Source organism: Culex pipiens, chromosome 1, assembly GCF_016801865.2.
Source record: "Culex pipiens pallens isolate TS chromosome 1, TS_CPP_V2, whole genome shotgun sequence".
In the NCBI taxonomy this organism is placed as follows: Eukaryota; Metazoa; Arthropoda; class Insecta; order Diptera; family Culicidae; genus Culex; species Culex pipiens.
This window is the reverse complement of record NC_068937.1, coordinates 18,263,424-18,405,550: the sequence shown is the minus strand read 5'-3', so window position 1 is coordinate 18,405,550 and position 142,127 is coordinate 18,263,424. Positions and strand designations below refer to the sequence as shown.

At 32.8% G+C, this 142,127-nt stretch overlaps 2 protein-coding genes across 2 annotated transcripts; one reads left to right on the top strand and one right to left on the bottom strand.

Moving 5' to 3' along the window:
- Window positions 1-50,102: 50,102 nt before the first annotated feature.
- LOC120415637 (uncharacterized protein DDB_G0271670) lies at window positions 50,103-123,970 on the bottom strand. Its single transcript, XM_039577236.2, has 6 exons — window positions 123,019-123,970; window positions 107,584-107,618; window positions 82,097-82,129; window positions 60,219-60,447; window positions 55,595-56,147; window positions 50,103-55,512 (listed from the first exon to the last, which is right to left on the bottom strand). Exons 4-6 carry the CDS (start codon window positions 60,265-60,267, stop codon window positions 54,645-54,647), a joined length of 1,470 nt encoding a protein of 489 aa, XP_039433170.1. The 5' UTR covers window positions 60,268-60,447; window positions 82,097-82,129; window positions 107,584-107,618; window positions 123,019-123,970; the 3' UTR covers window positions 50,103-54,644.
- An 11,873-nt stretch (window positions 123,971-135,843) lies between these two features.
- On the top strand, window positions 135,844-142,124 carry LOC120415635 (uncharacterized). Its single transcript, XM_039577234.2, has 2 exons — window positions 135,844-136,293; window positions 141,585-142,124. The coding sequence occupies exon 2, from the start codon at window positions 141,687-141,689 to the stop codon at window positions 142,122-142,124; it is 438 nt and encodes a 145-aa protein (XP_039433168.1). The 5' UTR covers window positions 135,844-136,293; window positions 141,585-141,686.
- Window positions 142,125-142,127: the final 3 nt, after the last annotated feature.

The following is a 142,127-nucleotide window of genomic DNA, read 5'->3' as shown; positions in this document are numbered from 1 at the left end:
TTAGCTGAAGCGGCCGCCACAGTTGAGTTGTTTTCCAAGGCTGTGTGTGGAGAAGGATGCCTGGCCTGCCGCAGAATAGATTGCCTACATTTTGGCGCGGCGCGGCATTCAGATTAGACAGAGACACATCCCGCAGCCCAGGGGGAGGTCTGCCTACTTGGATTCGTGTGGATACTCAGTTGAGTTTAGGAAGTTTTTCAAAAAGTATTTTGAAAAATAACAATTTTAGCTATTTTGTACTTTCCCATAATTTTACTGCCGGTCATAACCTCAGATTTTTTTTTTGAAATTTGAAATTTGTTTGTGTAACTGACTATATCAAGGATAATAATAATGATGTCAGAGCATATGATAAAGTGAGGAGGAGGAAGGGTGACGCGGCCGTCAAGTTCTGGAGAGTGAGGAAAATGAGAATAAACTGAATTGTTAACGAAGCAGAAAATGATGAATAATGAAATTGTGCCGACACACGCGAAAACCTCTCCACTTGGAGACGGGAAATTGAAGGTAAGGCCGAGACTTGCTGTGCAGAGGAATTCGGCTCTCGGCATCTCCGCATAGTGAAATTATCACGGACATTGAGTGAAAATGGTGAAAGGGGACGTTTATAAATTACGACAATTGAAACATAATTCAAGGATGTTTTTATTTAACATTAAAAATAGTTTAAAAATTAAATCTTCGGAAAAATGCTTCACTTTCTTTGGAAGACCCCTCGAACTTTTCGGAAAATTGGAAAAACCCAGTTTTTCTTCTCTTAGAACACAGCAGCAGCGGCACGGAGCTCAGCTTGCGAGCATCTCCTTTCGTTTTCATGCCACGTCAGGCAGCGAAACGAAGCGGCAATTTGAGATGCGGAAAATGCGATCCACGTACCACCGCACCGCCAGCGCAGCTCTATCTCACTTTTTCGCAAAGTTTTTCCTCCCATCCCACCGCCTACTTTTCCTCCTGTCAAGTTGCTGTTGTTCTGTTGTTGCGCGAGAGAAACATACACGTAGAAAGAACGAACGAAACTCAATAGATATGCATCATTTAGCATTCCCCATCAGAATATTTAACAAGTTAAGCACTTGTAAATCTTTGTAATAACAAATATTATTACGCCACTTGAGCCTGGCTGCGCCGTTGTGATGCTGCTGAACAAGATGGATGGAACGAATCTGGACGATTTTGAACGGTTCTGCAACATTCATCAAGTACTGGTTATTGTTTCGTTGATGACTTTGTTCTGTGAGAGCTCTGGGAACACTGATGACTGATGACGTTATTATCAACTTTATTCAAATATGACCATTTCTATATCAAAATTTAATTGAATTTTTAGATATTTATGATTTTTTCATTCTTATTTGAAATTACCAAATCATGGTTTTACGAATATTTCCGTTTCAGAACTAGGGGAACCGCATGTAATTCCATCGTGCACCTAATGTTGGCATATCCGCACTTTGACGTTCAATTACAACTCCTAACGGGAGTTTTCAACTGAAATCGAGTGATAAATAGCTGAGTAGGAAATAAGCAGTGTTGTAAATGAGTGATAGAAAAAAACTATCATTTGGTGACTCTTGAACCAAAATATCAGAAGGTATAGCGACCGTCACTATAGCTTGTCAGTTCTCTTCTATTATCTCGTGATTACCATCGTTACCGGCGTAACAAATTTTGGAAAATATGCGATTTTTGGGAAATATCAAACTATGGTCACATTGCATTTTCGAAAGCAATTTTTAATTTGCAAATGATAATGACTTTTCAATGTTTCATTTGAAAAAAAAATCTCATCCTTACATCCTTACACTGACCAAAATAATTGTCACAACATTCGATGTTTACATATTCTTTTAGACAAAATAAGGTGAGAATTCCAATAACTTGAAAAAATTGCACTTTATCAAAATTAGAGGTGGGCAAAACCGCTTATTTTAAAGAGCCGCTCCTTTTTGCTCGCTCATAAAAACGAGCTGCTCTTTTGAACGGCTCGTTCGCTTTTTTTAAAAATGTTGATGAAAAAGCTATTTTAAAGAATTGTTTAATATTATATCACACAGATCTAGGGTTTTTTTCGAAATTTATTTTCCCTAAAAGAACATCCAGTTAGCAAAATCTAAACGTAGAAATATGTATCCTCCCTGCAAAGGCTTATGAATTGATCTTAATTGAAAGGTTCTCCAAATCTCTGAATTGCAAATGTAACATCCTGGAGCAGAACTATTAAATTCTAATAAAAACACAATTGAATTGAATTATAAATTATATGAAGAAAAAATAATACTAAAAACGAGCCCATTCGCTTGTTAACCATAGATCTTGGTGGTCTTTGTGTAGAGATTTTTTCTTGAACCCAAATGTTCGTTGGCATTAAAGTTAAGTTTAGGATTTGGAGGAAAGTTGCTGTTTATTCCAAGAAATGGCATTTAGGGGCCATCCATAAACCACGTTGACACTTGACAGGAGGGGAAGGGGTTAAGATTGTATACGCTTTGTACAAAAAAAAAAAAGTATGGACAATTATCCACAAGTGGCTTGAGATTTCAAAAAAAAAGTATCCACGTGGTTTATGGATGGTCCCTTTATTTCGGCCAAAATCAACAAATGCTGATATAAATATTATTTTGGAAATCAAAATATTCTGCAAACTCTTTCCTACACTCTGATTTAATTGATTAAGTTGATTAAGGATTTTTTTTAAAATACAGGAGTTTTAGAAAGAACCGTGACTCTTTTTTGTGAAATAGCCCTTTTTAAACATGCCCTTTTTTATCCTGAATTCGACAAAATCGACATTGATTTATTAATATGTTTTTTAATTTCTTTTTATAACCTCAAAAGCAAATTTAATTCTACAATTTGTTCGATATTTCATATTTTTAAACTTGAAAAATCTTAATTTTTTTTAATCTTTTAAAATCATTCCATCAATCGGCTCAAAGGTGCGGCTCGCTTTTTTTGCCTACTTCTATAACAAAATATTGTTAAGTTATTCTTGATTGTAAATTTGATTTGCATCTCAAAAAGAACTTAAAATTTTTGTTAAATTTTGTGCGATATTTTTCAATCATCAAATCTAGGAAACTTTTTGAAATTCTGTATTTTTATAATTTCAAAAGAAAAATATTTACATAAATTCATTTATATTCTGCGAATTTTCGGACTGTAATAATTAGGGCAAGCGATTTCTGCGATTTCGCGGAAGCCGCGTAATCCGTGAAATTTGCCTCTGGCCGTAAAATTTGGCAAATACCGTGAAATGCCGCGAAATTTTAATCATTCATTGATAAATTGCTTCTCAAGTCATTAAAACTTTAGTTTTTTAATTCACAAGATAACAGGCTTTTTGGAAGCAGATTCCAAATAAACAAAAATATTGCATGTTTCAATTAGAACTTTTTTTTTGAAAATAACTGGTTTACATTTCTAGCAAAATGTCTTTGTTCCACAAAATTCCAAAAAGATTGTAAAAGAGCGTTATTCAACACTACAATCAAACATAACGCAACAAAGTATGACATTAAATCTTTCTAAACATTAGAAAAACAATTTAAAATAACAATGAACAAGTTCCATCTAATGTGAGGAAAATAAGATAAAAATATTTGAATGTTTTGATTATAAATTTTGTTTATTTTTATTCAATAAATTCAAAACATGTTTAGCTGTTTACTAAGTATTTTTTTGCAATTGCCAATTATGCAAAAAAAAAAAACATTTTTAGCGTTTGTTTAGAGCAGTTTTCAGAGTTCCGTGAAATTGCCGTGAAATTACATTTTTTTTTGTAATTGGCATGCCGAGAAGTTTAGTTCTTTTTGCCGTGAAAATCACTAGCCCTAGTATTAATTTATGAAACATTTGATGATACTTTTTGCTTCAAAATGTTGAAGGAAACGAAACTAAAAACGAAACTATTGGCACTACGCCCCCCGGGGCATGGCCTTCCTCTAACGTGGGATTTCTGCTCCAGCGCCTCTGACGAGACAGGAGAAACCGGGACCGACGTTTTACTTCACCATCCGATAGAAGCTCAGTGGATAAGGCGGGAATCGAACCCGCGTCTCATAGCATCATCGGGATCGGCAGCCGAAGCCGCTACCCCTGCGCCACGAGACCTCAAATTAGATTTTTTTAAATCATTGCATAGTTAAGGGGTTACATACATGTAAATTGTTAAAAATGTTAAGGGTTGGTATGAGCACATACTTTAACTTTTTTTAAATCTGATTTTAAGAAATTTAAATGTACACTTTAAACCATTTATGAAATAAATTTTAAGACATTTGGTTGTATCATTGCCAACTGTTACACTCTTAAATCATTAAATATCCTAATGAAACTTTCAGGAGTAGTTGAAAATCATCTTTTGAGTGGATTGAATAAACATTCTGAATTATTAAATTTTGAGATTTCCAATCCCTTAACAAGGTTGAGTTTCAGCAATTATTTGTTCGATTTTCACAATCAGTATTTTAAAAACTTGTTTTCTTTCTGTCAGCATATCTTTGTTGTTTTTGAACTGATATTTTTTTGAAGATTCAATTAAGACTTCCATGCATTTTTATAATTTAAATAAAATTTAAAAGGTCGCTTCCATCACTCTTCTCACCATAAAAATCGTGTTTTTGTTTTAGAATTTCGTTACTTTTTTTCCAAAATCTGAAAAACAAAATGAAACCGTTTCCACCTTGCTCAAACGAGTCGTTGGTGTCGTCACGGTCCGGAGCAAGTGGGCATGATGAATAAAACATTTCCCCACAGCACCAGAACCAGTCAGCACGCATTCCTCGGGGAGCACAAACCGGGGTGGGACCGGTGGCGCAAAAATTTCCATATTTTGCGGCCTCGCCGTGATTTGGAATTCTAAACACTGTTCTGCTCTGCTTTCAGTTTTTGTTTTGGCGAGAAGTTTTCCGGAGAGTAACCCTTGGCTTTGGGGTAGAGCAAATTTCTCTCTGTTGAATGCTGTTTGAAAATTTGTAGAAAAATGTTGAGTTGATAAGCTAAGGGTTGCCTAACCCCCAAACACCATAAATAATGTATTCAAAACTTGATTCAAAATTTGGGTGTGCGGAAGAGTATTTATAAATTGGAAATGATTCCAAAGAGTTTGCTTGTTGTTTTCTGTGTTATTCTTTTGGTGTGAGTTTCGACTAGAAAAGAGGTTGGGAAATTGGAAAATGCGACGATGCATATTCATGGCCTGCTTTGTTGATGCTTTTTCTATGTTTTGTGTTTGTTGAAAAGTGAGAGATGTAGGGAGCAGCAAAAGGACAATCATATTTAGCACTATGTTTATGCAAATGTGTTTTTTTTATATGCAAACTAGTCTGGAAACAGCAAAAGAATTGGAAATGGTTGAAAAGTGTGTTGAACAAAATCTTACTCTTTAGAAATATATAAAAAGAAAAACTTCAAAAATATAAAATCCAGAATTTTTATTTCCAATTTAATCGTCACTTTTATGAGAGCAACCTCACACAGCGAAACACATCACATGTAATAAAATAAAACAGCGTAACAACATTTGCACTAATCCAGAGTAAATAAGATTCCGTTCTGTTTCAAATTCATTCACCACCCCCTCAAAAACACACGCCATCCACAAACACTAACGAGGGCAAACTGTTATTGCACACGTGTCCTGTCGTCTTCACGATTTTCGCGTAAGAAGCTGCCCCCGCAGTCGAAGGCGGCTGTGACTTTCACTTTGCAGTTTTTCTGTCAAATCTGTAAGGAACAAACGCGCCGAGCATCATGTCATCCTTGGTTTGCAAGATTGAGCGGAATAAAAGTGAGGGAAAAGTGCAAAACGTGATAGAAAATGCGCGTGGAAAACAACAACAACAACAAATAGTGGAGCGGGAAATTGCTTGCTTTCTGCAATTTATGTTTATGATGTTGCGTTTCAATTTTCCAGCGCTTCCACCAGGTTCCAGCCGGGTGTGTTTATTTGGCTTTATCAATTTTCAATTTTACGTGCTTGCTTTCTGGCTGTTTTTGATTGAGTGGAAATTTGCTGCGAGAAAAATATTGTTTTGTTGTGAATTTGGCAGTGTTGCTAGAATAGTTTATTAAATCTTCGGAATTTCTGTAAAATTAACTTTTCAAAAGTAAGCTTCTAAGTTTACTGAAAGTATCATTCAGTTGTATATTTTACGATTATTTTTTGCATTTTTTTAATAGCGTAACACTTTGTGTGTACTATTACTATGACCAAAGAGGTTATTTTGCATTTTGTTCGTCCATAAAAGTCTCAATACAATTTTTGCAGCCGTTAATATAAGAATATTAAAATATTATATATTTTTTTTAGAGCAATACTATTTTTATTATGAATCCTGAGCAACACCTACAACTTTGCCGAATACACCAAATCGATCAGATAATCCTTTCTCAAGATACAGATTTTTAAATATTGCAATATCCTTTCTGTGTGGATGGTTGCCAAAAGTACGTACACAATTTCGTCCCAAAAGAAAAAAATAGAAAAATAAATTTTCAACAAATTGCTGCAACTGCTTAGAAATTCGAATTTAGGATTAAAGGTCCAAATTCATCAGGTCGAAAAGGTGTTTTAAAGGGGTTACAGTTAATTTACCTGCTATTTTTATCAAAATTTAGAGTTTTTATTGAAAAAAATCCCCCTGGTTTTTGGAGAAAAAAATATTGATGGAGGTGAACTTAACATTATAAAATATTTTAGAAGTCAGATTTTTTTAAAGGACTATGACGATCATCAAGCAGATATTCAATATGGATTGATAACTTGCAAAAATATTTCTGTAGTCAGACTTTTGATCGTGTTTGAAACAATGTAAATCTCACAAAAATGTTACAACAAGCAAGAATAGTTTGTATTTAAAGATTTAAAAATAAACTCACCCAATATTTTATAAGTACGATTTTTGAAAAGAACTTCTCATGTTTGAAAAAGGTTGTAACCCATTTGGCATAACGGGTTTTCCAGAAGGACATTTGGCATAATAGACTTTTTGCTATTTTTGTTTTGCTTAATTTTTTTTTTGATTTTTAATACCATTTACATTTTTAATTTACATTTTCAATTAACATTTTTACATTTACATTTTAACATTTACATTTTTTTCATTTTCATTTTTCAATTTACATTTTAACATTTACATTTTTACATTTACTTTTTCACATTTACATTTTTATTTTCACATTTACATTTTTACATTTACATTTTTACATTTGCATTTTTACATTTACATTTTTACATTTACATTTACATTTTTACATTTACATTTTTACATTTACATTTTTACATTTACATTTCTACATTTACATTTTTACATTTACATTTTTACATTTACATTTTTACATTTACATTTTTACATTTACATTTTTACATTTACATTTTTACATTTACATTTTTACATTTACATTTTTACATTTACATTTTTACATTTACATTTTTACATTTACATTTTTAACATTTACATTTTTACATTTACATTTTTACATTTACATTTTTACATTTACATTTTTACATTCACATTTCTACATTTACATTTTTACATTTACATTTTTACATTTACATTTTTACATTTACATTTTTACATTTACATTTTTACATCTACATTTTTACATTTACATTTTTACATTTACTTTTTTTAATTTACAGTTTTACATTTACATTTTTACATTTACATTTTTACATTTACATTTTACACTTTTACATTTACATTTTTACATTTACATTTTTACATTAACATTTTTAACATTTACATTTTTACATTTACATTTTTACATTAATATTTTTAACATTTACATTTTTTCATTTACATTTTTACATTTACATTTTTAAAATTTACATTTTTACATTTACATTTTTACATTTACACATTTACATTTTTACATTGACATTTACATTTTTACATTGACATTAACATTTTAAAAATAATGAATATTCAAAAATCAAGCATCTATGTAATTTTTTCACAACAGATGTAATTTTATCCCCATTTTATAAATATTTCTCAAAAAAGCGTTTTGATACAATTTTTCATACATTTATTTAAAATTTTGATTTAAAAAAGAAAAATCTCTTGATTTTGTACATTTTTCACTTTCTTAAATATTTCGCAAATTCAATCTAAAAAAGTGATGTAATTTTTGCCCTTCTTTAAATATTTAGCAATAATTTTTTTTATGCAATTTTTCGTATTTTTTATAAATCCAACCTAAAAAGGGATGAATATTATGTTTTTGAAGCAATTTCCCTTACTATTTTTTAAAAAAACTTAAAGATGGCAAAATCTCAATATTTTGTAATATTTTATTTAAATATTTGGCAGTTGAGTTTAATTATGAAATTTTTCTTTCTTTTATTTTAAATTCAACATTTTTAAGATAAAATCTCTTTGAAGATTCGCTTTTTGCCATTATTTAAATGATTTGACATATGCGTTATTTTTATGTTTTTTCCCTGCTTTTATTCAAAAAATAGATTTAATACTATTTTTTCAGCCTTTTGAGTATCATTTTAAATAAAAGAAGGAAAAATTTCATTTTAAAAACATAATTGCAAAATATTTTAAAAGTTGAAAAATAATCAAGAAATTTTACCTTCTTTAAACTTAATTTTTTTTATTCTCATTTCACTAATCTTTGAAAAATATTTGCAACGCCCTAATACAAAAAAAAAATCAATATTTTTTTATTATTCAAAATGAGAAATAGTTAGAAATAATTAAGCCAAACGTCAGTTATGTCAAATGCCCCTCTGAAAAACCAATCATGCCAAATGTCCATTATGACAAATAGGGTACACCCGTTTATAGCGTTTGCTTTTATGTTTGATTAGTCTTTTCTGAACTGGAAACGTTGTTTTTATACAGATTTTATGTTTTAGGGAGCGTTCATTTATTATGTAATGCAAAAAATGTTTTTTTGTACCCCATCCCCCGCCTCGTAACAAAATTTCCATACAAAATTAAATAATTTTGTATGAAGCGTAACACGGCCTTTGACTCCCTCCCCCCCAATTGCGTTACGTAATAAAAGAACGTTCCTTTAGGGTAAATACTTGACAATCATCAATTTTAAGAGTTCTAAGATATTTTTCAGACATTCTGGACTAGCATCACTTTAAAAATGTATTCATAATTTAGCTATAATTTTTGCATTAATATCTTCAAAATTAAAAAAAAATAATAACAAAATAAAACTGAAATATTTTTTGAAACATGTTTTTTTTTCGACCCAGATCGAAATCGTGGACAAAAAAAGTTTTGCAATAGAATCATGACAATATTTTTTTATAAGGCTATCTATTCAGAAATTTACTAACATTCAAAGTATGTTTACATGGCAGCTGGACGTTTGTTTGCATCAGATTTCCTATTTCCTTCAAGCAATAGTTTTTCGTCAGGCGACTTCTTGCTGGTTTTTTTTGACTGACCGCCCGATATGTCAGCCAACAATATTCACAGGGCTGTGACAGCTCGAGCTCGATAATTGTTTACATCAGGACACTATGACGAGGAGTTTGTCACTTTTGGGTAAAATTACATTTTTTTCACTCGGTCTAGAAAGCCTTGTGATAGAATAGAAATTACATATTGATAAACAATTCTAGATTAAATTTTCGAAAGATCCTATCTGCATAGGAAACCCATGACTGGTAGGTTGTTTTGAAAATTTACTCTAGAATTAGGCAACACAACGATTGAAAACAGTACCGATGTAATAAACATTGCAATTTTTTTTTATTTTCATTCAAATTATTGGAAATGCCCTCAACAATCAATTTTCAAAATAAGGTTTTGTATTTGTTTCAAATAACCTGCTATTTTTTTAATTGCATCAAAATTCTTAAAAACAAATTTAAGCAAACAAACTTCGATGATCTGGCATCCCGCTTTCAAGCCACCATCCATTTTGGTGCAATTTCCTTGTGCAAACACACTTTCCAACCATGGCGAAAAGTCACTTTGCATTTTTTTCCAATTTTCCTTCGAATGTAAACAGGAAGATGAGAGCAAAAAAAAACTAGGAAAAAAAATTGAATGATGAATCCGGTAAAAAGGAACGAAAGCTTCGTGCAAACAAGGTAAGTGAACGACGCTTATACTCTCCAAAAGGATCAACATCGCGTGTGCAGAAAGTTGATTTTTTTTGTCGCTTTGAATTTACAATATATGAGGAAAAGTAATTTTCACTCGTTTGAAGAAAGAGAAAAAAACGTGATTTCACTCACATTCCGTGGGATTTTCACACCCATCAATGTGATGGCAAAAAAACTCATCTGCTTTTAATAACGAAAGTGGCGAACCTGGTCACCATCAGCGTTATTTGTTCGCCATGTGTTTCTCACTCACAAACGTTGAGAAGCCATTTTCCTCTCTCCTCAAACAACTTGAGAAAGGGGGAAAATTTTCGGAAAAATTAGATTTTTACGAGCTGCGGCAGCCAACAAATTTATATACACCAGCAGAGTGCACCAATTTTCATAACATCTTGGAAACTTTTCACCCCTTTCCCTCCCAGGGCATCTTCATTTCGAGTTCTAATTAGCTGTCCAATAAATTAGTGAAGGGGAATTAACGTTTTATAGGAAGCAGTCTGCGCGGGCCAACAAATACGTAATTCTGGAACGAAACGAGCTGCGCCAGTCATTACTACAAGGCAAGAAACAAGATATTGGTTGGTTGGTTGCTTCAAGGTTCTGGTTGGTTCTAGGGGGAAAGAAAAGCATCTCTTCATTTGTCTCGATGTGTCGGGAAAATGAGGAAAAATGAAGGGAAATTGGTTCGAGGGATTAATTTGTGACAACATGCGTGGAGTGGCGGAAACGGTTGTTACTGGAAGAGAGCCCCTTAATTTAGGGTAAATATGTGATGTTTGCTTAATTTTGAAGATTTAAGTTGCTTTTACTGGATGGGCGTAATTTGTTTCGAACTATCTTTCAAATCATAAACCAAAATTATACTTTTACTGATGAAAAATTCAAAGAAAAAAAACTAATGTTGTACATGACTATAATGACCAAGAGTTAATTTATGAAAAGTGTATATTTGAGGGACAACTAGGGCGTCCAAATTTCCCGGGTTTTGAATTTCCCGGGAAACGGGAAAAATATTTTTGAAATCCCGGGAATTCCCGGGATCCCGCGAAATTTTTGAAACAGTCATAAATTCTATGTTTTCATTATATTGGTTAGGTTTTCAAGCTAAAAATCATAGAATTAGCTTTAAAATATTAATTAGTGATAATCTACAGTGTGGGTCTCGTGGCGCAGGGGTAGCGCCTTCGGCTGCCGATCCCGATGATGCTATGAGACGCGGGTTCGATTCCCGCCTTATCCACTGAGCTTCTATCGGATGGTGAAGTAAAACGTCGGTCCCGGTTTCTCCTGTCTCGTCAGAGGCGCTGGAGCAGAAATCCCACGTTAGAGGAAGGCCATGCCCCGGGGGGCGTAGTGCCAATAGTTTCGTTTTTTTAATCTACAGTTCAATCAAAACAGCAGTTTTTAGATAGCTTAAAATAAAATAAAAATTGTTTTTTTTTTATATCTGTGTTGTGCTTTGGATTTTAAACTAACCATAATATATACTGGGATTCAAATTCAATATGTATTTAATAAATATATTCCTTTTATTTTTTTTATTGGCCGTGACTACAAAAGTCTGAACAATTTCTTTGAAAATGTAATAAAAAACATGATGCGAAAACAAATTAAATTATACTAGTCAATGTTAAATTTAAGATAGGTTTTGAATTTCATGTTTTATTTAAAACATATTTTAAAAATTATCATTCAATTACTACCGCCAACTGGGAAAACTTGACACTACAGTCTGAATAGTTACAGACGATTTTAGAGCAATAAATTTGGAAATCGGTGAACTAATTGTTATGTTCTGTTGCTATTTCAACGAAGTCAATCAAAACATTATGCTAAAAGATGGCATCAACAGCTGTTTTAATTCGATGAAGAATAATTTTCTATGATTTTTTTTTCAAATTCAAAATCTTAAATATACGTAAATATAATAGCCAGTCTTTTAAAATATATAAAACTAGCCTTACCCGACAAACTTCGTTCTGCCTTTTTTTCGTTTGTTGACGTATTTAACTTTTTTGCTAATTCAGCCTCCTCTGATCAAAATTTGATTTTACGTAACTTTTCCCATACAATCTGCCGATTTTCCGGAATCGGTTCCAGACTGGCCAAAGTTGTAACTTTTTGGCGTAAGAACCTTCCTTGGACTTATACGAACCCAACGCAACAAAGAGCACCTCGATCCAACGTTCCGTATTGAACTGATTCGCGTTCGAACAAAACCATCGAAATTTTTTATATATATAGATTGAATAGAAAATATTGAAAGCGCTAGGCATTATGTAAACTAAATTTTTAACAATTATCCGTAATAAGCCAAATGAAAGCTGTTATGTCGAATAAAAATCTTAATGCTTTAAAATTCTTATCGCTTACTAAGTATTCAACTTGTTATCTATTTCCACAACCAAGTCTGAATTTCAAAAATAAAATTTGATTTTTCTTCAATTTCGGGAATTCCCGGGACAAATTATTAAAAAATCTCGGGATTCGGGAATTCCCGGTTTTGGCAAAATCCCGGGATTTTTGTCCCGGGAATACCCGGGATGGACGCACTAGGGACAACAATTAATTCTAACGAGCACCTCATGTTGGTCTATCTGCACTTTGACATACAATTACAGCTTCTGGAAAGACCTTGCCTTTGACATTTTTTGGCATTTTTTGATTTGGATGAAATTTTTATGGTACTTTTTTTATGGGTTTAGTTTCAGAAGGTTTGCTGGTGTAGTTTACGAGTTACAGACATTTTTAAATGTTATTTCCGACTTTATGTAATAAAATCTATAAAATCAATACAATTTCAGCACTTTAAAGAATATGCATTTCAAGATAATGATGAACTTTGCTTCATATGACTGTCAAGTATCTCTGGGTCAAGTTTCAGAAGGTTTGCTGAGGTAGTTTACGAGATACAGCCATTTAAAATGTTATTTCCTACTTTTTCTAATAAAATCTATAAAATCAATACAATTTCTGGTCAAATTTTGGTATGGTGGGCATCAGGGTGGTCCAAATTTTAGGGTGGTCCAGAATTTTTATTTTGGCGGGATGACGAGATAGCACTTCGGTGTCTTCAGAAAAGTTGTAGGGAACACTATTCTGAGCAACTTTGCTAAAGAGTACAAAGCTCTATCTTCAAACGGAAAGTTTCTAGAGCCCTATTTGTAATTGTTGGTGTTGGAGTTGGTGTCTTAGAGCTTATCAAAACACACATTTATCTTCCAAGAGAGCGAAAATTGGACCTTTTAAACGAAAATTATAGCCAAAATATGACGAAAAAGACGCCATTTTGATATGTGAATAACTCAAAAAGGTGGTGGAGTTCGACCTCGCTCTTAGAAGCATCAGAAAGTACACATTCTAGAGTACATTTGCTGAAAATATCTCGGAGGTATATAGCTTTCGTTCAAAAGGTTCGATTTTCGCTCTCTTGGAAGATAAATGTATGTTTTGATAAGTTCTACAAATGTCTAGAAGACACCAACTCGTTACGACATAAGCCTGTTTTGATAAATTCAAAAAAACTCATTTTTTCATCAACACCTCAACCTAAATTACAAAAAGGGCTCTAGAAACTTTCCGTTTGAAGATAGATCTTTGTACTCTTGAGCAAAGTTGCTCAGAATGGTGTTCCCTACAACTTTTCTCAAGACACTGAAGCGCTATCTCGTCATCACGCCAAAATAAAAATTCTGGACCACCCTAATGTCCATCATACCAAAAGATGCCCCTATTGACCCTGATTATTTGTCCCGAAGACACCAAGGCGCTAAATCTTAAGGTGTGGCCGCTAGCAATTTTGTCACGCTAGATTTCAGTTTCGGACCACTGTGCAATGAAACCTAACATTTGATAAGGACGAAAATATGTGTTTTTGAGCTTTTTCAAAATTTGTCATCTAAAACATATTTGAAAAGAAGATTTTAAAAAATGGTAATTTGCGCAATCTTTTTTACGTTAAAAATCATATTTAAATAGATTTTTTAGAGTGTAACAATGTTTAATTGAAATGTTGTCAGCAATACTGACAAATTTGCCGAAGAAACCAAATTGTGTTTACTGAATAAATCGGTAGCAACAAAAAATATAAAAAGTTCAAATATTTTTGCGAGTTTTTACATGCTTTCAAAGATGAGCAGATCTTTGGATAATTTTTAAAATAATTTTGATTAGTTTTGTAATTTTTTTAAAATATTTTAATCATAAAAGCAAAAAATAGCATCTAAATAACATCTTTGAAATAATATTTTTCAAGTTTTTTTTTTAAATTTTTTAAAAATTATCAATTCTTGAAAAACATTTTTGAACTGATTATTGGCATAAACATATTTTTTTGAATTCTTTTGAATAAGGGAGTTTATGAATTTTTAAACTAATTCCTGTATGGTTTTTTAAACCTGACCAATTTTGAGAAAAAGTTTTTGTACACTTTTGTTGTGTTTTTTTTAAGCAGAGTAGTTAGAACATTTTGCGAAAACCTTATTGAATAAATAAATCGATTAAGAGTTTATTTCTCAGCAAAAAATAAATACAAAGCTCTCTAAACAAAGCAATATAAAATTATGGTAATATTACATCTGGAAATGAGTACATTTTTTAAGATGGATAAAACGTGTAATTTTACCTCAAAAAATGTGTAAATTTACTTCTTATTCAGTGAAATTCCACTTCTTCAGTCTAAATATAGGTAATACTACGACATTAAAGAGGTAATTTCAAACCTTCCAATTTTACACCTTACAAATTTACACTTTTTTTTAAAGTGTATGTGTGTACCAATTTAAAAAAAAGTTTTTTTTTCTGAATTAATACTCAACGAATACAAAATAATAGGCACCTCATGAGTTATTTTTATTTAAATGAAAATCATCAATCATTTGCCCTAAGTGGCAGTGCGTGGCCGAATGGTTACGCTGTCCGCTTTGTAAGCGGATGATTCTGGGTTCGATTCCCATCTGCTCCAACCTTCCATCGGATGAGGAAGTAAAATGTCGGTCCCGGCCTTGGTTGTTATGCCGTTAAGTCATTCGAGGTGTAGGAGTCGTCTCCATGCCATAAGTACAAACAACACACCAAACCAAGCCTACTCCGGTGGAATCGCTGACGGCGGTTGGACTCGCAATCCAAAGGTCGTCAGCCCAAACACTGGGGTGGAAGGTTCCTTGGAGTAGAAAGAGGTTTGGGTGCTCTCCCCATTCAAGCCTTCGGACTCCTAGGTTCGAGCAGAAACTTGCAATAGAGACCACAAAAGACCCGGGGGTCGTTAATGTGGATGGTTTGATTTGATTTTTGCCCTAACAACATTACATTTTATTTCAATCAATGTTTTCCCACATTAGTGTTGACATCGTTTTCCGTTGAGGTTGACCGTAATTGAAAGTTTTGCGGGAAAATCCCCACCAAAGCGCCATCATTCTCTAATCAATAGTCACTTACGAGTCCACCGCGAGGACAAAACCGAGGACCACGAGCCATCAGGGGATTCGACGGAGTGCTTCCTGGTTTTGTGGTTGTCCCGAAAACCAATCGAAAGAACGAATTTGGCGAACATAGACTGATTATGAAGACGAGTTACTTCGTTGCTAAAACTAGCAACACTGCTGTCAAAGTGACAGCTGTCAAAAATTAGTGAAAAGTGCTGCCAAACAGAATTTTCCGAAGCATTTTCAAGTCTTGCAAGCTAGTCTAAGCCACCGCCAGCAGTGGTTATCTCGACCACGTGGATTTATTTTTATGGGGTTATTAATTTTGAGGATTTCGCTCTGCATTTGGCTTCCAACTTTCGGTTTTTTTTTTGTCGGTGGATCCACTCCCAACCCGACTGGTTGGTCCCATTTCTGGGAGGGAAAAATGTGTACCACACGGAACAGCGCTCGGAAGTTTTTGGGCAAAAGTGAGGTTATGTCGCCGTCATCGTTGGTGACCTCTCCGTCGCAAAATCCGGCCAACCGCACGCGGGAAAGTGGATCAGCTGAAAAGCTTCTCGCCCGACACCAGGCACTTTTTCTCCGTGTGGATCATGTGTTCTTAGCAGAGGACCGACCGACCGGGTTTTTGAAGAGCTTTGCCAAATGTGATTATTTGATCTATTCGGATAAAACGGCGTTTTTCTGGCAGTCCCAGTCGGTGGACCGTTTTGCTCTGCTCTGCGGAGGGCAAACAGGTGATTACACGATTGGGTTCTAAGCCAGGATCAGCCTGGGACGCTTTTGGTCTTCTTTTGGTTTTACAACGGCGATGACGACACGACTTTGTGACACGCGTGAGGAAATAAATGATTTCGAACCGTTGAAGGGAGGCGCTTTGACCTGTTTTGGTTAATTTCTCAAACTCAACCAATCAGTCCCATTGCAACGGTAATTTCTTATCAGTTCTCACGCCGGTCTGTCCCAACTGAAATCTATCAAAATTGTTGAAGCGCCATGGCACCGAAAAAAAAGAAACTAGAAATTCTCAACTCAAACTAAAACCAGTATCGATAGAGATAGGTGGCACCAGCTGATAGTCCAAAAATCGAACATACAGACACTGTTAATCCGGAGTTAAGCCTAAATTTGACACCGACAGGAGCCAATGAACAAATATAGCCATGGTGGCGGCTAGCGGCAAACGATTGTGTTTTGAGGCTGATAAGAGTCATGAGTAGATGAAAAACTAGGGAAAATTGATTTGATAGGGTTGAAAAATGTTGAGCTATTGTAAGTGAAATTGACAAGTTTGATGTTTTGATGTGGAATGATAATGAGATTAGGTTAGTAACAGCGAACCAAGAATCTTCATATAATCTTAAGAATTTCACATTGTTCTCACAGCAGGAGAAATTTGAAAGAGATTTGAAAATGTCTTCCAAGTAAATGTCCATTGCATGAAACCAAATTGACTTCAGAAGTAATTTTCATCCATATCCATTTAAGTATCCATTTGTAATTGCAGTGTTGCCAGATCATCAAACTGTATGACTCTACAGACTGCTCTTTTCAGTAGCTTTTCAATTATGTACAAAACGTAACTCTGCAAGTCCTTTTTATCTCAGTTTAATTTTGATTTAAATTTCATGATAGTGTTGCCAGATTATCAAAATTTATTAATAAACCGATATGCCTGTCAAAAAAGCCTTAATATTGATTTAGGACAACAGTTTGATTTTTTTAAGCAAATCAAAAAAATCTGGATAACTTGCAGATATCAATCAATGATTCGTCCATACAAGTCTTCCTAAAACATTGGCAGCTGTCTATTCCAATAAGGTACAGTCATGCCTCGGTTTAGCACCGCATATGGGGGATGCAATACCGAGGCGTGCATAACTGACAACAAAAACAATTTTTATGAAAATACTTAAAAAAATTCACATAACTACGTATTTTCGAAAAAAAACTCAAAATACTGAATTTATACAATATGGATATCAAATGATCGGGAATTTTGTATACATTTTGAATGTTATAATAACATTTTTTCGAAAATACCCATAATTTTCACAAAACTACGTATTTTCGAAAAAACACTAAAATTTACAGATTTTCACGATATGGGTATCAATAACGGATATTTTTTTTTAAATACTCAAAATTTCAGGTTTTCACGATATGGGTAACAAAAACTAAAAATTGTGATTATTTAAAAAAAACAAATTTGATTACATTCCAAATGTATGAAAAATCCCGATCGTTTGATATCTATATTGTGCATCACATAACCGCCAAAACGACGCAAACGCCACGGGGCATAAGATTGAATGAAGTTTTTTTCAAAACCTTTGTTTCCTTATAATATTTGGAAAGTACAAAATAAGGCTTAGGGTTCGTTTTAAGGCTCATTTTATCGAAATGCTATTTTTCCTAGATCAGTAGTGTTCCTAACAATGACTTGCACTTATTATAAAGTATGATTTAACTTTTGGTTATTTTTGATGAGAGCTTTTCAAAAATCTTGTTCAGGTGGGGCAAGTGTACCATATGGATTTTTAGAATGGAAAAAAATACGAATTGCTGCAGCAACATATTTTATTGTGAAAAAAAATACATAAAAGTTCTTAAAAACTTATAAAGAATTGTTAAAAAAAATAGTCCATACCCGATATAATGATGCCATGAAAATTTACTATTTATCATCTAAGTAATTTTTTTTTCGTAAAAATGGTAAAATTTCTAGTAAAATATTATTTTTTAATCTAAAAATGAAAGAAACGTTTCAAATACATCCTAATCTGATGTATCTTAGTGATAATAGTTCAATTGTTAGTAAATTAGCATGTTTTTTCATGCATTGTTCCTCTTGCCCTAACGGGTTGTTTGTCTTGCCCCACTAGTTGAGTAGAACGTACGAAAAATCAAAAAAATTTAAATCAATTTTTTACATTAAAAAACATAATTTTTTAAAAACTTGTTCTATCAAAGTCTTAGTTAAGACCTGGAATAAGATGATTTTAAAAAATCCGACAGATTTTTTAACGTTTTTAATGGGTTATAACGAGCATTTCCTTAGCTTGTTACACTTGCCCCACTTTCCCCTACTCATATTGCAGTTACAATTGTTTTGAATATTTTTTCGAGAAAACATTTTCAAAATACTGGAAAAATACGTATTTTTGTGAAAATATTCGTGTAACTATAATGGCAATGGATAGCTGACATCATCCCGATTCCAAACACCTTTTATTTATGTTTGCATGATATTTCATACGATTATAGCCAAAATCTCATAAGCTCTGTGCTTCAGTTAAGCACTGGTCCGTGCTCAAACGAGGCAGCTAAACGAATCAAAACCGAGGCATGACTGTATATAAAAATTCGAAAATATGTGTCTCGGTAAGGGAATTTCTAATCGACTTTGTGTCTTTAGCAATAAACAATTCTGCAAAATTGACACAAAAGGTGATGTTACACAAAATTGCATTTTTATATTTGATTAATGGGAACAGAGAAAGCAACTTTTGAGCTACAGTATGGACAAAAAAATCACAAATCATGATTTCAAATATTATTTAAAAATCGAAATAAAATTTGCAAACGCAAAAAACTAAACGAGCGTTTAATACTGGAAAAAAAAACTTACAATTAATGAATATAAATTATAAAAATATATACATTTATTTTTTTTATTGATGCTTCAGTTTGGAACATTCGTAGTACTTTATGATAAACAATCTTTATAGATTTTGGAAACGATTTTTAGTTAATAAAAGGCTGGAAAAATGGAAAATGAAGAATGTTTTCGGAAAGAAGTAACAATTAAAATCGTACAAATAACCATCGTTCTTTTCTCCAAATCTGATTAATTCAGATGACTTTTTCTCCCCCACAAAAGTCCAGCAAAACTGATAGTACTCCCAATTCGTTGAAAGTAAATTAGTTTTCCCTCTCCCTCAACCCTCAACCTGGTGAAGGAAACCGCTCACCAAAAAATCTTTCTCTTCCAAACCCTAAAATGAGGTTTGCGGGACCTATACTCTGCACCGACATAATCATTTCCTCCTTCACAAAAAAAGAGAAATTTGGGGAAATCATCTTTAGTTTTCCTCTCCGGAGTGCGCCCACATTCGCAACTATAGAACCTTATCATCCGGCAGCTTGGAACCCCCAGCCCAGATTCGGTTGGTTGCTTTTCCATTTTCATGTGGCTGCTACTGGTTTTGTTGTGTTTTTTTTTTCTCTGGTTTTGGGGACCAAATCAGTTCCGACCAATCATGAGAAGAGTCGTTGTCTTAAAAGTTAGTTTAAAAAAAAAAAAGATTCAATTTTTTTAAGATTTTTAAAATTAAAGGTTGAAACAAGTTTTTTGAATTTCTGACAACCCTTCCTTAAGTTGTGGACACTTAATAGAAATTCATCAATTCAATTTGAAAGAAATGAATTTTGAAAAATTCAAATTTGAAAATTATTTCAGTAAGTTAACATAGCTTTTTGGCAACCTTGTCATGAGATGTACTGATTTTTTAAACGTTACTATTTTTTTATAACTGGGAGCACTGACAAGAGGTAACAAAATTACGGTGTTTTTAATGATTATTACGACTTTTTTTTCTAATTTTGTTATCATAAATGCAATCAAAACTCACCGTCACTGTCTCCAGTGAGCCAGCAAACGACCCATTGGAGTGTATAATTCTGTATGGGACACAAATTTGCTGATATTCTTCCTTCTGTGTCTGTGCTTACTTCTGGTTCATTTCCTTCCCTTCGGATGAGTCCTTTGTTGGAGTATATTTTGCACATACGCATGATATCTGCCTGCTGCCAGACCGAATTTTCCCCCTCCCCATATAGGTGGTGGTGGTGATGCGATGGCAGTGTGGAAAATCTGACGCAGAATTTCCCTTCTCCCTTCTTGCTCGAAATAGGGATGACACACGCAGAAAAGGCGACAAAATCTGGTTTCCTTTTTTTTCTCTTGCTGGTGGTTGCAGATATTCGCTTTTTCTGTGTCTAGTTTTTGGAAAAGAAGACAGTTTTCCCCCTCCTTGAGGCAAAAAGGACAAAACGAGAAGACAAACCAAGGAGAAAGTGCGTTTGGTTAGGAATGAATTTATATACACTGTGCTAGCGCTGTTGGATGTTGGAGGAGTGTGTAATAGAGCAAACTAATAACAATCGGAATAAATTTCATAGAAAATTTATTCAAATGTGAGCAAGCGCACATTTTTCCTAATTTTATGCGCTACTTTATTGGGACGGACGGATGGACCAACTGGAAGTAATGGGACTGAAGAGAAATCGGGATGAACTCAGGACCGAGAGCACTGGCTTCTAGTTTGGGTTTGATGAAGAAGTAGAATGGTTTTGAAATAGCTATGTTGCCTAGTTGCAGAAATGTTGGACTATTTTCCATTCATTTCCAATTTGTTTTGTTTCATGTTAAGTTTTAAGTTGGTTTCTTAAGATTCAATATTCAAATTGCTTTGATTGTTTTTCCCTCATTATGTAATTCTCATTTGAAATTTCCCATTTCTCATTTCTCATGTCTGATTTCTCGTCACTCTTTACTCTTTACTCTTTACTCTTTACTCTTTACTCTTTACTCTGTACTCTTTACTCTTTACTCTTTACTCTTTACTCTTTACTCTTTACTCTTTACTCTTTACTCTTTACTCTTTACTCTTTACTCTTTACTCTTTACTCTTTACTCTTTACTCTTTACTCTTTACTCTTTACTCTTTACTCTTTAATCTTTACTCTTTACTCTTTACTCTTTACTCTTTACTCTTTACTCTTTACTCTTTACTCTTTACTCTTTACTCTTTACTCTTTACTCTTTACTCTTTACTCTTTACTCTTTACTCTTTACTCTTTACTCTTTACTCTTTACTCTTTACTCTTTACTCTTTTCTCTTTACTCTTTACTCTTTACTCTTTACTCTTTACTCTTTACTCTTTACTCTTTACTCTTTACTCTTTACTCTTTACTCTTTACTCTTTACTCTTTACTCTTTACTCTTTACTCTTTACTAATTCCTGATTTCTAGAGCTAGTGATTTTTCACGACAAAAAAATGAAATTACGCGGCGAGTAGTTTTTGAAACCATGGATTTCACGGCACTCTAAAATTTGCTCAAAATAAACATAAAAATGTTTTTTTTTAGCATAATTATGTACAGAGAAGTGTCTTAAAAAAAGCAGTTGTTCAAGATATAAACAAACCTCTTCACACTTATTATTTATTTTCGAAAAAAAAGCAGCGTCAATTTTTTTTTATTAAATTATGCAGAATTTTCGTCAGCTATATTATGATTCAGCTTTTCAGGAAAATTTTATTTGAAGCATTTTTTAAATTTATTAATAATCCCAGAAAATTTTGATACCATTCAAAATGCTATGTTTTTTTTCAATCTTTATTGTATTTTAAACCAATGAAATTAAAAATTTCATTTATAATCATAATTTAAATAATCTTTTTCTCATTTATTTCACTTCATATGCAACTTGTTCAACCATAATTTATTTAATTTTACAAGGATTAAAAAAAATGTAGCTATTTTTTTCATTTTCTTTAAATGTAGTTTTGAATCACGTTCTATTACATTCTTTTAGAATTGCGGAGTCAAGAAATTTTGCTGGAAATTTACAAATATGTTCTGTTCATCGAAGAATATTGTAATGAACAACATATTAAAAAAAGTTCTAAATTTGGATTGCATTTTTAAAAATTTCGCGCATCCGTGAAATTCGAAAAATCAGCACTTTCTTTTCTCGTTTCTCATTTTTCATTTATTTTTATTTTTTATTTGTCGTTTTTCATTTCTCATTTATTTTTATTTTTTATTTGCCGTTTCTCATTTCTCATTTCTCATTTCTCATTTCTCATTTCTCATTTCTCATTTCTCATTTCTCATTTCTCATTTCTCACTTGTCACTTGTCACTTGTCACTTGTCACTTGTCACTTGTCACTTGTCACTTGTCACTTGTCACTTGTCACTTGTCACTTGTCACTTGTCACTTGTCACTTGTCACTTGTCACTTGTCACTTGTCACTTGTCACTTGTCACTTGTCACTTGTCACTTGTCACTTGTCACTTGTCATTTGTCATTTGTCACTTGTCACTTGTCACTTGTCACTTGTCACTTGTCACTTGTCACTTGTCACTTGTCACTTGTCACTTGTCACTTGTCACTTGTCACTTGTCACTTGTCACTAGTCACTTGTCACTTGTCACTTGTCACTTGTCACTTGTCACTTGTCACTTGTCACTTGTCACTTGTCACTTGTCACTTGTCACTTGTCACTTGTCACTTGTCACTTGTCACTTGTCACTTGTCATTTGTCATTTGTCACTTGTCACTTGTCACTTGTCACTTGTCACTTGTCACTTGTCACTTGTCACTTGTCACTTGTCACTTGTCACTTGTCACTTGTCACTTGTCACTAGTCACTTGTCACTTGTCACTTGTCACTTGTCACTTGTCACTTGTCACTTGTCACTTGTCACTTGTCACTTGTCACTTGTCACTTGTCACTTGTCACTTGTCACTTGTCACTTGTCACTTGTCACTTGTCACTTGTCACTTGTCACTTGTCACTTGTCACTTGTCACTTGTCACTTGTCACTTGTCACTTGTCACTTGTCACTTGTCACTTGTCACTTGTCATTTGTCATTTGTCATTTGTCATTTGTCATTTGTCATTTGTCATTTGTCATTTGTCATTTGTCATTTGTCATTTGTCATTTGTCATTTGTCATTTGTCATTTGTCATTTGTCATTTGTCATTTCTTATTTGTCATTTCTCTTTCTACTTGTTTCTTTTATCCTTTTCAATTTTTCCCTTTTCTTTCCTCGTTTTGTTTTTCTTTTTATTTTTTGTTTCTTATTCCTCATTTCTCGTCTTCCATTTCTCTTTTTTTCACTTTAGAAATTGATATTTGCTATCTCTCTGTGCAAACATAATTTTCATTTCTCTTTTCTCATTGCTCTTATAACTTTTTTTTTTCAAAATTTACTACTATTTTCAATTTCTCACTGCTCACTGCTTTTTATTTCCTATTAATTTTTGAACATCACAATTTTTTTAAAAAATGCGAAATTTTTTAAAATCTTCATTATTTTATATCTTATCATTATTTTTGCAATTTAAATTAAACTCGGCAATTTCCATTTATGTTATTCTTAATCCATGCAGGGAAATAACCTTTTACGATGTCACCAGACGTTTCCTCCATCAAAATCATTCACTTTATTTCTATTTTAATACATTACCCATCTAACCATTACTTTCCAGGAGAGAAAGCCCAAAACCAAAAAGAGGCTAATAACTTTTCGCCAGGACATTCGCCCTGGTTGATGCGTTTTTGTCACTGTCATGAGGACGACCGAGCGGAGACTTTACAGATCGTCTCGCCATCTCACTCACTCATCGAAACCACGCATCTTTCTTCTTCTTCTCCCTTCGCCCACGCCGACTCCGCGTGCGTGTCTGTCTGTGTTATTGTTATAGTACTGTTATTATTTTAGGGCATCATCATCAAATTTGATTTTTATGAACCTCGTAAAAAGCATCGAAATCACCAAACCTCACCTCATTTCTCACTGCTCTGCGGTGAGAGGGAGAAAGGATCTCCTCGCGTTTCTTCTATTTCGTCCCTCCAGCTCTGATTTCATTTCTTCAAATTCTCCATTAAATCTGTTTGTTTATATTTATTACCTTTTTTGGAAATGGCGTGCGTATCTCCTTTTACTTCTTCTGCTTGCGGCCGCCGTGCAGCATCTCAATCTCAGAGTGAGTGGCGAGGAATGAGATGAGATATCCTGATTTTAGTGTGATGCTGTTCGACATTTATGGGGGCGCTTCGTCGGGGTCGGTCGCGAGCATTTTCATTTGGATTCTGGTGCTGCTTCTTTTTTTATTAGGGCAGTCCAATTTTCGGCGGGGGTGCGTCGCCATTTTTACGAGGCCATTTCAGAATTATTTTTATTAGACCTCGACGACGACGACGAGCGCATCCGTTCATCCGAAGACCACGGAGATGTTGAGTTTGTTTTGAGGAAAATGGTTCTGTTGGCGGTTTTGAAAGGGGATAGTTGCCACCGGTAAGTTTATGGTCGTGACCGGAAAGTGGACACTTTCTATCAAATTTTCTTCTAGTTTGTGTTAAGGCTTTGCTGAGGTTGTAAAAGTTTTGATCCTGGCAAAATTGAGGAATCTGAGTTTGAATTCAAATTTGATTTTATGATGCAATAAATTATGTTTTATTAGACGATAGTGAAACAAATTTGAACTTGGACCTATTTTGACACCTTCAGATTTTAAATTTATCATAGAAAAAAATATATTCCAACATCCAAACTATGCCTGCATTTGCTCACAACGCCAAAAGTTGCACTCATAAATACCGCCATAAAACAAACTGAGTCCAAAACAAATGATCCACTTTGGGGGCACCGCCAGTATTGGCCATATTTTATTCTTATGAGCTCCCCTCGGTTGCTTCTTCTCATATATTCACGGAAAATGGGTGAAATTTATATGCACACATAGTTTATGGCAAAAGATGATAAAACGAGCAACTTAAAATATGCTTTTCCTCAACAATTGCACCATAAATTAACCGAAACTACATTTTGGACCAAGAGAATCTCCAACCAAACCAAGCGTAGCAAAACTAAGTGAGGCATCACCCCCATCACCGATCGAAAGTTCGCTAATTATTCAATTAAATGATGGCGATTAGTCTCTTTCAACTCCCGTCCCATCTCATCGCATCGCAGAAAACGCACTCGCGCGCGATGTTTCCGCGTTTCACATGTGATAAGAGCTGGGCGGTGATCTAAGGCCATCATTAGTGGAGTACACACTCATTGGTCTTTTCCCCTCTCCGTTCGAGAAGGCCCAAATAATTAATAACATTCCGCAAAGTGAGCCGCGCCGTCAAGTGTTGCCAGGGTGCTCTCTAAATGAGAATTGGCTTCCAGGTCATGAAGCAGCGCCTTGCGCGGTGTTCAGAGGGCAGGGTGACTGATTGGTTCAAAACATATTGTGTTCTTTGAAATCATGTTTGAAATATCTGTTTTGCTAGATGAGTAATTCTTTATGTTATCGCAACTGTTTTTGTATTTTTTTAATTGGATGAAACTTAGTCAAACACTTAAAAAAAATCTATGGCATAAAGTGCCATTTTATTACTTAGGGAATTCCATATTTTATAGGACATTTTAAGGGGTTACATACATGTAGAAAAATTCAAAATTTTATATTACGACAAAATTGTTATGTCCACTAAAAAGATGATTTCCAATCACTCCTGAAAGTTTCATGAAGAAATTTTATGATCCAAGTGAGTAACACACGATTTAAGCTTGATATTTTGCCATGCGTGAAGCGAACTGTCAAACTTTGTGCGCGTTTTTCTCTGAACACAGGGCTGATTTACGGGTGCCATGATATCTCGAGATGGGATGGACCAAATTAGCTGAAATTTGGGATGAAGACTCTCAAGAGATATCCCGTGTGCATGACGAAGCCCGATTGTCAAATTTAGCTTTTTTTTTAAATGCAAAAATCAAAAACTGACGATTTTTTATATAGTTGTTCAAATATAAAAATATTTTTAACTTTTTTTAAAATAAACTTTTTGAAAATCGGCCTTCGTCATGCACACGGAACCGGTTTGTACGAGTCTTCACCAAAATTTTGAGCAAATTTGGTCGAAGCAGTATTGAGATATCGTGGCACCCGTTTTTTGAAACTGCTAACTTCAAATAGCTATATCTCGGCAATGATAAAACCAAATGTCTTCAAATTTGTTTTGTTAATAGATGGAAATGTATATTTTAATGCCATGAAAACAGATTTACGAAAAGTTTAAGTGTGTGCTCATACCAACCTCTACCATTTTTGCCGATTTACATGTATGTAACCCCTTAAAGAAAACTCAAGAAGTCTACACCCTTAAGTAGCAACTTTCTGATCGATTTGGTGCCTTTGACAAAGTCAAAGAAAACGAAAAAATCCTGATTTGTTATATCACTCAAACAAGAAATTTCAAAAAAGACATTATTTTGTGATATGTTTGATAAGACTATCATCAATGCATATTTTGAGCCAAAGTTTAGGATAGTAAAAATTTGAAAAATATTAATAATATGGTCGAACACTATTTTTTTTTTGCCTAAATTATTTTTTTTTCTTGAAAATCATTTTAAACATTGTTCTATAAAATGCATAGTTTTCAACTAAAATATTTGTTTAAAGCCTTTTTCATGTTAAGCTTTATTTTGATATTATAAAAATATGGGTGCAAAGAAAATTTTATTACAATCCCTCATCAAAAAATCTCTCAACAAAAATCGGGGGGCAATACACATTTTTGCCTCAAAATTAAATTTAAATTGAAGAAACTTGTGAAATCGATTGTAAATTGTGCGGAACACATTGTTTAAAAATTAATTTTTGCCAATCATTCTCGATCGAAGAAATGGCCTTCTTTTGTCTACCAAAAATGACAGAACCGAAAAGTAATACTTTTCAATATTGTTTTGATTTGAACAGTTAATTTACTTTTTGCAACTTGTTGTAGACTAGTAGTCGTACATTTTTCCAAAGAGGTTCACCGAGTTGGATAAATACGACGAGTGCTAAAAAAATCAAGTTTTGCTGCGAGTTCCATAAAACATTTTTCTGTAAAGTAGCACTTTTCTGCATTTATTTTGAAAAGTGTTACTATTCGATTCTGTTATTTTTGGTTCAGAAAAGTAGGCTTTTTTATTGTTCATGAATGACTTTCCAATATCTTAACATTATTTTTAATTATGAAACCGCAAATGGGAAAAATGCGAAAATCCTTAGCATTATTTTTTATTAATTCATTGGTATTTTGCAAAATTTTGACATTAGCATAATTATTATAATGAATTAAAAACTTTATGATAAATTTTGCTTGATATATTTGAAAGTGAGGCTTGAAATTGGAAATATATAAATCTCGACCTCGATGAAATCGAGGAAAATAAGCTTAAAATAAAATTAATACAAGCTTTATGAAGCTTTATCTCTTTAAAGGGCCAAATATTCAATCTTACGCCTATTTCAAAAATAAGACAGGACGTTTACGATTGTCGATAAAAAGAGATCATAAAAATTCACAAATGTATTATTTTTTAACATTAAAAATTGAACCATTAGTTACGAGATAGTAACATTAGAAAATGGGGGCTTATTTGGATGAGACTAAAAAATTTTTTTGTTTCTTTTTCTATCATTTTTTCGCTGTAGTTCAATCCAATTTTGAATGCCTCTTGAGACAATTTTATTGGAAATTTTCCAAACTTTTCGAATCAAAATATTCCTAGAAAAGGCCAATCATGAACATTTAAAACAAAAAACGGCATTTTTTAGTGAAAACTTTAAGTGGCTTTATTTTGCACTTTATTGATTACAAATTTTAATTTACATTAAAAACTAAAGTTGATAACAAATTTATAGTAAAACTTCTATTTTTGTAAAAAAAAACTTATTTAAAAAACAAAATTTGGCGGTACAATTCTTGTTCAACTTTTCTATTGCCCAAAAGTAGCAGTTTTTTGTCTCTTTAAAAAAAATTAAAAAATACGGAGTTCGCTTATCCGAAATTTTGATTTTATAATGTTTGACTATCCGAAGGTTTGTATGGGACTTTGGATATCGCGAAACAAGAATAATTTTTTTGCGGTATTTTTTAGTTTTTTATTCATTAAATTTTTATTCTGCGATCCTATTACTGCGGGCGTCAATAATTAGAGTTCACGCACGGTGATACGACCGCAAGATAATGATCGCATGACAGCCGCATGACAACCGCAGAACAAATTTTTGACTGTTGTCAAAGGTTGCCTTGAGTTTTCAGCTGACTTTTTGGAAAATATTCAAAACAAACCAAGATGACAGCCAAATCAAAGCAGAATTTTAGTTCAACTTGCTGATTTTTACACTGCGGTAGTAAGGCGGCAATAATCTCCTGTCACTCACAGCGAAGGAGAAACGTGATTTTATCTCGCAATAAGCAATATTTTAGCCAAATTTGAATAGTTGATTGTCTGCGCAAAAATGCTCATTTTCAGAAGCAAATAACTTTCCAGCAAAAAATCTTATAAATATGTCTTCGGGAAAGTGGTTCTAAACTTAATGAAGGTCCTACATCTGAGAATTAATACTACTACTGCGCCCTTCACAGGTAAAAAAGTAAAACAGTTGCTTTTCTCCGTACATTTTGACGATTTTTCCCATACAAACTTCAAGCGATTAGAGGGATGGGTTCCCGTGGTCAGAATGAGCTCAAATTTGGAATTTAGCCTAGTGATGGGTCCATCTTTGATTTCAGGAGGTAGTCCTGAATAAGCCCGGATTTGGACCACCCTAGTCCTCATCCATACCTACAATATTGCTAAAAACACCAAACCAATCGGAAAATTCTTTCAAAAATTACAGACATTTTTCTATGCTACCCACAAAGTTTGAGCCAAATAAAAAATACATAAAATAAAAATGCAAGAAATATGCTTATTTCGTAGAGAATTGAGCATATCAAAATATGGTGAAAAATTTGGGTTTTATGTACTTCATGTGGTACTTAAATTTGTGTATGTGAAATACGCAATTTTTTTACCTTTCAATCTTCCAATTATGACAATTTAAAATTGAAAAAAAAAACAAACCATAGCAGCCGTAGGGGGGAGGGGGAGATAGTGACAAAAACTTTAAATTATATTTGCAAAACCCCAAAACCCCCTTCCAAGCAGTCACCCTGTCCAGTCGAGGAAAGTTGCGTACCATTCGCGCCCAACGTCCTCGTCGTTGTCATTTCGCAATCTAAATTGGCCATAGTGTGCGGCGCTTACTACGACGAGAATTTGGGAGGAACAACAACCACAAAACTTTTCCCAACCCCCCCAGCAAGGGAGGGACAAGAAAATGGCGAGATTTATTACTTCCAACGGTCGCCGTCGTCGTCCACGCGAGATTCATTCCAAAAGAAGAAGAATTCGTCCTGGGGAACCCAGGATAATGGCCACCCACCGCAAACTGATGGTCCTGCCACTCTCCCCAAACCCGGACTTCAACGATAATGGGTCATGATGATACGCACCGCGCGCCGGGAATCGTGTGCAATTTTCGGAAGGTCCGCCATTTTGGTCCTCGTCCGCGCTGTCGTTGTCGTCAGTTTGATTCATGGCCCCCACGGCCGAAGATGGATGGCCCTTCTCCCGGTCGGTTGCACCATCGCCACGAAACGTTGCGTTCGTCGTTTAATAGCACGCACACACATACACATTCTCTGTGATGGATCCAAGAAAATTAATTGACGCGAAATTGGTCGAGGGAAATGGGTTTTTTGTAGAGAGAGAAAGAGAGTCGCTTGTAAATTTGGGAAATTTCAAAAGAGTTTGCGTTTAAAATTACATAACACTCAGTCTGAAATTGAAAAGTATGAAATTATCAATGATTATAGATTCCAAGCTTCTTAAATTTAACATTTTTTCAAAAAATATACCGGTCATGCCACTTAAAAAAATAAATCTTCGGAGTGGTGTACTGGAGAGGAATGACCTGATTCGGATAGAAATTGAGATTCTATGGGTTTATTTTAGCCTGATCAGAAAAATTTGACTTCAATTTTTAACTTTTTGTAATCAATTGAGGTTTTGAAATCAAATTGCAGCGTTTTCATCTTATAGAAACAATTTTCATTCAATGTCAGTTCAATATGTCTCGGGTTTACTTTCAAAATGTCCTACACGGAAAAAAGTCAACTCTCGAAATCGTGAATTGTGTTCATAAAGTTGAGAACCACGAAGGAATATATTCACGTTTATAGTGCAAATGCACCATACTCACGAATAAATTTCTTCGTGGTTCTCAATTTCATGAACACAATTCACGATTACGGGAATTGACTTTTTTCTGTGTAAGCGCCAGTTGTAAACAAAACCGTTTTATTGATCGGTTCTTGATCAATTTATGAATTATCAAATTAAGATATACTCTGAATTGCTTATCTGCACGTCTTTTAGCTAGGAATCATATTTGTTCCAATTTATATAATAGTTTGACTCGATTTAGTTGAACTTTGTTTGTTTGTTTTTATTTTATTTCATTCCATAGCAATTTTGTTGTTTTGTTAACCTAATTTTAATTTATTTTGTTTTAATTAGCTTTTCTCTACCAAAACTGGAAACGGATTTTAATTGTATTTTTTTAATTGGTTCAAACTTTGTAAGGGATCAATTATCTGTGATTTCGGTCATTCGAATTTTTTGTATGCCCTATTTTGCATCATTAGTTTGTCCATTCCATACAAATTTGGCAGCAGTCCATACAAAAATGAAATATGAAAATTCAAAAATCTGTATCTTTTGAAGGAATTTTTTGATCGATTTGGTGTCTTCGGCAGATTTGTAAGTATGGATAAGGACTACATTGAAAAAAAATGATACACGGTAAAAAATGGTGATTTTAAATTTCACTTTTTGTCACTAAAACTTGATTTGCAAAAAAAAACACCTTTTTTTATTTTGTGATATGTTTCAGCGGAAAACAAACGCAAAATTTGCAAAAATTTCCTGAACGGCCAAAAAATCTTTGAGCGAGTTATGAATTTTTGAATCAATACTGATTTGAAATTTTGATAAAGTGCACCGTTTTCAAGTTACAGCCATGTTTAGGTAACTCCTTTGAAAATAGTCGCAGTTATTATTATTATTTTTTAATTAGTGCCCATGATTGCCCACTCTTAATTTTTTTTAAAGGCTAAAAAAAATCTCTATATTTTGCTTTTTTGAACTTTGTTGATACGACCTTCCATGCAAAAATTAAAAACAAACATTCAGAGTCGAGAGAATCGTTCCCTCAAAATTTATTGAGAGATCAATGCTAAATTCGAGAGAATAATGCTACCAACTCACACCATCAAAACAAATGTGTTCATTCGTTAACTGAATCAAAAAATCTCCAACAAGTATCATAGATTGACTTCTGATCACTCCTCGGTCACCAAGCTGTGATGGCCGAGGCAGTAAAGTCACTGGGTTAGTTTGTCAAAGATCTCTGGTTCGATTCCCGTAGTTGAAACTTTTAGTTTTTTGTTTTGACGGATGAACTTTGTTTGCAAATGAACCTCGAAGGAATAATTCTCTCGCCCATCTCGAGATGTGTTCTCTGTGTCCGTAAATGGTACCATTATTCTCTCGACTTGAGGCCATTATTCTCTCAGACGAGCGCTGCCCAGTTTTGGGTGTAAGTCTCACCCAAACAATCCACCAATTTTCTAATGACGATATCTCAGCAACTAATGGTCCGATATTCAATGTTAAAACATTCGTGAAATTTTCCGATTTTTTCGAAAACAATATTTTGATTTTTTTTTATCAAGACTAACATTTCAAAAGGGCGTAATATTGAATGTTTGGCACTTTTAAAATGTTAGTCTTGTCGTGTCTTGTCAATGTCTCAGAATTTTAAAAACAAATTGACTGAATTTAAAAAAAAATCAAACTTTCGATGGCTATATCTTGAAAACGGGGCACATTATCAAAAAATCAAATTTACATGAAAATGAGGTCAAAAATATTAAATGTATGGAATGTTGATTTTGAAATCACTATTATTAAAAAATAATCATAACTCGGCGGCAACATTTTTGCCTATTCTCTATGGCTCAAAAGTTGCGGGTTTCGGTCTCCTAAAATGTATCAAAAAATCTCGAAAATATAAAAAATACAGATTCCGGGAAATTGTTTTTTTGAGAAAAAAGTGTAAATAAAAATCATATTTTTTTCAGAATATTCCTCATCGATACCAAATTGTGCAGCAAATTCCCTCAAAAGTTACAGATTACAATTTTTGTTAATTTCATCATCATAGTACGATTACCTCTTTCCTCACGTGTGTTCTCACGCACGTCAATTCTCCCTACCCGCCGATTTCCGCTTCCAATTTCCTCGCCACATCAGCATATGAATTTTGATCAGAGAGATCGAAAATCAAGTAAAACGGAAAATTGCGCCAGGATTAGCTAAGACTTTTTCCAAGACAGGAAAAAAAAATGCCTCACTCAGCATCTTCTCAGAAACGGAAGAAAAAAAAGAAGTGAGGTTATGTTTATATTTTGCCTTCCGGCATGAATTGAAATGGAGGATTTCCGCTTCTGGCTTTCACACGAGGAGAATTGAGATGGAAAGGTTGCGCAGCAAACGAACGATGGAATCGAAAGCTTTCCGGAAGGAAATTGCCTTTTCCGTTTTGGGGAAAGAGTTGAGATGGCGAGGGTTTCTGGAGGGGGAAATACTGTGCTTTCCAAATAAATTACACAACAACTGATGTGCTGAAACGAATGAGAGAAAAAAAGGGTGGTTAGGGTGATCTTTTCATGATTTTTAATAGTTTTTTGAGAATCATGGTTTCCAGATTTCTTGGTTTTACTGAAAACAATTAAATCGAATTTGATTCAAAATGTTAACAAAAAAAGTGAAACCACCCTATTCAATTTCACTCCACCATTCTTCAATCTAGTGGAAAGACACTCAAATCATGTTAGCAGCAGCAGCAAATTCCTTTCTCCATAATCATATTCAATCCAGATGACTTATTCTGCCTTTCCCATTGAGAGCAAGCTTCCACTGGTAAGCACTGTTTTCCATCCACCCACACACGTGTGGATCACATCACTCAACGTTTTCTCGAGGAATTTTCCTCTCTACTTGCATGTTTTTTCTTCTATTCTTTCCGTCGAGGAGTGATTTCCGTTTTTGCCACGTTGATAAACGGAAGAGCTAATTTCCGATCGACTCAAGAGCTTTATTTCTATTTTCCTGGATTTTCACAAACACACACACGGAGGGGGAAAAAAGGGAAAAAAGGATTTCAATTCAAATGAAAGGCTTTCCCCGGTTCGATTTGCGCGAAATTTGGTGTCGATTTGGGTGGATTCAGGGTTCGGATCAGCGACTAAGTGATTTTGCTGAGGAATTTGGATGAAATCATGAAATCATGAGTTATTGAATCTTCATTTCTTGAAATCATCAAATAAACTAAGAATCCAATGTACTTTCATATTAAAATTGTAATTTTAACGTCATTTTATCTCAAAACTAGATTACTTTTTCAAAACCACCAATGCGCCATGCCATGTAAATGTAAATAGTAGTCGAGATATATTGTTGCAAAAGTTGCATAAAGAATTTACTCATTTCATTATTTTTACGTCTCAAAATTGACGTTGTCTCCCCAAAACAGTAATTATAATCATTTATTTCGAACCACAGCATAACGTGGAAAATTGCTTTTTCCCGTTTCCACCCTCCATGCATGATTTTCCTCCTCGACCCTCCCCCAAAATCTCAAAACCCAATTCAATGTACAGCTCAACCCCATAGTTTCATTCAGAATTTGAAATGCCAAGATCTTACAAAGAAGAAAACAACTTCCACAACACCCCAGCAGCAGCAGCACGTTCGTTCATATTTTGAAAGGCATTCATTCCAACCATCACGTGATTGGCCCTTTCAGCTATAATCCCTTACCAAAGCTTACCCCACACACTTCAAAAGGGGCAACCTTTTGTGAATCTGTCTCACCCACCCACCACACTTGTGGTTTTCTTATTCTTCCGAAGGATTCTGCGTTCTTCGAGGTCGAATCTTCTAATCGATTCGAAACAAACTTACAGGAATCCCCTCCCAACTGGGTTGAGAGTTTGACTTTTGTTAATCTCTTTTTGTAATATTTATATTTCTGCGAATGTTTTCACTCCTTCCAGTTGAAATCATGGATAAATTGAACCTTTCCTTTCCAAAATTCAAAATAACATGAAATTTTGACAGATGCAGCGCCCACTTGCGCCGCATGGCGGCGCCACCAAACAACCCTGCACGAAAGCAATCACAACAGCTCCTCCGATTGTCTGTGATCACACTCACACGAGAAAATCGAGCAAATCAGCAATCTCGCAACTCACCTTGGTTTATCTTATTGTTGCCTCTTGCTGTAAGGTTTTGGTAGATTTCAACCCGTAAGATCTTCCAGTGTTCTTCGTGTGTACTTGGCCAACTGCCAACCAAGTGTGTTGTGGTGTTCTAAGAAGGGAGTGGGGGAGAAGCAGGGAAGATCCAAGAGTTACGATGTTCGACGACCGGGGCTTAACCTTCCCTCCCCACTGGCTGTACCAAAACGACCACTCAACTATTTATGAACCTCAGACTCAGAAAATGGGGAAAAGATCAAAGCAAAATATGGTGTTGAGGGAATTAAATTTTGAGAGTTGAGAATTGGGAACATGTGAGGTTTGGGGATTGCGAAGAAGTTGAAACGATATGATTGTTTCCATTTTAGTATTTTACAGTTTTCTTTTGCAAACTTGATTAGATTTTGGTGCCAAAATGAATTTGATTGAAAATCGGGATTCTTGCTTGTTTTGATGGTATTTACCAAGGTTGTTAACGATAAAATTATCGAGGCTCGATGACAATAACAATAGTTCTATTTTGTATGCTTTTTCAATTCATAAGAGAGCAATTCCAGCCCAAAACAGGAATTTTTTAGTTACTTTTTTCTCGACCCTCTCCGATTTCAATGAATTTCAATGTATATGGAGCCAGTAACACTCGATAATGACATTTGAGAAGGGCGTACGTGTTTTCAATATTTTTGTATTTCATAATTTAAATATTGCTGTATCTCGAAGCCGTTGCATCGTATCAAAAAGTGGTCAAAGACAAACTTGTAGGAAATTTGACGGGCTTTCCAAAAAAATTATACTGAAAGAAAAAAACACTCCATTTTTATGAGATTTTTTGATTTTTAAGTTTAAAAGTTAAATTTGAAGGTGAGCCCACGATTTTTTTTTCGCTCAAAATTTTTGTGAAAATAGCCTAAGATGTTACAAAAAGACTCACGAAAAATGCAGGATGGAGCAACTCACCTAAAAAAATACAAAAATCATTTACTGAAACTGTTTTTTTGAAAAGTGCTCTAAACGTCAACATTTTCAAAAGCCGAATACGGGAATCGATTCTTTAGACAATTTTACATAAAAGTCTCCATATTGACCTTTGTCCTTAATCCAATCCTTGCGAAGTTGCAGCGGTTTTAAAAATAAAAATGTTGAAAAAATAGTTTTTTTTATGGTTTTTGGCAATTTCTATATGACGGACTTGATTTTTCAGTTTCGAAAATATTTTTATCGAAAAGCTCGTCCAATTTCCCATAAGTTTGTCTTTGACCACATTTCAATTGGATGTATGGGCTTACAGATATAAGCTAATTACATTGCTCATAATTCAAACATAACATTTTTTCAGTGTAGTAAAGTAACCTGGATAATAAATTAGCTTATATCTGTAAGCCCATACATCCAATTGAAATGTGGTCAAAGACAAACTTATGGGAAATTGGACGAGCTTTTCGGTAAAAATATTTTCGAAACTGAAAAACCAAGTACGTCACATAGAAATTTCCAAAAACCATTAAAAAACCTATTTTTTCAACATTTTTATTTTTAAAACCGCTGTAACTTCACAAGGATTGGACTTAGGACAATGGTCAATATGGAGACTTTTATGTAAAATTGTCTGGAGAATCGATTCCCGTATTTTTTTATGTGAGTTGCTCCATCCTGCATTTTTCGTGAGTCTTTTTGTAACATATTAGGCTATTTTCACAAAAATTTTGAGCGAAAAAAAATCGTGGGCTCACCTTCAAATTTAACTTTAAACTTAAAAATCAAAAAATCTCATAAAAGTGGAGTGTTTTTTTCTTTCAGTGTTTTTTTTTTTTTTTTTGGAAAGCCCGTCAAATTTCCTACAAGTTTGTCTTTGACCACTTTTTGATACGATGCAACTGCTTCGAGATACAGCAATATTTAAATTACGAAATACAAAAATATTGAAAACACGTACGCCCTTCTCAAATGTCATTATCGAGTGTTACTGGCTCCATATACACAAAAATGGCTTATATATGCCTAGGATAACATGTCTACAAAGTTTCATAGAAATCGGAGAGGGTCGGGTACAACCGATTCCCTATTTGACATGGAATTGCTCAAGAGTTTTTTTTTAGAAAATATTAGGGTAATTCTCTACCAACTCACACGAAATCGGGAAAAGTTGCCCCGACCCCTCTTCGATTTGCGTGAAATTTTGTCCTAAGGGGTAACTTTTGTCCCTGATCACGAATCCGAGGTCCGTTTTTTGATATCTAGTGACGGAGGGGCGGTACGACCCCTTTCATTTTTGAGCATGCGAAAAAAGAGGTGTTTTTCAATAATTTGCAGCCTGAAACGGTGATGAGATAGAAATTTGGTGTCAAAGGGACTTTTATGTAAAATAAGACGCCCGATTTGATGGCGTACTCAGAATTCCGAAAAAAACGTATTTTTCATTGAAAAAAACACTAAAAAAGTTTTTAAAATTCTCCCTTTTTCCGTTACTCGACTGTAAAATTTTTTGGAACATGTCATTTTATGGGAAATTTAATGTACTTTTCGAATCTACATTGATCCAGAAGGGTCATTTTTTCATTTAGAACAAAATTTTTCATTTTACAATTTCGTGTTTTTTCTAACTTTGCAGGGTTATTTTTTAGTGTGTAACAATGTCCTACAAAGTTGTAGAGAAGACAATTACAAAAATGTTGATATATAGACATAAGGGGTTTGCTTATAAACATCACAAGTTATCGCGATTTTACGAAAAAAAGTTTTGAAAAAGTTACTTTTTGCGTTTCTCTTTGTTTCGTCGTCCGTGTCTGTCGCGGGTGACCATGAACGGCCATGATCGATGACGACCAACTTTTTCAAAACTTTTTTTCGTAAAATCGCGATAACTCGTGATGTTTATAAGCAAACCCCTTATGTCTACATATTAAAATTTTTGTAATTGTTTGCTCTACAACTTTGTAGAACATTGTTACACTCTAAAAAATAACCCTGCAAAGTTAGAAAAAACAAGAAAATTTAAAATGAAAAATTTTGTTCTAAATGAAAAAATGACCCTTCTGGGTCAATGTAGATTCGAAAAGTACATTAAATTTCCCATAAAATGACATGCTCCAAAAAAATTTACAGTCGAGTAACGGAAAATGGGAGAATTTTAAAAACTTTTTTAGTGTTTTTTTCGATGAAAAATACGTTTTTTCGGAATTCTGAGTACGCCATCAAATCGGGCGTCTAATTTTACATAAAAGTTCCTTTGACACCAAATTTCTATCTCATCACCGTTTCAGGCTGCAAATTATTGAAAAACACCTCTTTTTTCGCATGCTCAAAAATGAAAGGGGTCGTACCGCCCCTCCGTCACGAGATATCAAAAAACGGACCTCGGATTCGTGATCAGGGACAAAAGTTACCCCTTAGGACAAAGTTTCACGCAAATCGAAGAGGGGTCGGGGCAACTGCTGTGTGAGTTGGCGGAGAATTACCCATTACAAATTTTCACAAATTACCGTATTTTCTCGAAATTAGTCAAATTTTCAAAATATGCAATATGGGTATCAAACGACGAAAAATTTTGTATGATATGAAGCATACACAATTTGGATGTATGTATGAAGCAAGCAAAATTTCGCTTCGTTTGATACCCATATTGCAAATCTTGTAAATTTGAGTATTTTTTTGAAAAAGTACGGTATTTTGTGAAAATTTCAGTATTTTCAAAAACAACTCTATTAAAGTGAAAAAGCTTTAGTATTTTTCAAAAAAAAAACTCTAATAAATTGAAAAAGCATACAAATTTCAATTCGTTTGATACCAATACTGCAAATTTAGAATATTTGAGTTTTTTTTGAAAAATACGGTATTTTGTGAAAATTTTAGTTTAAAAAAAACTTTGGTACAGTGAAAAAGTATAAAGAATTCCGCTTTCAATATTGCAAATTTAATTTTTTTTAGTATTTTCGAAAAAATGCGGTAATTTGTAAAACATTTAGTACTTTAAAAAAATACTGTAATTTAATTTAATTTGGAAATTTATTTTCGATAAAAATACGGTATTTTGTAAAAATTTCAGAATCTAATAAAGTGAAAAATCTTACAAAATTTCGCTTCGTTTGATAACCATATTGCACGTTTTGAAAATTTGAGTATTTTCTAACAAATACGGAAATTTATGAAAATTTTAGTAATTTCCAAAAACAACTCTGATAAATTGAAAATGCATACAGAATTTCACTTTGTTTGATATCCATATAGAATATTTTGAAAATTTGAGTATTTTCGAAAAAATACAGCAATTTGTGAAAATTTGAATATTTTCAAAAAAAAACACTTTAATAAATTGAATAAGCATTAAAAAACAATTCGATTGAAACTCATATTGCATATTTTTTAAATTTGAGTATTTTCAAAAAAAGGCTAATTTGTGAAAATTTTAGTATTTTCGATGAAAAAACTCTGATAAAGTGAAAAAGCATACAGAATTTCGCTTTGTTTGATATCCATATTGTATATTTTGAAAATTTGAGTATTTTCGAAAAAATACGGTAATTTCTGAAAATTTTACAATTTCCAAAAAAAAACTCTGAAAAAGTTAAAAAGCAAACAGAATTTCGCTGTGATTGATATCCATATAGTATATTTTAAAAATATGAGTGTTTTCGAAAAAATACAGTTTTGTGGAAATTTTTATATTTTCAAAAAAAAAAACTTTAGTAAATTGAAAATGCATAAAAAATAATCAATTCGTTTGATACTCATATTGCAAAGTTTTAAATTTGAGTATTTTCAAAAAATACGGTAATTTGTGAAAATTTTAGTATTTTCGATGAAAAAACTCTGATAAAGTGAAAAAGCATACAGAATTTCGCTTTGTTTGATATCCATATTGTATATTTTGAAAATTTGAGTATTTTCGAAAAAATACGGTAATTTCTGAAAATTTTACAATTTCCCAAAAAAAAACTCTGAAAAAGTGAAAAAGCAAACAGAATTTCGCTGTCTTTGATATCCATATAGTATATTTTTAAAAAGTTGAGTGTTTTCGAAAAAATACAGTTTTGTGGAAATTTTTATATTTTAAAAAAAAAAAAACTTTAGTAAATTGAAAATGCATAAAAAATAATCAATTCGTTTGATACTCATATTGCAAAGTATTAAATTTGAGTATTTTCAAAAAATACGGTAATTTGTGAAAATTTTAGTATTTTCGATGAAAAAACTCTGATAAAGTGAAAAAAGCATACAGAATTTCGTTTTGTTTGATATCTATATTGCTTATTTTGAAAATTTGAGTATTTTAGAAAAAAATACGGTAATTTCTGAAAATTTTACTATTTCCCAAAAAAACTCTGAAAAAGTGAAAAAGCAAACAGAATTTCGCTGTCTTTGATATCCATCTATATATATAAAAAATTTCGACGGTTTTGTTCGAACGCGAATCAATTCAACACGGAACGTCGGATCGAGGTGCTCTTTAATGTGTTGGGTTCGTGTAAGCCCAAGGAAGGTTTATACGCTAACTAATTGACACTTTGGCCACTCTGGAACCGATTCCGGAAAATCTGCAGATTGTATAGGAAAAGCTGCGTAAAATCAAATTTTGATCACAGGAGGCTGAATTCGCAAACAAGCAAGAAACGTCAGGAAACCAAAAAAGGGCAGAACGAAGTTTGCCGGGAAGAGCTTGTATAGTATATTTTTAAAAAGTTGAGTGTTTTCGAAAAAATATAGTAATTTGTAAAAAATTTAATATTTTCAAAAAAATTAAAAATAATTTAAAAAAATCAATTGGTTTGATACTTATATTGCATATTTTTAAAATTTGAGTAATTTCAAAAAATACGGTAATTTGTGAAAATTTTAGTATTTTCGATGAAAAAACTCTGATAAACTCTGACATCCATATTGCATATTATGAAAATTTTAATATTTTCGAAAAAATACGGTAATTTTTTGAGACTTTTTTGAGTTTTCTTAAAAAAGCTCTACTAAATTGAAAAAGCATAACACAATTCAATTCGGTGGGTATCAACCGAATACCCATATTGCATATTTTGAAAATTTTAACTCAGTAAATACGGCAATTTCTGAAAATTTTACTATTTCCCAAAAAAAGAAAACTCTGAAAAAGTGAAAAAGCAAACAGAATTTCGCTGTGTTAGTATATTTTGAAAATTTGAGTGTTTTCGAAAAAAATACAGTAATTTGTGGAAAATTTAGTATTTTCGAAAAAATACAGTAATTTGTGAAAATTTTTATATTTTCAAAAAGACTCTGATAAATTGAAAAAGCATACGAAATATCAATTAGTTTGATACCCATTTAGCAAATTTGAGTATTTTCGAAAAAATACAATATTTTGCAAAAAATTTGGTTTTTCTAAAAAAAAACTCTATTAAATTGAAAAAGCGAACCAAATTTCACTTCTTTTGATAGCCATATTGCAAATTATGAAAATTTGTGTATTTTTGAAAAAACATACGATATTTTGTGAACAATTTTTAGTCCACTTTGATACTTACTAAATTTTCAAAAAATTATATTTAGTGAAAGCATTGAAAATTTAACATGATATGGTTGAAGTAATCGATTTTAGAAAGATTTTTAAAATGAGTTATCGTGCAATCTTATCGCTGATAGAATTATCGAAATAACGATAACGATAGATTATCGTTATCGTCAGACGATAATATTATCGACGATAATTTTATCGATTAACAACCTTGGTATCTACAGCCCCATGAATAAGATGATTTAAATTCTGCACATTTTTTGTGAACAACAACAGAAGAAGTGGAATCTACATATTTAAAATTTTAGATGAGCTTTTGAAATAGGTACATAAAAAACTCAACAAACTTTTTGAGGAAACAAAAAAAAAAAAAAACTGTACTCTGTAGAAAAATTATCCTTATCAACTTACCTCTTTGCCATCAACTGTGTTGTCGATAAGAACCTTTCCCTCCCTCCCTCTTTAATTCCGCATCATACAAATCTTTTAATTACACAAAATTGGACGCCAAATCTCTGTTTATGCATTGTATCGCTAGTCACTAGTCTAGTTTAGTCCAGTGTGTGCTGCAACATTGCAAATAGCCACTGCCGGTGCCGCTTCCCCTTAACTAAGCTTTAGTTAGTGTGTTTTACTACTTTTATGGCGTTTCGCACCACCAGAGACCAAAAGATGGGGGGGAGAAACTACAAATGGGACATAAATATAGTTGCCAGCAAGGAGGCAAGCAGTGCTGCCATCAGGGCCAACAGTGTGAGCGAGGTTAAACAAGTGCCCAGAAGCACCGAAAAGTAAGTAAAATGACTTTTATATGTCCTCTTCCCTTCCCCCTTGTGCTGTGGAAGGGGAAACTTGGTGAAGGGGAGGGGGGTAAAGATGGCCACCCCTCTTGGGCAAAAGTGGAGAGCACATAAAAATCGCATTTATCCCAAGAGTGTGTACACTATTCAGGGGGACGTCGTTTTCGTCGTCGTTGGAAGGAAGAAGAGATGGCGGCAGCAGACGGCAGAAAAAGGGTGCGGTTGGAGGTCGGAGTTGGGTGTCCCGACGACCCTGGACCGGGTGTGATAACATCTTCCTGTTATGCTGCGAGGGAGATACGGGGAAGACGACTATTTCTAGATTTTTTTTTTATTGTTTAAATAATCTAAATTATACAATTAATAAATAGCTTATAAGAGCAAGTAAAAAAAACAAGACTACAATTGTTTTATTTTACTATTTTTCAAATCAATATTCACATAAAACATTGTATTTTACTTGTAATATTTTCAAAAAAAAAATGTAATAATAAGGCATTAAATCCAGACTCTAGACTCGAATATCCGAAGGCCTTGAAAAAAAAAATTGGATGATCGAACCACGGAAAAAAAAAGTTCATTAACTTATTTTTGACTCTCGAGCTTTAGAATTTTTAAAACCAACATGGCGGCAATGTGGCTGTGACAAAATGCATTTTATAATTAAATAAGCAATCAACTTTTCAAATTCGACTAGACTGGGGTCACAAAATTCGAATTTGGTGTTAAAAGTTCAAAAATTAAAAAATATTTTTTTATGATTCGATCATCCAAAGTCACATACAGACCTTCGGATAATTGGACTTTAGATAATCGAAACTTCGGATTATCGAGGATTTGGATAGTCCAGTTTGGACTGTTTTAAAATTTGAGAAAATACTAAAAATACTAAAAAAATTAGTTGAGTGTTTTCATTTACACAGAAATAAGAAATAAACACAATAGAATCAAAACATACTTCTACATATGAAATTGGCTCCCCTAGGCATCTATAATTTTAAAGTTTGGCAAAAATAAAGATTCAAGGCTCTCAAAGACATCATTCCCGATCAGCCATTTGGTGGCCATGTTTGTTTTAGATAAACATTCAAATCTTGATTCAAAAAATTTCAATCAAAAAATGGTTTTCTTTGTGTTGTTTGTACAAGCATTTTACATACAGTGATTATATTTTTATTTCAATTTACTAGAATCATCATTGACAGTCATTGCCCCAAAAGTGAAAGTAACCATCTTCCACCTAAAACGAAATCTTTCAGCATTATTTGATAAATCATAGAATAAAGGAAGAGATATCGAAAAACTGGCAACCTTGGAAAAAGTTATGGATTCTAGCTAAAGATGACAATTTTCAAAATGAAAATCGTCGCTGGCATTTAAAAAACTTAAAATGAATTTACAAGCCAAAAAAAAATAAAATTACAAAACAAAAAAGTGTTTTAAAGTCCATTTTACACTAACTCAGTTGTTAGGCAATCATTAGTTTTTTTTTAGAAAATGGAAGATATTACGAAAACAAACATTTTAGCGAGAAAAAAAATTACATCGAAAATTTATATTCATAATTCAAAACATTTTTGAAGTACCCCAAACATGTGAAAATTTATTCTATTTACAGGGAAATGCATTTTAAAATAATTTCATCTGATTGCACTTGAAATTCCACTGAAAAAGATATTTTTTTCGAGCCGATTCAAAAAGAGGGGAGGAGAGACAGTTGAAAATTGTTCGGAGCACAAAAGTAGCTTAAAAATCAACTGGAGAAAAAAATAAAGAAAAAAAGGGCAGCAGACGGTTTAGAAAATTCTAAGAGCCCCCTAGTTAGGCATGATTTTTCAAGTAATATCTCAATAACTTTTAGCTGATTTGACAAATTTCTAATCTTTTCAATGAAAATGTACTTAAGAATTTAAATTCAAACCAAACATTTCAAAATATTGAAAATATGTATTGAAAGGATGATTTAATTTTTTATAAATATTTGTTTGGAAAATGAACATGACGTTTCACAACGGTTTCACTTTTCAACATTGCAAATCGGACCAAAAGGTGCCAAGATATTGTCAGTTGGAAAATGCACACTAATTAGGTGACACTGAAAAAAAGTTATGAGTAATTGTCTAGAATTTCACGTTTTTTCTCGAGATTCTTTACAAAAAAAAAGTAACACAAAAAACTCTTTTTCCGAATTTTACTTTTTATTCCTAAAAGTTAAATTCCCAAATTATCTATTTTTGTGATAAGTATTAGAAGATTTATGAATTCATTGATAATTTGCTTAATTTTGACAGTGGCGTAACTGTTATGAAGTATAACGCATTTTTTGATACTTTTTGTTTCAAAATATTAAAAAAAAGCTTGATATTTGAAGTTTTAGTTGGACTGCTAATCAGGAAATTTTAGGAAAAGAAAGCCTTGAAAAAATTGTTTTGCAGAGAAGTTTTTCTTCATAATACATTTTTAAATTGAAAAAAAAAATCAATTCAATTCGGTTTTATTTAATAATCAAGTTACAATGAGTTCACTTAAGTACATAACGGAGTTTTCAAGTTCCTTTCCGCTGTGTGTTACATCATAATTCAATTGAAGGCATTATTACTTATAACTATTAAATAGACAGGAATAAGCTAAAATTATCAAAAAATCTGTTAATTTACAGAAAGATAAACTAAATAAAAAAAGATCATTTAAAACAAACAGAAATGCCTTTTACTTGAAAACAGCGCACATTATCACCAAAGTGTAAGGTCAAATTCGATTGTAAACTTGGTTTTGCATCTAGAAATGATTTTGTTCCATTTTGTTTTACCGCAACTTAGGCCGATGCAAATATTTAAAAAAGTTTTGTCCCTCGGCCCTGGCCGAGGTCAAGGGGGGGGGGGGCAAAAAAATAAAAAAATATAAACATTTAAATAACAAGCCATAGTCTTCACATTTAAATTAAAAAAGTGTTTTAAAATGCATTTTACACTAGTTCAGTTGTTTTGCAATCATTAGTTTTCAAGAAATCTAAGATCTGACAAAAACAAAAATTGCATCGAAAAAAAAGATTTTGCATTAAAAATTTTCAAAAAATCTTAAGATTTTTTAATCAATCCAAACATGCTAAAAATGATTTTAAACGCAGGAGAATGTATTTTAATTTGATTTCAGCTGGTTGCACTTGAATTTTCATTGAAATTTTGAAGTTTATTGTAAAAATATTTTTTTTGCCCCCTAATGTTTCGGGCCAATTTTGAAGAGGGGGGGTGACAAAAACTTTTTAAAATATTTGTACCAGCCTTAAATATTATCAAAAAATCATATTTTTTATTTAACAAAAGAACGGTTTAATCATTACCTACAAATTTGCCCAAGATACCAAATCGATAAGAATTTTTTTTAACATAAGAAAATAACCGATTAAAATGAATTAAAATTTCCGCACATTGTTCATAATAATTTTCCAACATTTTTTTTCTAAATAAAGCCAATAAAGATTGGTGTGAATCTGCTTGAAAAAGGTCAAAGTAGATTTGTCGTGAACAAACCCGGAATGACGTTGAATAACGTAGCTCATGTCAGTTTGTTTAGATTTTAGAGGTTAAATTGAGTTGAGTTTTGTAAAGGCACGTTTGAATACAATATTTTACATTTTTTATGTACTTCAACGCTTTGGTAAAAAACTAACTTAATCCACCTATGTGGTTGGTGCCTTCCTCACTCTTTTTCAACAATAGGTGATATGTGATATGATGGGTTTGCACACAAATTTCGTCTAATTTCGTTAAGTCCGGAATACAAAAAAACACACATATCACTCAAGGAATCATAAGTGGTATCATAAGTGGTCATAGCTTGAGACAGGGTTGCCAAATCTTCAATGTTTTGGACTCGTTGGAAAGGTCTTTCGATTACCTTACCAACGATGGGTCGGATGATGGATCCGGACATTGTTTACATACATTTAAGTGAGATCCGGCTTACTAAAAAGTACATAAATATCACTTAAGTAGTCAGAACTCGAGACAGGGTTGCCAGATCTTCAATGTTATAGACTCGTTGGAAAGGTCTTTCAATTACCTAACTAACGATGTATAGCATGATGATGTTTGGTTCAGTTTACTGCCTTTTATTCAGCTTTCGAAAATATGTGAAAACACATTTTTATACATAACTTTTGAACTACTTATCGAAACTTCAAACTATTCAATAGCACCGTATGGGACCCTAAACCAAGTCGAATGCGACTGGTTTGGTCAAAATCGGTTCAGCCAGTGCTGAGAAAACTGAGTGACATTATTGGTCACATACGCACACACATACACACACACATACCCACACACATACACACACACATACACACACACATACACACAGACATTTGTTCAGTTTTCGATTCTGAGTCGATATGTATACATCAAGGTGGGTTTTCGAGCTTTAAATAAAAAGTTCAATTATAGAGCAAGATTATAGCCTTACCTCAGTGAGGAAGGCAAAATACAATGCTATTTAGGTAATTGAAGTGCCAGTCCGGGTTAAGAAAGTGCTCATTTTGCTTCTTATTCTGATCTTTTCGAAAATTTGTTGAAACATTTCTAATATTAAACAGTTAAATAATTGGGCCGTCGTAGAAAGTTTAATACAAAATAATCGTCTTGATTCGGTTGTGTAATCAAAAACAATAACAAACTCTTCTCCCCTATTGAACCAGATTTCCCGTCGAGTAACCACACGCTAAATAAAGAAAGAACAGCAATAGAGACCATTAAAAACATGTCATTTTCCGCAACTGTTAGTACTGTTAGTATAGTGTCCATAGATTCCCTACACCATCGACCTCCAATGAGAAAAACATTCTACTTACTTTCTCATGCTTTTCATCTTTTCTTTGTAGTGGCAGGTGACGACAGTCACACTAAAATCTCGCAAACTCTTAAAAAAAGAAAGAGAGTTTAAAAATTTGTTCCCGCACCAACTAACCTGCCCGGCCAATAAACCACCACCATTTAAATCCTTCGGACCGATTTTATTCACTTAACTTCACATTCTCCCAGCGCGCGCATGGCGGTGATCCCATTTTTATACTCACTCTGACGCCTTTCTTCTGGAGCCATTTTATTCCTGAATCCTTCTCTGGGTCAGGTGGGGTACAATGTGATATGGTGGGGGGAGGGGGGATGGTTATGCCCCTTTCGAACAAGTTGAGGATGACACCTGAATTGGTCGTTTTGGTACTTTTCTTTTCGATGAGTGGAAAAAGTGTTGAATTTTGAATAAATTTTCCTCAAGTTGCATCAAATTTGAGTTGTGATTGCATGCAACTTTGCATTCAATTTATAATTGCAAGGGTAATTTCAGGCAAATTAAAATTCTTTTGAGGTTAAGAAAGGCAATTTCTACTACTATGGAAATTCACTTCAAGCTTTTACAACATTTTCCAACTTATTTTTTGTCGCACATTTTACTAACAGTCATGGGTCATGTAGTTTGTAACTAGTTAGTTAGTAGGTAAACTCTGCCATTCTGCCATGCTTGTCTCTCCTCTGATCGCGCGTGGCAATATTATTATTAACGGTTATGGGCGAAGGAGGACCCCATTCGATTGGAGGAATCAGTTAATGGAGGGACGAGCTAGTCAGGAAAGAGTTAGAGAGAGGTCTAGTCTATTGATACGATTTTATGGTTAAATGATATGGTAATTGATTTTTGAATTAAAGAGTACATTTATTTCGAAAAATTGCTTGAATTCGACGAGCTTACATAATAATTGATAAAAAAAAATAAAGAAACAACATTTTTTTAGATGACTTTAAACATTTTTGAAATTTTAAGATTTACTTCTGGAAATCAATAACTCTAAAAATCTTCCTAATGTAATCCAAGTTCAATCCTTTCTCGATTACCGACGTAACATTTCATATGTCATCGTGATCTCAGATTCTAATAGAACTTTCATGCAAGTCACCCGTTTCCAACACGGAAATATTTCATGAAACCTTTCGCCTAAACAACTTCAATGAAGCATTTCACCACCAGATGCCAGACAAGTTGCAACAGAACAGCGCGCCATCTATATGTCGTTTGCATTTTACAGCAAATTTAACCAAAGGTGGCACCACCGTGAAAATAAAAAGCGAAGTGCCACCTTGAAAGGTATTTTGGCTGTCAAAAGTTGTCTAGATCATTTGTTTTGAATTGGATTTTAAATATTTTTAAAGTGATTTGAGTTTTAATTTGTAATTATTTCGTATGATTTTACTTAAGTTGAAACAATTAATTTGTTTAAACATTGTTTTGAGAATGCTGTAATACCCCGGGCAGACGGTAATAACAAAATTAATAATATTTCAATAACAAATCCAGTTAAAATAACAAAAAGTGTTATTATTTTATCCTGAAGTTCAACTTCAAGAAGAAAAAATAATAACAGTTTCTGATAAAATAACAAAATTTGGTATTGAAGTGATATTATATAGAAAATGTTTAATAACACGCTAATAAGAGGAAATGTTATACATTTCAAAAACTCTCCTAATAACAAAATTTGTTATTCGTTCGGTATACTGACTAAGAAATAAAATTACCATAAATCGCACAAATGGAAAAGTTTCTAAGTGTCCATAACACAATCTGTTATTATTTTTTCTTTTGTTAAATATGTTTAGATCTTTGGAATAATTTTAACTAATTTCGTTGGGGTCATTATTTTGGCCATGAACTGGGGTCCTTAAGCTAAAATTATTCTAAAAAGTTGAAATTTTGAAAGTTGATTTTTTTAATTATTTGATATACCCCCTAAGGGACTTTGTTAAAATTGGCTAGAACTATGGGATAATTTTGACCAATTTCGTCAGGGTCATTATTTTGGCCATGAAATGGAGTCCTTAAGCTAAAATTATTCTAAAAAGTTGAAATTTTGAAAGTTGATTTTTTTAATTATTTGATATACCCCCTAAGGGACTTTGTTAAAATTGGCTAGAACTATGGGATAATTTTGACCAAATTCGTCGGGGTCATTATTTTGGCCATGAAATGGGGTCCTTAAGCTAAAATTATTCGAAAAAGTTGAAAATTTGAAAGTTGATTTTTTTAATTATTTGATATACCCCCTAAAGGACTTTGCTAAAATTGGCTAGAACTATGGGATAATTTTGACCAATTTAATCGTGGTCATTTATTTAACCATGAAATGGGGTCCTTAAGCTTAAATTATTGTAAAAAGTTGCAATTTTGAAAGTTGATTTTTTTAATTATTTGATATACCCCCTAAGGGATTTTACTAAAATTTGCTAGAACTATGAAATAATTTTGACCAATTTCATCAGGGTCATTTATTTCACCATGAAATGGGGTTTCAAGCTAAAATTAATCCGATAAAATTAACTTTTGAGAGTTCTTTTTTTTAATTTTTGTTATATTCCCTAACGGAATTGATTTATTTATTGAGAATTTTTTAAGTGTGAATAACAAAAACTGTTATTATTTTCACAGAGCCAGGAAGTCGGAGCTGACGTTGAAGTTCGAGCTGGATTGAGACCTCGGAGACTGCATCGGATTCATCTAATTTTCAGCAACTTTTACTTGGAGTCGGAATCTGTGAAGTCGGGTATTTTTGGAGAGCTGAAGTCGTCGTTGACGTCATATCCAGCATCTAGAGTCGGAGTTGTCTTCAAAGTATGGATTCAAAGTCGCTTGGAGGTACCCGACTCTGCAGCCCTGACTAGTACAGAAGAGTTATGGCAACTGCAGGTTTATTTTCAAATGGCAAATAAACCAAAACAATAACTTTTTTTGTTATGGAGACATACCAGTTCAATAACATTTTTTGTTATTATGCTGCTCCACCTCTCCGCACAAAATAACAAATCTTGTTATTCCTTCATGATTCCTTCTGTGTTATTGGTTTGTTATTGCAATAACAACATAATAACAGTTTAAGTTATTCTTCGAACAAATCTTTGTTATTGATTTTTGTTATTTTAACAACTAATCCGATCATCCCAATAACATATTTCGATCTTCTCACAATATCAAAAACTGACCTTCTCAAGTTATTTCCGTCTGCTCGGGACAACAATAAAGTGTCATGGAACAATTACAACCAAAGCAAATGAAGGCATCAAAAGGCCATCGTAAACAACGAAATTGTAGCCGGACAAGTATCTTGAAGTAACAAAACATAATGTGAAACTTTCATTGAATGTAGTGAATAACAGGTCTTCGATAAGCTTCAGCTTGAAGTCCGTAATAGAAAGCATCAATTTAGGGAAATCACCTAAAAACAAACTGCAGAAATGATTTTCTCAATAGTAAAACGCAGTAAAAAGTCCAATTCAGTTTGTTTATTCACAAAATAATGGAATCAGAAAGTGTGTGTGTTGTACATTTGCCTGATTCTTTTTTCATCTTCAAATTTTAATAATTTACCTCAACTCTAATCAAGTGCCTCTCAAGTATACAAGATTTCTAAACGGCTCACTGGAATCGAAGAAAGTTCACTTCAAACTCTTAAGTACTTTGATTACACTGTTTTGTTTCTTTTTTGTCATATATAATTATTCTTAGTTTCGAATTTGAACCACATTAGACGCAATTTTTGTCGTTTAATTTTTGTTTGTTTGCTCGCGCTGTTTTTTTTTTTGTTCAACTAAGAAGCGTAAATATGAATATTTGTTTCACTGTCTCTTCCCTAACCACTTCATTTTGATCACAAGTTCGCGAATAATACTTCTCCGTTGCGTTCAGCGTGTGTGTGATGTTTCGTAATCTTCAAATATCTTCTTTTTTTTGTTGGAAATTGTGAGAACTCAAACTAAAACGTAATCGATAAACTTAATTACTCTCCTAAATCGAGTAAAGATATGTTGCACTAATCATAATCGTAAACGGTACTTAGTTGTTATCACTTAAAAAAACAGGGACGGCTCGTGACACGGAATGATTGCGATTTTCTTTTTTTCTTTCTTTTGTGATCGTTTAATTTAACGTTTCTTAAAGTAATAAGGTGAATGTTATGTTATTGATTTCTTACAGTTCATAAATATAACAACTAAGGATTTTACAGTGTGATGTGAAGTTGTTTAGTTTGTCTTTTTGTAGGATTGGATTATTTCACACGTTGCTGCGAGTCTCTGCTTTAAATGTAGGTTTGTTTTTTCATTCGTGATTGCTTAAGATAAATTGCAAAAAAGAGTAAATTTTGATTTTGAGTGTTTGAAAAATAGATAACAGAAAGTGAAACTTAATAATTTATAAACTAAATAAAAAGTAATGAATTTGTAAGAAGAGGCTCAAACCAATCAAAAGTTTGACTAAAGAAATAAATAAGAATAAGAAAGATTTACAAAATTAAAATAACATTATGAATATAAAACATAAGAAAGTTTGTAGAAGGGCGATTTGGCAAATGCTGTTTGTTTATAACTCATATTGTTTTTTTTTATTTGTTTCTTTTGAAATTCTTCAATTACTTCAAGAAATTTGAGCATATTTTTAATACAAAATTCAATAATTGTAAAACGTCAATGCTGTAATATCTCTAATATCACGACACTGACTCTACCGATATTGGCCATGTCGGGGACATGTACTTGAACAGTGTAAAATCTACTTAAAAAATAGGAATTTTGTTTTAAAAATAAAAAAAATTGGCGAAAAATAAAAAAAAGTGCCGGCAACCATGATTTAAGTTATGTTCACTTAAGGAAAACAATTTACTAACAACCTTTTCTATTCAAAATTACTTAAAAACCAGCATTTTGCGATTCGTTGGATATTTTGTAAGAACCAAATTCCAATATGTTATAAATTTTGAAAATCTGGCAACACTGTCAAGAACTGTCAAGGCTTATTGGAAAATTATTCAGTAATATAACTTTTCAAGACCGAGTTTGGGCAATTGGATTAAAATTAATTTCAGAGCCACATTTTTCCAAGAACTTGTCAAGTTTGAAGTTTCTGGCAACACTGCCTGAGATATGGAAACTTTAATGACATTTACAGATCATGTTTTTAGTTGGATAGGTTGAAATTTGTTTCCAGGTTTATGTTTGTAATTAATCTTTGACGTTTTGTTCAAATGGATCAATAATTTGGATGTTCTGGCAACACTGCCACAAAATGTTAAGACTTCAACGAAATAATAAAACAAATTTATAAGCTAGAGTTTTCTTATTTTGAGTGTTTTTTTCCAGCCCATCATAGTACGAAAAATTTCATTTTGTCGATCTGGCAACATTGCCAGAATATGGATATGAACACTTATGTAAAATTTTAACAACATTTCAAAGCTAATTTTCGTTGGTTACCTTTCCACATATTTGATGACTCATTAAGGTCGATGATCTGGCAACACTGCCAAGAGACCAAACAACTTCAGCATCCGAAGCATCTTTTTAAGCGATAATTTAGTTGAACCATTAATTTTGATGATCTGGCAGCACTGTCAAGAAATATTCCGACTAAAATTTAATTGATATTAGAATCCTTCAGAAAATGATGATTTTGCAACACTGCCATATGAACACTTATTTTTTATGAAGGTTGATTTGCGTTTATTTGGTTCAATATTGCTTCAAAAATTGATGTTTAGTTATCTGGCAACACTGCCACGTAAAATACTAACTAAAAAGTGTAAAGTAAGGATTTCTTCCAGACTGGAATAGTTATTGTAGAAAATTCGATTTTGAAATCAGCTTCAAGCATTTGAAGATCTTATCGATGACTCGTTAAGTTTGATTATCTGGCAACACTGCCATAAGGTATCGAAACATCAATGAAATTGGATTTCCAAAGTTTGTAAACTATTTCTGGAACAAACTTGGTAAAATTTAAATAAACTGTTTAGATAAATCGATAGGTTGTATAATCTGGCAACACTGTAATAGTTTAGAGAGGTTTTGTAATTTTTGTGAATAATTCTACCCGAAATAACCTTAATCACGATGTTCTGGCATCATTTAAACCATTCCAAGACGGATTTTTGTAATTGGTTGAGATGTTGAGTTTAATTATCTGGCAACACTGTGTTTAGTCAGGAGTCGAATTCAATTTATTGAACAAAATTTGCAATCTTTAGTATACAAAATTCAGAAACCATCCTTTAGGAAGTATTTGAGATGTCTTTAAGATTTCTGATCTCGATCTGGCAGCACTGTAAAGAGATATCAAGACTTAAGTGCAATTTTCGGAGGACTTCTTAGCTGATTTATTGAATACTTGGTTTATTTTTTTTCCGGGATAATTTGTGTAAGTATTTGAAGGATTGTTCCACTCATCACCATAATCATTATGTTTAGAAATTTGGCAACACTGTATAGAGATTTCACGACCGAAGTTTAATAGGATTTTTAACAAGTTTTTGCGAGTTTTATTGAAAATTTCCTTCGGAATAATGTACAGTTATTAAAAGTTCGGCTGAGTGGATCATAAAGTTTGATGATCTGGCAACACTGTAATACAATTCAAGGTTTTGGAGCAGAATTTTGTAATTTTTTATGGACATTTCTTCTGAAAATACCTTTCTTATCTTGCAACGATTTTACCAAAAAAAAATCCAGTCAGAAGAATAAAATAAAGTTTGTTGATCTGACAATACTGCCTTGTGTTATCTTGACTTAGTTTGATTTTACATAAGTTTTCAATTCAAAACTGGCCATTTTGTGTAAATTTCTTCTGAAACCCCATTTTTGTATTTTTTTAGATGTTCTTCTGATGTCTGATGTTGATGTGGCAATACTGCCATAGAATATCGAGAAATAAATTCTGATTTTCTAAGAATTAGATAAAAAATGCTTGCAGAAAAACTTATTTGTAGATATTCGAAGGATCGTTTAGAAGGATAGTTATGTTCTGGTAATCTAGCGCCACTGTCTCGAGATTTAACGACTGGAGTATAATTTAAATAACTTAACAAACACGATTTTTGCTTAGTTTTAATGAAAATTGTATTCGAAACAATGTACAGTTTTCAAAGGTTCGGCTTAATAGATCATAACATTTGTAGATCTGGCAACACTGTCTGGATTTTATTTAGATTTATATAATGTTTAGTACCTACAGAATTTGCCATATTGAGTAACATTTCTTCCAGGGTTTCATTTTTGCTAGTTTTTGAAAAGTCCTTCTGATTCATGATCTGGCAACACTGCCATGAAATATCAAGAAATAAAATCAATTTTAAAAACATTTCAAAGTTGATTTCTGATGGAATGGTCCGAAAATGCTTGATAATAATTTTTTTTAGGTTTTCAGAGGATTGTTCCACTGAATTGTTTTGTTTAGTAATCTGGCAACACTGTCTTTAAATTTCACGACAGATGTGTTATTCAAATAATTAATTTCAAACTCGAATTTCGTAAGTTTGATTGAAATATTATGTCGGAACAATATATTAGGATCAATAAGTTTGATGATCTGGCAACACTGTCCTACGGAAATTATGATTCAAGTAAGAAGAATAGACATTTGAAGGTTTTACGTTGAAGATCGATTCAAAAATGCATTTAGAACCGTTTTTTAGGTATTAAAATTAAGTCCTTGTCGCTGACTCAATCAATTTTGTAATCTGGCAACCCTGTATTGTGGTATTTTGTTTGATTTATATGGCTTTAAAGTGTTCGAATGTGTAACTTGGATAGACTGAACATTTTGTTGAAAAATCTTTATGAATTTTAGATGCATCATCAATCTGAAAGTCTGAGATCACTGCTGTCATAATAAGAGATTTGAGGAGATTTTTTTTTAAATATTGTTGTAAATAAGTTCAAATGGAATAAATTTGGTCTAAAACTGATAAAATTTAACCAATTGCAATTGGAGAAACACATTTTTTTGCCAAATCGCCCCCCATTTCACCCCTCATCCCCGCCCTACAGCTTCGTATGCTTCACATTGTCCGTCCAGTAGTTCTGTATCGTCATCGCCTCCAGCGAGTTCAGGAACGAATCGTTATCCAAGCTGTACATCTCGTCCGAATTGTCCCGGATCGTGCTATCATCAATGTACCCGCTCGAGTCCGGCTCGCTCAGCGCTTGCGGCTTGTTCAGATACAGATACCTCCGGTACAGAATCACCAGCGCTGCCGACAACCCCGACAACAGTCCCAGCGACGCCAAACAGATGCCCGAGATGGCACCCACATTCAACCTGCCCGGACTCTGACTGCGCGAGCTCCGCCGGTAGTCATCGTCCTCCAGCGGGTGGTCCTGATCGTCGACGCCCTCCTGCAGGTTCTGCGTGCTGAACGCAATCGACTGCGCAATGTAGCTGCTCGCGTTCGGCTGACCTCCAGCGGGACTCACAAAGTCCCGAAAGTCGGACGACAAGATCTTGCCGATCCGGCTGTTGCTGCCGCCGGAACTATCACTATGGCTGTCGTCGGGCAGTTCCCGCCCGTTACTGCTGCTGCTACTTGCTAGGTCCCTATCACTACTGCTGTTGCTAAAACTAGTACTACTGCTACTGCTGCTGCTGGAGTTGAAGTCAATGGACTGGATGGAACCGGTCGGCGCAGCTGGGACGGTCGTGTTGTCAACCGCGGAAGACGACGACTCGTCCAGCGCCGATTCCGTGACGTTCAGATCGACCGCAACCTCGGTGACCTGCTCCGGCTGCACCTCAACGTCCTGCTGCTCCCCCGAGGTTCCGTTCTCGACCGTCGCGACCTGCATCAACGTGTCGACCAACCGCGTGCCACGATCCGGAACACGCACCGTCGAAGCTGCTGCTTTCATTTCCCTAAAAAACGTAAACAACAACAATCAGTTTTTATAGCATCCGCCATAATGGCGCTCACGCGCCACCTGTCAAAAGCACTCACTCCTTCTCGACGCCAGCGCCGCCTCGATTATAATTTTTCAACTTCAACGTCGTAATGTTCTGCTCGTTCCGCGTGAAAATCGTCCCGTTTTTCTTAAGTCTCCCCGCCCCGGTTGTCGTCGCGGCCGTAACCTCCACGCTCGACGCGGTACTGCCAATCGGGTCCGCCTCCTTCCGGGTGTACCGGACCACGTCCGGACCGAAGTCTGTGCCAGCCAAACTTCCCCCGGCGAAAGTGTCGTCCACGTCCTGCCCGGAATCCGGAATTAAACTGTTGATGGTGGGTTGGGGAGCCACCGGTGCCGGCTGCGAACTGGAACTCGAAGACGACGAGGACGATGATGAGAGGAGACCGCTGGAGGCGGCTGCCACCGGTGGCAGGGATGATATGAAGCGGCCACCTGGAGGCGGGTTACCACCGTTGGGATTGGGAAGCTGGGTGGGTTCGCCGGCGCGTTTGAGATATGTGGATTTGTTGTTGTTTTCCTCCAGCTTGGACAGCTTGCTGGGGAACGTGTCGATCGAGCTGAGCGGGGTGCATTCGATGAGGACCACTGTAAAAGGTAGGGGAGTTAAGTGAGTTCAAGCGAAATCTCTCTTTAACAAATTAAAAAGTAAAAATCACAAAAGTAGAAATCACAGACAAACGGACTATAAGACTGTTTGTTTGATTTTCATCAACGGATGATGTTCGTGCTCAAACTCAACCCACTTCAATGAATTATCTCTGCGGTAAACTTTACGCAGTAGGCCTGGCCATTTCAATTTTTGTAATGCTTCAATGCATTCTAATGCAACGGCGCACTACAAATGTCAAAAAAGTTAGACATTTGCTTAAAACTGATGGTAAAACTTAACAGAGTTCGAGGTTTTGCGAATAAATTTTTATTCTTACAAATAAAAAAAATGCATTTGAGTTACAATTTGGAAAAATACAATAAGATGTTTTTATTCTTCACATAAATCAATAGATCTAAAAACTTTAAAATCTGAACTTTCTAATAAAAAACGGAAAAAGCAATAATTTTTTTTTTATATTTTTTGAAAAAACTTCAAAAACTTAATCTCTCCAGTTATACATAAATTTTTTTTTTTAAACAATAAAAAAACATGAAATAATAAAATTAATTATATTAAAAAAACACAATAACACAAACAAAAAAAACTAAAAACTAAAAATCAATAAAACAAATAAGAAACTTCTCGATTCAATTATAACAAATAAAATTTACAAAATATAATTGATCAAAACATGAAAAAAAATTAATATCAGAAAAAACTGGTACATCATAGTAAGCAAAAGTTTGAAAAAACAAGAAAATTAAGATATTTAAGAATTATAAATACGATAAATTCAAAACCATTTTAAAAAAAACCAAGAATTGAAAAAATAAAACTATAAATTTAAGAAAGATTTGAAAAATTAAGAATGAAAATAAAAAAAGAAAATCAAGAATGTCCAAAAATTTAAAGAGATCTAAAAAATTCAGATTAAATTGCAGAAATTTTCGAAACCAAAGAAATCAAAAACGAAATCGAGAAGTTTATTGTGTTTACAAGAAACAAAAACAAAAGAATTTCACAAACATTTATAAAATCAAAAAAAATTAAAATATTAAAAAAATAGTGTAAAGAAGTTTGTTCAACAAATTAAAATAAATTATAAAAATCTAAAATTTTGGAAAATTTAAAAAAAGTACCCTTTGGATGGTTGATGATATTGGTTCAAACAAATTTCAGCATTTTTGTATGACCCAATCGAACCTAGATGAAAGTAAGAAATAAAATAAAATTCAACAAAAAAAAACTGAATATCAATAGAATTAATATTTAAATTAAAATAAAATATTCATAAAAATCTGGAAATAAAAAAAACTAAAAATTAAACTTATTTCAAATATTCGCAAAAATCAGACAATCAAGAAAATCAAGAAAATCAAGAAAATCAAGAAAATCAAGAAAATCAAGAAAATCAAGAAAATCAAGAAAATCAAGAAAATCAAGAAAATCAAGAAAATCAAGAAAATCAAGAAAATCAAGAAAATCAAGAAAATCAAGAAAATCAAGAAAATCAAGAAAATCAAGAAAATCAAGAAAATCAAGAAAATCAAGAAAATCAGGAAAATCAAGAAAATCAAAAAAATCAAGAAAATCAAGAAAATCAAGAAAATCAAAAAAATCAAGAAAATCAAGAAAATCAAGAAAAACAAGAAAATCAAGAAAATCAAGAAAATCAAGAAAATCAAGAAAATCAAGAAAATCAAGAAAATCAAGAAAATCAAGAAAATCAAGAAAATCAAGAAAATCAAGAAAATCAAGAAAATCAAGAAAATCAAGAAAATCAAGAAAATCAAGAAAATCAAGAAAATCAAGAAAATCAAGAAAATCAAGAAAATCAAGAAATTCGCAATTCGCAATTTTCAGTGTAAGAACGGGCCTTGACCGATCTTATGCACCAGGTTCCCGACGAACACGCACTGCCCTTACACCTACATCTCACCCTTGCTCTGAGTCAGTACGAGCAGCACGCTAGAACACACTTTGAGTGTTCGTGCCAGGCATGCACACCTTCTTTTCCGGTTACGCATTTTAACTCGGCCGGGGGTGGTACATTACGTAGGGTTTGATGTAAGTATAAGCGCCTAACCATTTATAGTGTGCCTATCAACTTTCATCAACGCAAAAACTGTTTTATTTTTAGTTTGAATTCAAAAACTAGTTGTTATTTTACTGTGTATTGTTTTCTCCTGAAATCTTTCCTAGTGTTGATTCGTGTTTATCTGTTGCTATTTCTTCTGTCGCGGTGTTTTGTTACAATTTTTTGTCCTAAGCATTTTATAAAAGTTTTTCAAAAGTACAGTAGTAATATTTGTGTTAATCCTTTAATCATTCCATAAATTGAGTCAGGGCTCGAACCTCACTTGCTTGAGAAAAAGTGAAGTTTCAAAACAATGGACAGTGAAAGAAATATACTATGTAAAGAATCAATAGTAAAAGAAGGATAGTAATTTATGAAGAAGATAAAGAAATTAACAATAATTAATAAATAGAGGTAACAAACATGCTTAGATTGTATTGAGGGCAATTTACAGAAATTATTGAAATAGATAAATAAAGAAAAGGCATATGATAAACAAAATTGACATCGCTGCCAAATTAAGGGAAAGCAGACAGTTTGTTGCAGCAGCATCAATTAGTAAAATAGAGTGGAAAAGCGTTGAGAAATAAGAGAATCAAATAAGTAAAATCGAAATCAAATGGAGGATAGTAAACAGAAGCCGTTTAAGAAAATCAGTGAAACATAATAAACAGATGATAGATGGTAGCTGGAAATGGAAAGGAGAGAAACCCCGTTCTGTGACGTTCAGGTACATCCACAGCAGTTGACTCAACATACTGCGAATCTAAACAATACCGTCTACAATCACAAATTACTTCCCTTTCCCACATTGACGCGCCCCTTTCTTCTAGCCGTCTCGACTCTGACCCTCGCTGGTCAAAGGATTACGATCCGTTTCCACAGGCCACCAGCTAGGTCATCATGAAAACCAAGCCAACGTGGAGGTAAGAAAATAGGACACTTGCAAGGAACCAGAGCTATACTGTCCTGATCAAGAAAGATCTAACAGGACTACGGACGTAGTCAGTGACGCTCCTTCCAGGATGTTCCTCGCCTGAGCGTCAACTGAAGAGATATCATCAGAATTATTCGCACTTGGCCTGCAAGAAAATCAAGAAAATCAAGAAAATCAAGAAAATCAAGAAAATCAAGAAAATTAAGAAAATCAAGAAAATCAAGAAAATCAAGAAAATCAAGAAAATCAAGAAAATCAAGAAAATCAAGAAAATCAAGAAAATCAAGAAAATCAAGAAAATCAAGAAAATCAAGAAAATCCAGAAAATCAAGAAAATCAAGAAAATCAAGAAAATCAAGAAATTAGAGATTCAAGAATTTTAAGAATTTTAAGAATTTTAAGAATTTTAAGAATTTTAAGAATTTTAAGAATTTTAAGAATTTTAAGAATTTTAAGAATTTTAAGAATTTCAAGAATTTCAAGAATTTCAAGAATTTCAAGAATTTCAAGAATTTCAAGAATTTTAAGAATTTTAAGAATTTTAAGAATTTTAAGAATTTCAAGAATTTCAAGAATTTCAAGAATTTCAAGAATTTCAAGAATTTCAAGAATTTCAAGAATTTTAAGAATTTCAAGAATTTTAAAAATTTCAAGAATTTCAAAAATATTAATAAAATAAAAAATATTTAAAGATTTCAAAAAACAAATATATTGAAAATTAATTAATTGTAGAAAGATTAGTAATTTTCTCAAAAATCATAGTCTTTTGATGTGTCAGCTTGCCATGTTTGTGCCCAAATTTAGATTTTTCATAATTTGCTCTCTCAATTGCGAACTGCGCCTATATGTAGACTGAAAACATGCTTATTTTTCCCAATCCAATTCAAGCAAATTTCCAGACGGAAAACGAATTTCGCCCAAAATGAAATTAGCTCCAAAATGCTTTCAATTCACCCAATTAGACCCAGAGTCAATTTAAAAGAAAAACTTCCCAAGAATTTCATCTCCTCCCTCGTTTTCTCAAAAATTAGGAAGATAAAAACCACTCACCTCCACACACGGTGATCCAGAACCAGTGCGTCCACCAGTAGAGTGTCATTTTGGCAAAGGAATTGTGCCGGCGTCGTATCCTCCGTCGTTCCGCCAGTTTCGGGCAGGTGCAGCAGGTCGGACTTCCAACCACAGGCGAGGGGGCGAGGGGGAGGCAATTAACCTTCTATTGGCACGGCATTATCCTTCGAAGGGGCCTCATCCTTTGGGAAGGAAATCGGGAAAAATCCTGAAAAAAGGGAGAAAGAAGGAAAAACCGGAGATGAGCATCTTTGAAACACTTTCAATTTTCAGCAAATTTAATTATCAGCGAAGAAGTCAATTCTCTGAAGAGTAGGAGGTCCTGGGCCATTAACCGAGCTCCAAGTCGATGGCCAGGACAGGAATGCCATCTTCTTCGAGCACAGAAATAAATGATAAAGTGATGGGAATTCCTTGCTTTGGCTTCAGGGAAGGAATTTGATTCACTTCTTCTTCGCTACTGACTGACAAACTGTTGCTGGAGGGGAAATTGCGCCATTTCTTGGGCGAAATCAGGACGGAAATTGACCGGTGAGTGGAAAAGATGGGCTGTGTAGAATGTCTTGAGATGGATGGATGGCTGGAGTCCACTGAATGGTATTTCACGATACAGTGATAACGGGAAAGCGCCCGAAGGTATGCGATTTGTAACGCACGAACGCTGCCATCTAGTGAGGAATTTTTATTTGTTGTTTTTTTCTCTCTTCTTTAGTCTGCAAGATTTAACATCGTAGACTCATTTAAATATTTATAACAGACAACCAATTTAAAAAATGTTCTTCAGAAAAAGGAAAAAAGACTGACATCATTCCTCAAATCCATCAATCTGCCAACAAATCGCCCGGAACTGATCCGTACAAAATACTTCCTTTTCAGCCGTTAAAAACCGCGAAAAATGATCCCATTCCAACCCATCAATCATACCTCACTGTTTTACGAGGGAAGGAAGCCATGTCACGTTGGAGCAGAAGGTAACGACGACGGTCAGGCAGGGTCAGTCTGACCCAGAAAACGCGCACCAAATATCGACCAGACATGGCCATTATTCATGATGCACAACCGCGACGTCGCCTACTAGGTTGTAAGTTCCTTCGTGAAAGCAAGAGTTGACCAACTACCAACTACTGGGCTTTTGTTATAGGGGAGATTGGGGTCAAATAGTTGCTTTTCAACAAAATTTAATTAATTTCATTAACTTGAACTAAAATTAACATTACACAAACAATATTTGAAAAAAAAAATTCTAACCTCGAAAATCGCCCACACTCCTCACAAGTAAGTGAAAGACACTTTTATAGGTCATGACCGGGGCAGGCCCCCTGCTGGTGGTGCCGTCAATACTGGTTCGAACACCACCACGTCTGACCTTGTTTTGGGAGGAGTGACGTGACGCGACGCCTCCTCCTCCGTCGATTTGGTTGACGTTGACGCCAACGCGACCAGGAAGATGTTGTGTTGTTTTTTGGAGTGTGGTGCAGTAAATTAGATCATTGAGGTCAAGATTTTGAATCGAAGGTGCTCATTTTGGTTTTGCGTGTTTTCATTTAACGGAGCACATCCACCAGAATAGGGTGAACCGAAATGTCATTACATTTTTAGGACAAATAATCAAATTTTTAGTTTTTGTAAAATGGATATCAAATGAATTCAAATTTCTCCTAGATATCGCAAGGACAGTTCAGACTCGATTATTCGAAGGCTATTATCATTACCAAAAACATTTTTTGTATTTTTTAATTTCGTTTTTAACATTAAATACGACTTCTTCGACCCAATTTCAGCCCTTGAATTTTCTCTGTATTTTATACGCCATCTTGATTTTTTTTTAAATCACTTAAGAGTAGTTTAGGGATCATAAATACTAAGCTAGACAATCAAAATAAGACAACAAAAAAAATATTTTTTTTTGCAATTTCACTGTAAAACTGTAAACTTTTCCTGTCCTTCTGAAGATACAAAACGGCCTACTTTTTCCTATCAAAAATGAACTGAAATGGGTGCTAAAAAGCTAATCTTTTCAACGCATGTATCGAAAAGTAACATTTTTCAATATTTTTTTTGTTTTGAACGGTGCATTTACTTAGCACATGGATGATAGACTTTAAATTCCAATCAAAAAGCGGTAAACCTCGTTAGATAAATGTACGACTCGTGCTGAAAAAACTGCTTTTTGCAACTTGTTGCATAAACTACTATTTCGTGATTCGATTATCCGAAGAGAAATTTGTCAAAGGCCTTCGGATAATCGTGAATTAACTGTAATATCATTTTTTTTTTGAAAATACTATAAATTAACACAAAACTTCGTACTTTTCAAAAAACACTCAAATTTTGTGTTAATGCAATATGGAATGCAAAAAGGGTTCCGGAATTTCTCATAGATTTCAACTAAAGAAAGTTTTTTTCAAGAGCTAAAAAAATAAAAAAAAACTACGTATTTCCAAATAAACTCAAACTCGATAAATTTGCATTATGATCAAGAATTTTTCATAAATTTTAATGTTCACAGCATGTTTTTTTTAAGGAGTTACATACATGTAGAAAATCGCAAAAATTGGTAATACAGGAAATTCAACAATCCATTAAAAAGATGATTTTCAACCACTTTTGAAAGTTTCATAAAGATATTTCGTAACTGAACTGAGTTAGAGACGATTTGAGTTCAAAATTTTGCCATGCGCAAAGCGAACTGTCAAACTATGTGAACGTTTTTCTCTGAACACCGAGTTGCTTTACGGGTGCCACGATATCTCGCGATGGGGTGGACCAAATTGGCTGAAATGTGTGGTGAAGTCGCTCAAGATATATCCCGTGTGCATGACGAAGCCCGATTTTGAAATCTTGTTTAAAAAAAAATACTAAAATTAAAAATTGTCGTTTTTTTTTTTAAATAATTTTATCTCTTTTTTAAATTATTTTTTTCGAAAATCGGCCTTCATCATGCACACAGGACCGGTTTAATGAGTCTTTACCAAAATTTTGAGCCGATTTGGTCAAAGCAGTGTTGAGATATCGTGGCACCCGTTTTTAGAAACAGCTAACTTCAAATAGCTATATCTCGGCAATGATTCAACCAAATGTCTTCAAACTTGATTTGGTAATAGATAAACATGTATATTTTAATGACCTGAAAACAGATTTAAAAAAAAGTTTAAATTCATGCTCATACCAACCTTTAACATTTTTGCCGATTTACATGTAACCCCTTAAATGCTTAACATTTTCGTAATGCTACGCATTGTTTAAATAACCTCTGAATAACCTCTACAATCTGAGTACTTTTTAAAAATCGTAGTTTGGTGACTTTTTTATTCCCTTAATTTTAAGAGATCTTCTATTACTTTCAAACTAAAACAACCTATTCTTTTAAAACCTTTGAGTTTTTTTTTTTTGAAAATACGTAGTTTTGTGAATGTTTTGACTGCATATTCCCAAAAATCCCAAATAAATATTTCTGTTGATCTATACGAAAAATTCGAAAATCCATACTCATATAACAAAAAAGAAAAACAAATTTGAGTTTTAAATACGTAGTTTTTAGATAATTTTGAGTATTAAAAAAGCAATATCCATATAAATCTATGCGAAATTATTGGTTATTTGATACCCATATTTACAATATGAGTTTTTCTTTGGAAATTTTATGATTTTTTCGAAAATACGTAGATCTGTGAAAATTTTCAGTATTTCCCAGAAATTTCTGATATCATTTGAGCAGTTCTCTACGAAATCGGTCTTTTATTAGAATTTTAATTTTTGTATTTTTTAATTCGACTGAAACTTTTTTGGTGCCTTCGGTCGACTACACTGAACAAAGATGATACACGGTAAAATTTTTTGGTGATTTTTTATTTAATTTTTTGTCACTAAAACTTGATTTGCAAAAAACACTATTTTAATTTTTTTTCAATTTTTGAAATTTTCTACACCAGAAATTTAAAAAATATTTTTTTCGAAGAAATTTCACGAATGATTTATATTTTAACATTGTAAATCGGACCATTAGTTGCTGAAATATCGACGGACGCGTTGTCTTGTTTTTGCATGCTCATTTTCATTTCTTTTGTGTCGCTGTTTGTGTCTTTGGGTGAGTGGTTATTATAATTAAATAATGGCATCATTAGTGCGCTGACCACGGGGACGCGTTGTCTTGTTTTTGCATGCTCATTTTCATTTCCTTTGTGTCGCTGTTTGTGTGCTTGGGTGAGTGGTTATTATAATTAAATAATGGCATCATTAGTGCGTGAGTGCATAATTGACAAAGGGAGCGCGTGGTCGTAAAAAATATTCGGAGTGAAAAGTGATTTTTTTTGTGTGTGCCTTTTGTTTCGCATTTTTGTCGTGTATTGTGTGCTGCGAGGAGAAGATTACCCTCTGAAAATGCAGCGTCATCAGTGCATAATTGACAAAGGGAGCGCGTGGTCGTAAAAAATATTCGGAGTGAAAAGTGATTTTTTTTGTGTGTGCCTTTTGTTTCGCATTTTTGTCGTGTATTGTGTGCTGCGAGGAGAAGATTACCCTCTGAAAATGCAGCGTCATCAATGCATAATTGGCAAAGGGAGCGCGTGGTCGTAAAAAATATTCGGAGTGAAAAGTGATTTCTTTTGTGATTTTTAAAGCCCTTCCTATATCATCGTTGATCGGAAGGCACGGCGTCGGGTGGATTGTGTTTAAATTTTTCGAATAACGTTTTATTTTTTTGCGGTGAAAAAGCCATTTCTATATACAAAACAAAAGACGCACTGACAATTTGGATCGTTGAGTTAATAGTGGAGCAAAATAACTGTGTGTGAGTGACTTTGTGTGTTAACCAGAAAGACCTTCCCATAGCATCGTTGCTCGGAAGGCTCGCCGACGGGTTTGTTATGAAAGTCCTCCCCATAGCATCGTAGCTCGGGAGGCATCGAAAAGCCAATACCTTATCCTACTAATCCAAAAAAAAATTAATCACGTGATGCTTGAAGGAGATGCTGTGGATTCAACGGTCTCAAGCGGTATTAACAAGTATATAGCGAAAAACTATGTGCTTGATGAGTCTGCAACTTCAACTATCGGACTAACATTCCTCCCTTTCGTTGAACTGCAGGCTTCTTGGGAGGGCGCCGGTATTGACTAATAAAGTCGGGGTCTTCAGAGGTTAAACAGTGAACGGATGGTTGGCTCCCACTGATCATTTTTGATTCATTGTTTAACTTCAGCTGATCTGTCAATAACGGAGTAGCAGCTCATTGGCAGTCAACCATGCTCATGCTCATGCTCATGCTCATGCTCATACTCATGCTCATGCTCATGCTCATTAGTTGCTGAAATATCGACGTTAGAAAATGGTGGGTTGTTTGAGTGAGACTTAGAAAACATCAATTTTCATGTTTTTAAACATTTGCATGGCAATATCTCAGCAACTAATAAGGGTCGTATCAACGAAGTTCAAAAAAGCAAAATATGGAGAATTTTCTCAGCTTTTCAAACATATTTTTTTTTCAAAAGTGGGCACTGATTTTAAAAAATTCAAAATTGCGACTATTTTCAAAAAAGTTACCAAAAACTGGCCTATATCCACACCTACAACTTTGCCGAAGACACCAAATCGATCAAAAAATTCGTTAAAAAGATCAAGAGATTTTTGAATTTTCATACATCGTTTTTGTATGAACAGCTGCCAAATTTGTATGGAAAATTATATGGAAAAACTAATGATGCAAAATGGCTTCTTTGGGCATACCGAAGGCACCAAAAATGGTTCAGTCGGATTAAAAAATACAAAAAAAAATCGAATGACCGAAATCTGAGAGAAATGCTCTGATACAAAATTTAAAAAAAAACAATAAGTTCATATAAGCCTTAACAGGAAAAATGTTTGAAATTTTCGCAGCCCCTGAAAAAAGCCCTTACCAAGGAAATGGTAAAATATTTTTAAATTGCAAAAAAAAAAACAAAAAAAATATTTTTTTTGAAAATTATAGCCTAAAAATAACTTTACCTTGGTATTTTACAGTTTTTTTTAGATTTAGACCATTTCAAATATTTTTTGAAGTTTATGTCCTTCACCTCTGACTAAAGTTGAGGGGGGGGGGGGGGGGGATAAAAAAAAGTTTTAAAATTGAATCTACGAGCCATGGTTTCAACATTTGAATGAAAAATAGTGTTTCAAAATGCATTATACACCTGTTCAGTTGTTTTGCAATCATTAGTTTTAAAATATTCAAGCATTGACATTTTTTTTGTGAAAAAAAGGTTTTTGTGATGCTGTGTATTGGAATTCCATAAAAATTCAAAATATTTTTATGCCAGCTCAAACATGCTCAATATGATTATCAATGCAGAAAAATGCATTTTAGATTAAAATTGAATTGAATGACGGTCATCTTAGTGAAATTTAGCTAACTGTCTAATGATGGTCAATTGAATTTAAATAAAAACGAATTTGGAACTGACACTTAATGTTAGCTAGACCAAAAACAAAAACTGTAATAACTTGATTTTGTTAAATTTGCTGAAAATTTCCAGATTATGATGTGATGAACGCGCCCAAATTATTTATCTTATTTTAAAATTAACTCAAAAAGTTTAAATAAAACCAAATCAAAATTTAAAATTTGCTTAACGTTGAGCAGTGTGGCTAGGCCACCCAACCATAAATTGGTCCAACCAATAATTTCGCAGTCAATTTTGTGTCGTGTCGCCAAGGGTGTTGAATTGAATTAAACTCAAATTAAAAAAAACCCACCCCGTCACAACTCAATGAAACCCGCCAAACGAAACAATTTACCGGTCACCACCGAAATTGCACGTGCTTCTAAATAAATCTAAAGAAAAGAAAAGCAAAGAAAAAAAAAACGAAGCAATTGTTACACCGTTCCAAATTGGAAACAAAAATTAGCCTCCCAATTTAGTTTTCGAAATTTGTCGGGGGGGCAAAATTAAAAGCTCTCGAGCCTACCCAGCCCAAAACTTTTTGCCAGTTGTTGTTGTTTTTGCTCAGTTCACACCCGTTGGTGGTATTTTCTCGGCGTTAAATTCTTGGCAAATTGCCAGCGATGAAGAAGCAGTGCTTTGAAGTGCAGTGAGAAGAAAAAAACAAAAACAAAAAAAAAAAAAACGGTGGAAATATGAAAAATTTGCCGCGGTGGCTTCTGTCGAACTGGGTTTCTTCTCAATTTTCGACATCCCAGCTGAAGGTTTTCGCCATTTAGTTGGAAGAAGATTGATCAAGTTTGTGTTTCGAAAAGGAAAGCTTTGTTTCTTTGATGTTGCAGGCTTGGAACGCGGAATTTAGTTTTTTCTACGTTCAAAACTTTCAGAACATTATCGTAGATCTGACTCCCTCTCTCCCTAAACGTGTTACATAATCTTTGAATGGTCCCTGAACAAGATCTCCTGGCTTAAACTGATTAAAAATAGTCGATTACACTGTTTGACAGAACTTGACTGCACTCTCTCCTCAGTGAGGAGTCATCACTTCACTATTTCACAGAGCTCACTTTTCTCTTCACTGTTTCACTACCATACTTGAAATAGTACTTACCCCTGATTAACTGCTCCAAATCTGCTACTTAGTACTTACCCCTGCGTTAGAACATCAAATCGATTCATCAAATTTGAAGAGGTACCTCGATTCTTACGTCCGTAATTGAGAAGGCCAACGAACATTTCTTAATAACTCTGGATTAAAGTGTCGTATCACTTTTCTGTCTTCGACAAAGTTGTTCCTTACGGAAAAGTGCTTCAAGTGAGGTAAACCACGTCACCAAAGAATTTTAAACTGCTTCAAATTGATTCGCCAAGGGACAGACTACCTTGGGCGGCCGAGGGATTTCCATTTCCAACGTTACCTTGCAGCGCCTAACTGGTGTTAAATTAAGACACCTAGAGCACCGTTGTTTGCCGCCCCGGAAAGGTGAAACAAAATTCATGAACACTACTACCGCACACACGCAGCTCTGGTAAACAGTTCCGAGGGGATGTTCGTTAATTACGTGACGCGATTAATATAGGTTGGAAATGCTTAAAAAATGTCATTATTTTTTTAAACTATTTTATTAAATAATTAGGTGTGCTACGTCATCAAAGGATGACCCTTAATTGGGCTCACATTACCAATTATACCCTGGAGAGATCACTACAGAGAAGAGGAACTCTATAGTTCATCCGAGGTTTCGGATTGCAGAGTCTCCGAAGTCCGCACCGAACAGAGGAAGCAAATCAACCGCGAAATCGATTCATTTTGAAGCATAATTCGATGAGGGTATTGCGTTACAAAGGTGTGTGATTTAAAGACTTCAAGGCAAGGGAAGTGATACCTTCTTGACGCGTGTTTGAATTGATTGATACTTGTTGTTGTTGAATTGCATAAGAGCTAATTTTCAGCTTCGAGATGTGGAAAGGCGCAAATTAGTTGCGACAAGTGTGACATATCCGTGAGAGCGTGAACCGTGATTGTTTACTGTGGCTTGGTCTAGGCAAAAATGAGGGGGAGTTAGTCATCGAGCCACAAGTGTGACTCTTAAAAGTAGCACCTCTGGAAAACCTGTCACTTGAGTGAATGAGAGATAAAACACATACGTATTTACAGTCAGTAGGAGTTAGATTGGAACAAACTGAATTCAACGGTTTTCACAATTTGTTCAAAGTGTTAAAGAAACTTCTCTGAAAAAATCACTTTTCTAGAACAAGTTTTGTAATTTTGGCAGCTGTGTAAAGTTGACGTACTTTTTTGGCCAAAAAGGATCCCTCATAAATTCAACATTTTAATTTTTTTTTTTTGTAATTGATCGAATAGTATTTAAATGTAACTTAAACAACATTTTAAAACGAATTAGTAGTAGTTGTATTAAAAACATTTTTTTTAAATTGATATAGGTTTCCATTGAACTGTTTTCCCTAATAAAAAAAAATCAAGTTTCAAGTCTTATTTTCAAAATTTCAAATAAAACGTATTTTTTGAATGCTGCTTCAATGATGACTAAGCCGCTCGAGAGCAATTCCAGCTCAAATCAGGAATTTTTCTGGTACTTTTGTACCCGACCCTCTCCGATTTCAATGAAACTTTGTAGACATGTTATCCTTGGCATATATAAGCCATTTTTGTGTGTATGGAGCCAAAAGTACTCGAAAAAAACATTTGAGGAGGGCGTAAGGTATCTAAATATTTTTGTATTTTGTAATTTAAAAATTACTGTATCTCGAAGCCGTTGCGTCGTATCAAAGACAAACTTGTAGGAAATTGGACGGGCTTTCTGAAAAAAAAAAATACACTGAAACAAAAATACACGCCACATCTATGAGATTTTTTGGTTTTTAAGTCTAAAACTTAAATTTAAAGGTGAAGTCACGATTTTTTTTCGTTCAAAATTTTTGAGGAAATAGCCTAAAATGTTACCAAAAGACTGACGAAAAATGCAGGATGGTATGTCTCTCCTAAAAAAAATACAAAAATCATTTACTAAAACTGTTTTTTAAGTGGTCTAAACGTCAAAATTTTTAAAAAGCAGTAGTGGGAATCGGTTGTCCAGACAATTTTACATAAAAGTCTCCATATTGACCATTGTCCTTTGTCCAATTCTTGAGAAGATACAGCGGTTTTAAAAATAAAAATGTTGAAAAAACGGGTTTTTTGTGGTTTTTGGCAATTTTTATATGACAGACTTGGTTTTTCAGTCTCGTAAATATTTTTACCGAAAAGCTCGTCCAATTTCCCACAAGTTTGCCTTTGACAGCATTTCAATTGGATGTAAGGGGTAAGCTATAAACTTAATTGCAATGCTAATAACTGAAAATAGAATATTTTTTTCAGTGTGGTAGAAACTAGGATAGTAAATTTGCTTACGTAAATATAAAACGATATAAATCAAAAAGCTGTTGAAGACAAACTTATTGGAAATTGGACGAGCTTTCCGGTAAAAATATTTACGAGACTGAAAAACCAAGTCTGTCATACAGAAATTGCCAAAACCAAAAAAAAAAAACGTTTTATCAACATTTTATTTTTTAAAACCGCTGTATCTTCCCAAGGATTGGACATAGGACAATGGTCAATATGGAGACTTTTATGTTAAATTGTCTGGAGAACCGATTCCCACTACTGCTTTTTTAAAAATTTTGACGTTTAGACCACTTTTCAAAAAAACAGTTTTAGTAAATGATTTTTGTATTTTTTTAGGAAAGACATAGCATCCTGCATTTTTCGTTAGTCTTTTGGTAACATTTTAGGCTATTTCCTCAAAAATTTTGAACGAAAAAAAAAGTGACATCACCTTTAAATTTAAGTTTTAGACTTAAAAACCAAAATATCTCATAAAAGTGGAGTGTTTTTTTTTGTTTCAGTGTATTTTTTTCAGAAAGCCCGTCCAATTTCCTACAAGTTTGTCTTTGACCACTTTTTGATACGACGCAACGGCTTCGAGATACAGTAATTTTTAAATTACAAAATACAAAAATATTTAGATACCTTACGCCCTCCTCAAATGTTTTTTTCGAGTACTTTTGGCTCCATACACACAAAAATGGCTTATATATGCCAAGGATAACATGTCTACAAAGTTTCATTGAAATCGGAGAGGGTCGGGTACAAAAGTACCAGAAAAAAAAACCTGATTTGAGCTGGAATTGCTCTCGATAATCCTTCCAATGACGCCAGAATCCGATGAGTTTTAGTTTTTTTAAAGAGACTTTTTTTCAAGTTCAAATTTCAAGTGACCACCCCAACGAAATTTGAAAATTGTTCAAATATATATTTTCCCATGTAGCTTTGCCCGCAGATTCTAAATCTGCCCTCAGAATTGAGCCAAAGTGTCGAAAAACGATTTTTGGGCATATTTTTGGTTTCCTAAAGCTAAATTTTACACTTTGGATCAATTCTGAGGGCAGATTTAGATTCAGCGGGCAAAGCTACATGGGAAAATATATATTTGAACAATTTTCAAATTTCGTTAGGGGGGTCCAATTTTGTTTTCCCTTGAATATTAAAATTTAAAGATATCTCAAGTTTTCAGAAAAACACCTCTGAGATTTTTTCAGCGTTTTTAGTGCTAGATCTCTTCTTTTTTAATCTAACCTGGAGATTAAAATTTAACTTGGGCCTTTTGGAGATATAGAAGTTTAAAATTTGCTTTCTTTTTAACTTAAAATGGCTTTAATTTTTGACTCTAAAATTCAAATTAATTTGTCAAAAATAAAATTTTTAGTTTTTTAGAGCTTTAAAAGTGTCTCGAATATATATATAACTTTTCACTAAAAGTTAACCCTGAATAGCCACGTTCAAAAAACAGGTTTTTGATGCTTTGCTTAGATGCTTTCTATAAATTTGGTTGTAGAAGGTGTAGATTATGAGATCAAATGTCGGTGTCTTCGACTAAGTTGCTTGGATTGGCCAGCCCAACAACTTTCTAGAAGAATAAAAAATTCTCAAAAATATTCCGGAAAAGTTAGATTTTCAAAATCACACTAATCGTGAACCACTCTAATTTTAACCCGAACCAAAAGTTGCCCCATTTGATTTGCAACAACCCCAGGGTTGTTACGGACGGCGCGGATCGCGCGGATGGCGCGGATGGCGCGTATCGCGCGGATCTGGCGCGGATTTGCTGGCTAATTTTGCTCAGGCGCGGATTTCGCGCGGATTGTAATATTGATAAACAAAATAATTGAGAACGATAGATTTTCTTTCAAATTACAAAGGAAAATATTATTAGGAATTAAATAATTTTTTTTTTTTCGTTTAGTGCGAAAACATCAATTTCTAAGAAGTTGTTAATGAAGAATGTTTTCTTCTAAAAATTATTGATTGTTTTTTTTTCTTAATAAGAAACTTTGAAATAATCTTCAAGGAGCGATTTTTTTTAATGTATTAAGATTTGTTATATAAATTTAACATCACATTACAACTCTTAAAAAAAAAACAAAGCTCACCCGACAGACTTCGTTCTGCCTTTTTTCGTTTGTTGACTTTTTTTTTTACTTTTTCGTTTATTCAGCCTCCTGTGATCAAAATTTGATTTTACGCATCTTTTTCCATACAATTTGCCGATGCTCCGGAATCGGTTCCGGAGTGGCCAAAGTGTCAATATATTAGCGTAAAAACCTTCCTTGGGCTTATACGAACCCAACGCAACAAAGAGCGCTCCGATCCGTTTTTCCGTTATCAACTTTATATATATAGATAACAAAATTCGAAAAAATTACAGAATATTAAAAATTTGAAGCTATGAAACTTTTTAGATTTTCGATGTTTTTTTCAATATAAAAATTTAAATTTTTAAATTTTTCGTTTATTGAAAAAATTAAAAACTCTGTTGCCATTCTGATTCAGGTAGAATTGATTCTACTCCCAATTATCACACGAAATCCATTTAGAAATCTGCTAAAATCTCCGTCTAAAAGCGAAATGTAATGTTAAAATTTAAAAAAATAAGAAATCTAGAATTCAACAATTTGAAATTTCAGAATTTACACATTCAAATAATAAAAAAAAATAGAATTCATAATTTGAAATTGTCAAAACACGAATTATTGAATTGAAAAAATACGAAAATATTACAATTAATTTTTTTTGTTAATTTTTAATTTTTTAAGAAAGTTCTTAAGTTATCAAATTATTGAATTTTTAAATTATTAAGAGCGAGTCCACGAACAGGGCATACCCCTTTGTATGGGACGTCGTTTGGACCTCACCAATCTGCCTGAAATTTTCAGGGGTTGTTTGTACATATAAAACTAGCATCCGGCCAAAATATGAGCACTCTAGGTCAACGGGAAGTGGGGCAAATCGGGACACAAAGTTTGAAGGTTCAAAACGTAAAAAATCTTAAAAAGGCTATAACTTGGACAAAATTCTATTTAATTTCAAAATTCAAAATGCATCTGAAAGGGCTTTAAAAATGCAACAAAATGCAGGATAGAACATCCAAATTGGTTAATTCTAAAGGGAGTTATTGGCATTTTAGTGAAAAAATAGCATAATTTTCAAACTCAAATAAAAAAGTGTTCCATCCAGATATCAACTCGGATCGACCTGCAGCTTGTAGGGGACATCTGGAACTACCATCTGAGACTGAGACCGGGTTGGGTAAGGCAGTTTAACATATTGAATAGACACTTTTACTTTTAGTGAAGTTTTTGGTTGTAATTTTTTGCTCGGAGGACCCCTTAGATCCCATTTTCTGGTGATAATTTTATCATAATCGTGTTCCTGAGACAATTTCACATTAGAAACATGCATAAAAATGTTTTTTTCATCCATTTTAACCCTTTAAAAAATTAAAGATAAAAAAAAATTAAGAAGCTGCTTTTTTTTGGTGTCATCTAGTATCCTTGGAAACGAACTTGATTTTCAATAAATGTGAATCAAAGTTTTTTTTTAAACTTTCATTTTTTAAAGGGTTAAAATGGATGAAAAAAACATTTTTATGCATGTTTCTAATGTGAAATTGTCTCAGGAACACGATTATGATAAAATTATCACCAGAAAATGGGATCTAAGGGGTCCTCCGAGCAAAAAATTACAACCAAAAACTTCACTAAAAGTAAAAGTGTCTATTCAATATGTTAAACTGCCTTACCCAAAGCGTTCTCAGTCTCAGATGGTAGTCCCAGATGTCCCCTACAAGCTGCAGGTCGATCCGAGTTGATATCTGGATGGAACACTTTTTTATTTGAGTTTGAAAATTATGCTATTTTTTCACTAAAATGCCAATAACTCCCTTTAGAATTAACCAATTTGGATGTCCTATCCTGCATTTTGTTGCATTTTTAAAGCCCTTTCAGATGTATTTTGAATTTTGAAATTAAATAGAATTTTGTCCAAGTTATAGCCTTTTTAAGATTTTTTACGTTTTTGAACCTTCAAACTTTGTGTCCCGATTTGCCCCACTTCCCGTTGACCTAGAGTGCTCATATTTTGGCCGGATGCTAGTTTTATATGTACAAACAACCCCTGAAAATTTCAGGCAGATTGGTGAGGTCGATGCGAGATGGGTATGCTTTGCTCGTGGACTCGCTCTTAAATTATTAAATTATTAAATTATTAAATTATTAAATTATTAAATTATTAAATTATTAAATTATTAAATTATTAAATTATTAAATTATTAAATTATTAAATTATTAAATTAATAAATTATTAAATTACTAAATTACTAAATTATTAAATTATTAAATTATTAAATTATTAAATTATTAAATTATTAAATTATTAAATTATTAAATTATTAAATTATTAAATTATTAAATTATTAAATTATTAAATTATTAAATTATTAAATTATTAAATTATTAAATTATTAAATTATTAAATTATTAAATTAATAAATTATTAAATTATTAAATTATTAAATTATTAAATTATTAAATTATTAAATTATTCAATTATTAAATTATTAAATTATTAAATTATTAAATTATTAAATTATTAAATTATTAAATTATTAAATTATTAAATTATTAAATTATTAAATTATTAAATTATTAAATTATTAAATTATTAAATTATTAAATTATTAAATTATTAAATTATTAAATTATTAAATTATTAAATTATTAAATTATTAAATTATTAAATTATTAAATTATTAAATTATTAGATTATTAAATTATTAAATTATTAAATAATCAAATTATCAAATTATCAAATTATTAAATTATCAAATTATAAAATTATAAAATTATTAAATTTTTGAATTATTAAATTATTATTTTTTGCCATTTTCTTAGTTAGGATCATTTTTAGAATTATATTTTAGTTTAGAGAAATTTAGAGAAAAAAATAATAGAAATTTTGTGTTTCGTATTTCCAGAGTAAAGTTTTGGCGAAAATTATCAAGTACTAAATCCCTAGATTTTATAATTTGGTGATTTATTTTATGGTTTTAAATTTTTTAAAATTCAGAATTTAATTTTTTTTCCTGAATTTGTTTTTAAAGCAATGATATTAGTGTTGCAAAAAATGCTCATATTGTTTCAGAAATGACAAAAAAAGATTCCATTTGGTACAGGTGGGATATGAATCCACAACTGATCAACGGTACTGATCCAAATGCCTTCTGTATTATTCTTTTTTTCGTTTAAAATTTCATTCATTATGTTACTCTCTTCTATGTTTTTCGCGATTTTTTTTATATGGCGCGGATTTCGCGCGGATTGGGTTTAGGGGTCGGCGCGGATCTGGCGCGGATTTTTTCTCGACTTTTCCGTAACAACCCTGAACCCTTCTGAAGACACCAAACCTCCAAAACTTCAACATTTTTCGGAAAATCCATTTTCCACTTAATTTTGCGATCTGGATCACTGTGCCAACCAACGTCGTTTTAGGGCGGTTAAAATAATAATTTTTATCAATTTTCACAAAACAAATATTTTTTTCAAGAAATCATAACATCTTGTCATTTCAACCGAGTTTAGATTTTCAAGAAAGAATAGCTTGAAGTTTAAAAAAATTAGCCTAACATTGGAAAATGTCCTATGACACTTTTTAATATTTTTATCGGATAAATCGAGAAATTATACACAATATTAGAAAAAATTTGAGGAGCTCATCAACAGGATTCAAGAATATGATTTTTTGAAAATAAAAACTGGCAGTTTGACGCACCACGCGAAAGTGACAAAACCGGGAAAAAAATTACTTTTTTGCAAATACTGCGATAACTTTACGACTCAAGCACCTGTACTTTCTTCGATTACAAAAGTTGTGTTTTTGAACTAACCCGTCCTAATTTTCGTCTTGTAAAATACATCAAAATTTGATACAAAATAAAATAAAATAAGGGTTTTGAGAATTTGTTTTTTTTGTGAAAAGGTTAATTTTTTGTGTACCTCATTTTTTTAAATAGTCGTCAAAACTATAACTTTGACGAAGACGCCAAATCGATCAAAAAAAAATCCAATTTTCGAATATTTACATACCATTTCTGTATGGATAGCTTCCAAAATTATATGGAGACTTGTATGGAAAAACTAATGATGCTAAGAAGCTTCTTTGGTTATAAGGAAGTCATTCACAAAGTCTTAGCTCAGTTTCCTGGTGAATTTCCTGGGCTCATACAAAATATTATGAGTTTTACTATGATTATGTTTCATTTAAAAAATATTTTTCAATAAAAAAAAATCTTCAGTACCATAAGTTTTCTTGACCTTCCGCAAATCATATGCTTCCAGTTAATCTCCAGCGTTGTAAATTAATTCATAACAAACTGCAATTCAGCACGTACCACCGCGTTCACTCCACTTTCCATAATTAAACGTGCCAACAAATGGCGACCTATTTTCGTGCTTGTTCATGCTAGTTCCTTTTTTCCGGGGAAGATGGCATTGGTGAGAACAAAAACAAACAGCCTCCTTTGGTCCTTGTTTCGAGAGCAAAAAAGTGGTGGAAATTTTCAGTAGGCGTTGCATTCTAGCAATTTTGCACTGAAAAAAATATTCAGAAAACAAATCTCAAAATTTAACAAAAACATATTTGCGCGTATTTTTTCCGTGCAACCCGGCAACACTTCCGCGAAGGTGGCCGCTGTTGACAGCTCAACGTCGACGACGCCGATTTGATGCTAAATTTAGTTTACTCATTATGCAAAAATCCAATTACCGATGCAAATGAAGGGAGAAGGAAAGTGCGCCCATCACCGACCGGCCCTTTTTGTAAACAAAGCAAACCATGATTATCAAGTTGAGTGAGCGACCACGGTGATAAAAATAAGATTCTCACGTAAACACTCACACACCCAGATGGACGCACTGAAAGTGTGTTGTTCTACACTTTTGTAGGGCTTATGTAAGGCTGAGCTGTGTGGGTGAAGGTCGTTTAAAACCATGCTAAGAAACTTTTAGGAAAAAGTTATTTGTGGTGACCTCAGCTTCAAAACTAAGCAATCAAAAGAAAAAAAAACAACCAGCCTGCTGCAACTGATTGCGGCCCATTAATAAGCAAAATATGAAATTAAAATCAAATCTTCAAAGCCAGAGAATAGTGAGTGCCTTTGCGGCTTACACGAAAAAAGTAAAATGCCTTCCGAGCACGCACAACGTGAAGAAAGAGTAGGTATGAGAAGCAGAGATAAAAAAAGACAAAGCAGAGACACAACAACAATAACGCAAATTTTTCGCTTCACTGAACTGTCACATCGCGACAAAGTTGGCGGCGAACAAAACCGCCTCCTCGAACCTAGACTAGACAGACCGGCTGGGTTCTTCACTGTGACGCGTGATATTGGTTATGACGTACGTGGATTTGTTACAAAAGAAGTGCCAAGAAAGAGACGTAATTAGCTTTCTGGTATGAGAAAATATTACAATGGAAAAAAATAAAAACTGAGAAAAAGAATTAAGGAATATTAACATAATTGAGCATAACAAAATAAAGAATAATAATTTTTTAATTAATGTTTAGTTAACTTTCAATTTTACACAGTAAAATATTGTGTAAATTTGAAAGGTATGAAATTTGAAGGTTTAACATTACCTCTTTAGCGCTGTAATATTATCTCAAATTAGACTGGAACTGTGGTAAATTTTCACATTTTTAAGTAGAAAATTACACATTTTTTCTGACATAAAATATGTACTCATTCGCAGATGTAAAATTACCAAGATTTTTTTTTAACTTTGCATGTTCAGAATGTCATATAAAGAAATGCAATGAAAACTAATTCTAAAGATTATAAATTATTCATTATCACAAACACATGTTTGATATGAAACTGAACTAAATACTTTTGATATCTACATTTTGACAAATGTCCGGTACACAGTAAAATAAATCATGGTAATTTTACATCTGGGAATATTTATTTTTTTATATCTGAAATATATGTAGTTTTACCTCTAAATAAACATTTTCAGTCTGAATCGGAATAATATAACATCGTTAAATAGATAATATTAAACCTTCTAATTTGACACCTTCCTAATTTCCAAATTGTTTTACTGTGTGTGTGTTACAAAATCTAACAATGTGTGTACACAAAACCTATAACAAAAAATAAACAAATAACCTATACATTTTTGGGGGCTTGTCATGCAAAGAGGGCATCAAAATATCAAATAATCTATGGTTTAAGAAGAAATAGTCTTACCAATTCAGTACTCCAAAGTTTTTGTCAAAATTTAAAATTTATTTTCTTTTTATAAATTTTGGACAATCTGTAGTAAACTATTAAGAATACATTGGAAAACATTTGTTTTTGTATTTATTTATTACCTATGAAACTATGAATTTTTAGAACACAGATCGATAAACGATACACTCTTAGTAAAAAATATGTTCATACACAGTAAAAAATTGTGTAAAATTGAAAACTGTAATTTTTACCTCAATTTAGACAGAAAAAGCGATATTACACCCTATTCCGGTGTAATATCGCTTTTTCTGTCTAAATTGCTAAAATTACACATTTTCAGAGGTAAAATTACATATTTTTGCTGACATAAAAAATGTACCACTTTTCAGATGTAATATTACCATGACTTTTTTTTCTGCGTACATTGATTAATATTTCGTTTATTTTTGACAGTAGCTTTACTGGTTTACATTTCTAGCGTTTTTTTTAAAGGCCCTTTAAGCTAATTTGTTATAGCCTTAAGACTTTGAAAAAAATGTATTGCTAAAATTCAAAAACCCAAAATTCGTTTGTTTTAACATTCCATTTTTTTTGTTATAAGAAACCAAAAAAGACACGATTTGAACTTGTGTTAAGGATGGTACCAGAGTTATCTTTTTTTGAGAATAATGTTTTTTTTGGGATAACATCGAACGTACGGTCATAAAAATTAAAAAAAATATGATGAGACAGAGAAAAAAAATTTCAAAAATGAAAATGAATCATTTTTAGGCAAAAAATGTTCATGTTCAAAAATGTTCATGAGGGAATGGTACCTCTGCAAAAAAATATTGAAAAAAAAAATCTGTTAATACATTCAAAATAATGTACTTTTGGGATTGAGTTGTTTGACCTGCTGAAAAACGGCCTAATAAAGTTTTAATATTGTGATTGTGAGTTTTTGTCAGGACAATTTTATTTAAAATTTTAATTTACTCTTTTTTCAACACGTGATATTTGAAAATTATTAGTTTTCTAGTCTTTGCAATTAAAATATTATTTATTCATTTTTTTCAAGTCTAGTCAAAATTAACATTTTGACAACAACCGTTAAAAAGATTAAAGAAATATACATTTTATTTTTAAATCTCAAAATTTCACATTTATTTAATTTTTAAATTATGGAAACTAACATTTTTCGAGACATCGTAAGTTAAATATAAGAAGGAAATACAATTTTTCACATTTTTTATACTTTTCAGATGTTACGTAATTTTTTTTTTCTTCTGAAAATTCCTTGTAGTTTTCAACGGCAATAAATAAATAAAATGAAAATTTACATACTAAAATTTAAAAAAAAATATTTTTGAATAGTTTGGCATTGTGTACACAGTAAAGTTACTTAAAAGTTAGCGGTAGCTCAAGGTTTAACCCCATAACACTAAATTTTAGTTGCAAAATAAAACTGCAAATTTAATTTGGTGAAAAATTGTGAAATTTTCATCAGGTGAACTAAAGACTCAGCTATCTTTATTTTACTGACATCATGGAAATTTAATTTGGTAAAAAAAACTCCAATCAAATTCAAATTACAATCAATAAGTGTAAGTAAAATTTTCTTTATTGTCATGGTTTTCAGTAAAAGTGTTTTTTTTTTGTTTAAAAAATATGGGAAAATTCTATTTGTAGATTATTTAAAACTTTTGTTTTTTAATAATTCTAGGAAATTATCAAACAAAATGTCTTTCTATCTTTTTTTTCTTATTTTGTATTTCGAACCAAATTGAATGAAAAACTTCAATTTTTTTCAATATAAAATACATTTAGCAACTTTGCGTTTTTTTTTTCATTCAATTATTGAATAACGTTACTTCAATTTTTTTCGGAAATCTTAAAAAAATATTTTAAGTTTACAGTTAGTGCTATGTATTTCGTAAAACTTTGTAATGAACAATATTTTCAAAAATGAGTACTTAATTGTATTTTTTCGGGATCAATTCCTAGCACTCTCTTTCAAGTTGTTCCCCGAATAAAAATCTATGAGAAGTCTCTAAGACGAAATAGGGGAAATATACCCATTTCAAGCCTAATAAGCGGTCGTGTTTGAATGATGCTGGATAATCTGGAGTGTTCCTTGAAATTTACTTAAACCAAGGACACCAACGAGTAGAGCTACTTTTTGTGAACATTTCTGTTTATTTTTACTTTTACTAAAAGTTATTCTATTCCTTTTACAAGCATTTGAAAAAAATATTCCAAAAATGCATTCTAATCAATCGAGTGCATTGGGCCACGCCCATTTTTCTATTTTCAGCCTAGTTCTTTTTTTTCTTCCAGCGCTCTTTTGGGACTGCTTTGTGCTGTCAAAATTGATGAAATTTTAAGCGAACATTCACGTAAAGTAGCATTTATAGCGAAACTTTCCTGGCAGCACTTGCTCACTCCAACAGGCGCTGCTGGTGGTGTTGGTGGCCACCCTTTGTTCTTTATTTGCCTTCGCTGCTCGCTCGGTTTTCGTCAGCCTTCGATTGGAATGGATCGACAAAAGTCAAACGTCAAAAGACTTGGTGTGTATGTTTTTTTTATGGCGCTTGCTTATTATTTACATGTTTCGGGAATATTTTTCAAGTGAGTGACTAACTAATGCTCAAAAGAACATGTTGCCGGTATTTGGAAGCAATTTCATATCTTAAGCGCTTTGAAAACGTACTGGTAAGTTTATAGACTAAATAGTATTTTTGGAGCTTTAATCGAGCATCAAACTCTCCATATGACGAATACAGGTGTTTGATTGGAAAAGGTATATTTCCCTTTATTTTATCGGGTTTAGGAAAAACTTCCAGAAGAAGAGTTTAAAATTGAAAAATGAATAAATTAAATTTATTAAATTCCATTCTGACTTCAAGTTAAAACTGGACCCTTTAACCAAATGAGCTCAAATTTACAGACTAGCTTCTGGGGCCATAAAACTTGAAAACTCTGGTTGATACACTCGAAATTTTTTCGTTTTCATATATCCGTTGGTCCTGCAAAATGCAGACTTGTTTTTTTTAATAAAAAATATTCAGTTTTTTTTAAATAGCAAAATTCTAGAAAATCACTAAGCATTACTTCCAAGCCAAAGTGTCTTTTAATGTACAATCCTATCGTATTCATTTTTTAATCCTTCAAAAGCAGCAAGAAGAAACAATTTGAAAAAAACGTTTTAAATCCGTTTGAACAAATTTTCAATTGGTTCCAAACCTTCAATAAAATTAAAAGAAACCCAAGCAGGCGACCCCCAGGAAATGATTGATTCTGTCAAGACCGCACAAATTCGATTATTTCTCGAGCCGTGCGTAGAATGTCGATCATCGGCTTTCAGCAAAACATAAGATGAGCAGAAAGGGTTGCACCCAAATTGGCTGTACGATTGGCTGGCTCTGCGGAATCGTTTTGGTTAAAATTGCCCAAAACTAGCCACCGAAATGGAAAGTGAATTTCGAAGCTGAAACATGTGTTGCGGGAAGCAGCGAGTGTGCAGGAAATTTGGGTGGTGGGAAGCGCTTCCAAAGTTGAATGGAAATCGATTTTCCACAAATCGACCACCCGTGTGTGTGTGTGTAGTTTGAGCTGAAATCGAAAGCACCTCCGAACAATCGACAATTGGAATTGACGGATTGGCATAATTGGATTTTTCCTGGGGTTTCGGGCAGGTTGCATAATAGTTCAAATTGATTTCAAGGTGATGCTTAAATTATGACAGGTGAACATTGGACAGATGAATTTAAAGTGAATGGTCGTTGAAATGTGAATTTTGAAATTACAGATTTTCAACTATTGATAACTTACCTTTATTTAAAAAAAAAAGAACAAGGAGTGAATCTGGAAAAGAGACAAAGAAAAATAAATGTTAAAGCATCTAAAAGCCAAGATTTTTCTTAAAATTGAAATGAAACAAATAATTTCATGATTTTTTCCTTAAATGACTATTTTATAACACAATTTCAACCAGAAATCAACCAAATCGCCAGACAGAAATGCCACGTGATGCAACCGGGGGGCTCACAGCTAGGAACAGACAAAACAAGCTTCGATTAACTTGCCCAAGCTCGGCCCAGCTGAAAGTATGGCCCCGCTCCAAATAACCAGGTATGTGCACGCGGTTAAGTACACGTGTCTGGCTGGCTATGCACAGGTACAGTTTCCTTCCCAGTGAGCACCGAGATTGTAGGAGGAGTGCACCACACACAAACACACGTGATTTTACGGCAAAACAAGCTTTCCATCTTCCTTTCACTGCTACTCAAGAGAAGCAGAATGTTGCTTTGAGTAGTCTTCTGGGGGAAAAACTTTGACGTAATGCCATAAAGGCGCTTGCTATAAAGTAGAGAATTGTTACGTTGACAGCTTGAAAGCTGCCATGATGACAAAAAGTATTCAAAGTTATGTTCTATCAATATTCAAAGCAGTTTGTTTCACTTTATTTTTTCACAAAATATCGGTTTTGTTTCATGAAATTCAATATTTATTACTTACAATAAAGTTTACACAAATTCTATTTTAAATTTCCTAACCTACAAATCTGGAGTTTTTTTTGTAAAGGTCCAATAAACCAAATTTTCAGTTTTTGCTTTTTGGGTGTTTTTGAAACCGCCTTGAGTCAGGGGTATTAAAAAACACCCAAAAAGCAAAAACTAAAAATTTGGATTATTGGACATTTTCAAAAAAAAAAAAAATCCAGAAATGAGCAATTCTCTACGCAATCTGTATTTTCCCTTAATTTTAATTTTAATTTTTTAATCCGTCTGAAACTCTTTTGGTGCCTTCAGTATGCCCAAAGAAGCCATTTTGCATCATTAGTTTGCCCATATAATTTTCCATACAAATTTGGCAGCTGTTCATACAAAAATGATATTAGAAAATTCAAAAATCTGTATCTTTTGAAGATTTTTTTTTATCGATTTGGTTTCTTCGGCAAAGTTGTAGGTATTTATAAGGACTACACTGAAAAAATGATAAACGGTGTAAAAATTGGGGATTTTTTATTTCACTTTTTGACACTTAAACTTGATTTGCAAAAAAACACCATTTTATTTTTTTTCTGATATATTTTAGGGGATATCAAATGCCAACTTTTCAGAAATTTACAGAACGGGCAAAAAATCTTAGATCGAGTTATGATTTTTTTTTAAATCAAGGTATTGGGCGCAAAAAATTTGCAATTCAAAAATACTTTAGTGAAATTTTAATAAAGTGCACCGTTTTTATGTTACAGCCATTTTCTGATATCTTTTATGAAAATAGTCGCAGTTATTCATTTTTTTAAATTAGTGCACATGTTTGCCCACTTTTGAAAAACATATTTTTGAAAAGCTGAGAAAATTCTCAGACATTGTTAATTGTATCAAATGTTCCTAAGATACACAGAAAAAAATATTTCTGTAAATTTACATTATTTATCATGTACCAAAAGGTATCATGATAAATGATGTATATTTACATTAGGTTCATTGGAAATTTACATTATATTCATTGGAAATTTACACTAGTTTTGAAAATTTACATTAGTTTTGGAATTTACATTAGTTTTGAATTTACATTAGTTCAAATCAACTAATTCTGATTGGCCAATAAGAATGAGAAGCTGGACTTGGATTGCAGTAGGAAAAGGGTGTGGCCTATTATCTATTTTAAAATGAGTGAAGCGGGCAGCAAATGATTCGAAATTATGATTTTAAAAAGTTGTTTCACAGGTAGGGGACGCTTTCTCGTCGACGGCCAAGTGGAATAACGCTGAACTGGAATCGAACGGACGACGGGTAGAATGTTCGGTGTTACTGCTGCTACCCGCTGCCGACTGAGCCATCTTTGCATTTTATAAACGAGCGGCTAAAGCATCAACTTGTTCAGGGCGCGGCTCAGGCAGTTGGCCAGCGAAGTATGAGAGCGACAGAAAGAGAACCAAATATAACTATTTTTAGTTCGGGTAGTTTTGAAGTTTGGCAGAAATACATTGGATATATGATTTACATTAGATAGGAATTTACAGGAAGCCGAACACGGGTAGAAATTCATCAGATTTGAGTTTCCATGCTCAACGTTTCCATTAGATTCATGATTTACATTAGATTTAGATTTACATTGGAGTAATTTCCATGACTTTTTACTCTTTACATCATATTTCAACATTACATTGAGTGAGTTTACATAAGAAACAGTAATTACGTGCTGTGTAAATTTACATATTATTTCTGTGTATCTTTATTTGAAAATTGGGTGATTACCAATTTTTTTCTGTTCATTTTTCTTTCAGTTGCTGTATTTCAACAACTAGAGGTCAGATCTTGTTTATCTGCATCAATCCCAAATATGTGTAAACTGTAAAATAAACAAGATTACAACAAAAAAAGAAAATGACCAAAAAAAGCGTTTTCCGGCAAATCGGCAAAATAATTAGTTTTAAACCTTTTGAAATATTAATAGCGATTTTGAAATTTTGACCATAGTTTTTAGAAAATTTCCAAAAGGTTTATTTTTTACACCGAAAATTGCATCGTTTCCAACTTCGATCGAGAAAAGGTGGCTAATCGGGTAGCACTTAGAAATATTCATTTTTCCTAATTTTAGGCAATTAACGGTCTTCTAAGGGTTCTCAGCTACCTCAAACTACCTACCTAAACGATGATGGGCCCTATGTTCAAAATTTGGAAAAAAGTCATTATTAAAAAAAAAACCGAAACAAGGAAAACGACACACTTCATCAAGTTTTACACTTTTTGACTGTAAATTCAATTTTATATCCAAAATTCATTTTTGAAAAAAGTTCAAAAGTTTTTATGAAACTTTTCAAAAAATAACTGTTTTTTTCTTGGTGGGGGTGAAATTTGTCAAAACCGAGTTTTTGTAAAAAAATGAATAAATGGGGCCATTTTTCCGTGTAATAATTTTCCAGAAAAGTCCATTTAATAACTTGCACTTTTGCCGAACATACCAAGTCGATCGGGAGTTCCATTCTCAAGCTACAAATTGTCGAAAATTTTATGACACTTTTGTATGTTTCTATCAGCCGGACCCTGAGATGACAGTTTTCGTGAGTTGCGCGTATTCACCGACAGATGGCCAGTGGGCCTCGTCGGAGTCCGCCCAATAAATACGCAACTCAAAATTTGCACGGGAAACTTTTTTTCGTGACGGCTTTCGTGGCACGCTCACTTTAACTTTGTCGAAACAAGGCATAAACTTTATTTAATTAAACTATTCGCCATTTTCAAAAGTTTGGCGAGATAATATCGAAGGCCGCCATCTTACGCTCAGTTTGTATGGGAGCTGTCAACATGCTCCTTGGCTGGCTTGTATGCTTCCAATTAATGATGCAAAATGACTTATTTTGACAAAAGAAAGTGATGGACAAAGGTTCAGTCAAATAAAAAATAAAATAAAAAATAGCAAAAATTTGACGAAAATCTGAAAAAAAATCGCAAATATTTAATAAAAATCTGCATTTTCAGAAACTCATAAAAAATGTCATTTTAAACAAAAATATATGATATTTTAGATTCAATTTGAAAGTTTCCTTAGTGTAACACACCAATGCAAGTTTGATTTCAAGTTGATTTCAAGATTTGACACATTTAAAAAATATAAATATATAGTTTTTTTTGCAGGGTTGTGACAGTTACATGACTGTTATGATGTACAATATTTTGTGATGACAATTGTTTTCATTTTTCGAAAATTTTGCTTGAAATTGTAAATATCCAATAAATAGCCTTAGAGCACAGTGTGGAAATTAAGGTTCTTAGATATTTTTGGATGTACCGGGCGGCAATCAAATTGTCTTAGAATATTGAATTGACCTTTGTGGCACCCCCTATAGCGTGATGCAGATGCTATGATTTGCTAATTTTGCTTGAAATTTTAAATTTAAATTAAATAAAAATTTTACCAGCCTTATAATTTTTTTTAAATTGTTGTTTTTGTAAAAAAAATATTATCTTCAAAAAAAATTAAATTAAAAAATTAATCTATAATTTCGATTTGTTTGACTTCAATTTTTAAAATATATATATTTTTTTGTATATTGCACCATAAAATACTAAATTCCAAAATCTTATAAACATTCCGCTTTGTTTGTCATGCCTTTGTTGTTAAAATAAACTTTTTTTTTACATTGTTCGATATAATATTTCAAAAAAAAAATCCAAAATGATGGAAGATTTTTCGCGATGCCCTTAAAGAAATGTGCTTCCCAATTTTTCATGCAAAACTTGGATTATTTTGAAAATCATATTAAAAACTATTAAAATGTGAGTATTTATAAAAAATCGAATAGAGTTGCCAAATATAAAGGTTATTTCTTGGAAAATTTTAAAAACATTAGCTTTTTTCTTTAACACGCTTTTTTAGAATTATAAAAATAAGAAGTATTGCGAGAAAAAAATAACTTCTTCCCAAAACTACTTTTTTCAACGTGGCTTCAAAATTTGTATTCTTTACAATTGTATCGTGATTTTTTTTAATTTTATATCGTTGGGCTGTGTTATTTAAATAAATTTTAAACTATTTGTTTTTAAAACAAAATAATCTATTTTATATAACAAAATTGTGCAGAAATTAAAAGGTCTTGAGAAAACAGTCAAAAAATTAATGATTTGTATTATTAATAATATCTGAGTATTTTTAACAACAAAACTGATTTTTTTTTTACATTTTAGTCTTTTCCTCCACAAATTTTCTCATGTTATGAAAATCCATGCAAACTTTGTTTTCTTTGAAATTCAAATTTAAATAAAAAAAAAGCTTTTTTTTAAGGTAAATCCGATTTGGGTTGTAGGAATATTACGTTCACTAAGATTTTCGGGATACTTTTGTGCTGCATAAGATTAAGTTTTGTTTTTAATATACGAAACCCGGTGAAAAAAATATAATTTAACCCAAATGTGTCGAATTTCTCGTCACAATGTCCTGATGCAAACAATGATCGAGCTCGAGCTGTCACAGCCCTGCGAAATATGTTGGCTGACATATCGGGCGGTCAGTGCAAAAAATCCAGCTAGAAGTCGTCTGAAAAAATACTTTTGTTAGAATGAGATAGCAAACCTGCCAAGTAATCATACTTTGAATGTGTTGGTAAATTTGTGACTACAAAGCTTTATTTAGAGAAAATTTCAACAGTTTAAATCAAAATTGTTGACGATGAAAACAAAAAAAAATCTTTTACAATCTTAGTTAAAAATATTCAAAATTTGATAGAACTTAATATTCATCTTTAACATTAAAATAAATGCAAAAATTTTAGTAAAAGTTGAAGAATTTGGGAAATAAAACGATTGAATTTATGTACTTTAATCATCGATTTTCGTCGATATGACTTTTTGAAAAAAAATACATATAGTCAATTCCTTTATTATGGCGATTAGTGACATTTTGTCACATTGTCATAATGGTGCTTGCCAAAAAAGCAGCTGTCAAAAATTACTGCTGATCGCACCGTTCACCATTATGGCTCAAGCTATGCTCCGTCCAAGAAATTCAATGCGGAAAAGATGTTTCCATACCGAACAGAATTCCTTGCGCTTCGCAAACAGGCCCCAATAACCTAGCTCTTACCGGTAGAAAAACAACATTTTTCTAAACGCAATGCCTACTGCTCGCGGTCGCTGTTGTTGTTATTGTTCCACTGACACAAATGTCGGCGGCGCCGCCGCCACCCTGATCAGAATTCAAAGTAAACTAGTTTTGATGCCCTTCCTCCAAATGGAACTCCTCGCGCAGATTGACTTCTTTTATGGCAAGATGGCGTCGGCTTTAAATTAACAGGTTAGCTCGGATTGAGTTACAATGTTTCAACGGTGGATATTTCCCCTTGCTCACTTGCCGCGAAGCGACCACCCAAATATGGGCTCAAAATTTGAAACAGTTGCCGAGATATTTGCTTTCAAAAGTGCGAGGTGCGTGCCATAAAACGCGCCCGCTCATTATCGCGCAACTATTTCGAGCAAAACTGTTCGACAAGCTGCGGTTTTCGATTGGGAGCAACTTAATTGCAGTTCTGCGTGCCTGAAATGTGATGCCGTAGCCGTTCGTTCTACAAACGCTCTCTAATATAAGTGCATCTCAATTCGCTCTAATTGGAAGTGGGAATTTTCCTGCGGTTTGTTCCGTTCTCTTGCTAAAGGCATTCGAGGGGGAAGGCCCTTTTCTAGGTTAGAATGCTGCGGTTGGAAACCCTTCAATTATCGCGAAACCACTTATCGAGTTTTGCTATAAAAATTTGACAGGCGGCGCGCGAGCGCCATAATGGCGCTCGTTACTTATTTCTTTGAACATTTTAGTTTTAAAAAACTTCCCATGATCTCCAAGCGGGGTAAGGTTAAGCGGTTCCATCGCGTTGGTCACCAACGAAGAAGTAAAACCCGCGCCGAAAAGCAATAAACACAATTATAGCAAACGCGGCTGCGTGCTTTTCAGAGCTGGACGAGCTCCCCGTTAAGTTTTGCTCGCGCGAATTGCCTCTATTTACGGTACTTTTTCTGGGCGAGTAGTGTTTGTGATTGTGATTTATTGGCTTGTGTCGTAAAGTCAGATGGTTACAGTTGGAAGTACCACCCGGTGGAGATAAAACGGAATCGCTGCGGGTGTGAGTCATTTGCCGGCTGGGAACGATGATGGATTGGGTTTTGATCGTTTGACAGCTGGGAACACGAGCGATAAGTTTGCTATAAAAATGACAAGTTGACGTTTAACAGGTCAATGCTTGACGATAAGACAACATTGTTTTTTTTCTAACAAGGTGGCAGTTTGACGCCATTATGGCAGGTGCTATAATTTATTCTAAGTTTGCTTTATGCAAACCATTTATATTTACTCTTACGCCATTTCAAAGCTTCAAACATCATCAAAATTCAACTCTCGTTCTGCCATAAAAAGTTGCACTTCAAATTTTAACAAACCCAATTTGCATTTCTCCACACGGCAATTTCGCCCCTCAATTTCGTCAACTATTCACCTCACGAGAGCGTGCTGTGGTCACTCCGTGCCCTACTTGGTTGTCGGCTCCAAAACGGTGCGAAATTCCCTAATTTATGGATGGGGTAATCTTGATAGAGAGGCGCAGCGCGCTCCTCACCTCCGAGCGCGGTACAATTTGCATACGCAATTATATCGTTTGCGATTGTGGCAACGTGGGGCGAAACGGGACGCTTCAAACTGTCATTAAACTTGCAAACCTTCAAGCTTCAAAAACTACTAATTTTGAGTGATAAACGATAAGTCGGTCAAAACATATCGTTTTGATCGTTTTACCCCGATTTTGGGATTTTGGGCTCCCTCGGTGAGGTTGTTGTCACACCACGCGTCATCGTTGGGTGATGTTCAAATACGGTGGCCGCCGCGCCGGTGTGTATCTTCCCAACTTGGGGAGTACACAAACAAACAGAGGTAATTTGTTTCGTCTCTTGGTAATTGTTGGAGGTTCACCGAGCACATGGTATGAGATTTTTTTTATAGTCTTGCAAAAATGACAAGACTTGTTTTTAACAGAAAAATAAACATAAATTTGACTGTAACAACTCACAAGTCAAATTACAAGCTTGAACAAATCAAGAAAATATTGAGAGTAAACATGTTGCACGACACTAAGACCAATGACCAGTATTTTGAAATTTTTGAAATGAAGGGCGAAATATTGAATTATTGGCCCTTTTAAATAATAGTCTTGATTCCAAATTTTTGAAATGATTTTTTTCGAAAAGATCATAAATTGCACAAATGTTTCATTTTTCATCATTTTTAATTTCACCAAAAGTTTCTGAAATATTGGAATTTGAAAACGTGGGAATGTTTGAATGAGACTTGAAAAAATAAAAATGTGCATGTCTGGAGTTTTTTTTTTTTGAAAAGGTCCTATAAACCAAATTTTAAATTTTTGCTTTATGGGTGTTTTTAGAACCGCCTTGAGTCAGGGGTATTCAAAAACACCCAAAAAGCAAAAATTTAAAATTTGGTTCATAGGACCTTTTCAAAAAAAAAACTCAAGATGTGTCTTTTTCTTTTATTCGTTGTATTACAGCAACCAGACATCTTTAATGCCTATTAGGAGATTTTCTAAACCTTTCGAAAAAATATTTTCATGGATAAGCAATTATGGACACTTTTTAAAACAAATCAAAATACAGGATTATTTTAGTTAAAAATAAACCTTAAATGGCTATTTCTTGAGAGCACCGTAAACACATTTTTTTGCAATTCCGTCGTGAAACTACTTACTTTTCCTGTCATTCTTGAACGACAAAATAGCCTACTTTTCTGTACCAAAAATAACAGAATCGAATAGCAACACTTTCCAAAATAAATGCTGAAAAGTTCTACTTTTCAGCACTCAAATGAGTGCTGAAAAGTTGAACTTTTCAGCACTTGTTTCGAAAAGAAACACTTTTCAACATTTTTTTGATTTAAACGATTTATTGACAAAATACATGAAAATTTGACATAAAATTTCACTCAGTGTGTGTTTTTTGGAATTGCAAAAAATGTTGTATGGAACTCGTTGCAAAACTTGATATTTTCAGCACTCTTCGTATTTATCCAACTCGGTGAACCTCGTTGGATAAATGTACGACTCGTGCTGAAAAAATCCTCTTTTTGCAACTTGTTGCATAAACTACTATTTGCAATTCCGTCGTGAAACTACTTACTTTTCCTGTCATTCTTGAACGACGAAATAGCCTACTTTTCTGAACCAAAAATAACAGAATCGAATAGCAACACTTTTCAAAATAAATGCTGAAAAGTTCTACTTTTCAGCACTCAAATGGGTGCTGAAAAGTTGAACTTTTCAGCACTTGTTTCGAAAAGTAACACTTTTCAACATTTTTTGATCTAAACGTCAAAATACATGAAAATTCGACTTAAAATTTCACTCAATGGGTGTTTTTCGGAATTGCAAAAAATGTTGTATGGAACTCGTTGCAAATATTGATTTTTTCAGCACTCTTCGTATTTATCCAACTCGGTAAACCTCGTTGGATAAATGTACGTCTCGTGCTGAAAAAATCCTCTTTTTGCAACTTGTTGCATAAACTACTATTATTTTATCAAAAAAAAAAAATGACTTTTTTATATCATAACTCGGTGCCATTTTTTGCCCATGAGCAACTCTCTACGAAATCGGCCGATTTCGACCATTTTTATTTTTTGTATTTTTTGATTTGGCTCAAACTTTGTGGGGGCCTTCCCTATGACCAAATATGCTATTTTGTGTCATTTGGTCACCCATACAAGTCTCCATACAATTTTTGCTGCTGTCCATACAAAAATGGTATGTAAATATTCAAACAGCTGTAACTTTTGAGTGAATTTTCTGATCAATTTGGTGTCTTGGGCAAAGTTGTAGGTATTGTTGAGGACTTTTGAGAAAAAAATAGGTACACGGAAAAAAAATTGCAGATTTTTTTATCAACTTTTTTTTCACTAAAACTCAATTTCCCAAAATACGTATTTTTTGATTTTCGAGATTTTTTGATATGTTTTAGGGGACAAAAATCCGCAACTTTTGAGCCATAGAGAAACATGGTCAAAAAATCTGCCGCCGTGTTATGATTTTTTGAAAAAATAGTGATTTTTGGAAAAAATCGAAGTTTTATGCAAAAACAAGTTTGACACTACTTTTTAATGCAAAATTGAATTTGCAATCGAAAAGCATTTTACAGATTTTTTGATAAAGGGCTCCGTTTTCAAGATATAGCCACCGAAAGTTTGATTTTAGCGAAATATTTGCAGTTTTTCAATTTTTAAAAATAGTGACCATGAGTGACCATTTCTAAAAATATATTTTTTTGAAAAGTTCAGAAAATTTGCTATAAAATTGTCTAAGAGACATTGAAGATTGGACCTCTGGTTGCTGAAATACAGCGGCTTAAAGAAAAAGAAACACGAAAATTGAAGTTTTCTAAGTCTCACCCAATCAGCCCACCATTTTCTAATGACGATATCTCAGCAATTAATGGTCCGATTTTCAATGTTAATACATGAAACATTCGTGAAATTTTCTGATCTTTTCGAAAAAAATATTTTGAATTTTTTAATCAAGACTAACATTTTGAAAGGGCCAAATATTGAATATTACGCCCATTTAAAATGCTAGTCTTGATTTAAAAAACTTCTATTTTCGTGTTTCTTTTTCTTAAAGCGGCTCTATCTCAGCAACCCGAGGTCCAATCTTCAATGTCTTTTAGACAATTTTATAGCAAATTTTCTGAACTTTAAAAAAAAATATTTTTAGAAATGGTCACTCATAGTCACTATTTTTAAAAATTGAAAAACTGCAAATATTTCGCTAAAATCAAACTTTCGGTTGCTATATCTTGAAAACGGAGCCCTTTATCAAAAAATCTGTAAAATGCTTTTCGATTGCAAATTCAATTCAAACATATCAAAAAATCTCGAAAATCAAAAAATACGTATTTTGGGAAATTGAGTTTTAGTAAAAAAAAGTTGATAAAAAAATCTGCAATTTTTTTTTTCCGTGTACCTATTTTTTTCTCAAAAGTCCTCAACAATACCTACAACTATGCCGAAGACACCAAATTGATCAGAAAATTCACTCAAACGTTACAGCTGTTTGAATATTTACATACCATTTTTGTATGGACAGCAGCCAAAATTGTATGGAGACTTGTATGGATGAACCAATCACACAAAATAGTTTATGTGGTCATAGGGAAGGCCCCCACAAAGTTTGAGCCAAATCAAAAAATACAAATAAAATCCATTTCCGGTTTTGGTAGAGAATTGCTCCCATGCTTCTCTATGGCTTAAAAGCTGCGTTTTTTGTCCCTTAGAACATGAAAAAATAAAAAATATAACAAATATTGAAAAAAAAACAAGTTAATTAAAACCAACAAAAATTTTATCGCCGATAATGGACGATAACTCATTTTCAAAATCTTTTTAAAAACGACCTAATTAATCTTGATTTCAAACCTCAGTACTAAATACTGAAAATTGTTCACAAAATAACGTATTTTTCCGAAAATACAAAAAAAAATTCCCGCATTTCCCAAAAAAAACTCTAATAAATTTAAAAAAAACAATAAAAATTTCGTTTCGTTTCATACCCTTATGTAAAATTTTGGTATTTTTTGAAAATTTTAGTATAATCCAGCAAAAAACTGTTTCTAAGTAAAAAAGTATATAACATTTTGCTACCTATATTACAAATTTTGAAAACTTTAGTGTTTTCCAAAAAAAACTTTTATAAGTTGAAAAGAACTAAACAATTCCGCTTAGTTTTATACCCGTATTGAAAATTTTTATAATTTGAGTATGTTCGAAAAATATGGTATTTTGTAAAAAAAAAAATAGTATTTCCAAAAAATCCTTTAGTAACGTTGAAAAGCATACAAAAAATCGCTTGATTCCATAAAAAAAGTGTAGTGAAAAAGCAAACAAAATTTCGCTACCCATATTGCAAATTTTGAAAATTTTAGTATTTTCAAAAAATAAAAAACTTCTATAAGTTGAAAATGCATAAATAACTTCGCTTCATTTGATACCCATATTGCAAATTTTGATAAATTGAGTATTTTCGAAAAATTTAATATTTTTTGGAAATTTAAGTATTTAAAAAAGAGCTTTGAAAAGGTTTAGAAACATATACAATTTCACATTATTTTATACCCATATTGCAAGTTTAGGAAATTTGAGTACTTTCGAAAAAACATTTTTTTATGTTTTTAGTTCTTTCCCAAAAAAAACTCTAATAAAGTGAAAAAGAAAACAAAATTTCGTTTTGATTGTTACCCATATTGCAAATTATGAAAATTTTAGTACTTTCGAAAAAAGCGATATATTTTGAACAAGTATTTTTACTTTGAAACTTACTACACTTCTTTTTAAAAAAAATATATTCTTAGCAAAAGCATTGAAAATGCAGCATGATATGGTTGAATTAAGTTAATTTTAGAATGATTTTTAAAATGAGTTATGATCCATTATAGGCGAAAAGAATCATCGAAACAACGATAAAGTTATCATTAGACGATAATATTATAGACGATAATTTTAACGATTACAAACCTTGCTAAAAATTAAAATGAAAAAGGAGTAGAGAATTGCTTTATTTTTTTCTGATATTATTGATTTCTTTGTAAAATTCTAAAATTTTCTCTGAATACTGTATCCGTGAATATTCTGAAATATTTATAATTCTTTCAATATGGGTTCAAATGATGAGAAATTTTGAATGCATTTTCACTTTATAAGAGTTTTTTTTGGAGAAAATCAAATTTTCACAAAATGCAGTATTTCATGAAAATACTTAAATTTTCATAATTTTACATGTGGGTTTCAAACGTTGTAGTTTTGTGTGCACTTTATTAGATTTAAAAAAAAAATCACGAATTGCCAAAATTTTTTTTAGCTGCTTAATTTTTTACAAAATACCGTATTTTTTCGAAAATACTAAATTTTTCCAAATTTAAATATAAAACGGTGAGAATTTTCTAACTGTTTCATAAAATACGGTATTTTGTATTTTGAGTTTTTCCAAAAAACGCTGATAAAGCAAACATGAAATCTGGAGTAACATTTAAAAGGGGCGGTACGACATTGCTCTTACGGCCTTTCGTTCCATTTAAACACGTGTAATTAAAGGCCGTAAGAGCAATGTCGTACCGCCCCTTTCAAATGTTGCTCTAGAAATACAAAAATTTCGCTTAGTTTGATATTCAAATTGAAAATCATGAAAATCAAATTATTTTTATGAAACATGGTATTTTGTGATAAATTTTGGGAATTTTACTCAAAGTACTCTAAAACGGTGAAAAATAATATATGGTATTTTGCATGATTTATTAAGTATTTGAGTATTGAATACTAACAAATATCATTTCATTTGATATCTATATTGCAAATTTTGGAATGAGACCACCCATAAACCACGTGGACACTTTTAAGGGGTAGGAAGATGGGGGCCGTTTGACCACGCTCCATACAAAATTTGTTTTTTTATGGACAATTGTCCACGGAGGGGGCAGAGATTTTCAAAAAAGTGTCCACGTGGTTTATGGATGGTCCCAATTCGAGTATTTTCCTAAAATACGGTTTTTTAAGAAAACTTTTGTATTTCGGAAAAAACTCTAATAAAGCAAGAATTGATTACATACATTTCGCTTCGTTTGATGTTCCAAATGAAAATTATGAAAGTTTTAGTATTTTCATGAAACATGATATTTTGTGAAAATGTTGAGCATTTTATTTAAGTAAGCTAAACCGTGAAAAATATAATAAAATTTGGCATCGTTTATTAATTGCATATTTTTTTTTGAAAATGGGAGTATTTTCGTAAAATACAGTTTTTTGTGATAATTTGGGAATTTTACAAGAGAACACTCTAGAAAAGTAAAAATTCATACAAAATATTGCATCTTTCAATACTAATATTGAAAATTAGAAAAGTCTTAGAATCTTCATGAAATACGATATTTTGTGAAAATGTAAGAAATTTATTTTAATTTTTTTCTATCTTCCATATTTTTTTCTCAGTGGGTTTAAAATCAAAATTTTCATGTAAAATTGATCCAAAACTGTTAAAAAACAGAAAAGAGATATCCTTGAAATTGACTGTAATAATGTGTCAAGCAATTTTGAAAATTAACGCTTTTTTTATTTTTAAAATTAAATTATTTTTATTTTATTTTTGATTAGGCTTAAAATTTGTACCCAACATTGTTTTTTTTATGGCAACAAGTCACTTGTTTCAACCATGTCGCAATCCACATTTCCAGTAACAAGCCGATTCGCAACGAAAACAATTCAAGTTCCCACCACAGTTCAATAATCACAATTGCTACAAATCCCTCTTTCATGTTTGCAAAAAGACACAACTACAACCAAGATTTACGACCTGTAAAACAAACACAAAAACAGAAATAAAGTTGGCGCGCAATTTCCTAAATGCTTGACGGTGCATAAAATCATAATTTCTGCTGCTGGCCCATCAGGTGAGGGACCGGGGCTTGGCCACGGTTGATCTGCTCACTGACTTTGACCTGGGCCAAGACCATTGTTTCGTCGGCTTTATTGCCAAAGTTGCGTCACGCTACGGTGATGATTTATCAGACGATTGTTTGCCGAGGGAATTTGAATCGTCGTTTTGCGGAGGGTTGGGTTGGGTAAGGGTTTTGCAATTTATGACGTGGACCTTAGGCCTTAATTTCGAAAACGTTTATCTTTTTTTTTTGAGAAATTGCAAGTATTTCTGAATTTATCTGAGAATTTTACCATCTGCACCTAGTTCATAATAATTATTTCCACCCAACAAACTCAGAAGCGATTAATCACAGCTGTAAATAATCCGTCGATCTCGGCTCTTCCAGATGAAGAATCACATTTGCGCCGCGTTGGCACATTTCCATTTCTTTGATGAAAGTGCGCCATTATGGCACAGCGCAAAACAAAACGCCCTCCCCACAACACTACAATCTTTCAACAAAGCTCTAGTCTGTTTTCTTCGCCCCTCACCCCCCCATTCAGATCCGGCATCACTTTGATTAAGGTGTTATCTAGATTAGGGAAATGAGAATGGTGATTAGTGTCTGGCCTGGCAAATGGTGAGATGGCGATTTTTCTAACCAAGTTACTGTTTTGCTTTTGTGAAGAATAAGCTTGAGATTTAGCTCAGGTTTGACACATGTCAAAACTGGTATAAAACATTTGAGATTATTTGTTTCACCTTTTTTCAACTTTGTCTCTGATACTGAACTCATCGTCAAGGAACCTTTAACTAAAATGAATGATTATACGTAACATTAAAGTGTTCAAGCATCAAACTGACAGAACTGGTATAAAATTCTTTAGCCAGATCCAACATCAAAGAATTAATGAATTGTTGAAAAAAGCTATTGCTGAATAGAAGTAAAACATACTCTTCAAATTGAGTTCTCCATCCCTTTTAAACACTTGCCAAAACTGGTATAAAATCACTTATGATTATTTTTTTAAATATTTTTTAAAGCGACTTTTCTCAAGCGTACTGCATCATTGCAGGACTAAGGTAAGCGGTTGAACTTAAAATTTTAGCCACAATCTGTCAAAAACTGGTATAAAATACTTTGGTCTAGTCTTCAAATAAATGTGGAGTTATTGATAACCGTTATTGCTTGATAGAAGTAAAACATTGAATTCCTGTTTGATTCTTTACTAAACTGGTATAAGACAATTGGGATTGTTTTTCTGCTCATAGATGACGGATTTTGGTTCAAGTTAATTTCCCAATTTGAGAAAAATGAATTTCACGATAAATTTTATATTTGAGTGCTTAATCCAGCTTGTCAAAACTGGTAGAAGATACTTTGGAATTAAAGCAACAATTTTGTCAAATCTTATAAATAATAAAGAAATATGATCAAGTTTCAATATACCGAAGCTTACCAACTGGTTTAATAAATATGAGCTCTAATAGACAAAGGTACGGGAATTTCGTGTTATTAATAACAGTTTCTGCTTGACAGAAGTGAAATATTATCGTCTTTTTGAGTTCTCTATTTCAAGGGTACTATTGCCACAGCTGGTATAAGACATCGGTGATTGTTTTTGTTTATTTTTTTAATTTTCTGCTTCGTTACGGAACTCAACTTCATGGTACCTTTAAATATTGCTCATAGTTCTCTTTAAACAAAGGTTTTTGATTGGATGTCAAACTGTCAGCTGTCAATTTTCAAAAAAGTGGTATAAAATTCCTAGGGGCTTATATCCGAATTGCAAAAAATTAAATTCATGATTAAACATATTGCCAAAGTAAAGTAAAACATTCTCCGATGTTTAAGTCCTGAATTCAAAGGTGATGCTTGTCAAAACTGGTATATTTTTTTTTCCTTTTTGGGGCCAACATTTTTGGAAAAAAGCATATTTTTCGTAAAATGTGAAATTATCTGAAGTAAAAATTTTGTCAAGTTTTAAGACATACTATAACTGTCAAAACTGGTATAAAATATCTGGGGGCTAAAACTCAAAATTAATGTAAAAACCTTATCTGATGATTGAGCTCTCTTCCTATTCTATTGTTCAAAATGTTATTTTGTTTTTTTATAGCATTTTTCTGGAAGGTTAACTGGTATAAAGATCATTGGGATTTGTCAACAATTCAGACAAAAATTAAACTCATGATATGAATTATTGCTTAAGTCAAGCAAAGCATTTCTTTGAATTCATTCATGATTCATGAAATTCATTTCTTAGTTATTAATTTCAGATTCATGCTTATTGTAACTGGTATAACTGGTATAAACTGTTGCTTATAAAGATATTTAAAGCTATTTTTTACAACACACAACATGATTTCTTTTTTAAGAACGTCAGACTCTATAATATAAGTAAAAAATTATCAAATGTTGAAAGATTGAACCGTAATAACTGGTATAATATATCCAGGGGCTAATTTTCAAAATGAGAAAAATGTGGAATTCTAATCAAAAGTAATTGCTCAGGTGTAGCGAAAGATTACTAATGAGCAATGATTGTGTAAAACTAATCCAAAGCCGTTAAAATTGTTAAAATTACAAAACTAGTATAAGACTGGTATAATGTAGGAATTGGTAACAAATTGGTTTTCGGTCAGAAAAAGTGATTAATTGTCAACCTATCAATATTTTTGAAGTGGTATAACAAATTCTTTGATTATTTTCTTAATTTAAGAATACGATTTTAGAAATATAAAACCTAATTTGATGTTCGAGTCTTCTTTAACAAACTTCGATATCAAGAAACCACCTGATATCGAATTGGTTTTCGATGAAGGCAGGTGTGAAAATGAGTTTTTTCAATCATTTTTTTGCTTGAAAATAAGCGCCTCAGTGCAGTTGGATGGAACTTTTAGTGATCAAGTGTCAAGACTGGTATAAAAAATGATGTTTCATGCAGAGTTGTGAAAATCACTGATGCCGACAATGTTTTCCGGTCAAGTTAAGTGTAGTAAAGAGAATTGTACAGTGTTAACCTTTCAATTTGTCAAAACTGGTATAAATGGGTAAAGTGAATTTTTAGAAGTAAGTTTTTGGCCATCAATATCAATGTGCCTTGTTTCGATCGTATCAAAGTAGGTGTCGAAAAGAGAATTGGACTGTTTAAATATCAACTTTTGAAAACTGGTATAAAATCACATTATTTAAAAAAAATCAAGAAATTTTGAATTGAAGAACGATTACGATTTCAGGGCGCTTATCGTTCGCTGATGATCGGATTTTCAATCACGAACTTCAAAATCATCGTATCTCTTTGTGAAGGTAAAAATCTGTAAATTTGTCAAAACTGGTATAATTTATTTGCGGTCGTATTGATTTAAGATTTTTAATTAAAGCTTGTTACCTCAATTCTCCGATAATCGAGTTTTCAATTACGGACTTCAAAATCAAGGAACCTCCTCGTTTTGAGTTGGTTTTTTTGATGAAGGTAAGTTTGTGAAAGTGAGATCATGGAGATCAAGTGAACTGAAGGTAGGTGTGTGAAAGTGAATTTGAGTTGCTCAAGTGTCAATCTGAATTTTAGTGATCAAGTGTTTGTCGAAAATGGTATAAATTGAATGCGATTTATTAATTAGCTTTTTTGTGAAGGTAAGCTTATGCAAGTGAAATAATGAAAATCAAGAAAACTGTCAATTCTGTCAAATTTCACCCTACAAATCACTGCTAAGTGACTCCATCGTTTGTTTTTTCTCAACCCAAAGAAGTTATTCAACCCCGAGAATCATAACAAAAACTCCGGGGCCAAGAGTGGAGGTCGGGAACTGGGAAGCTCATTTCATAATTTTAAGTTTCCTTCAGCAGACGACGAAGACCACCCCGATTAAGCTCCAAGATTGAGCAGCAAAAGATTAACCAACCAGATAAGTTTTGCGTGGGGGTGTTCGGGGGTTTAGTTGAGACTTGTGTTGCCAAGATCTTGATTGCAGAGGTGCCAGGGGGAGGCGCACTTTTGCTTTCCATTAAAGTTGATCGCAAGCGATTTGAGCAGTTGTTGTTTTTTGCGGAAGGAGTCAATATTTCAACAAGAAATTACAATTTTTGATATTTCAAGAAGGAATTCCTCGAATGACTCACATAGTACCTTAAGTGACTCACACTTAGTCATAAGCCACACAAAAATTGAACCATCTCACGTGCCCACTACTCTCCAAGATAAAGCAAACGCACCTTTTGTGTGCCCCAGAAGTGGTGATAAAGTGCCGTAAAATTAAGCCATCATCATTATTGTTCAGCCCATTTTTGAGGGGAGGCCTGAATCAAATTGATAACTGCTGCGGTTACGGCCCCCCAAATTAGGTCACTTAGGTCTAATCTTACAACACCTTAAAAAAACCTTACTTTCACACCTCGTTAACCTAAAAATGCTGGACACGAACTAGAAGACACGCTGTGTCTCAAGAAATTGTGTTCAACTAATCTAACTTCACGTGGTGAGTGTGTTTTCCCAAGAGGAGGGAAAAATTGCCAATCACCAGCCAAATTCCAAATAATAGCTCAATTACCCCAGAGTTATGCAACGACGCAAACATCAAAATGATACTCGCCGCAACATCATCATATGTTCGAGAGCTAATAACGCTCTCGGGTGCACTTGCCTGTAATATGGCGAGCGGGGTTCAGGTTGTTGGCTTCTCAACGATGGTGATCTTTTTGGCGTGAGTCATGCCACAAGTGTGGCGGGAAATGCCTCCCCGCTCAAGTGTTTGAAGGAGGTTTTGTTTTGCTCGGATGTTTTAGAAGCGGTTATTAAGTCATTCCGAAACTAATATTGGTTCAATTGTGAGGGGAACCGTTGTTGTGTCATTCGTGGTGAGAGGTACTGCACTATTTAGCAGCTCTGTTGAGGAAAAGTGACTTCCGGAAGTCGTCGTTTGATGGCCATTTTTGGCGGTTAGGCCAAAAAAGTCACAAACGTGAGAATGGTCGACGTTTCGTTATGAGAGCATAACGAAAAATTGAACCACCTGATTGACAGATTCATTTGACGTCACTTGACAGCACTTCACTTGACTTCATTTGGCTTCACTTGACTTTATTCCAGTTGACTTCACTTCACATGACTTCACTTGACTTCAGCTAACTTCACTTAACATGACTTCACTTGACTTCATCTTGACTTCAATTGACTTCAATTGACTACACTTGACTACGGTTGGCTTCACTTGACTTCACTTGAGTTCACTTGACTTCACTTGACTTCACTTGACTTCACTTGATTTCACTTGACTTCACTTGACTTCACTTGACTTCACTTGACTTTACTTGAATTCACTTGACTTCACTTGACTTCACTTGACTTCACTTGACTTCACTTGACTTCACTTGACTTCAATTGACTTCACTTGACTTCACTTGACTTCACTTGACTTCACTTGACTTCACTTGACTTCACTTGACTTCACTTGACTTCACTTGACTTCACTTGACTTCACTTGACTTCACTTGACTTCACTTGACTTCACTTGACTTCACTTGACTTCACTTGACTTCACTTGACTTCACTTGACTTCACTTGACTTCACTTGACTTCACTTGACTTCACTTGACTTCACTTGACTTCACTTGACTTCACTTGACTTCACTTGACTTCACTTGACTTCACTTGACTTCACTTGACTTCACTTGACTTCACTTGACTTCACTTGACTTCACTTGACTTCACTTGACTTCACTTGACTTCACTTGACTTCACTTGACTTCACTTGACTTCACTTGACTTCACTTCAACTTATGTTGGTACCTCGATGCTGAAGTCCGTAATAGAAGAGTCGTTCATTTTAACACAATTTTACTTACCTTAACTGTATTAAGATATCTCAACCATTGCTCGAGAGTACCTCAATGTTGAAGTCCGTAATAGAGATCAAATTCTATTCTTCATTTTTAGCAAAGTTTCCTTCTAAACAAGATTTACGTCCTGCCTCAAGGCAGAATTTCAAAATCAAAAATGTTCCTTCTACCAAAAGCCACCTACCATTATTCTCCACGCAGAAACCCATTATCGTAATATTTATGGCCCGCGGTGAAACCGCGCGATGATAAGGATTCTTCTTCCTCATGCATACACCACCGAAAAAGGCAAACATAACATTCGTTATCCCCGCCGGTGTAGACTTTTCGGGAAAGTTCAGCACCGAGGAGGGAGGCTGCGATGATTTCCATAAATTTTTAAGGTTCCACCTTCGAGAAAAAGGACGACCCACGCCGGAGGCCAATTTTGCGAACAAGGCTCAACTTTAAGTTGCGAACCGCAAAATAGTTGGTGTTTTCATTTTTGAGATGCGGGAGCTCATGTGTCGGAAAAGCGCCACCTGAGCCGGAAAAACTTTATGGAAATTCGAGCGAGAGTCGGAAAATCAAAGAAAAAGATCAAGCAATTTATGCACCGTCAGCCAGAAAACGAAGGGGGGGGGTCGCATTTCTTATGCATTGGAAAGCTTCTTTTACCGAGGGGGAGGGCCAGGAAAAGGTTTGGCAACATTAAAATTCAATTACTAAGGTGAGAGAGGGGGAAGGAACGAGACGTTGACCCTTTTGAATTAATAGAGTTGCTCGAAAAAAGGTCCCTTGAGATACAGGTTTTTTAAGTTTTGAATTAATTTTCGTTAAATAAAAGTGGCTCAATTTTCATGGAAATAGCCAGAACATGAAGTGTGAAGAAAAATGCATAAACAGAAAAGGAAGTTGGTAACAAAAGAGCTCAGATTCGTTAGTTGAAGTAGGAAGGAAAAGTCAAAATGAGAAGAAAGAATCAAAAACATCTTTTATCTTTTCGAAAAAGCATCGAGAAGTCTGGAAAAGCAACTAGATAAAGAAAAAATAATAATATATGTAAATATGAGTCATTAAAAGAATATAAAAGAAAAAACAAGAAGCTAGAAATAGAAACTATGAAAATCATAAGTCAGAATCAAAAACTGGAAACAGAAGAAGAAGCCAACAAACTGAAAAAATAGCACAAAATAAGAAAAAGTAACTAGAAACTGAAAAAAAGTAAAAAATAATAATAAAAAAAAATATTAAAAAAAAAACTATAAATAACCTATTATCCAGAATGATTGAAAAAACAAATAAAAAACAAAATTACGCCCTTTTGAGATGTTAGTCTTCATTAATTTTTTTTAAAAATATTGTTATCAAAAAGATTGGAACACTTCATGAATTTTGCAAATTTAAGCATTGAAAATAGGACCATTAAATGCTGAGTTATCGACATTAGAAAATGTTCGGTTGTTTGGGTGAGACTTGGAATACATCAATTTTTCTATTTTTAAACCGTTGCATGGCAATATCTCGGCAACTAAGGGTCGTACCAACAAAGTTCAAAAAACAAAATATAGAGAATTTTGTTTTGCCCTTTATTTACCGTGTATCATTTTTTATCAGTCCTTATCCATACCTACAACTTTGCCGAAGACACCAAATCGATCAAAAAATTCTTCCAAGAGGTACAGGTTTTTGAATTTTCATACATCATTTTTGTATGGACAGCTGCCAAATTTGTATGGAAAATTATATGGACAGACTTATGAAAAAAAGACCGATTTCGTAGAGATTATCTAATAAGTCAAAAAAAAAAAAATCATAAGCACTAAATAAAAAAAAAAAAGAAAAAGACGCATGAAATTGTTAGAGGTAAAAAAAAGACAAAACATTATAAAAGAGCTAGTTGTAAAAAAGGCACTATAAACAGAATAAGAAACTCAAGGAAAGCTACAAAAAGAAAAAAGATACAAAAATAGCAAGAAAGCAAGCCAAATATAAATTAAAAAAAAAAGTACAAAAAGAAGAGCAAGAAATCTGAATTATAAGTCGGTGAAAGAATATAAGTTAAAAAAATCTTTAAAAAAGTTTAAATTGAAAATATAAGAGATAGGTCAACAAAAGGAAAGAGAAACAAAACGGGAAGCTTTAAATCGAAAAAAAACGCTAGATAAAAGTCAGATTTATAAAAACAAGTAATAGTGAAAATAGGAAACATTGAAAAAGCCTGATTCAACAATAAACTATGATAAGGAATTTATCAAAAAGTGAGAAGTAGAAAACTGGATGAAAAATCATAAAAGACTAAAATAATTACACCAAACTGATGTAAGAAATTTTTAAAGCAATCAAAATTAATAAGAAATACAAATAAAAATTAGAAAAAGAGCAAAACAATCTAAATCGAAAATATATAATATAAAAAAAAAAAACAAATTCAACATAAGGATAAAGAAACAAAACAAGAAGCTAAGAATCAAACAAATTATCTAAAAGTCAAGTAAAGGATCAAGGAACAGTGAAAAAAGCCAGAATTATAAAATAAAATTGAAAAATAAACTATCGAAAATAAACAAGCAAAAAAATACTCAAATTCACAAAAACTTTAAAAAACTCATCATAATCATTATCAAAAGCATTTATAAGTAATACAAAAAATCAAAAATATGGCAAGAATAGCAAGGATTTGAAAAATATGTCAACATTAGATAAATAACAAAAAAATAGGATACGAAAAAGATATGTTAAATAATTAAATTAAATGTAGAACAAGTAAGAAAAGAAAAGAGTATTGAACAGTCGAAATCAGAATTAAAATGAAATCGGAAAAAAGTTATTACTAAAAAAAGAAGTTAACTGTTCAAGAAACTGGAAATGATTTTTTTTAACAAAAATAAGACTAACAAAATGTAAAAATAATGTTAAAATATAAATTGAATGTTTAAAAGTAAAAAAAAAAAGAGAAAAATTATTGAGAGTAGAAAACAAAACAAAAACTAACTTAATCCACCTATGTGGTTGGAGCCTTCCTCACTTATTACCATCAATGGCTGATATGATGGAATTGTACAAAAATTTCATCTATTTTTTAGATCCGGAATAAAAAAGTACATAAATGTCACTTAAGTGACCATATCTCGAGACAGGGTTACCAGATCTTCAATGTTTTTAATTCGTTGGAAAGGTCTTTTGATAACCTAGCCAACGATGAGTCGGATGGTGGATCGGGACATAGTTTACATACATTTAAGTGAGATCCGGCTTCAAAAAAGTACATCAATATCACTTAAGTGACCATATCTCGAGACAGAGCTGCCAGATCTTCAATGTTTTAGGCTCGTTGGAAAGGTCTTTTGATAACCTAACCAACGATGGGTCGGATAGTGGATCCGGACATAGTTTACAAACATTTAAGTGAGATCCAGCTTCAAAAATGTACATAAATGTCACTTAAGTGGCCATAACTCGAGACAGGGTTGCCAGATCTTCAATGTTTTAGGCTCGTTGGAAAGGTCTTTTGATAACCTAACCAACGATGGGTCGGATGATAGACCCGGACTTAGTTTACATACATTTAAGTGAGATCCGGATATATGTGAAAACACATTTTTATACATAACTTTTGAACTACTTATCAAAACTTCAATCTGTATAAAACTCGATCTATGGGACCTTAAACCAAGTCGAATGCAATAGGTTCGGGTCAAATCGGTTCAGCCAGTGCCGAGAAACATGAGCTAGTTTGTTGGTCACATACATACATACACACACACATACACACACACATACACCAAAAGAAGAAACTAAACTGGTAAAAGAAGTCAATAATAAAAATAATAAAATGGAAGCAAAAAAGTATAAAATATATAAATTTGTAGAAGCATCGTAAATAAAAAAGAAAATAAACCAAAAATAAAAACGTACAATATTATTCAGTAATTAATCACAAGTCCAAAACGCAAATTAAAATGGGATATGCAATGCTTTTTATTTCCAATTCAAAAATCACATTCTGTCATTTTGACAAAATGACAACTTGAAAGCATAACTTTCACCACAGACAAACAAAGTTACACAATTTTACTTTTTAACAATATGATCACTTTTACTGGTCACATAATTTTTTTTTACATTCCTTATTATTGATGTCCATAATAGATAATAAACTAATGTTTTCAAAAACCAGACAAATTTCACTTTTTTCCGCAATCGATTAAGTGCAAACAGTTTCCCAGACACGAACCCCACTCGCAAATTTTGATGTCTTCGCGCATCAAAATCCGTACACATAAATATTGCACACGCCGTTTGCCGCAAAAGTGCGTGACCAACTTTTGATTTTCCACATTTGCGCGATATGCGTTGCACGGAGGTTCCAGTCCCTTATTGCATCCGAATGAAGAAAAAACACGCAAAAAATGCATTATTCATGACACTTGCGTGGGTTCGTGCCCGTGCTTTTGATGTGTGCTCCGACATTTTCATTATCACACATTTAATTTTGTTCGTTTCAATGCAAAGTGCAGTGCGAATTTCGCTTTCGAATGCGGGACGGCAAATGAGTTTTTGGCGTGGGTGGATTGATGGAAACTTGTTTGAAAAGAGGAAAAAAAGTAGATTTAAAATTTAATTTAATATAATGACGCCTTAAACAAACCAAAAGATTAAAGTTTGATGAAAAAGTTGAACAAAATCTAACTGTCAATATGAACAATCACAAACTCACCACAGCAATTTTAAATTCACCACAACTCATTTAAATTTCTTGCGGTGCTTAATTTCACAACTAGTTGGCTCTAGCGACGAGTGATCAATAAGAATTTAATCAAAAATAGCGAATGATTAACGTTTGTGCTTGTAATTATTTTCGAAAACCGTGCATTTCATGCTGGCAAGCAAAGCCCTGTAATGTCCAATGCACAAACGATCGTGGTGGCCCGCGGGGGTGGTGAATTTTAATATTATGGTGCTCTTTTGGCTTCTACAGTCAAACAGACACACATACACTGCTGTTTGTTTTGCACCGCGTGAGGCGTCAACAACAACAACAGGGCCATTGATGGCGAGCAAAAAGGAAAAACGAAGAAACCAAATTTGGTAGATATTCAAGGGAAATTTTATGGAAATTTATTCATGCAAATTTGCCGAATAATTCCGGAAAAAGCTTTAAAAAAAGTTTAAATGAATATGTTTACAAATTGGCAACACTGTCCACCCTCACAGAAATGTCATCATTTTTACGTCAAAATTGACAAGCTGATGATAATTTGGATGTTTCTGTCATAATTGTCAATAGTGTTTGAATGTTATTTATTTTGTTAAATCAGTAATTCAATCAAAACAAGTGAAACAAATGTGAGCAAGCCAGTTTGTTTACATTCCGTCTTTGGCCCGGTTACAATGTTTTACTTGAAACGTTGCAAAAAAGTCGTTTGCAGTATTTGTGATATCACTCTACTTAATTAGAACAAGTAGAAGGAAAATCCTCCATGACCTGTAAAACCAGTAAACTTATCAAGAACTCCCTTTACGTCAAAGTCATAACAAACTTACGTCAATTGAGGCCGGCAGCGTCCCCGGTGAGAATTCTGCAAAATAAAGAGAGAAAAAAAGAAGAAAATAAACAACATTTCCGAAAGTTTTGTGACACTGGCAAGGAACGAAACGGAAATGAAACGCAAAAGTTTGTTTTTCCCGCAATGACGAGGGTAACGAGACTAATTTTCCCCGGCAAGGTTGGTCGCCGGTTTTGCCCATTAAAAGTGTGTCTTTGTGACGCAAAAGTTTGGCCAGCTACTGTACGAGAAATTAAATTTCGGTTTGTACGTCATTCCTGAAGGAAATCGTCAATTAACGTGACAAAATAAATTGTCAAAATTGTCAAAATTGTCAAAATTGTCAAAATTGTCAAAATTGTCAAAATTGTCAAAATTGTCAAAATTGTCAAAATTGTCAAAATTGTCAAAATTGTCAAAATTGTCAAAATTGTCAAAATTGTCAAAATTGTCAAAATTGTCAAAATTGTCAAAATTGTCAAAATTGTCAAAATTGTCAAAATTGTCAAAATTGTCAAAATTGTCAAAATTGTCAAAATTGTCAAAATTGTCAAAATTGTCAAAATTGTCAAAATTGTCAAAATTGTCAAAATTGTCAAAATTGTCAAAATTGTCAAAATTGTCAAAATTGTCAAAATTGTCAAAATTGTCAAAATTGTCAAAATTGTCAAAATTGTCAAAATTGTCAAAATTGTCAAAATTGTCAAAATTGTCAAAATTGTCAAAATTGTCAAAATTGTCAAAATTGTCAAAATTGTCAAAATTGTCAAAATTGTCAAAATTGTCAAAATTGTCAAAATTGTCAAAATTGTCAAAATTGTCAAAATTGTCAAAATTGTCAAAATTGTCAAAATTGTCAAAATTGTCAAAATTGACAAAATTGACAAAATTGTCAAAATTGTCAAAATTGTCAAAATTGTCAAAATTGTCAAAATTGTCAAAATTGTCAAAATTGTCAAAATTGTCAAAATTGTCAAAATTGTCAAAATTGTCAAAATTGTCAAAATTGTCAAAATTGTCAAAATTGTCAAAATTGTCAAAATTGTCAAAATTGTCAAAATTGTCAAAATTGTCAAAATTGTCAAAATCGTCAAAATTGTCAAAATTGTCAAAATTGTCAAAATTGTCAAAATTGTCAAAATTGTCAAAATTGTCAAAATTGTCAAAATTGTCAAAATTGTCAAAATTGTCAAAATTGTCAAAATTGTCAAAATTGTCAAAATTGACAAAATTGTCAAAATTTTCAACAGTACAGTAAGCAAATTTTGAAGCTTGACGTGGGAAACGAGTGCCCAATTAATGAGTGGAAGGGTGGGGTTGGGTTGTCCACGTTTTGGGCTGACCACACTTATAATTACACACCATGATTTTAACTGTAGTTGTGTGTGTGTGAGCTAAAGTATGCTGCATTAAGACGTAAATAACAAGTTGAATTAGCTGCACGAGGTAAGTTCACGTGCAAACATGGAGTTGGGAGAACACTCGTTTCTTGCTTCGTGACAAGCCCCAAGGTTCTGGAGCTTTTCTTCTTTTTTCTCTCTGTATAATGTTAGACTTGCTATCAACTGTTAAAACAAGGAAAAGTTGAAACTTTTTTTTGTATAGGTAGAAGTTTTCCAATTTCAACGCAGGAAATTTTTCAACAAAATGTCGTGTGCACTTTTTACAGTGCATTTCTTCACTGCAAACATGTTCTAGAAAAGTTTAATCCTGGCGGTGGTGCTCGAACATACAAAGCTCTTATTTTTCTTCGGCCTCTTATGGGCGGGAATTTGTGCAGCTGTGCAATTGAAGTATTTGAGGAAAGAGAAAAAAAATCACTACAAAACGGGCACTTACTTGGTGGTAAGCGGCTTTAGCGGTGGGATCGTAACTGTGATTTGGCCTCCCCGTGAATTAAACTATGAGCACGTATAGACTTGCAGGCAGAAACTGGTTACGGAGAGGTTCTTGAAAAAGTTTGGTCATAATGCTACAAGGCAGACCATGTGGGTATTGAAAGGGCACTGAATTTTTAGCCAAGAGTGCCAATACATAAAATTAATGTCAAAATAATATTGATGGGAACTAATAACGTTGCTTATAAGCAAAATATTAAATATTATTACTTAAAACTCCAATATTTGATGCTAGTTTTATATTTTGGGTTGGATATCCCAAAACCAATCAAACTTTTGTGTCCCGAAAAAAAAGTTAGAGTTGCTGGAGCAACAAAAAGAAAAGAACATAAAATGGGTGAAAACTTTTGGGATCTCAGAAAAAAAAAAAACAAAAACGGAAATGGTGTCACCTTAAATTTGCTATTTTATTAGCTCAAAACAGAGCGATTTGTAACAGCTCTAAGTTGGGCTTTCCTTGTTCTAGGAAAAATGAAAAAAAAACTCTGAATTAGGAGGCATCTCTGCTCATTATGAATGCAAGATATGGGGCTTGGCAACTTTTGGCTTCCCAAGGAGGAAAAAAAAGCCGGCCGGGCGATTTTCTCGTTTGGTGGGGAAAGCTCAAAGTTTTCCGTGTTGGCCTTAAGTCTTATCGAGTTAGTTCAATTGCGCGAGATAAATAAAAAAAAACGTAGGACCAAACAAAATGGAAATAATAATTTAGGTCGAAAATAGGTTAAAGATCAACATTAAGGACATTTAACTTGATAATGGCAAATAATCAAACATTTGATAGAAACATTTATGTTGAGAAATTGAAAAAAATATAAAAATATATCGAGATAAAAAAAAATAATTAAAAAAAATTACAAACTATTTTTATAGAATTAAGATTAGTCATTTCCCAAAGATTGCGACTTGCAAAAACGGTCACGTGGAGACATCGGACGCCTTCCCTTCCTCCGGACCATAAGCACCGACTTCACGAGGAGGAAGAGGAAGCGACGAGACGAAATTCTGGGCACGTTTCTCATATTGATTGCCACCATGGTTGTGGATGCTGGCTGGCGCAAATTTTTCACGTCGGTTTTTTTTTTGCTTCTCTTGGTGGCATTTCTAGGAAAATTGTGATCACAGTTGAAAAATTTAATAAGATTTTCAAATTGATTTGTTATTTTTTTTATTTTTATAGAAATGTAAACAAAAGAAAAAATCTTTGAAAATTTCTCGAAGATTTTTTTCCGTGTAAGTCAAATAAATACTAATAAAAATTGATGTCTGTCAAAAGGTCTCACTCTTTCACTTTTCCTCAGAGATCACATCGTTCAACTGGTAAATGAGTGCCCAGGTCCCAGAGGTCACACCACTTTCGCAAAGTTTGCTGATCGGATGGATTTGCAAATAAAGTTGTTCCGAGCCCCTATGATATCTTGCTTGGAAGATGTGATGCGACTCACTAAGTAGGCATTTGTCAAGTGGGAATTATCCTAAAGCAGACATCATATCTGGACGAAATATTCAAATTTTCTTAAAAATATCTGAGATTTTGCTTCAAAAATGTGAAAATCAATGAAAATTCTTTGCAATCTTCCCGCAATTTGCCAAAATCATTTCAAGCATAACTTTTGAAGTATTTCGCGTAACGTTACAATTTTCAATAGGGACTTATGGGATCCCAAGTCGGATCGAATGACACCAACCCGGCTAAAATAGGCCCAGAAAGTTCCAAGATAATTGAGAGACAAATTTCGAATAACATTCCATCACACACACAAGCACATTTGCTCAGAATTTGATTCTGAGTTGATTAAATCAGGTATCATCAAACTAATTAACAATCTTCCACTTCAAAATCAAAATTCAGCTCAAAAACCTTCAATCTCAAGGCAATCTCGCCCGGACGATCAACCTAATTTCAGGTCAACCTTAACGATGTTGTCGCGCGCTCTCAAACGGTCAATTTCCTGCAGTCATAACAATTTTATCTGTCAGCTGATTAAAAATCTAATAAATTGAAAGCAGAGAGGAAAAAGCAAGCCACCAACTCTGCCGTCAAGCTGACCGGAAGTCGCCGTCGCATGTGCCGTCTTTCCGGTTTGATTTTTTTTTTCAGAGTTGGTTCCAATTCGAAATCGATACTCCGGTGTTGTTTTTGTTTTGTTTTGAAGAGCAAGGCAGTAGTGACAGCTGTTACGAGGAGTATTTTCAGAATAACGTACATATTAAATGGCAATCGGAGTGTTTTCATTGCATAAAAATTTGTTTTGCCATAGAGCAATATTCAACAACTTTCACAACTTTGACGAAAAAGAAGACAGCTTGACCAAATTTGTAAATAATTGCCAAAAATTTGTTAAATTTGGCTAAAAATTGCTTAAATTTGTAAAATTTGTAGTTGTAATTCTAATCTAATCTAATTTAATCTAATCAAAACCTAGCGCAGCCAATCTTTCGAAGGGATCCTGGAGAGTGCCTTAGTTTAGATGACGCCTAGCACTCTTCTTGTCATTTATTAACATTTGTAGTGCGCCATTGCATCGGAATGCATTGAAACATCACAAGCGTTAAAGCGGCCAGGCCTACTGCGTAAAGCCATATCGCAGAGATGACTCGTAATTGGGTTGAGTTTGAGCACTAAGTGTTCGAACAACAACACAATTCTGAGTCGACAGGGGAGGAAGAAGCGTGGGGACACACCACCATACGCTCCGAGATTTGGTTGTATTCGTTGGGAGCACCACGCAAAGAAGGTTTGGTACTCCGGGACCCTCTGGGATGGGACATTGTATTTCCACGAATGCCCTTGACACTATTTACCGTGGTTATAGCGCCACAACTCGCTCAAATTTGTAATTGTAATTGTAATTTTATTTGGCAACGGTATCATGTTAGTCTGACTTTTTATTTGTTTGCTTAAATTTACTAAATTTATTGAAGTTTGCTATTATTTGTACAATTTGCTAAAACATGCAAAATTTGGTAAAATTTGCTAACATTTGCTAAAATTTTCTATAATTTGCTAAAATTTTCTTAAATTTGTAAAATTTACTAAAATTTGTGAAATTTGCCAAAATTTGCTAAAGTTTTGTTAAATTTGCTAAAAATTGCTTAAATTTATAAAATTTATTATTATTTGAACAATTCCCAAAAATTTGCAAAATTTGAAATTTTTCAAAAATTTGCGAAAATTGGTAAAAAAAAAGCTTAAATTTGTAAAATTTGCTGAAATGTTTGAAATTTGCCAAAAATGTAAAATTTTCTATTATTTGTACAATTTGCTATTATTTGTACAATTTGCTTAAATTTGCAAAATTTGCTTAAATTGGTAAAATTTGCCAAAAAATGTAAAATTTGCTATTATTTGTACAATTTGCTTAAATTTGCAAAATTTATTAAAATTTTCTAAAATTTGCTAAATTTGCCAAAATTTGCTAAAATTTGCTGAAATTTGCTGAAATTTGCTAAAGTTTGCTTAAATTTGTAAAATTCGCTAGAATTTACTTTTAATTGCTGAAATTTGATAAAATTTGTAAAATTTGCCAAAATTTGCTAAAATTTGCTGAAATTTGATGAAATTTGCTTAAGTTTGCTTAAATTTGTAAAATTCGCTAGAATTTACTTTTAATTGCTGAAATTTGCTAAAATTTGCTAAGATATGTTAAGGTTTACTCAACACTCAAATTTAATAAAATTTACAAAAACTTTCTTAAAATTTGCTTAATTTTGCTTGATTTTGCTTAAATTTGCTAAAATTTGCCAAAAAAATTGCTCTTGAATTTGCTAAAATTTGCTTAAATTTTTAAAATTTGTAGTTGTAATTTTATTTTTATTTTTATTTTTTTTCAGTCAGACTTTTTATTTACCTATATTTGCTTAAATTTACTATTTTTTAAAAAATTGCCAAAAAATGTAAAATTCGCTATTATTTGTATAATTTGCTAAAATTTGCCAAATTTGGTAAAATTTGATAACATTTGTTAAAATTTTCTAAAATTTGCTAAAATTTGCTTAAATTTGTAAAATTTACTTAAATTTGTTAAATTTGTCAAATTTGCCAAAATTTGCTAAAATTTGCCAAATTTTCTAAAATTTACTTTTTTAAATTTGCTAAAATTAGCTTAAATTTGTAATTTTGCTATTATTTTAACAATTTCCAAAAAATTGCAAAATTTTAAAAATTTTAAAAATTTGCAATGTTTGCAAAATTTGGTAAAATGTGCTTAAATTTGTTTAAATTTGTAAAATTTGCTAAAATTTTTGAAATTTGCCAAAAATGTACAATTTGCTATTATTTGTAAAATTAGCTGAAATTTGCGAAATTAGCAAAATTGGTTTGAATTTGCAAAATTTGCGAAAATTTGCACAAATTTGTAAAATTTGATAAAATTTGTAAAATTTGCCAAAATTTGCCAAAATTTGCAAAAATTTGCCAAAATTTGCTAAAATTTTCCAAAATTTGCTTAAATTTGCTTTAATTTGCATAAATTTGCTTAAATTTGTAAAATCCGCTATAATTTGCTCTAATTTGCTAAGATATGCTAAGGTTTGGTAAAATTTACTAAAATTTTCTAAGATATGATACAAGTTGCTATGGTTTGTAGAATTTACTAAGATTTTTGAAATTTTCTAAAATTTGTAAAATTGACTCAGTGAGTTTTGATCATTTAAATTTATTGTTAAATTGTTGATTTTTAAGAGAGATCCACGTCTGTTTGTCTGTTGTGGGGAGCTATTAATTTGGCATCATCTAGTTGCTTGATGCTAAACTTGCCAACTGCTCAACTACCGGATAAACTTAATAACATGAAGCCATCTCATTAGCGGGTTCATCGAGCACAAACAACCTTGACATTCAAATGCGTCCTTTTTCCTCCCATAAGGGCAATGATCCAAACAACAACAATGTGTATAAAACCAGTCAGAACTCGCTGCCAAGCGCCAATCGCAAATTGATTCTCTCGCCGTTTTTTTATTTGTTACGATATTGCTCGTTTCACCAAAATTGGCACTGTCACATGTGTTGTAGAGCTCGTTATACGATATCCGTAAACATGATCCAAGGCTTTGCCGCGGCGTTTGCGATTTCAATAACACCGAGGGGGCCTTGGCACACACTGTTTATTTTTGCTACTCCTGTTCTTGAGCCCGGTTGATACCACTTTATCATTATCGCAACAAAAATGATAATCGAGCGCGCGTCGCAGACTGCGCGACGCGCACGTGACAGGTTTCGATTTCGTGTTGGTGGTGCGATTAGGGTGGTTCATTCTCGAAAGAATACCAAACTTTTAAATTTGTTTTGACAGTTTCTACAAGGTCAAAACGATTCTATTTGACAGCTGTCACTTTGACAGCACCGCAAGCGTTAATTTGACGCGGTCACCCTACCGAAGCTTCCTGATTTAGTAGCCCAGCCATAATGATGGCAGTCGGCCAATGCTCGGGTGCAGATTTGGCTGCGTTCACCTTCACAACTCTGCAAAAAAAAAAGACACGCCGCACGCAACTTGCCCTACAAACTGCGAGCGACAGACAGAGTTCCCAAATGAACCGGTTAGGCTAGGTTCACCAATAAAATTGGTTCGGCTTAAGCCTTCTTTTTTTGGTTCAATCCTGGTTCGGTGAACCATGAACCATGGCTTAAGCCAGGCTAACCCGGCTAATGAAAACCATGACTACGCATAAGTGTTAAGGTGCAACAATGCTACCGTGTAACAAATATAATGATGTAACAGTGTTACACCGTAACAGTGTTACACCGTAACAGTGTAAAACTGTTACGGTGTAACACCGTTACGGTGTAGAACTGTTACGGTGTAACACTGTTACGGTGTAACACTGTTACGGTGTAACACTGTTACGGTGTAACACTGTTACGGTGTAACACTGTTACGGTGTAACACTGTTACGGTGTAACACTGTTACGGTGTAACACTGTTACGGTGTAACACTGTTACGGTGTAACACTGTTACGGTGTAACACTGTTACGGTGTAACACTGTTACGGTGTAACACTGTTACGGTGTAACACTGTTACGGTGTAACACTGTTACGGTGTAACACTGTTACGGTGTAACACTGTTACGGTGTAACACTGTTACGGTGTAACACTGTTACGGTGTAACACTGTTAATGTGTAACACTGTTAATGTGTAACACTGTTAATGTGTAACACTGTTACGGTGTAACACTGTTACGGTGTAACACTGTTACGGTTACGGTGTAACACTGTTACGGTTACGGTGTAACACTGTTACGGTTACGGTGTAACACTGTTACGGTGTAACACCGTTACGGTGTAACACTGTTACGGTGTAACACTGTTACGGTGTAACACTGTTACGGTGTAAAACTGTTACAGTGTAACACTGTTACGGTGTAACACTGTTACGGTTACGGTGTAACACTGTTACGGTGTAACACCGTTACGGTGTAACACTGTTACGGTGTAACACTGTTACGGTGTAACACTGTTACGGTGTAAAACTGTTACAGTGTAACACTGTTACGATGTAACACTGTTACGATGTAACACTGTTACGCAGTAGTAGATTTAGGGTTGAACAGTATCATGGTGTAACAGAGCTCGCCGTTTAGCCTAACATTCTTTGATCAGGTTCAAGCCTGGTTCAAGCCAATGGTTCATTTTGGCTAGCCTCGCCTGGTTTGAACCAAATGAACCATGGCTCACGGCGCTCGTTGAGCCTGAGCGGACGATGCTTGCCGACGTGTGGAGTGAACCTGAACCAGAAAAATGAACCTAGCCTAGCCGATGGCTTAGGCTAGTGGGAACACTGGCGACAGACGCCAATGGCCCAGCATATTATAGCACATAACCTCTACGACACCCCGTAAAAGGAGTTCCTCGTTCCACGACACGCTCGGACCGGCTCTTGGCGGTCATGGCCAACTGCGGACGGACTTTGAGGTGCATCACCGCCAAGGGTTGAGATTGGTTGAGATGACCGCTGAATGAGAGGAGCTGTCAAACGACGCATGGACTGGTTCTGTAACACTTTTTCTGATAAGAGTTTAAATTTTTAAAATTTTTACAGATTTTAATTTTTTTTGAAATTTAACAAATTATAAATATTTTCATATTATAGCCAATTTTAGAAATTATAGCAAATTTTAGAAAGTATAGCAAATTTTACAAATTATAGCAAATTTTACAAATTATAGCAAATTTTACAAATTATAGCAAATTTTACCAATTATAGCAAATTTTACAAATTATAGCATATTTTACAAATTATAGCAAATTTGTCAAATTATAGCAAATTTAAACAAATAAAATTAATATGAGAGTGGTAGTTAAATTCATGTTATTAAGTTTATCCGGTAGTTAGATAGTTGGCAAGTTTAGGAACAAGCAGCAAGTTGATGCCAAACTAATAGATCCCTACAACAGACAAACGGACGTTAATATCTCATTAAAAAACAATTAAACAATACACTTTAATCAAAATAAATGTTTAAAAATAAATACTAGTAGAAATATACAAATTTTCATCACACCAAGCGTTTCTACCTATTCTCATCACTTTTGACGTTTTCCGCTATTCAAAGTACATTTTCAGATATATTAACAATGGAGAGTTGTCTGTTCACTTTTTTTAAGCTATTTATTACTTTAGAATAATCAAAATGCTTGAAATGACCACAGTTTTACAATTTACACCATGAGATTTAATAAAAGATTAAATGAGCAGAAAAGGGTTAAATCAAGTGAAAAACCAGAAGGAAGTGGGCAAGTAAATTTACATCAATCGAATCGAAATTTAGCCGCCAAATATACGAAAGTGTCTCTTAATTCGTTTAATTCAACCCAAAGTCTTATTATTATTTTTTTCTAAAATATAAAATAAATTAAAGGCGTCGCCACGTCTGGGAACAAAAATGCCCACAATCAGCACTGCACTGACATTAAACCGGCACTAAACGTCAAAGACTCGTCAAACAATGCGGGTAAAATAGGGGAAAGTGGGGCAAGTGTAACAAGCTAAGGAAATGCTCGTTATAACCCATTAAAAAGTTAAAAATCTGAAATCTGAAAAAAATATTACATAGATGATTAATAGTAAATTTTCATAATATCACTATATTTTGTATGGACATTTTTTTTTAACAATTGTTTATCAATTTTTAAGTACTATCAAGTATTTATTTCCCAATAAAATATGTTGTTGCAGCAATTCGTATTTTTTTCCATACTAAAAATCCATATGGTACACTTGCCCCACCTGAACAAGATTTTTTAAAAGCTCTCAACAAAAATAACCAAAAGTTAAATCATACTTCGTAATAGGTGCATGTCATTGGTAGGGACACTACTGATCTAGGAAAAATAGCATTTTGATAAAATGTGCCTTCAAACGAATCCTAAGCCTTATTTTGCACTTTCCAAATATTATAAGAAAACAAAGGTTTTGAAAAAACTTCACTAAATCTTATGCCCCGTGGCGTTTACGTCGTTTTGGCGGTTATGTGGTAGTAGAATCAGCTAATTGCATTGCCAGCAACAATTCCTCATACTGGAAATAATCAAAATTGTAAAAATTACTGCCGTACGAGCAATTGTTCCTCTTGCCCCATATGGTCGTCTTGCCCCACCTTCCCCTACAGTCAATTGAATATTATATTTTTCTTCATTTTCGTTTCTCTATCCTATCCTCCTCCTCCACCAACACCTCACCAGTCATCATTCTATTGTTCAAGTGGTTGTTGTGTGCACTGCATCACTCTCACTATCAGTTTCGATTTCAATTTGGAAGAGGAGAGTGAAGAGGTGAGGTAGTGAGGGTGGCTTTTAATTTCTTTCTTGTTTTTGTTTTTGTTGTTGTTGTTTGGCACCAGTCAGGTGAGAAATGAGCAGCGCCGCTGAAATCAGTTTACACTAACACGTGGGTGGGAGGGAGACAGAGAGGGTTAGACTCCCATAATTAAAATGCGTGTTTATCTTTTTTCCGAAAGGCAAGGCACACGGCTTTTGTTGTTTTCTTCGCTCGGTTTTCTTGTTTATTTTCAAAAGGTACACATACAGCACCGCAAAAGCGTTTCCAGAAGCACTTAATGGCTTCTTGATTTTGCTGCTGCTTTCAAAAAAAATGAAGAGGGAAAACAAATGCACAATCAAAACAACTCCTCAACCCACCCACCCACGCTCGCTTTTTAATGAAAAATTCCACGATTTGACGTTGACTTTGATATCTCACATCAAGGTAATGGTGCGATACCGATATGATATCGTGTGGATACTGTGAGACCGACGCACGAAATGGCGTGTGAATGTGAGAGTGAGTGAGAGAGTGAGAGGGAGAGGGCAAACGCAAATGATAAAACAACAATTTAGATGGGATTGCTCTTGGTAATGAAAGATTGGCGCGCGCGTGATTGCACTCACGACTTTGACCCGGTTGAGTTGAATCGTTGAGCGTTCACTCGTACACAAAGTTGGGAAAGGGCCAGGGCGCTAATGTGAAATGGTTTATTATTGTGTAAGGAAAATAGTGAGTTAAGTGAAACGAACTTAAAAGGTGATTTTATTAGTGTCGACAGTGGATTAGTTGAAATAAGTTTTAACAATGAAAGAAATACAACAATTTTTATTAAATTGACTGCTCAATCGAATAGATTTTTTAATGAAAAAGAGACATTCGGTTGCGAACCCCGGGTTAATTACAGTAAAAAATAAACAGAAATTAGGAGGCGACTAAATACACATTGTAAAAAAATGGTAATATTACATCTAAGAATAGTGACAGATAATGTTTCAAAAATGTGACATTTAACATCAGAAACTCGTGAAATTTTCATCAGTTTCTGGTGAATATCACATTTTTAACAAATTATTTTATGTATTTATTTTACTTAAAAAAAGAAGCAATATTCAACTAACCAAATTTTCGAGTTGAATTTGATCCCCTCTAGATCTACAAACTGACATGGCGGGCGCCGTTGGTGACTTTTTTTGTTGAATCTCAAAAATTCTTATACAAATATATTTCAATCAATTTATCGTGTCAGTGGATTGCTTTTATTTTATTTATTTTGTAAAAATTGCATTTTTTAATAAATCAAAACATTAAAAAAAAGATAATACATACTCAAAAGTACAAAACAGCTCTTTTTTAGGATGTTTATTCATCGAATTTATTTTAAAAAAATCAGAAATTTACACATATGAACTAGCTTTAACTAAAAAACGGTACACCTTATAAAAAAAGTACTTTTCCTGAGCCTGAATTTTTTTTATCAAAATATCTTTTTTTATTACATATATTTTACTTTTCAGGAATTTATTTCACTTTTATATGGTTCAAAAAAACAATCAAGAAATCTAAAAAAAACGCATTTTTGGAAATTACATTTTAGTAATGAAAAATTATTACCTACTGTCAAATTAAGTCAAAGTCCAGATCGACGATAACTTATAATTGTTGTATTTCTGAAAATGACTAAAACCAACCAAATAATGTTGAATTTCAAAGCTCCCTCTCAGTAATTTTTTTTTGTTGATAAAATAAGTATTTTCAAAGTATAAATACAAAAACAAATCATAAAATACCGATTTTTTTAAAGCACAAAAATTTTTATAATTTGCATGCATTTTCACTGTTTTAGAGTTTTTTGAATGAAATACTATTTTTATTATCTACCATATTTTCTCGAAAATACTAAAGTTTGTATAAACGATTCGAAATTTTGTATGTATTTTAACTGTTTTAGAGTTTTATAATTGAAATGCTAAAATTTTCACAAAATACCGTATTTTCTCGCAATATTAGTATAAAGCGATTTAATATTTTGTATGTAGGGGAAGGTGGGGCAAGACGACCATATGGGGCAAGAGGAACAATCGCTCGTACGGCCGTAATTTTTACAATTTTGATTATTTCCAGTATGAGGAATTGTTGCTAACAATGCAATTAGCTTATTCTACTACCACATAACCGCCAATACGACGTAAACGCCACGGAGCATAAGATTTAATGAAGTTTTTTTCAAACCCTTTGTTTTCTTATAATATTTGGAAAGTACAAAATAATGCTTAGGGTTCGTTTTAAGGCTCATTTTATCAAAATGCATTTTTTCCTAGATCCTAGATCCTAGAGTGTCCCTACCAATGACTTGCACCTATTTTAAAGTATGATTTAACTTTTGGTTATTTTTGTTGAGAGTTTAAAAAAAATCTTGTTCAGGTGGGGCAAGTGTACCATATGCATTTTTAGTATGGAAAAAAATACGAATTGCTGCAACAACATATTTTATTGGAAAATAAATACATAAACGTTCTTAAAAACTGGTAAACAATTGTTAAAAAAAATTTCCATGCAAAATATAGTGATATTATGAAAATTTCCCTTTTTTCATCAAAGTAATTTTTTTTTTTCGTAAAAGCGATCAAATTTTTAGTAACATACTATTATTTAATCTAAAAATGAAAGAAATGTTTCAAATACATCCTAATCTGATGTATCTAAGTGATAACAGTTCAATTGTTAGCAAATTAACATGTTTTTTCATGCATTGTTCCTCTTGCCCCAACGGGTTGTTCGTCTTGCCCCACTAGTTGAGTAGAACGTACGGAAAATCATTTTTTTTTTAATCATTTTTTTGCATTAAAAACAGGATTTTTTTTTAAACTTGTTCTATCAAAGTCTTAGTCAAGACCTGAAATAAGATGATAATTAAAAAATCCGACAGATTTTTAACGTTTTTGATGGGTTACAACGATCATTTCCTTAGCTTGTTACACTTGCCCCACTTTCCCCTATTTTAATTGTTATAGAGTTTTTTGTAATTGAAATACTCATTTTTTACGTAATACCGTATTTTCTCGAAAATACTAAAATTTTTATAATTCGCAACTTGAAATTTTACCTGTTTGTATTTTGACTTATACTAAAATTTTCACAAAATATCGTATTTTCATGTAAATACTTAATTTTTTATCATTCGCAAAATGGGTATAAAGCGATTTGAAATTTTGTATGTATTTGAACTGTAAAGAGTGTTTTTTTTTAAATAAATATTTTTTTTACAAAATACCGGATTTTCTCGAAAATACTCAAATTTTTATAATTTGCAATATGGGTACCGAACGATTTGAAATTTTACCTGCTTTTTCATTCAAACAACTCTAAAACAGTTAAAATACATGCAACATTTCGAATCGTTGAACAACAGTATTTTCGAGAAAATACGGTATTTTGTGAAAATTTTAGAATTTCTGCAAAAATCTCTCAGTTAAAATACATTTAAAATTTCGAATCTTTTGATACTTATATTGCGAATTATTTTCGAATTATTATTTCGAGAAAATACTATATTTTGTGAAAATTTGAGTATTTTATTCATAAAACTATAAAACAGTTAAAATAAATGCAAAATTTCGTATTGTTTGATACCCAATATGGCGAATTCTAAAAATTTGAGTATTTTTGAGAATACAAGGTATTTTGTTATTTTTTTAGTATTTATACTTTGAAACTTACCATATTATAAAAAAATATTTACTTTGAAGAAACTTGATAATTTTGTTGGATTTAGTCAATTTTAAAATTAAAACAAAATTATTGCCGAAAGAATAATCGGAATAACGATAACGATAGAGCTATTGTTATCGTTATCGAACCTCGATAATTTTATCGTTTACAACGTTGTAATTTACAAATTTTTAATCCAAGTTGGCGGCCAAAATGGCGATGATCAAATATTGAGAAAATGCAATACCGTCAGATAGGTTTTGATGAATAACGTAAATAAACGCTCATAAACAAAGCTGAAAAAAATTACGATGGAACGAGCTCAAAAAGTGTCCGCGTGGTTTTTGGATGGCTCCTAACAGGCAATAAATACTTCAAATTTTAGAAAAATTGGGTCGCAGGACACGAATTTGTCAAAAGTCAAAAAGTCATAAACTAAGAATATTTTTGGATTCAATTATTTGAACTTCGGGTAATCGAAGCTTCGGAAAATCGAGTCAACACAATTTCCGAAATGTTTCATGACCGTAATGAATAATTTTTTATTTTTTAAATGATTATCTGGTTATTTAAAAATACTTTTAGGACCAATATAACTTATTTTTCAAAATTATATTTCCGTTTCCTAGGTGAATCTCAACTCCGAAAAATTGGAGACCCTTTTACTGACTTAAGTTCTAGGATTTTTGAGTTTTATCGCTTTATTTTCAATACAAACTGACTCAAATTTTTCAAATCCTGGATCAATACCCCAGCCGGCATCGGCTTATGTCCCATTATACTAAAGCTCACTTCCCTAATTCCCTGCGAAACAATCACCTTCAATTTGTCACCTAGCCACCGGCCATCGATATCGAGGGGAAACGCTTTTACGGCTTCCCCGTCACCTTCCTCAACCAGCCTAGAACCCTGAAGCCCGGGGAAGCATTCCAAGTTCAAGCCCCCAACTCATCGCGCAATCGATTGACCGTAGAACAAAGCCGGACTCGAACGTCGCGAGTTCGAGGCTCGTGCCGTCACCCCCTCAAAAAAAAAAAAAAATTAAAAAAGTCGACAGCGACTTACCGATCGAAATTCGCACCAAATGTCAATGACTTCTTCTCCGACGGCTTCTCCACAACAATTAAATCACCTCACTTTAATTGTATTGTTGGCGCTGCTTTTGTTTTTTCCCCTCTCTCTTTCTCTCGATGATTTTTCCTCTTTTATTTTTGCTTACAACTTTATGCAATTTCTCCCAGCATCGCGTGAACTGTCAGCATTTATTTTGGTCGATTTTTATCTTCTTTTTTTGCCTTTCTTTTCTGCGCACCTTTCGTGGGTTTTATTTTGGTTCCCCAGCTGCCACTTTTGCCACGGTATTGATCAGATTTCAGAAGCACCCGTCACGACAAGCTCATAAAACTATAACTTTCCCAACAAAACAACAACACCGCGACGATTTGACTTTTGCGCGAGCATTTGCGCAAACAAAAATGTCAATAAACTCGTTCCAGCGTGTATGTTCTGCTATGTTGCACACTCTCCTTCGCGCCCTCCTGGCTTCTCCTCACTAGTGGTCGATGGTTGATTTCTTGCTCTTCCACCAATACAGCGGCAGCAGCACCCTTTGCCTCTTTCCAAGACAATTTTGCACAATGTTCTGTGCGGTAGAAGCAGCCTGAAGCATATCCGTATCCAACAATGGTGGTTCTGACTCTTCCTCTAGTTGATGCCTCTAGACCAGCTTTAGAAGCATCTACTGCGTATTAATGACCAACACATCCGGTAACACTGCTTGCTCGATGTTCCCGTTGAATCATCCTCCTAGACTTGCCTCACCTCACATTACACGCCATTCTCTTAATCTTGATTCGATTAAGACAACAACAAAGCCCTTTTTTCGAATAGTTTTAGATTCGCTTGCACACACAGTTGAGCGCTCTCAAACAGTGCTGTATTTGTGTTCTCGCTGCACTTCTTCAACCACCTTAGAGGAATCAATCACGCGAGAGCACGAAAATGACGTGAACCTTCGACGACGTTTGGACGCGGACTGACTCCGCAAAAGGTTTTGACTTTTTCCCTCTCTCGCGGCGATCCAAGCATGCGACCACCTTGCTGGTCGGAAAAGGTAGCTCGCCAAACAACGGTTATCGAGAGAGAGCGAGAGAGCGTGCGCTCTCGGAGAGCGGAAGGTTGTGTTTGCGGAAGATGGCACAAATACATGGAAGATGAGGGGGGAGATTTAAATGCACGCAAAGGTGAGAGGAAACTGGGTTCATTTGCGTTGGTGAACAGGTGCGAAGCGTGAGGCGTGAGAAGAGGGTCATTTACAGGTGAGAGTGAAGGAATGGTGAGTGGTGAGCACTGTGGGATGATTGTGTGATTTATTTTGGTCAGAATTTCATTCATGTATGAACCAACATTAAATATTTTTATTCAATTTCTAGTTTTTTTCTGGAATGATTATTTCAAAATAAAAAATCATGATTCTACATTCAAATCAAATTGACAGGAAAGTATCATGTGATGATTTCTTGATTAATAAGTTATATAAATTTATTCTTATAGTTTACAATTGATTTTACAAATATTTTCAATGATTTTTCAATTTATTGAAATTTTAGAAGGGGCAAGGGAAACAAAAACTTGAAAGAAAAATAGCTTTTGCTTCTTTGAAATGAACTTATTCAAAAAAAAAAATCGTAAAATTGGATTTTTTTTTTGTGTAAAATACTCAAATTTTCAAAAAAATGGCAATTTGCCCAAATTTCTATAATATGTAATATTGGTAGGTAATTTGGTCTAGATTTAAAATGTTTAGAGAAATATACTATTTTTCATTCCGTATTTAATCAAATTATAAAAAAAAATAATATCAGCAAACACCAGAAACTAAAAAGATTTTCAAGGCTTTGGATTATTTTTTTGCCTAATAAAATAACATTTTTTTAGTAACCTTATTTTTTGAAAATACATTAATTTAATTATTTTTCATTTGGATTTGAGCGGATGAAATTGCGTTTAAATTTTAACTGTACTTGCATTTTTTTGAGCAAAATTCTATTTTTTAACAAAATATCGTTAACTCTAATGTAGTAAAAATCGATACAAAATTCAATGTAGTTTGATTCTCGTTTTTCAAATAGTGAAAATTTGAGCATTTATTTTCATTGAAAATATAAGGTTATTTGAGATTTTTTTACTATTTTACCCAAAAATTCTTGAGATGCAAAAATCTAAATGACAAAAATTTCAGATTGAAGGTTTTTTCATAAATCAGAAGCTTTAAATTAGTTTTTTTCAGTTCCAGGAAAATTTGATCTTTTTTTTTGACTACCCTTAAAAAAAAGTCCGCAAAATATTTGAATGAATTATATATTTTGTATTGCTGTCTATAACTTCAAACCCTTAAATCAACAAATCTGCAAATCTGAAAATTTAGTGAACATCAAAGAAAATCTTTTTGACTTTAAATCCAAATCTTTTAACCATCAAATCTTTTAAATCTTTAAATCTTTAAATCTTTAAATCTTTAAATCTTTAAATCTTTAAATCTTTAAATCTTTAAATCTTTAAATCTTTAAATCTTTAAATCTTTAAATCTTTAAATCTTTAAATCTTTAAATCTTTAAATCTTTAAATCTTTAAATCTTTAAATCTTTAAATCTTTAAATCTTTAAATCTTTAAATCTTTAAATCTTTAAATCTTTAAATCTTTAAATCTTTAAATCTTTAAATCTTTAAATCTTTAAATCTTTAAATCTTTAAATCTTTAAATCTTTAAATCTTTAAATCTTTAAATCTTTAAATCTTTAAATCTTTAAATCTTTAAATCTTTAAATCTTTAAATCTTTAAATCTTTAAATCTTTAAATCTTTAAATCTTTAAATCTTTAAATCTTTAAATCTTTAAATCTTTAATCTTTAAATCTTTAAATCTTTAAATCTTTAAATCTTTAAATCTTTAAATCTTTAAATCTTTAAATCTTTAAATCTTTAAATCTTTAAATCTTTAAATCTTTAAATCTTTAAATCTTTAAATCTTTAAATCTTTAAATCTTTAAATCTTTAAATCTTTAAATCTTTAAATCTTTAAATCTTTAAATCTTTAAATCTTTAAATCTTTAAATCTTTAAATCTTTAAATCTTTAAATCTTTAAATCTTTAAATCTTTAAATCTTTAAATCTTTAAATCTTTAAATCTTTAAATCTTTAAATCTTTAAATCTTTAAATCTTTAAATCTTTAAATCTTTAAATCTTTAAATCTTTAAATCTTTAAATCTTTAAATCTTTAAATCTTTAAATCTTTAAATCTTTAAATCTTTAAATCTTTAAATCTTTAAATCTTTAAATCTTTAAATCTTTAAATCTTTAAATCTTTAAATCTTTAAATCTTTAAATCTTTAAATCTTTAAATCTTTAAATCTTTAAATCTTTAAATCTTTAAATCTTTAAATCTTTAAATCTTTAAATCTTTAAATCTTTAAATCTTTAAATCTTTAAATCTTTAAATCTTTAAATCTTTAAATCTTTAAATCTTTAAATCTTTAAATCTTTAAATCTTTAAATCTTTAAATCTTTAAATCTTTAAATCTTTAAATCTTTAAATCTTTAAATCTTTAAATCTTTAAATCTTTAAATCTTTAAATCTTTAAATCTTTAAATCTTTAAATCTTTAAATCTTTAAATCTTTAAATCTTTAAATCTTTAAATCTTTAAATCTTTAAATCTTTAAATCTTTAAATCTTTAAATCTTTAAATCTTTAAATCTTTAAATCTTTAAATCTTTAAATCTTTAAATCTTTAAATCTTTAAATCTTTAAATCTTTAAATCTTTAAATCTTTAAATCTTTAAATCTTTAAATCTTTAAATCTTTAAATCTTTAAATCTTTAAATCTTTAAATCTTTAAATCTTTAAATCTTTAAATCTTTAAATCTTTAAATCTTTAAATCTTTAAATCTTTAAATCTTTAAATCTTTAAATCTTTAAATCTTTAAATCTTTAAATCTTTAAATCTTTAAATCTTTAAATCTTTAAATCTTTAAATCTTTACTTCCAATCATGTTATTTTTAATTCAGCTATCGACTGTTACCTTTAAGTTCTTTTTTATCAGATCCAAATTAAAAAAAAACTTGTAGAAAAAAATTCTACAGCTTTTGTTTTCCCATTTTAGATCAATTTTGCCTTTCGTCATTTAAATTTAAAAAAAAATCTGAAAATTTGTCAAAAGTTTTATTTTTTAAAGAAAAAAAAAAAGTTTTGTATTTTTTTATATATTTGTTATACTTTTATCCAATATTTTCAATTTTTTTCAAAATTTGAAATGAAAATTATACATTTTAAAATTTTTTGTCTGAAAATAAAAATAAAATAAAATCCTCCAACTTTTCAAATGAAAATAATTTCATCCACTTTTTTATCAAGCTTGACCTTTATAACTAAGCGTTAAAAAACTGATTTTAAAAATCCACAAAATTTTTGTTTTCCCTTTTTCTGTCGATTTCGCCTTTTGGCATTTAAACAAAATAAAAAATTGTGCCATTAATTTTAATTCAAGACATTTTATATTAATTCTAAAGTAAATTTTGAATCAACCTGCATATGACTTTTTTCAAAAAAAAAAAAATACGCTAGAACTCTTCGTTATTTTGCCAACTTTTGATGTTTTGAACAATATTTTGAAATTGTGCATGAAATTTGAAAACAACATTTAACTTTAAAAATTTCCCGTTATAAAAAACTAATAAAAAAACGTTTATATTAAAAATGTTTGCAATTGAACTAAAAATTCATCCACTGTGGGTGAATTTTCCTCACGAAAATTCTCATCAAATGAATGACTCCCGAGTCCCACAACAAACCACCTTTTCGCTCAACTGTCAAACACACACGTACTCTCCTACAACCTGTCACACAGCGCTCGCCGCAGAAGTCATGCGCACACATTTGTTTTGGTCTCACCATGTTTCAAACAAACAAACAAAATCTCGCAAATGAACTCCGCGCCGCAGCATAACCTAGCGCAACAACACACCAATACATACTCAAACGCTTCATTCGCAACAATCACCAAGCAAAACAGTGCGCAAAAACTGATGAATGAAAATTTTGTCAACAAAAGAAAAAAAAAAGCGCTGCATTGGTGGTGGTGGACGATGTTGCAACCAGAAGGAAGCAACAACAACAACGCGAGAATGACAATCGCAGCTGGCGTTGACGCTGCCAGGGAAAATCGCTTTGATCTGCTTCACGGACTGCTAGATCAAAGTGAGTAGTGTTAGAATAATGGACTTTTTTTTGCCCCTGCGGGGCTTTGTCACCCGCTATTGTTTCACGTTTGACGTTTTCCAACGGTACATCTGTCAAATAAAAGAACTTATTTGCGATGGTATCGCACTGCGTGCGTCAAGCGGCTTAATCAGTTGCTTGTGTCACGCGTACAGCCCTGAGCTAAAATTAAACTTTTTTAACACCTATGAGAAAATAATTTTCTCTACTTTAAAGGCCATTGTTGTTTGACTGTGCATTGTTGTGGCGCAATCTCGCGACAAACCTAACCTAAACTTTTACTTTCAAGACATTGTGTCTAAAATCGCGGGGTTTTTTTTGCCCCTCTCCTCTTACCATCGCTGACAGTTTAGTTTCCCAGTTATGTTTGTAGCAAAAAAATAGTCACCCCGCAATAATGGGGCCCCAGATTACGTCGCTTAAACGGCTCGTTATGTGATTGTTTAGCTCTTGTGACTTAATTTTGCAGCATTGTTTTGCGACTCGCCGTTTTACAACCCAAACTGTGACCACCTGCGGCTTGCTGGACTTAGAAGTTGTTTCGGGTTATGATTTTGACACTCAGACGTCAGTTTTGCAACGGCAGCGTGGCGATGCCTGAAACAACTGTCAGAAAATTTGCTACGCTGAAATTGTCAAACGGCAATAAATTACCCGGGCGTCGCAGTGATGACCTTGTGTGGGCTCTTTTTGGTTTGGATTTGAATGTAAATTAGATTTGTTTTACGATCAACACCTAAAACAGCGTATAAAAAGCATAACACATACACCTGCTCAAGCCTTTGCATTTGGATTCAAACACCTTTTGTTGTTTATCCCTGCGGGTTGGAATAAATCACTCGGGCGGTGTTTATTGTTTTGATGCCAAATATTGTTGCGGATTTGCATAAAGAATGGATTAGTAAGCGTCAGATAAGTTAAGGAAGCTGAATTTTTCCAGCATCAAGTGTGTGTGTGTTTTTTTTAATTCTGTTTTTTTTTTCACTATTTCACTAACAAAAATTATGACTAGGGATGGAGATTTCCGTGAAAACCCGTGAAATTCATCAATTTTCTCAAATAAATTCTTTGAAATAATTACATAGAAAATTTTCATCCACTAAGACTTTTTATGAAAATATTATTAGATGTCAATTGAAAAGCGTGATATGAACCAATTGAAGACTTGTTAGCAAATATACATTTACATTAAATTGTTACAACAATCAGTTAACCAAAACACATATTTTTGGAAGCATCAAGTTATCACAAAGATAATTTAGTAGTTTTGTAAGGAATTAACAAAATTTAGATAGATTTTCATTCGCATATCAATTTTATACCTTTTTTATTTGAGAGGAGTGTTTTGAAAAAAATACAAAAAATCAAGCTTTATTTATAGTGAGTAAGTAGTTTTTTGATCTTTAGCTCCTAAACTTCCAATCTCGAGAAAAAAAAGAGAATTTTCATTTAAATATTTTTTTCTCGAGTTTGATAGTTTAGGTGTTAAAATCACATTTTAGGAACATTTCAGATTTTTTCTGAGTCTTGTTTAATTTTCACGAAATTTGAATAATTGGGTGGATAAATCCTGTGAAAGTTAAAAAATACCACTTTTTTTTGTTTTTTGATCTGATATTGAATAATATTTTGTATATTTCGTTGTAGCTCAAATTATTTTTGCCTATTGATTTTTAATTTAGTTTTTTTAATAGTCTGATTGAATAGTTTTACTAAGCCCATCCACAGACCACGTGGAAACTTTTTTTGAAAATAAGAAATAGTTTATTTTTGCGTCACGTTCAAATTTAGTGAAGATTTTTTTTAGTTTATTGAAAAATAATATAAAATAAAGCATCAAAAGTAGTTTCTATAATTTTAACCTGAGATTTTCTGATTTATTTAAGCAGTAAAATTTTGTGTTTTAAAATTAAGGTCCCCGTGAAATTTGCCAATTTTTCACGTGAAAAATCACTAAGCCAAATTATGACGATTAAACGTTGTGATAGCTTGTTTAAAATTGTATCCAATCTTTGAATTTTAAGACACAATTTGAAGCGCAGAAAAAACTTTTTTTTTTTAAATTAAGAGGATGGATGGATGCGGGATACCATCATTAAGGTTAATTTTACTGTTTATAAACTTTTTTTATCTGTATTCAGTAACAATTAAGTTTGGTTAATTAAAGCCAAAAGTAAGATGTTTTTTGGAAGTTAAGTAGGTCAATACAAATTTTAATAGAAAGTTTTCGACTTTACTTTTCCCCCTTATACAGGGGAACTATACCCTTTCTCAGCCTATTTCTATTATTGGCTTATCAGCACTTTGACCATGAATTACAGCTTTTATAAAGTGTTTTTGACTGTTCCAAAGTAATGAATAGCTCAAATAGAAGTGAGCAAGTAACTCTCCATTATTGATACATCTGAAAATATTTATTTAATAGCGGAAAACGGCAAAAGTGATGAGAATTGGTCGAACGGCTTAGAGTGATTAAAATGGGTATATTTCCCCTAATTGGACAAAAACACAATTATTCGTCGTGTTTCGTTGTTTTTCTTCTTTAAACGAATTGAGAAAAAGAGAAGATAGATCGAAAAATAAATATAACTCTAGAATAACCTGTTTCATAATTTTTTAGATATTTTGAAAACTTTTGAAGCTTGCAATAACCCTCGTGCAAATTTTAATAAAAAATCAAAGAACAATAAAAAGACTTAACTTTGAATTTTTTTATGGAAAAAAAAACTTGTACAATCGATTGTGAACTATTGAAAACGTTTATTTTTTTTATCAAAAAAGGCACTTTCGTTATTTTCAGCAAATTTTGAATTTTAAGACCACAGACCGAAAATAGACGCACAACTTAAGGTTTATTTTTCATAAGTTCAATGATATTTCGAAAATTTCTGACAGCAGTACAACAAATTTTGTGATACTTTTTGCCTTCATTTTTCAAAAGTGTCCACCCGGTTTATGTATGGTCCCTTAAGGCTTTTAATATGCTATGCTTATACAAATATTGTTAATTATTCTTTGTTTAATACAAACAAAAAAATGCATGAATTCAGTTTTTTTTTCTTCTCAACATTTGACTTCGACTGGTACAGTCATCCCACATATTCGGAACACCCACAAATTTGGAACACTTTTGTGATAATTTGTCAAAAAAAAAAAAAAAAAAAAAAATTATAATTTGTCAATAGCATGCCAAATGCATCTTTTCTGGCGACCCTACTATTTTTAGGACCTTCATTTGGACATTCTCTTGCAATTTCTTTAGTAAAAGTAGTACTTTTTAAACAAAAACTACATTTCAAGACGATTTCATTCCGAGCAGCAAAACACTGCCTCGAAATTGCCTGTTCCATGATTGTGGGATGTTATTGTGCCTCCCACAATTGTGGAACACCTGAATTTAACTGACATTTTCACAAAAAAATTATCAGACCATTCATAAATCATAACTAAGATTGAATTTCGTACGTTTCAGTGCGTGAAGTCATTATTTTGTCGAAAATATGTACTCATGGAGAGATCCAAAGTTTGTTTGCATCCGTAAGAAAAAAGTGTTCCGAATTTGTGGATTTCGAGGGTCAAAGTTGTTCTTCAAAAACTTCATATAAAAGTTAAAATTTGCAGTTGTTCGATACAGCATTCGAAAGATCGCAAGAAAAGCTTTCGAATGAAGGTAAAAGCGAATCATTAAGTTCAATTATCGATTTGCTATGATTTTTTGAACATTGTCCGATCTGTAAACTGTTCCGAATATGAGGGATGACTGTAGAATTCAAAATTAAATTTAAAAAAACAATAACTTATTCTACAAATTTTGTATGTTCCATCATTTCTTTAAAAATATGATTCTATTTCAAATTTAAAACTTATAACTTATAACAATATATTTTTGAAAATTCATAAGGGACCATCCATAAACCACGTGGACACTTTAGGGGGGGGGGGGGGGGGGTATGGCGATTGTCCATGCTCCATACAAAAAAGATTTTTTTTTGTATGGACAATTGTCCACGAGAGGGGGGGGGGGTTCGAGATTACCAAAAAAGTGTCCACGTGGTTTATGAATGGTCCCTTAAGCAATAAGTGAACAAAAAATAAAAGTAATATTGCAAAATTCCTTTTTGAATTTGAAAGCATCAAACAGATACTTTCAAGAGTACTTTTTTGTTTGAAAACAACCAATGTTTCATGAGTTTCCTATGTACATAGGACCTTTTGAAAAAGTAAGCAAGCCTTCATTTCATCTATGAAAATTTCAGTAGGACAAGCACCTTCTTGAATAAAAAAAAATGTCAGATAGCGTTATTTCAAATATTACAACTATTTATATCATTTTTTGTAGATACTTTTGAATGTAATGATGCATATTTGAAATAAAAAATATGCCTATCAAATTTTTTTTTTCATTAAATTTTTTTCAATGTTTGACTTTATATTGTTTTTTTCAAGTGACCACTTTATGTATTTTTTAATGATTGCATGAATTGATATAAAAATAGGTATGAAATTTTTATAATATTAATAAAAAAATAATTATTTATTAAATTTTTGGATTTTTTTAAGGTGCTTTTATATATAGCAAAAAATTATGGATTCCATATTGATGGTTGAACATTCCCTTTACAAAGAATTACACTCAAACCCCGTTGGTTTGACACCAACTGTTGTCAAACGAACGGGTACACTTTTTTTGTTTGACACCCCTTTTACACGGAGTTCACACACACTAACAAACGTTTGTTTTGAAATTGTGCGTGAGCGCCGTGTAAAAAGTGACAGTTCGTCCCTGTGACTGTGACCAACCACCGGGGGTTGAGTGTATCATAATTTACACTTTATCAAAAATAATATAACACCAACCGTTTCAAACTATTTTATTTAGAAAAATTAAGATATTTTTTACTGAATTTAATTATTTATGGAATGACGAAAATAGACAACAATCACTTAAATTTGCAAAAAAATAAATGATGTATTTTTTTTGCTTTATATGTAGATGAAAATAGCGTAATTTCATTTTTTTTAAATAAATTTCCACATTTGGCCCACAAATTCATACGAGCTTCAAATTTGGCCCGCCATTCAAAAACTTTGGGCACCCCTGGTTTAAAATGTTATGATCGTCAATAAGATTTTAATGCAGTACAGACTCGATTTTCCGAAGATTATCCGAAGGTTTGTATGGGACTTCGGATAGTCAAATCACGAACAAAAAGTTTTTTTTATTTGATTTTATTTATACATCAAATTCGAGTTCTGCAATCCCATTTGAGCAATTCTCTACAAAACCGGCCGATTTCGACCATTTTTATTTTTTGTATTTTTTGATTTGGCTCAAACTTTGTGGGGGCCTTCCCTATGACCAAAGAAGCCATTTTGCATCATTAGTTTGTCCATATAAATTTCCATACAAATTTGGCAGCTGTTCATACAAAAATGGTACGTATATATTCGAAAATCTGTAACTTTTGAAGGAATTTTTTGATCAATTTGGTGTCTTCGGTAAAGTTGTAGGTATTGTTAAGGACTATTTAGAAAAAAATAGGTACACGGAAAAAAAATTTCCCGATTTTTTAATATTTTTTTTTTCACAAAAACTCAAATTCCCAAAATACGTATTTTTTGATTTTCGAGATTTTTTGATATGTTTTAGGGGACTAAAATCCGCAACTTTTGAGCTATAGAGAAACATGGTCAAAAAATCTGCCGCCGAGTTATGATTTTTTGAAAAACTGGTGATTTTTAGAAAAAATCGAAATTTCATACATAAAATTTTTTTGACCTCATTTTTTTATGCAAAATTAAATTTGCAATCGAAAAACACTTTACAGATTTTTTGATAAAGGGCTCCGTTTTCAAGATATAGCCACCGAAAGTTTGATTTTAGCGAAATATTTGCAGTTTTTCAATTTTTAAAAATAGTGACCATGAGTGACCGTTTCTAAAAATATTTTTTTTGAAAAGTTCAGAAAATTTGCTATAAAATTGTCTAAGAGACATTGAAGATTGGACCTCTGGTTGCTGAGATACAGCGGCTTAAAGAAAAATAAACACGAAAATTGAAGTTTTCTAAGTCTCACCCAAACAGCCCACCATTTTCTAATGACGATATCTCAGCAATTAATGGTCCGATTTTCAATGTTCATACATGAAACATTCGTGAAATTTTCCGATCTTCTCGAAAAAAATATTTTGAAAAAAATTAAATCAAGACTAACATTTTAAAAGGGCCAAACTTTGAATATTATGCCCATTTTTTTTAAATAGTTTTTTTCTAAATAGTCCTTAACAATACCTACAACTTTACCGAAGACACCAAATTGATCAAAAAATTCCTTCAAAAGTTACAGATTTTCGAATATATACGTACGCAGCCAAAATTGTATGGAGACTTATTTGGATGAACCAATCACACAAAATAGTTTATTTGGTCATAGGGAAGGCCCCCACAAAGTTTAAGTCAAATAAAAAAATACAAAAAATAAAAATGGTTGAAACCGGCCGATTTCGTAGAGAGTTGCTCTTCGGATAGTCAAATCAAAAACAAAAAGTTTTTTTTTATTTAATTTTATTTTAACATCGAATTCTGCAATCCCATTTTAGTCAAATTTGGATAGTTGATTGCCTATTAAATAAAAGAATGCATTTTTTCAATATTTCGTCACCGCTATATTGGTCGGCATTTTGGATTTGAAAATTCCAAATCACTTTAGCGCAGTTTAGGGGTCAAACTTAAGCTCGACAGTCTAAAATAAATCAACCAAAATAATTTTTTATTCGTGAATCGATTATTCGAAGTTTCGATCATGTGAACTGCAATTTTCTGAGGCCTTCGGATAATCGAGTCTGGACTGTGGATGGCATGAAAATAGTATATGATTGAAATAAATATCATTTCATTAAAGTTTTTGTTCACCATCGTCCAATATTTTCGGAAAAATATTCTGCTTTTTTTAATTTAATATTGGGACCTTAGATCAGCATCAGCGTTAAATTTATGATGATAATGACAATAAATTCATAATGCTCAAAGCATTTAGCAAATTTTGCATAAAAATTTAAATTATGTCTTTTTGTTTTTTTTTTAATATTTACATTAAAAATATTATTTTTAAATTCATAAATTTCAAATAATTAGATTGCAATAAATCAATGCCTCTGTGCTCTCTTATGCTAACTAAATAGGAAAACTAGCAATTTTCGTAAAAAGAGCCAGCAGAATCGAAATCATGATTTTTGAATCTAAATAGCCAACATGTTTATTATTAACCTAATTGATATAATTTTTTTTAATAAAAATGATGATTAATTATTAATAAGAAAATTTGCTAATTTAAAATAAACTGCTCTGAAAAATTAATATGAGAATTTTTGTTTTTTCATTTTGTTTTAGACATTCAATTTTATCTTTTGTACTTCAATTTTTCAGAAACTATATATTGTTCTCTCTAAGAACCATAAACCTCCCAAAGTAACTTCCCCAGTTTGTTTGGCTCTCGGTTCGAATTTCACTTCCTTCGTCAATCGGGTAACCTCCTCATCCACCACCCACGTGGCACCTGCCACGTGCGTCACTGTCAGTCTCGTCCCCTCCGTCGGTCCTTAAATTCAAGAAAACCAACGACCACAACAAGAGAGAAAGAGAGAGCCCAATCGTTAGTTTGTTTATATCAATAATAGGGATAAAAATAAACCTGAATCCAGTCAAAACTAGAGTTTTTTTGCGTGAACTTTTCGATTTGGCATTACTTCATTTCCGATTGAAGAAAAGTGCATTTCCTGGGGCCAAAAAAAGTCCTGTCCAATCAGTGAGGGTCCAAGGGCCACGCCAGGACCTTCGGAGTTTAGTGCAAACTCACGGTCTGTGTGTGTAGGTCACGTACAAAAGTGCAAACTTCCTTTTTTTCCCCTGACGTGAGCTTTGAAGTCTTTTGTGTCTGAAGAATAGGAACAATACGTGAAACGCAACATAATAGATCGTTCAACAGTGATAAGCAAGTTGTGTTTGTTCTGCTGGTTACTGGTGCCTGGTGTGTATTTTTGGGAGTTCTAAAACACTTTTCATAGGTGAGTGTTACAAAAAGTTCGAGCTTGAAACCTTGACGGATGGACGTGAAACGAATTCAACTTCCGGTGCTATTTTTCAATGCTTGAAACATCGAGCAACGAAATTGAATGGAAAACGCCTTACAGTATGCAACCGTGAGCACCTCAAAATTTCGAGCACTCTATTCATCGATCGAACGTGACGTGCGCTGTGCAGCGTCGCGACGTCGTCGTCGTCGTTGGTTTTGACTTCTGAACTGACAAACAGTCAATGTTCGTATGGTTCGGTTTGGTTTGACTTTACATATTCAAATAATGATATAAGTAAGCACAACAAGTTTTATGTATAATTATTGTCAGTTTTAAGTTTTTCAAAAATTACTGACAAAAAAAATAAATTACAAAAAAAAAACAAAAAAAATACGGAAAATTATTTTCGCTCTACAACTTTGTAGAACATTGTTACACTCTAAAAAATAACCCTGCAAAGTTAGAAAAAACACGAAATTTTAAAATGAAAATTTTTGTTCTAAATGAAAAAATGATTCGAAAAGTACATTAAATTTCCCATAAAATGACATGGTCCAAAAAATTTTACAGTCGAATAACGGAAAATGGGAGAATTTTTAAAACTTTTTTAGTGTTTTTTTCGATGAAAAATACGTTTTTTTCGGAATTTCTATCTCTTCACCGTTTTAGGCTGCATTTTTTTGAAAAACACATCTTTTTTCACATGTTCAAAAATGGAAGGGGTCGTACCGCCCCTCCGTCACGAGATATCAAAAAACGGACCTCGGATTCGTGATCAGGGACAAAAGTTACCCCTTAGAACAAAGTTTCACGCAAATCGAAGAGGTGTCGGGGCATTTTTTCCTGATTTCGTGTGAGTTGGTAGAGAATTACCCATTTAGAATTAAAAAGGGGGGATTATCTGAAGGTTTGTGTGGGACTTCGGATAATCAAATGATAAACATAAAATATTTTTTTAAATCAAATTTGAACTCTGCGTCCCCGTTTTAGTCGAATTTTATTGTTGATTGTCTCAGAAAGTAATTGATGCATTTTTTCAACATATAAGAACCTCAATTTGGCCGCCATCTTGGGGAGCGTTCTTTTATTACGTAACGCGTAAAATCGGACTTCTAGACCCCCCCCCCCCTCGTAACAAAATTTCCATACAAATTTTAAAAATTTTGTATGGAGCGTAACACGGCCTCCGACCCCCCCTCCCCCCCTACTGCGTTACGTAATAAAAGAACGCTCCCTTGGATTGAAAAATTCTAAATCACCTTAAGGAGCCATTACACTACCGCAAACAAACAAACTAATCCGCACTTTTTCGTGTTTGACAGTTTGTGGCAAACTCGCAAACAACGCAAAATGTATGCAGGCTGACGTTCGTACAAACATGCAAACTGGCAAACTGTCAAAAATTGCGAGTTTGTTTGTTTGTGTGCCGTCGTGTAATAGCTCCTTTAGAGTAGCTTAGGAGTAACACTTAAGCTCAACGATGAAATATAAGACAATGAAAAATCTTGACATAAAACATCAAGAAAAACAAAATCAAGAATTTTTAGATATTTTGCACAGTATGAGCAACTCTCTACGAAATCGGCCGATTTCGATCATTTTTATTTTTTGTATTTTTTTATTTGACTTAAATTTTTTGGGGCCTTCCCTATGACCAAAGAAGCTATTTTGTGTCATTGGTTCACCCATACAAGTCTCCATACAATTTTGGCTGCTGTCCATACAAAAATGGTACGTAAATATTCAAACAGCTGTAACTTTTGAGTGAATTTTCTGATCAATTTGGGGTCTTCGGCAAAGTTGTAGGTATTGTTGAGGACTATTGAGAAAAAAATAGTTACACGGCAAAAACAAAATTGCCGATTTTTCAATTAACATTTTATTCACTAAAACTCAAATTCCCAAAATACGTATTTTTTTTATTTTCGGGATTTCTTTTAAATGTTTTAGGGGACAAAAACCCGCAACTTTTGAGCCATAGAGAAACATGGTAAAAAAATCTGCCGCTGCGTTATGTATTTTTGAAAAAATAGTGATTTTTGAAAAAAATCGAAATTTTATGCAAAAACAAATCTGACGTAATTTTTGATGTAAAATTGAATTTCCAATCAAAAAGTACTTAACAGATTGTTTGATAAAAGGCTCTGTTTTCAAGATATAGTCACCGAAAGTTTGAATATAGCGAAATATTTGCAGTTTTTCGATTTTTAAAAATAGTGACCAAGAGTGACCATTTCTGAAAATATTTTTTTTGAAAAGTTCAGAAAATTTGCTATAAAATTGTCTGAGAGACATTGAAGATTGGACCTCGGGTTGCTAAGAAAATTTAAGTTTTTTAAGTCTCACCCAAACAGCCAACCATTTTCAAATGTCGATATCTCAGCAACTAATGGTCCGATTTTCAATGTTAAAACGTGAAACATTCGTGAAATTTTCCGATTTTTGGAAAAAAATATTTTGAAAATAATTAAATCAAGACCAACATTTTAAATGGGCGTAAAATTCAATGTTTTGCCCTTTTAAAATATTAGTCCTGGTTTAAAAATTTTCAAAATATTTTTTTCTAAAAGATTGAAAATTTCACGAATGTTGCTGAGATATCGACATTAGAAAATGGTTGGATGTTTGGGTGAGACTTAAAAAACTTCAATTTTCGTGTTTCTTTTTCTTAAAGCGGACCCGAGGTCCAATCTTCAATGTCTCTTAGACAATTTAATAGCAAATTTTCTGAACTTTAAAAAAAAAATCAGAAATGGTCACTCTCGGTCACTATTTTTAAAAATCGAAAAACTGCAAAAAATTCCCTAAAATCAAACTTTTGGTGGCTATATCTTGAAAACAGAGCCTTTTATCAAAAAATCTGTAAAGTATTTTTCGATTGGAAATTCAATTTTACATTAAAAAATTACGTCAGATTTGTTTTTGCATGAAATTTCATTTTTTTCCAAAAATCACTATTTTTTCAAAAATTCATAACTCGGCGGCAGATTTTTTGACCATCTATGGCACAAAAGTTGTGGGTTTTTGTCCCCTAAACATATAAAAAAATCAAAACTTCGCTCCACAAGCTGAATATTGTTCTTTGAGCTATTGAAGGACTCTGGGCCAAATATGAGCAATAGAGTTATCTACGTGCGCATGTATTGCGTGTACGTACACGAAAAAGATTGAGGTTAAATTTTGTACCGGCCAGCAAAACAAATGGTGTGCTAGTGTGCGTGACATCGGCTTTAGATAACTCTATATCGGTCATAATTTACCCATTGATACTCAAAGATGAGGTGTGTATAAGAAAAATCGAAAAAATGTATGAAAAACTGAAATTTCTTACGGTTTGGTCTGCACGGTGCGCTTCTTTCTGCCAAATATTCCCAAAAGTGAGATTTCCGTTAAAAAAAAAATAGTGCTGTACATTTCTGTAGAACAAGCCAAATTTCCGATCTTTTCGAAAACAAGATTTTCAAATTTTTTAAACCAAGACTAACATTTCAAAAGGGCCAAACATTCAATATTACGCCCTTTTAAAATGTTAGTCTTGATTTAAAATTTTGAAAAAAAATATTGTTTTCGAAAAGATCGGAAAATTTCACGAATGTTTCATATTTAACATTGAAAATTGGACCATTAGTTGCTGAGATATCGACATTAGAAATGGTGTATTGTTTGGGTGGGACTTAGAAAACATCAATTTTCCTGTTTTTAAACCTTTGCATGGCAATATCTCAGCAACTAAGGGTCGTATCAACAAAGTTCAAAAATGCAAAATATAGAGAATTTTCTCAGCTCTTCATAAAAGTTTTTTTCAAAGTTGGGCAAACATGTGCACTAATTTAAAAAAATGAAAAACTGCGACTATTTTCAAAAAAGTCACCTTAAAATAGATTTAACTTGAAAACGGAGCACTTTATCAAAATTTCACTAAAGTACTGTACTGTACTGCAAATTTGATTTCACATCGAAAAATGAAGTTGAAAAATTTTTGCGACCAATATTTCGATTTTTTGAAAAAATCAGTATTGATTCAAAAATTTATAACTTGGTCAAAGATTTTTTGCACAACCTGTAAATTTCTGAAAAGTTGGCATTTTATGTTCTCTAAAACATATCAAAAAAATAAAAATAAAAATAGTGTTTTTTTGCAAATCAAGTTATAGTGACAAAAAGTGAAATAAAAAATCACCAAAAAATTTTTTACCGTTCATCATTTTTTTTCAGTGTAGTCCATATCCATACCGAACATTGCCGAAGACACCAAATTGATCGAAAAATTCCTTCAAAAGATACAGACAGATTTTTGAATTTTCATACATCGTTTTTGTATGGACAGCTGCTAAATTTGTATGGAAAATTAAATGGACAAACTAATGATGAAATGGCTTCTTTTGGCATACCGAAGGCACCAAAAAAGTTTCAGAACAGACAATAACAAAAATTTTGATAAGTATATATAACAAACTCCTTAATCATCACGAGTTATCGTAATTTTACGAAAAAAAAGTTGAAACATATTTTAAACATTACATAGTATGTAATTATGGAAATAATCAAAAATGTTTTTAAGGCTTTTACAAATTTTATTTAAAGTTTTTGTGCCGATCCGAAAAGTCAGAGGGCAAAAAAAAGTTACCAAATAAGTTCAAATTTTAATGGAAATGTAAGTGCAATCAACTGAAATCAATTTAAAACACATTCCCAAATGAATCGGTTCAAAATTGAATGCAAAACATAATTTTTAAAGAAAAATCTATTTTTTTATTTTTTTTGGTTAACAAAAACTGCCTTTTATTGAGCTAATTTAATTATTGGTCACAACAAGAGCAACAAGAGAATTAAAATTGTTCATACGTAAAAATAATATAACTCATAAATTACCCTGTTAAAAACATTTTCATTAGAACTATCAGTTTTAACATGAATTTATGTAAAACAAAGCTGAAAGGAAACCCACCATTCCTTAAGGGACGAATAAAACGAATAAAAAAGTTTTTTTTTAATTTTCTAGGTTTCAGTAAAATCATTTTAAGGGCTATGAAATGAAGTTTTAGTTAGGAACAACTTTGAAATGAAACTTTTTTCAATCATTTTCTACTGTGAATTGTTTCATTAATTTTATTTTTGTTATTAAAACCTCCTTATTACCTGAAATTATGGTCTGGCAAAAATCCAAAATAAAACTCACGGACTGTTGTCATCATGACATTGAATCGATGTAATCCACCACGTGCTAATCCTTAAAATATCCATAACGTCGATTCCGTTTCTTCCGATTCTTGTTGTTTCAGGTTCAGAACACCGCGACCAACTGATCCGAAAAACCGTCCAAACCCCAGAATCAACAAATCACTTCACAGCACCTTCGGGTTACCATAGCGGCGGCCACGACGATGAACAGGTCCCGTTCGGTTCCACCAGGAGGTGGTGGCGGTGGCAGCACCGGCCCCACCAAGCTCCAGCTGTCGTTCCAAAAGTTGGCCATCGGCGCGGTCGCAGTCGCCGGCGGCGGTTCCAAGGGCCATTCCGGTGGCAAGGGAGGTGGCCTGGCAACGGTGCTAAACACCCGCGGCGGGGCGATGATAATGAAGAGCGTTTCGATTTTCCTGGCCAGTGGCAGACGAGCCTCCGCGGTGTCAAGAGACCGGTCCAAGTCCGGCGGTGATCGGTGCTGCGCTGGTAAGGGCGGTGGTCCGGATAAGGACAAGGAGCGGGGACGGCGCGAGTCGCGGCGCAACAAGAAGATACTGGCCAGGATGGACGAGCTGAACGGGAAGCTGAACCCGAAGATGCTCGAGATGTACAAGCGGCGGACGCACTTCTCCAAGTGAGTG

Bases quoted from the DNA above. Each gene is read 5' to 3' on its own strand.
- LOC120415637 (XM_039577236.2), bottom strand. From the start codon at position 60,267: ATGACACTCTACTGGTGGACGCACTGGTTCTGGATCACCGTGTGTGGA. The intron at 56,148-60,218 runs GTGAGTGGTTTT...TACCTTTTACAG, and splicing joins CTGGATCACCGTGTGTGGAG to TGGTCCTCATCGAATGCACC. The intron at 55,513-55,594 runs GTGAGTGCTTTT...TACGTTTTTTAG, and splicing joins GGCGCTGGCGTCGAGAAGGA to GGAAATGAAAGCAGCAGCTT.
- LOC120415635 (XM_039577234.2), top strand. From the start codon at position 141,687: ATGAACAGGTCCCGTTCGGTTCCACCAGGAGGTGGTGGCGGTGGCAGC.